This window comes from Miscanthus floridulus, chromosome 18 (genome assembly GCF_019320115.1).
Source record: "Miscanthus floridulus cultivar M001 chromosome 18, ASM1932011v1, whole genome shotgun sequence".
NCBI classification, from domain to species: domain Eukaryota; kingdom Viridiplantae; phylum Streptophyta; class Magnoliopsida; order Poales; family Poaceae; genus Miscanthus; species Miscanthus floridulus.
The window spans coordinates 117436953-117578773 of NC_089597.1; the positions used below are offsets into that span (position 1 = coordinate 117436953).

The 141821-nt window shown below is 47.8% G+C and overlaps 8 protein-coding genes, 1 long non-coding RNA gene, 6 other non-coding genes and 2 pseudogenes across 17 annotated transcripts; 9 read left to right on the forward strand and 8 right to left on the reverse strand.

Moving 5' to 3' along the window:
• Positions 1–19498: 19498 nt before the first annotated feature.
• On the reverse strand, positions 19499–31230 carry LOC136521186 (BEACH domain-containing protein B-like). The gene is made up of 12 exons (XM_066514890.1): positions 31175–31230; positions 30608–31012; positions 29952–30270; positions 29396–29820; positions 29263–29309; positions 29087–29180; positions 28634–28840; positions 27972–28097; positions 27519–27890; positions 27203–27434; positions 25755–26514; positions 19499–19885 (listed from the first exon to the last, which is right to left on the reverse strand). The coding sequence occupies exons 4-11, from the start codon at positions 29621–29623 to the stop codon at positions 25778–25780; spliced, it is 2043 nt and encodes a 680-aa protein (XP_066370987.1). The 5' UTR covers positions 29624–29820; positions 29952–30270; positions 30608–31012; positions 31175–31230; the 3' UTR covers positions 19499–19885; positions 25755–25777.
• LOC136524459 (uncharacterized) lies at positions 31095–49411 on the reverse strand. The gene is made up of 8 exons (XM_066517826.1): positions 49407–49411; positions 49238–49342; positions 48186–48249; positions 47329–47533; positions 45977–46153; positions 32650–32970; positions 31984–32090; positions 31095–31228 (listed from the first exon to the last, which is right to left on the reverse strand). Exons 1-7 carry the CDS (start codon positions 49409–49411, stop codon positions 32029–32031), a joined length of 939 nt encoding a protein of 312 aa, XP_066373923.1. The 3' UTR covers positions 31095–31228; positions 31984–32028.
• On the reverse strand, positions 40938–46005 carry LOC136521187 (uncharacterized). Of its 3 annotated transcripts, none has more exons than XR_010775503.1 (6): positions 42495–46005; positions 42216–42428; positions 42077–42154; positions 41706–42017; positions 41486–41633; positions 40954–41420 (listed from the first exon to the last, which is right to left on the reverse strand). XR_010775503.1 is itself a non-coding variant. In XM_066514892.1 (6 exons), the coding sequence occupies exons 1-6, from the start codon at positions 42528–42530 to the stop codon at positions 41404–41406; spliced, it is 804 nt and encodes a 267-aa protein (XP_066370989.1). In that variant the 5' UTR covers positions 42531–46005; the 3' UTR covers positions 40959–41403. The 3 variants fall into 3 exon arrangements, 2 of the variants coding, with proteins under 2 accessions (XP_066370988.1, XP_066370989.1); XM_066514892.1 differs by having other exon boundaries at positions 40959–41420; XM_066514891.1 differs by having other exon boundaries at positions 40938–41633; positions 42495–43107.
• A 495-nt stretch (positions 49412–49906) lies between the features above and the next one.
• On the reverse strand, positions 49907–53848 carry LOC136521067 (L-ascorbate oxidase homolog; annotated as a pseudogene).
• Positions 53849–62296: 8448 nt separating this feature from the next.
• Positions 62297–62767, forward strand: LOC136524460 (uncharacterized). The gene has a single exon (XM_066517828.1). It carries the CDS (start codon positions 62297–62299, stop codon positions 62765–62767), a length of 471 nt encoding a protein of 156 aa, XP_066373925.1.
• Positions 62768–72442: 9675 nt separating this feature from the next.
• Positions 72443–77670, reverse strand: LOC136524461 (uncharacterized). Its single transcript, XM_066517829.1, has 4 exons — positions 77459–77670; positions 73449–73823; positions 73158–73251; positions 72443–72535 (listed from the first exon to the last, which is right to left on the reverse strand). The coding sequence occupies exons 1-4, from the start codon at positions 77668–77670 to the stop codon at positions 72509–72511; spliced, it is 708 nt and encodes a 235-aa protein (XP_066373926.1). The 3' UTR covers positions 72443–72508.
• A 1580-nt stretch (positions 77671–79250) lies between these two features.
• LOC136522181 (uncharacterized) lies at positions 79251–81470 on the forward strand. Its single transcript, XR_010775804.1, has 2 exons — positions 79251–79638; positions 81062–81470. It is a non-coding gene; the product is annotated as an uncharacterized lncRNA (long non-coding RNA).
• Positions 79537–79638, forward strand: LOC136525062 (small nucleolar RNA snoR111). The gene has a single exon (XR_010776391.1). It is a non-coding gene; the product is annotated as a small nucleolar RNA snoR111 (small nucleolar RNA).
• LOC136525071 (small nucleolar RNA snoR134) lies at positions 79736–79881 on the forward strand. Its single transcript, XR_010776400.1, has one exon. It is a non-coding gene; the product is annotated as a small nucleolar RNA snoR134 (small nucleolar RNA).
• On the forward strand, positions 79940–80026 carry LOC136525069 (small nucleolar RNA U36a). The gene has a single exon (XR_010776398.1). It is a non-coding gene; the product is annotated as a small nucleolar RNA U36a (small nucleolar RNA).
• Positions 80090–80184, forward strand: LOC136524982 (small nucleolar RNA Z223). Its single transcript, XR_010776322.1, has one exon. It is a non-coding gene; the product is annotated as a small nucleolar RNA Z223 (small nucleolar RNA).
• On the forward strand, positions 80270–80388 carry LOC136524992 (small nucleolar RNA Z278). The gene has a single exon (XR_010776331.1). It is a non-coding gene; the product is annotated as a small nucleolar RNA Z278 (small nucleolar RNA).
• LOC136525051 (small nucleolar RNA snoR97) lies at positions 80481–80586 on the forward strand. Its single transcript, XR_010776381.1, has one exon. It is a non-coding gene; the product is annotated as a small nucleolar RNA snoR97 (small nucleolar RNA).
• Positions 81471–93644: 12174 nt separating the features above from the next.
• On the forward strand, positions 93645–94538 carry LOC136522963 (uncharacterized; annotated as a pseudogene).
• Positions 94539–99167: 4629 nt separating this feature from the next.
• On the reverse strand, positions 99168–99725 carry LOC136524462 (GPI-anchored hemophore cfmA-like). Its single transcript, XM_066517830.1, has one exon. The coding sequence runs from the start codon at positions 99723–99725 to the stop codon at positions 99168–99170; it is 558 nt and encodes a 185-aa protein (XP_066373927.1).
• A 5145-nt stretch (positions 99726–104870) lies between these two features.
• On the reverse strand, positions 104871–105332 carry LOC136524463 (uncharacterized). The gene has a single exon (XM_066517831.1). It carries the CDS (start codon positions 105330–105332, stop codon positions 104871–104873), a length of 462 nt encoding a protein of 153 aa, XP_066373928.1.
• Positions 105333–114501: 9169 nt separating this feature from the next.
• LOC136522124 (uncharacterized) lies at positions 114502–116511 on the reverse strand. The gene is made up of 3 exons (XM_066515912.1): positions 115811–116511; positions 114935–115679; positions 114502–114838 (listed from the first exon to the last, which is right to left on the reverse strand). Exons 1-3 carry the CDS (start codon positions 116129–116131, stop codon positions 114612–114614), a joined length of 1293 nt encoding a protein of 430 aa, XP_066372009.1. The 5' UTR covers positions 116132–116511; the 3' UTR covers positions 114502–114611.
• Between the last annotated feature and the right edge of the window lie 25310 nt (positions 116512–141821).

Genomic DNA, 141821 nt, shown 5'->3' on the forward strand with positions numbered 1-141821 from the left:
TACTACTTAAGATGCCAGGACCCAACGGTATCCTTTCCCTTCGAAGCAATTTAAAGCGCGCTTTTGACTGCGACGTTCAAGCAATCCAAATTGCAGCTAAAGCGCAAGCCGACAATGGAAGAAAAGAAATAGCCGCAATCGCTGCAGAAACAAGCCAAGAAGAATTAGAAATACCGGCTAAAAAGCCCAGCATCATCGCACCACCAAAAGAAGCCGACGTCAAGCAAATCGACTTAGGCACAGGCGATACCTCCAAGACAGCAACTATCAGTGCTCACCTCTCGGCAAAATAGGAACTCGCGCTCACCAACTTTCTTCGGGACAACAAAGATATCTTCGCTTGGAAGCCAGCCGACATGCCAGGAGTCCCAAGGGAGTTGGCTGAGCACAGAATTGATGTTAACAAAAGCTCCAAACCTGTAAAACAACGGCTACGACGATTCTCACCCGACAAGAAGGCAGCAATTAAAAAGGAAATAACAAAACTGATGGCAGCCGGATTCATCAAGGAGATCCTACATCCAGATTGGCTAGCAAACCCGGTCCTTGTACAGAAGAAAAACACGGACGAGTGGCGTATGTGCGTCGATTACATAGATCTCAACAAACATTGCCCAAAAGATCCGTTCGGGCTACCACGCATTGACCAGATAGTTGACTCGACAGCAGGATCTGCGTTATTATCTTTTCTCGATTGCTATTCAGGATATCACCAGATCGCACTAAAAGAAGAAGACCAGAGCAAGACATCTTTCATCACCCCGTTTGGTGCCTACTGCTACAAGACCATGTCGTTTGGACTAAAGAACGCTGGCGCCACGTACCAAAGAGCTATCCAAACTTGCCTTGGGAATCAAATCGGTGAAAATGTGGAGGCATACGTGGACGATGTGGTGGTGAAAACAAAGAACCCAGACACTCTAATTGAAGATTTAAAGCAAACCTTCGAAAACTTGAAGAAATGGAGATGGAAATTGAACCCAAATAAATGTGTATTTGGAGTTCCCTCAGGACAACTACTCGGATTTTTGGTCAGTCAGCGCGGGATCGAAGCCAGCACCAAGCAAATTCGAGCTATAACAGAAATGGGCCCACCTAGAAGTGTCAAAGATGTGCAGAAACTAACAGGATGCATGGCTGCCCTCAACCATTTCATATCAAGACTCGGCGAAAAGGGGTTACCTTTCTTTAAACTACTAAAGAAGACAGACAAGTTCGAGTGGACAATAGAGGCCGACGAAGCTTTCAAAAAACTTAAAGAATACCTCACTTCATCACCTATCCTGACACCTCCAAAGAAAGATGAAGATATGATGCTATATATCGCGGCAACTCCTACCGTAATCAGCACAGCAATAGTCATAGAAAGAGAAGAACAAGGGCGCGTGTATAAAGTGCAACGTCCAGTATACTACATCAGCGAAGTACTGTCAGAATCCAAAATCCGGTACCCGCATGTACAAAAACTACTCTATGCTCTACTCATTACCTCACGGAAGCTTCGCCACTATTTCGAAAGCCACAAGATTACTGTAGTGACAGATTTTCCACTCGGAGACATCCTACACAATAAAGACGCCACAGGGCGCATATCCAAATGGGCAGTTGAAATTGGAGCTCTTGACATCAATTTCACCCCACGGAAAGCAATCAAATCTCAAGCCCTCGCCGATTTCGTGGCCGAATGGACAAAGATTCAACAGCCCTTATCAGATACAATCCTCGACCACTGGAAGATGTACTTTGATGGATCACTCAAACTAGGCGGGGCCGGTGCAGGCGTTCTCCTCATTTCTCCAGAAGGAAAACAACTCAAGTACGTCCTTCAGATATTATGGCAAGCTACAAATAACGAAGCAGAATATGAAGCCCTCATCCACGGGCTACGAGTCGCGATTACCCTCGGAATAAAAAGATTACTCGTATACGGCGATTCAGCAGTGGTCATCAACCAAGTCAACAAAGATTGGGACTACACCAAAGAAAACATGGGTGCTTATTGTGCTGAAATACGGAAACTTGAAAAACACTTCCAAGGATTAGAAATTTTACACGTCCTACGTGATTCCAACATTGCAGCAGATGTCCTTGCCAAGCTCGGATCAGACAGAGCAAAGGTTCCACCAGGCGTATTCATAGAAGAGCTATCAGTTCCCTCTATCAAACAACCCGGTGAAACAACACATGAAATTCAGGCTAAAGGCGTTCAGATCTTGATAATCAACACTTCATGGACCCAAGTTTTCATTGACTATATCAAAGAAAATAAACTGCCAGCAGATAAAGCAGAGGCCACACAAGTTGTTCGCAGAAGCAAAAACTACGTTCTAGTAGGGGATAAACTCTACAGAAGAGCAGCATCATCAGGAGTACTACTAAAATGTGTCTCATTTGAAGAAGGCAAAGAAATCCTAGATGAAATACACTCAGGTTGCTGTGGAAATCATGCCGCTTCAAGGACACTGGTTGGCAAAGCATTTCGCACCGGATTCTACTGGCCAACCGCTTTGAAAGACGCAGAAGAGCTTGTCAGAAAATGCAAAGGTTGCCAAATGTTTGCAAGACAAGCCCATGTACCAGCTCACAATCTTATCTGCATCCCACCCGCTTGGCCTTTTTCCTGCTGGGGGCTAGATCAAGTAGGACCCCTGAAAAAAAGCAAAAGGCGGCTTCGAGTACATCTTTGTAGCAATCGACAAGTTCACCAAGTGGATTGAATACAAACCACTCGCGAAATACAGCGCAACCAAAGTAGTCGAGTTCATCCAAGACATTATGCACCGCTTCGGCATGCCCAATCGAATCATCACAGATCTAGGCTCCCCCTTCACAGCTACAGAATTCAAGAGCTGGGCACAAGACTGTGGTTTTAGTATAGACTATGCGTCTGTTGCACATCCAGAAGCCAACGGACAAGTAGAAAGGGCTAATGGACTCATACTAGCCGAATTAAAACCAAGGTTATATGAAGAACTAGTGGACTATGGGTCCAAATGGATTGAAGAATTACTGAAAGTAGTATGGGGGCTACGAACTCAAATAAGCAGAGCAACAGGCCACTCACCCTTCTTCCTAGTTTACGGGTCAGAGGCCGTACTACCCGCCGACTTGATCTGGACATCCCCAAAAATAGAACAATACGATGAATGAGAAGCAGAACACACAAGAAGATTAGAACTCGACAGCTCAGAAGAAGTCAGAATAAATGCTACCCTCCAATCAGCCAGATACCTACAAGGTTTAAGACGGCACTACAACAAGAGTACCCAACCTCGATCACTACAAGCTGGAGACTTAGTGCTAAGAAGGATACAAAAGAATGATGGACGACATAAGCTACTCAGTCCATGGGAAGGCCCGTTCATTGTCACAAAAGTCACCGGACCAGGCACATACAAGTTAATGACCGAAGATGGAAAAGAAGTCAGCAATACATGGCACATCAGCCAGCTAAGAAGATTCTACGCGTAAAAACAACTCAAGAAAAAACAGATATGCAAGCCACAAGGGACCTACGTTCACAATCAACGAAAGACAATACTCTTCAACAACATATGTATTAGTTTATACTCATGATCAATAAAGATGATATTCATCCACAGCATGTCTTGTCATGACTTCCAACGAGTTGTTTTCACGAAACAAAAAGCAAATTGGCTGAGTCGACCGAAATTTAACTTCAAAAGACCCTCCAGCACTTCGTTCCGAAAAGCAAGAGGCTCGGGGGCTACATCCAGATAGGAATACTTTTTCCTCACAAAAGCACAAGCGCCACTCAAGAAAGCACTCGGATGCCGAAGTTTGTCGAGGCAACATTCTATACCGAGTCGTTTTACATAGCGCAGGCGAAAGGTTGTTAACGCAAAGATCTACATCTAACAAGTCATAGCACAGACAAAGCACTCGACGGATCACAAAGGAGGAAGAAAAGAAAAGTACTCGACAAATCGAGGGGCCTCGTCAGAATAACGCACAGAGTTGTTTTACGGAGCAGAGACGGGAACAGGACAAGGTACTCAGCAAGTCAAATAACTTCAACCGCACCCAGGCAAAGAATACATCAACAAAATAAAGAATCTTCATTTAAAAAGGAGTGTAATATTACAAGGGGATGCTCAATCGAGTCAGGCGTTGTCATCAGAAAGGGAAATGTCAATATTTAGACTATCTACAACCCTACTGGCTAGATCTTCGACCTCAGGCTCCATCCTTTCAACGGCGTCAAGATATTCTTGGCTTTCAGCTTCTTCTGCTATCTTGGAGAGAGGCGCCTCTGGAGCAAGGACCCGGACCTGGGCCAGCACATTCTTGGTACATACTTGGGCACACCTCTTCACGAACTCTTGGAAACGAGTCGGAATCCGAGGAATGAACTGCGCCCAAGATTGCCCGTCATCCGTCGGAGTCCGGAGGACATCGGCTACTGAACGAAAAGATTTCCACAAAGCATTCCAATTCTCAGTAGCCGTCGCCAGCTTCCCGGACAAGCCTTCAATAGTTTTTTGGGCCTGCACAAGATCTCTGTCAGCTCCGCGCCTAATCAGCTTAGCAAGGGCGAGTTCTTCCTCAGCATGAGTAATTACCTCCTCAGCTCTATTATGACTAGAACGGACAAGGGCCCTCATTTCATCAATACTCTCCGAGAGCTTTTGCTTCTTGACTCAGAGAGCTAGACAGGACACCCAAGAACAAGTCAGCGGAAAAAGAAGTCAAAATACAAGAAAAAACAGGCAGAACCCGCCGCACCTTTGCATTCATTCTTCGCAGACTCCACCGCAGCATCTCTCTGTTTCTCCGTCTCCACTACCCGGGCGCGAAGGGCTTTCTCCTCCTTTTGGTGCATTTGACGCTCCGTCTCCAACTCAGCCCGGAGGAGGTCAAGATCGGCTTTCAGAGCGTCCACCTCCGAAGACAACTTCCTCTCATTTTCAGATGAGAAAAAGAAGCCAGAATGATCACGAGAAAAAGACTGAGCAAAAAGAGGCAAAAAAGAAACAAGGCGTAAGGATAGAAGAAAAACAAGCATGAAAAAGAGGAGTGGCAGTAAAACCTACCTGGAGCTTTTCACCAAAAGAAGTCGCGAGGGTCGATAAGCTCCCCCAGGCTGCGGTCAGCTCCGATAACCGATGAGTGGCATCGAACTGTTGCACCACGTCACCGGAAAAGGAGGGGCCGCCAGAGACAAGAGAAGGGGAAGGAGAGGCCGGCTGGGGCGAAGGAGGAACGACCAAAGCAACCTCCAGGGAAGCCGGAGCCAAACCCTCAGAAGAACCCGGCGCAACGGCCACAGTTACATCCAGAGCGACCAAGTCCGCAACTCCGCCAGGTAGCTCTGAAGCCCCCACGGCGACTTCATCAACATAATGTTGTGAGTCTCGAGGCTCGGAACTCGTTGGCACGGCGGGAGGCAGAGAAGAAGTCGATGAAGAAATTAGAGAAGACGAAACACTGAAAAGTGATAAAAGGAAGCACCAATAAGAACCAGAGGAAGGAAGATAAAAGCCAAAAAGATAAAGCTAGAATCTACTCACCCGACTACTTTTTTCTTCGCGAAGCCAAAAGAAAGCCTCGCAGGGGGAACCACGACGGCGAAGACGTCCCCGCCACCCGGTGATGGGAGCGGGACAGTAGACAACGGAGCCGCGGAAGAAGCGGGGGCTGGAGCCGTGGAAGAAGCCGGGGCTGGAGCCATGGAAGAAGCCGGGGCTGGAGCCGTGGAAGAACTCCGCACCGGAGGAGCGGTATAGCTCAGGACAGAGGCAACCAAAGAACTCGACACTAGAGCTTCAGAAGAAGTCGGCGCGGGAGCCTCGGAAGAACTCACACCTGACCTCCGATTACTTCAAAAAGTTCAAGACTAAAATTCAAAACAAAAAGGAGAGATTCAATGCAACAAGAATATGAAAAACAACTCACCGCCGCACGATGAGGGGGACTTCATCATCCTCTTCTCCCTCAGCCAACGAAACCAGAGCACCTGCTGAAAAGGAGATGAAAAGTACTCGGTTCAAGAGAGAAACATGAAAATAAAAGAACAAAGAGTATTAAATGTGCTCACCTAAGAGCATGCTAGCAACAACTGAAGTACCTGAAGGAGTACTTGGTTTGCGAGGCTTCTTGGAGACAGGCAAGCCAGATGAAGACCCATCCATTCGCCCCCTCTTCGGGACACTGCGAGGACCGCGAGGGACTAGACGAGGAACATACTCTTCATATACATCAACAAATCTGAAAGAAACCCCAGGAAGGGCTGTAAAGGTTTGAGACTTACTAATTGTAGAAGTACCAGCTAGACGATCCCTAGTCTCTGCCACGGTAGGGAGAACATCAAGGGGGATCGGATCGACAAAGTTCCACCCAAGCTCCTGCGAAAAAAGATAAAACACCGAGACAAGGAAAAGCTAAGCAAGAACGGATGCAGCAAGAGTACATAAAGAACTCAAATAAAAAAGATAGACAACTCACAGCTGGGGGTGGGTTGATGGCCGAGAACTCAGAGACGGCAGGAGGAATGACGCTCACTCCTTTCAGCATCTTCTAGAGGCGCTCGAGTACCTCCTCACCGGTCAGCTCAAGAGCTGGGACCATGCATGAAGGATCCTCGGCCCCAGAATACTCAAAGCCGAGATGTTCCCGCTCCTTCAAGGGCTGAACCCGGCGACGAAGGAAGCTTGAAACAATACCAAAGCCGGTCAAACCCTGCTATTTCAGCATGCTAATCCTATCAAGGAGTGGCTGGATCGCTTGAATCTCAGCAGGTGACTCAAGTTTCTTGTCCCATCGGTCATTCACCACAGGACCGGATCCGGAGTGAACGACAAGAGAAGGGATCAAATTGGCAGCATAAAACCACTCGGCACGCCAATCTTTGACAGAATCGACCAGGTCATAATCAAAAAACTTAATTTTGAGACCCTGGCGAAACTGAATCCCACAACCGCCGAGGGCACTGGTTTCTTCACGGCGGGGTTGAGGTTTCAGACGAAAGAAAAAGCGAAAAAGAGATAGAGAAGGAGGGATCCCAAGGAAGGCTTCACAAAGGTGAACAAAAACAGAAAGATGAAGAACGGCATTGGGGGTTAGATAGTTCAGACTAACCCCGAAATAACCAAGAAACTGATGAAGGAAGGCGGAAGCAGGAAGGCAAAGTCCAGCACGAACAAAGGAAACAAAAAGGACAATCTCACCAGGACCCGGAGCCGGAACCCGATGCTCGCTCGGAACTCTCCATTCAGCGATGACTTTGCTTTGGATCAAGCCATCACTAACAAGCTCGCGCAGCTGGTCTTCGCTTGTTGTTGGAGCCGGCCAAACCTTCTGAGCTGCCCTCATGGCCATGAACTCCTGGTTTTTAATCAAAGACAGGGATGACTCCTCGTCCACGAAGGTCGCCTGAGACTTGCTTGCAGTTTTCTTCTTTCCCATGAACTGGCAGAAGCAAAAAAGGCGCTAAGGAAGATGAAGCTAGAATGATGGTGCTCGGGTGATGGCGACAATGACGGCGACGGATTTCTGAGAACTAGGGTTTAAAGGCAAGAGCTGGGCGACAAGGGAAAGGAAGATAAAAGGTCTTTAAATAGATTTCTTAGTAATACAAACGGCCCACAAGGCCCGTTAAAGCACAGTGTGGGAACGCAACGGTCCATTTACCGACGCAGCTAAAACGACGGAGGGCACGAATCCTCACAACGGTAAAAACCAACAGGCAGATTTCAGACTTATCCGTCCAACGCCACGGCAGGATTATCAGATTGATACAAGAACAACCCGTCAAACCAAGAAGAAAGAAAGAAGAAAGAAAGGGTTACCTCACGAGGAACACAAGAACCCGGTTACATAAGAAAGAACTCAGTAGTCTTATGAACGACAGGGATCACAACAGAAAAGTCAAAGACAACTCAGAAGACAAGATTCGTTACATTACAAGCGACTTCAAAAATAGAAGATTACAAATCTTACAAGACCCAACGAACTCGGCACCACGAAAAGCAAAGTAGCAAAGAGGAACACGGACACGACTAGGCTCTGGAACGACTACGTGTCCCAAATTGCTACTTGGAAGGACAAACCGCCATCAGTTACATTGTTTTCTTCAAAGGATAGACGCAGTGCATCCAAGGCGGAAATCGACAGCACGGCAGGGCAACATGGAGCATAGAAGGCCGGCAGGCATCTGTCTACCCAAGACCGATGTGATGCTGGATATGGTGTTGATCTGCACCGGACGGTCTCAAGACAGGCGATGAGGATCAACCTAGAACTGCCGGATGAAGGAACGAAGCCCACATCACAAGACTTCCTCCAACTACCACCACGTACATCCTGGCACAATGCTGTCGCGGGATTAGCCTACCTCTAATCCCTATCACAAGACTTCCTCCAGCTACGACAAGACACACAGGAACTACAAAATATGCCCGGGGGCTGCTCTACTTCACAAACTACCATGTTCACAACCGCGAAGATTTCAACAGAATGTCCAATGGATGAAAACAAGCACTCCGGGACAGTATTTATAGACCAAAGGATCGGCGCACATGGACCAGGAGTACCAACGAAATAAGCCTAACAAAGGACACAGTGAAAAGACAGGACTCAATAATGGATGACTTAGGCGAGAAGAAACAGTACTCGAAGACGGGCATATTCGGAAGAATATACCAGCACAGTACAACCCGTGAACAAAAGGCATTTACACTCAACCACCACCATACAACTACATCTGACAACAGCAGACTATCAAAGAATACGCCAAGGCCTCGCATCCGAGTTCTTCCTAAACAAAACAACACGGATATACGCTCGGGGGCTCGGCCAGCATCATAGCTTAATCAACACTAAGCTAGGGAGCTCGGCCTTCATTTCAACTACTCCCGGAGGCTCGGAACCAAAAAACAAAGGACCAAGAATACAAGAAACTCAAGACTACAACGACGACGACACATCAAGACTCTTCATCCGACTTCTTTTCTAAAAGAGAAGAACTCGGAGAAAGCGGGATACATAGCCCCAGAATTTTTTGAAGACAAGAATCTGGACCCTCCAACTTTTGCAAGCAAAAGCAAGAGGCTCAGGGGCTACACTCAGTGAGTGCAATTTTTACGAAAAATTGCACCCACCCAAAAAGAACCCGGACATAAGCTCGGAGGCTGCATGCCGCGAAACTACTCGGATGATGAAATAATCCAAGTCTCGGGGACTACTTTAGAACACAAATTTTCAAACAACATAAAGGATCAAGACCCTCCAACTTTTTGTTCCAAATAGCAAGAGGCTCGGGGGCTACACTCAGTGAGTGCACTTTTTCTTCGAAAAAGCGCACGTCACCAAAAGACTTCCTCAACGCAGACCACTTCAAGACATTACGACAAAAAGAACCCGGAACGAGCCACATTCAAGTTCTTTTTTATAAAACTTCAACGAACAATCAGAGCAACTTCAAGACAAGATCCTCCAGCTCCTTGTTCCAAATAGCAAGAGGCTCGGGGGCTACAACCAGATGGATGTACTTTTTTCAAAAAGCACTCACCACTCGAAGATCCCAAGAAGCGCTACAAGGTTTCACTCCAGAAAGCACTCGGATGACATTTTGTTCCTACTCAACAAGACTTGAAGGAGCAAAGCGAGACTTTCAGAGCTCAACCATGAAGTGCTCGGGGGCTTGTCGATGCGGGACCCACAGGATACCCCGCAAGGGAGAGAGAAGATCTAGTCCAACTAGGATTCTTCCCATGTAATCTTAGTAGTAGAACTATTAAGTAATCCTACTAGGAAATCTCATTGTAAATCGACTAGGACTCTGGCCTCCTGACTATATAAAGGAGGGCAGGGCTCCTGAGACAAGGAGACAACAATTGTACAACACAGCAGATCATAATCAATCCAACGCAAAGGCTAAGGCCGACTGGACGTAAGGTTATTACTCGATCTACGATCGAGGGCCTGAACCAGGATAAATCGGCTGTCTCTTGCGTAAACCATCGAGTTCGGCATACGCCGAAGCCCGAACATACTGTCCCGGGTACCCCCGTGGCAGGCTATCGGTGGTGAAACATCGACAAACTGCTACTCACCTTAAAACTTTCATATACCATGTGAATCGCACAACGCCTGAAATGCAGTGAGAGGTTTCAAAATAAAGTTCTAAAATTTATTTTTTCTATTCATCTTAAATTTTGCAAATGTTTTAAACTCTAAAGATTAGCATCATCTATGTACCATGGTACCAAGTCTACAGTACCCTCCTTTTTTACTGCATAATGCAAATATACAACAAATCTGAGAAATATCCTATCAAAATCTGCTAGTGAGTACATAGTGAAGTCTAGAAAACTAAACTATATATGAGTACATAGTGAATTCTAAAAAACTGAACTATTATCAGACCCATAAGTTAGGTCATCACTTTCCGTGTGGGCCCTGAATCAGCCTGGCAGCTGAGTCTTATTCATTGACCACATAGTTTGGTTGAGTGGACAGTGACACTGTGCCCTGCTGAATACAAATCAATCAATAAGCCAAATTGGAAAATTTCAAAGGAGAACCAAATAAAACATACAGAGAATCAGAAAAAGCTAAAAAATCAGATAATAGTTTGCTGACTATTCTTATTTACGAATAATCAATTTATATCGGTTGAACACAAAACTTACATCAAACAGAAGTAGTAAAATATGGTACAATAACATGTAATCTGCTTCTGTTAAAAGAATAAATATACATACAATACATAGCTAGAGGCTAGATGATTTGATGGGGCAGCATGTCCCTTAACCTGTAAAGCAGCAGGCAACTGCAAGCACTCCACCGACGTGGAAGCGCATGGTTGCAGGCTCGGAGCAACATGCACATGATGCACCTGCAGTTGCGTCTCCATCGGCTGCAATTGTGTGCAGTAGCATCGGCTGCTACAGTAGACACAGGCACATGCACAGTAGTGCCCTGCTGTTGCACCTCCCATGGCTTGCCGCGCCATGCGCCGTGCGCGGCAGCCCCTGCCACGTCACCGGTCCACGTTTCAGTCGTCGCCACGTCATGCCTCTTGCCGCGCCACACTGCATGACGCGGCACAGGTGTTTCGTCGCGCCATGGAAATAGACGCGGCCAAAAGTATTAGTTTTAGAAATAAAATTTAAACGATTTCAAATTAGTTAAAAAAGTGTTAAAAATAAAAAAAAAATTCTCAGAGTGTCGGCTGCGACCGGCCCACATGCATGCACGCTACAACTGGTAAGTAGCTAGTAGTTCTGTACTTCTATGCGAAACACGGAAACAGTGTGGCCGGGTCGGCCAAATCGGTAAAGAACGACATGGGGAACACGTGGGGACAAAGATTATTCAGGAGCGTATGGGTGGCTCTCGGTCTGTTGTGGTTGATCTACCTTTTTTTTAATGAATCGGTACTGACCGTGCTGGTTTTTCCTTTCTTTTTTTCCAAAAAGGAAGGACTTATATTAAATTTTGACACAATATATCCCCAAATTACACATGAAAAAAATCTGAAATAAAAAATACATAATATTCTATCCGAATTCTTTCATCGTCTTCTTCCTCACTTTCCTCGAACGCCGAAGTCAAAGTGCAGTCCTTACGCCGAATTCAACGACCAACCCCAATACATTAGACATGCCGCAAGATTTAACGCTTTGGAAATAGTCCAAAACGTATCTAAATCGCTGAAAGAATATCTGCAGTTGCATCGTCGAGTACGACATAGGGTGCAGATTCATCACCTTGGGATCTTAATTTTCTCTCCGCGACCAACGACGATGAGATCGATGACCCGGAGTCGCTGTCCTCATAAGTCCAGAAGCACCCCTCTCCTTGCAGATAAAGGCCACAAATTGGCCGCCTACCGATGAAATCGACGCCTGCAATGACGATCTCGTCGAAATCACCGAAGTCATCACAGAACACATGATCCCGACCAAAAATCATCTGATTTCATAAAAAAATTATTTAAACTCAACCATAAGATACTAGAAAACTATAGGAAAAGGATAGGTCTCCTCCCCTTCTTATCTCCAGCAGACGCACCAGAGGGGAAAAAAAGAGAGGGGCTCTAGACACGACGGCGGAGCGACGAGCAGACATGTGGCGGCGGCTCTACCCTAGGCGGCGGCGGCGGCTCTGCAACAACAATATGCTGCTATATTTGAACTACAAATAATTTACTATGGTGTGAGAAGATGTGCTGGTTTTGGATACATCCATATGGTGCAGTCGCTAGCTAAATTTAGTCGCCATAGTTCGACACGTCGCAACATGTGAGTTTGAGTCTAAAACATACGATTTGATCGCTACATGCTTCGCTTTTTCACTCCCACGATTCGATTACATGACACACTAGAGTCTTCTTCTTCTCTTTTTTTTTTTTTTGCGAGGGACACACTAGAGTCTAGGATTGCATTCGATTCCATGACACACTAGAGTCCAGACCTGACTTGGTGGGCCTGCTAAAAGCGATTATGAGAACGGTTCGTTTCTTCCGGTGTGGATATTGGTTGGTAAATTTCTCTCTTAAACTTTATCTCCTTCCCCTCTTGTCAATGGGTCACATCTCAGCTGCTAGTGTATTTTTTTCCTCTGTGTTCAAACCGTAAAATCTTTTGCCATGATTCGGTTGCTCCATCGTGAAATTGACTTCTACTGCCTTATCGACTTCTACTGCCTTTTCTCTCATCTCACGGTTCTAGATTAGCACTACATTGGAGCTGCCCTAACAAAGTCTATGTGCACGAACCCATGTGGCCAGGCGCCCCGGGCCCCGACTCCGTATTGTCCAAATAAGGCAGGTTCCGTTCGAAGCATATTTACTTTTCCTAGCCAGCTTATCCCTGCCCAAAGAGGCATGGAAATAGATGGTGGCCATGCGCTCCCGAACAGAATCGGAACTAGCTGGTTCGTGCCAAAATCTGGCACCAGGCGTCAGGCGACGCCTGTTTTCCATCTGCAAGGGCTCTCTCCTGCTCAAGCAGCTAGCAGAAGGCAGAGTAGGAACAGAAGGTTTTACATGCCGACCTTACCGGACCTCAAAGCAGCAGCAGCAAAACAAAAAAAAAAACAAAAAAAAAAACAACAACAACAACAACAACACTGTAAGCGGTTGGGATCCGCACGTGTGTTTTGCTTCTACACGTGCGTGTGCGTGCTATGTTAATGTTAGGCGTGCTCGATCGGATCGTTTCGGTTGTGCAATGGGTTACCAGCACACGTACTTGCCAGTTTGGGAAAGTCCCGTCGTTGCCACCTGTCACCTCTGGGACCGCCACATGCTACAACCGGTAAGTACCCATGCGAAAGCGAAACAGTGTGGCCGGGTCGGCCAAATCTGCAGGTTAGAACACATGAGGAGCACGTGCTGAAACTGACAGAGATTTAGGAGTGTGTGCGGCTCTCAGTCTGTGTTGTGCACTAGCTGGTTGATCTATCGGATTAGATTTTGGTGATGGCAATGGCATATCGAGCTAGAGCTTGAATATTGCTAGGTAGCGCATGTGTGTGTTTGGACGACGACAGCTCAGTTCAAGCAAGGATGTGTGGTAGTATTGTGTTGTATTAAAAGGGATTTAAAAAAACCATTCTAAAAGGGACTTAAGATCGTGTGAGATATCATTTCAATGCCGTTTAATTAATGTAGCTCTTTTAATTTGTTTTAGGAAGATGATTTATAGGTTTGAGTCTTCCAGAACCCAATAGTTTCTATCCTATGGGTTTCTGGGTTAGCCGGCTTGCATATCCCATCCCATGCCTTAATAACTGAAATAAAATTAGATTAATAAAAAATATAAGATATTTGATGATGCACTTTCACCTTTCCAACGTTCACAGTTCTTTAATGCATCTATAGCTCTCCACATTTTAGTATACTAGTATATATTTTCCATAACAATTTGCAAAAATGGATGACAAATGTGTGGCATGTTAGTCTCAATGACTATATATATTACCATTCAGGCTGTCTCTGGAATGCGGGATTTGTTCATGTTCATGTGGTTTTCCTGTACAAAAATAAACTGATTCATATGAAGTTCCTATATAATTCCTGTGAAATTCCTGCGTTAGGGCTATATTCAATACACATATGCTCTATCTGGTGTTCTTTTGGGAGCACATCTTCATAAACAACCTAGCACACCCAAACTAACTCAATTGTAAGCTTCTCAATTCACCTTGACAATTAATCATTCATCTCTAGACAAAGACATATCCCAACCTCGTCATCTCTGAAGCTAAAGTGGATGGAAATGTTGGTACTACTAGTTGCAGGCACTTTGTGGGCCGTTTAGTTATGGGCTTGAGATTGAAAAGTTCAAGGCTTGTGAAACCTGTAGATGAATATGGGCTCACGCTTGTGTTTTATAAATTGAGATAAGATCTGAGCACTTGTCGCATATGTTTGTTTGCTCAAAAAAAATATGTTTGTTATTTTATAAGTTGTATATTGGTTTATTTCTAGAAGTAGGGTAGGTACATGTGTAGATTTTTTGAAATGAAAAAAAATATATAGGCAGCCTAAAACAACGGCTAGTTGCCAACGGTCAAGGAGACGACGGCTTGGTTCATTGTACATATATTTTTTTTTCCTTACATACAACATTAATTGTCCTCTAGAGACTAGAGTGAGTTTTTTGTCCTCTCTGGTAGGCATATGTCGTTGACTCATGGGCTACCAAGCTCATCCCATGACTCACTATAGATGGTCTAAAAAGATATGATCTCACCTACTCTTCTTCAACGAGATCGATAGATATCGAGCCGATGTGTTTTCTACATGAATAAAGGCATGCAGAGCCATGAACGAGCAGAAGATAGGTCGAACATCCAAGAAAATGTCATATCGCGTCGATCATAATAACTCTAGGGAGATTTAATTTCGGCTAAATTCCGGCTGCGACATGTCATTCAATCGTTGATGCGTGCATTTGCACCGTACCCAGCATGATGCATGCATGCATCTGTTTACAGAAAGACATGAAACAAAAACTGATGACGATCGATCATCGAGAAGCGACTTGATGTCTTGATGACTGCTCCCGGCCGAGCCGGCCGGCCGCCGGCCATCTGTTAGTTAGACGACGACGACGAAGACGAAGACGAAGACGAAGACGCAGGTGGAGGTCTCGAGGTGGCGACGAGTTGTGGAAGACGACGGCGCCTTGTTCTTCCGGTCTTCCAGGAAGCGCTCGAGCGACCTCTTCAGCGACGACGACGACGGTTTCCCGGCGCCGTCCCCTCTGGTCTTGGTCTTGTTGGCTGCCTCCTCCTCCACCGCCCTCGATCTTGGCCGTGCAGATGATCGCCCTCGCCTGCTCCTCGGTGGCCTTGACGCCGCGGCCCGCCGCCGCCGCCTTCTCCGCCAGTACCGCCACCGCAGCCCCGCTCTGCATGCTCGGCTTCGTCGTCATGGCCGATTGGTTGGTCGCCGTGGATCAGTTGATCGATCTCTGTAGCTAGCTCCCTCAGCTGGCCCTCTTCTTCTCCCTGCTGGACACGGTTAGAATCTGGGAGAGAAGAGAGGGAGAGGCTAGAGAGGGAACAAAGCAAGGAATGCGAACTGAGATGAAGAGATGGCCGGCGCGGCGTGCTTTTAAACCCGTCGCCACCTGCTGCTTGGGTTGGGGCGGCGCACGTGTGTTTTGCTGCCACACGTGCGCGCGCGCATGGCTTCGTTTTGTGGCGTGTGCGTACATCCTGTGTTAGGCGTGCTCCCGATCGTTTCGTCTATGCAACGGCAGCGGCTTACAACTAAAAACACTTGCCCGTTAAAAAAAAAACCCCAAAGATATTTGGATGCTTACTAGAGAAATATCTTTGAGAAATATCTTCCAGCAAGATATTTCTCAACCGTTAAAAAAACCCAACATATCATCAGTACTCAAAGAGTCATACTCTAAGTCTCTGTTAGGAATCAGGATAAATACGAAAGCCAATTCAGCCGGGCTTCTTTTTCTCTCCAGAGGTTGTTTACATGTCAAATCCTAGTTTTCATGTCAAATCTCAGCTAACCCACACAACACAGTACACCACATGTGAAACATTATTCTTTTTGCTGTTGTACCAAATGGTGCCTTTTGTCTTCCTAATTATGAATCAGACCCGCATAGAAGTTTATTGAGATCATAAAAAAGGTCTCCCCACCATCCCTAAGTGGTGCTAGTTTTGGTGTACTTTAGTCATCAGCTACTACTCACCTTAAAACTTTCATATACCATGTGAATCGCACAACGTCTGAAATGAAGTGAGAGGTTTCAAAATGAAGTTCTAAAATTTATTTTTTCTATTCATCTTAAATTTTCAAATGTTTTAAACTCTAAAGATTAGCATCATCTATGTGCCATGGTACCAAGTCTACAGTACCCTCCTTTTTTACTGCATAATGCAAATATACAACAAATCTGAGAAATATCCTATCAAAATCTACTAGTGAGTACATAGTGAAGTCTAGAAAACTGAACTATATATATGTGTACATAGTGAATTCTAGAAAACTGAACTATTATCAGACCCATAAGCTAGGCCATCACTTTCCGTGTGGGCCCTGAACCAGCCTGGCAGTTGAGTCTTATTCATTGACTGATTGACCACATAGTTTGGTTGAGTGGACAGTGACACTGTGCCCTACTGAATACAAATCAATCAATAAGCCAAATTGGAAAATTTGAAAGGAGAACCAAATAAAACATACATAGAATCAGAAAAAGCTAAAAAAAGATCAGATAATAGTTTGCTGACTATTCTTATTTACAAATAATCAATTTACATTAGTTGAACACAGAACTTACATCAAACAGAAGTAGTAAAATATGGTACAATAACATATAATTTGCTCCTGTTAAAAGAATGAATATACATACAATACATAGCTAGAGGCCAGATGATTTGATGGGGCAGCATGTTTCTTCACCTGCAAAGCAGCAGGCAACTGCATACACTCCACCGGCGTGGAAGCGCATGGTTGCACGCTCCGAGCAACATGCACATGATGCACCTGCAGTTGCGTCTCCATCGTCTGCAGTTGTGTGCAGTAGTGCCCTGCTGCTACAGTAGTGCCCTGATGTTGTGTCTCCATCGGCTGCTACAGTAGGCACAGGCACAGTAGTGCCATGCTGTTGCACCTCCCGCGGCTTGCCGCGTCATGCGCCGTGCGCGGCAGCCTCTGCGACGTCACCGGTCCGCGTTTCGGTCGTCGCCACCATGCATAGCGCGGCACAGGCGTTTCGCCGCGCCATGGAAATAGACGCGGTCAAAAATATTAGTTTTGGAAATGAAATTTAAACAGCGTTAGATTTCAAATTAGTTAAAAAAAATGTTAAAAATTAAAAAATTTCTCAGAGTGTCGGCTGCGACCGGCCCACATGCATGCACGCTACAACTGGTAAGTAGCTAGTAGTTCTGTACTTCTATGCGAAACACGGAAACAGTGTGGCCGGGTCGGCCAAATCGGTAAAGAACGACATGGGGAACACGTGGGGACAAAGATTATTCAGGAGCGTATGTGTGGCTCTCGGTCTGTTGTTGTTGATCTACCTTTTTTTTTAATGAATCGGTACTGACCGTGCTGGTTTTTTCTTTCTTTTTTTCCAAAAAGGAAGGACTTATATTAAATTTTGACACAATATATCTCCAAATTACACATGAAAAAAAATCTGAAATAAAAAATACATAATATTCTATCCAAATTCTTTCATCGTCTTCTTCCTCGCTTTCCTTGAACGCCGAAGTCAAAGTGCAGTCCTTACGCCAAATTCAACGACCAACCCTAATACATTGGACATGCCGCAAGATTTAACGCTTTGGAAACAGTCCAAAACGTATCTAAATCGCTGAAAGAATATCTGCAGTTGCATCGTCGGGTACGATATAGGGTGCAGATTCATCACCTCGGGATCTTAATTTTCTCTCCGCGACCATCGATGATGAGATCGATGACCCGGAGTCGCTGTCCTCATAAGTCCAAAAGCACCCCTCTCCTTGCAGATAAAGGCCACAAATTGACCGCCTACCGATGAAATCGACGCCTGCAACAACGATCTCGTCGAAATCACCGAAGTCATCGTAGAACACACGATCCCGACCGAAAATCATCTGATTTCATCAGAAATTTATTTAAACTCAACCATAAGATACTAGAAAACTGTAGAAAAAGGATAGGTCTCCTCCCCTTCTTGTCTCCGGCAGACGCACCAGAGAGAGAAAAAAGAGAGGGGCTCTAGACACGACGGCGGAGCGACGAGAAGACATGTGGCGGCGGCTCTACCCTAGGCGGCGGCGGCGGCTCTGCACTTCGACAACAATATGCTGCTATATTTGAACTACAAATAATTTACTATGGTGTGAGAAGATGTGCTGGTTGGATACATCCATATGGTGCAGTCGCTAGCAAAATTTAGTCACCATAGTTCGACACGTCGCAACATGTGAGTTTGAGTCTAAAACATACGATTTGATCGCTACATGCTTCGCTTTTTCACTCCCACGATTCGATTACATGACACACTAGAGTCTTCTTCTTCTCTTTTTTTTTTTTTTTGCGAGGGACACACTAGAGTCTAGGATTGCATTCGATTCCATGACACACTAGAGTCCAGACCTGACTTGGTGGGCCTGCTAAAAGCGATTATGAGAACGGTTCGTTTTTTCTGGTGTGGATATAGGTAAATTTCTCTCTTAAACTTTATCTCCTTCCCCTCTTGTCAATGGGTCACATCTCAGCTGCTAGTGTATTTTTTTTCCTCTGTGTTCAAACCGTAAAATCTTTTGCCATGATTCGGTTGCTCCATCGTGAAATTGACTTCTACTGCCTTTTCTCTCATCTCACGGTTCTAGATTAGCACTACATTGGAGCTGCCCTAACAAAAAGTCTATGTGCACGAACCCATGTGGCCAGGCGCCCCGGGCCCCGACTCCGTATTGTCCAAGTAAGGCAGGTTCCGTTCGAAGCATATTTACTTTTCCTAGCCAGCTTATCCCTGCCCAAAGAGGCATGGAAATGGATGGTGGCCATGCACTCCCGAACAGAATCGGAACTAGCTGGTTCGTGCCAAAATCTGGCACCAGGCGTCAGGCGACGCCTGTTTTCCATCTGCAAGGGCTCTCTCCTGCTCAAGCAGCAGCAGAAAAAAAAAACTGTAAGCGTGCATTACCCTAATTTGAACAAATCAACCAAATCAAATAGTACATGTGAGCTGATTCTGAAATACAGAACACCTTTATCAATATATAGATGAAGCCGGCTGATATTTTTCTCTCTCGAATACACAGTGCGTATCATTATATTAAAGAGAGAAAGGATCGGCCCTTACAAACACCACCACCTCACTCCGGCCCGGGCTGTGAGGGGCTGTTTCTTTACGTTGAAGAACTTATATAAACTGTAAAAGACTGAGGTAGAGGTGAGACCTAACCACAAGGCAGCTGATATATCAAGATGCTTTCTAGTAGTACCGTTTAGATCGCAAAATTGGTACATTTACAATTCATAGCTCGGTATTACAAAAGCACTGGAATCTAATATAATACATATATATACTACACAAAGACAAACTGTCGCACGGAACCCAACCCCTCCACCAACGAAGTGAAATGCTACAATAAAATTGTGATAGATGTCAGTGCCTACCAAGTGAAGGCTAAGAAGTGAAGATTCTTTGCGTCTACCCTTAGCCTTAAATCAACTATGGACCTAGGGCTAACCAGTGTTCCCGGCATTAGTTCAATATATTGTCAGATTGAGTACTCAAGGACCATCACCAGCTCAATATCTTGACAATCCTCATTCCTGAATGCCATCTTTAATTTAGGTAGTGTTCACAAATGACAAAAGCGTGCTTCATTATGTGCAGACTACATGGTCGTGAGAACAGTTCTATAAGCTGGTAATGACCTGCACAGAGTTTCAAGGAAATTAAGCACTTAGTACTTTCAGCAAACAACAGAAAAGGTAACAGCAGTTTGCTTGAGCTAAATTATCCAAGTCTATAAAATGAACTTGGCAGATTACTAGTGACCAGGACGAAAAAATGTTTTACAGAGTCTAGAACCAAACCTGACATGACATTTTTGGATCTGATAGGTCAAATACCTTTCTGAATTACCAAACATAACATAGATCTAGTTCACTACGTAAATATTAGAACATCACTAACTCTAACTAAATGCTTTCTAGTTGCTTTTCTTGTTCAATGTTTCGCATAAGAGTATAGCTAGCTCATATAATTCGGCATGCTCATGCTTAACTTGTAAGTTCGCGTCCCAAGTCATAATGTGTCCCTTTCCCGCCTCTTCTCTGTAAGACCATCTGGCTTTCTCAATCTAGTGGGGGGACATCCTACAGGATTAAAAAACATTCTTGTAGAAATCATAGGACAGACAAAGGAGGCAACATTTGGTTACTACAATCTTAATAGTTCCTGATAAAACAGGCAAAGATATCTAAATATTTGCCTTGGCCTACATTATAAACAGTTAACAGTGAGTGCATGCAGTTCATCATGCAGGTGCATGAGATGACCACAGTGTAAGTTGTGAATGATTGATCGTATACCATGTATGAGTACAGGGGATTACATATAGGCAGCTAGGGTGGCGTACAAGCCTACCGCATGGGCCTAATCACATTCACTAACATGGGCCTAATTACATCATGCTAACACTCCCCCTCAGTCTAATCGGGAGCATCGCTAACGGTCAGGCTGGACCGAAACTCCTGAAACAAAGAAGTAGGAAGCCCCTTGGTGAAGACGTCGGCGTACTGTGATGTTGTAGGAACATGAGTAACCCGAACGTGACCGAGGGCAACCTTCTCTCGAACAAAGTGGAGATCGATCTCAACGTGCTTCGTCCGCTGATGCTGTACTGGATTGCTGGAGAGATAGACAGCACTGACATTATCGCAATAGACCAGAGTGGCACGGCGAGGAGGGCGCTGAAGCTCAAGGAGCAACTGACGTAGCCAAGTAGCTTCTGCGACGCCATTCGCCACAGCACGGTATTCAGCCTCCGCGCTGGACCGGGAGACTGTGTGCTGTCGCTTGGAAGACCATGACACAAGGTTGTCTCCGAGAAAGACTGCGTAACCGGAAGTCGACCGTCGGGTGTCGGGACAACCAGCCCAATCGGCGTCGGTGTAGACAACGAGCTCTGTGGGGGAAGAGCGGCACATAGTCAATCCAAGTGTCGTAGTGCCCTGCAAGTAGCGCAAGATACGCTTGAGGGCTGAAAGGTGAGGCTCTCGAGGATCATGCATGTAAAGGCAAATCTGCTGGACAGCAAACGCAATATCTGGACGAGTGAAAGTCAAGTACTGTAGAGCTCCTGCTAAACTGCGGTACTGAGTAGCGTCACCAACAGGGGGTCCATCTTCGGATAATTTGGAGTGGAGATCAACAGGCGTGCTGCACGGCTTGCACGCACTCATCCCGGCGCGCTCCAAAATGTCCAAAGTGTACTGCCGTTGGGAGAGAAACATACCCTTAGCAGAACGTGTCACAGAGATGCCCAAAAAATGATGAAGCTGTCCCATGTCGGTCATAGCAAACTCACGCTGAAGTGCCGCAATCACCTGGCGTAGGAACTGGGCAGAAGAGGCAGTGAGAACAATGTCGTCGACGTACAGCAGCAAATATGCGGTGTCAGATCCCCGGCGGTAGATGAACAGTGAGCTGTCGGACTTGGTTTCAACAAAGCCAATGGAGGACAAATATGAAGCAAACCTGTGATGCCATGCACGAGGAGCCTGCTTCAGTCCATAGAGGGATTTGTTGAGGCGACATACCAAACCCGGACCAGAGGAGTCCACGAACCCGGTGGGCTGCACACAATATACTGTCTCGGCGAGGGTGCCGTGTAAGAAGGCATTCTTGACGTCCAACTGATGAATAGGCCAGTCCTGAGAGAGAGCCAAAGAGAGAATAACACGAACTGTCGCTGGCTTGACAACTGGGCTGAAAGTCTCATCATAGTCCAGGCCAGGACGCTGTGTAAATCCCCGAAGAACCCAACGAGCCTTGTACCGATCAAGGGACCCGTCTGCATGCAGTTTGTGCCGAAAAATCCATTTGCCGGTTACCACATTGACGCCAGGAGGGCGAGGAACCAAGCTCCAGGTGTCGTTGGCAATCAAGGCGTCAAATTCAGCCTGCATAGCTGAGCGCCAATTGGGATCTGACAGGGCGTCACGAACGGAGCGCGGGAGCGGCGACACAGGCACAGCGTGGAGGTTGAGACGATCCACGGGCTGTGCAATGCCGGCTTTGCCTCGGGTGCGCATAGAATGCGCGTTGTCGACTGGAGTGACGGAGACCGGTCTCGTGGCCAGTGTGCGGCCCGTGGCCGCGGCGCTACTGGCAGCAACCTGTACGTGACGTACAGGGGCAGCAGCGCCGGCCGGGGACGGACTGGGCGCCAGCGGTCCAGTGGGCGAGCCAGCAGGTGGCCCGGGCAGTTGCGGCCCAGCGACAGGGGAGCCGCGCGCCTGCTGCGCGAGTGGCCCGGTGGCGGGCATTTGCGGCGCTGGGGACGAAGGACCAGCGCGCGGCGACGTGGCTGCGGGTGTACCTGCATGCACGAATTTTGCTCCAGGAAGTGGAGCGGTTAGCTCATCATCATCAATAAGAAAATCCAAGGCGGAGGATGCCATGGGGGTGGTGGACATGTCGGCGAAAGGAAAGAAGGATTCATCAAAGACGACATGTCGGGAGGTGATGATGCGATTCGACTCTAACTCGAGACACCGATAACCTTTGTGCTCCGAGGAGTAGCCGAGGAAAACACATAGGGATGAACGAGGTGCAAGTTTGTGGGGTGCAGTGGATGACATGTTGGGATAGCAGGCACAGCCAAAAACTTTGAGGTGTTCATAAGATGGTTGAGTAGAGTAGAGATGAAAAAATGGGGTGGAGGAGGAGGCGAGCGTTTTGGTGGGGAGCCGGTTGACCAGATATGTGGCGGTGTGAAGTGCCTCAACCCAGTAGACCGGAGGAAGGCTCGCCTGAAATAACAGAGAACGCAAGATGTCGTTAATGGTGCGAATCGAGCGTTCGGCCTTGCCGTTTTGCTGTGACGTGTAGGGGCACGACATGCGGAGTGCAACACCGTGAGAGAGGAAGAACGTGCGGGCCATGGAATTATCGAATTCACGGCCGTTGTCGCACTGGACGCTCTTAATGGGGGTGCCAAACTGCGTGCGTACGTGAGCAAAAAAATTGGCAATGGTGGAAAAAGTGTCAGACTTGAGGCGAAGCGGAAAAGTCCAAATGTAGTGTGAACAATCATCTAAAATGACCAGATAATATTTATACCCAGACACACTGACAATAGGAGATGTCCAAAGATCACAGTGTATTAAATCAAAATTGTTTGTAGCTCGAGAGGTGGAAATACTGAACGGGAGTCTAGTATGGCGACCGAGCTGACAAGCATGACAGAGATGACGGGTGTCATCTTTATTACAGGAAATAGCACTGGAACTAATGAGGCGGGACAATGCTTCACGCCCAAGGTGACCGAGACGACGGTGCCATAAGGAGGTGGGTGCAGCGAGGAGTGCAGTGGCGCTGGTGGCTGGTGAGAAGAACGGGTAGAGGTCGCCAGAGCTATTGCACCTGGCGGTCACGTTCCTGGTTTGTAAATCCTTCACAGAAAGACCAAACGGATCAAATTCAATAGAACAATTATTGTCGGTGGTGAAGCGACGAATGGAAATCAAGTTCTTAATGATATGTGGAGAGACCAAAACATTATTAAGAACTAGATTACGATGTGGAAAAGAAAAAGTACGGGATCCGATGGCTGTGACAGGAAGTAAAGCGCCATTGCCCACAATGATAGATGAAGGTGTAGATAAATTGGGCGGGGAGGTCGTGGAGAGTATACCAGCGTCCGCAGACATGTGTGATCCAGCACCAGAGTCGGCGTACCACTCCGCCTGAGCCGGAGGGTTGAGTGCCATCGTGTTGAAGTTCTGCACCAAGGACTCCTGGTTCCAAGCGCCGCCGTGCGTGGGGTTCCAAGGGGCCGAGTGATACGGCGTTCCCTGGAACGTCGGTGTCGAGGGCATGCTGCCCCCGGAGCCGTAGGGGTAGCCAACGCCGGCGCCGTAGAACATGCCGCTGGGACCGCCGCCGTAGAGCCCGAGACCGCCGCTGGGTGTGCCACTGAAGGGGGCACCATACTGAGGGGCGCTGGTGGTGAACGCCGGCGGTGGGGGCGGCTGGCGGCCGTACGGCCACATCTGCAGGGTGCCAGCCCAGGGGTATGCGAAGCCAGGAGGCGCACCACCCAGGCCAGGCTGAGGCGGTGTCTGCTGCTGGTGCTGGTGGCCCGGACCCTGGCCGCGCCCGCCCCTGCCGCGCCGACGGCCGCGCTGACCACCTTGCTGACCACCAGGCTGAGCGCCTTGCTGGTGGCTGGGAGGACGGGCAGGAGCAGAGGGCGCTGCGGCCCCTTGGCGTGGAGCAGCAGGCGCCGACGGCGTGTTGGCGATGAGGGCCGGAGGCGGAGACGGTGGGCGAGCGTCGATGTCGATCTCCTCAAGTAGCAAATGTGTGCGAGCGTCGGCGAAGGACGGAAACGGGCGATGCATCTTGAGGATAGACACCATGTGGCGGAACTTGCCGTTGAGCCCGCGAAGAAGGGTGAGCACCATCTGGCGGTCACCAATAGGATCACCGAACTCGGCAAGAGATGCAGCCATGGTCTCCAGTTTGCGGCAGTAGTCGGTGACCGTCATGGAGTCTTGACGGAGGTTGCGGAATTGCGTCTCCAGGAGGAGGGCACGTGACTCCTTCTGGCCAAGGAATTCATCCTCGAGATAGCACCACGCCTCACGCGCGCGGCGTTGCCGGATCATGAGCGACTGTTGAAGATCGCTGGAGACGGTGCCGAAGATCCAAGACAGCACGACGCAGTCCACCTGGACCCATACGGGGCGGTCAGGGAGGGCTTCGTCGTCGAGGACGTGCGGTGTCAGGGCATACTTGCCGAGCACAGTGAGAAACATGCCGCGCCACTTGGTGTACGTGCCGGTGGCCTTGTCGAGGATGATAGGGATCAGCGCTTTGACGTTGACGACGGCAGTGGCCTGCGCCCAGACAGCCTCATGGCTGGCCTCGTACTTCTCCAGGGCGTCGGCACGGAGGCGTGCCTCCTCGGCACGGCGCGCAGCTTCGGCGCGTTCCTCGGCGGCGCGTTCCTCGGCGAGGCGGCGAGCTGCGGCTTCTTTGGCCGCCGCTGCGGCAGTTTCGGAGTCATCTCCCGCCATGGAGACGGCGGGGCGGCCGCGCACGTGAGAGCGCGAGGCGGCGGGAGGCCGCGCACGCGAGATCGCGCAACGAGGGTGGATCAGCGACCGGACCAGGGGTCGGGGCGATCGAGGACGCGGCGAGCAGGTCGGCGACGTTCCGGGCGTGGTGAACGGCGGCCAGGGAACAGCGAGCTGCTCGGCGGCGCGCGCGAGTCAGGGTTGCGGAAGCGGAATTAGCGGATCGTAACCGCTCTTTGATACCATGTATGAGTACAGGGGATTACATATAGGCAGCTAGGGTGGCGTACAAGCCTACCGCATGGGCCTAATCACATTCACTAACATGGGCCTAATTACATCATGCTAACACACAGGACTAGTTCTACCGGACACTAAAACATAATAAGGTAAATAAAAAAACATAATTATGGTGTACGGAATTTGTAGCATCAAAAAAGGCCCTGCTGTTCAAAACAATAAGAAAAGCAACTAAGTTTAAAACTTGACACACCTTATGCCTACAGCATGAAGCGGTCATTTTTTACATTCGGTGGATATCTTGCAGCCAATGACTTGACCAGTTGTGGAGGGCTTTATTCTATTTCGTTGCGTGCTCCCCCTGCGAAGGAGAGGAGTTTCTATTGAAAATACCAGCAGTCTACCATTCTTGGTTCCTGCTAGGATGCATTCCTCAGGAGTCACAGCTAGGGAAGTAATTGTCTTCCCAGTTCCATCATACCTCCAAACAATACCAAGAGAATGCATTGAGCGTAAGACTATCTGTCCAAGCTCACCAGCACAAACAATGAAATCACCACAACAACTAAGATCTATGCAATTGAGACGCCCAAGGGTTGCTGAAGAAGCAATATGTCGTCCATTGATGGAGTACATGTGCAAGGAGAGGTCATTCTCAGAATATAATACCACCCGCCCATGCTGTGATGCTACCAGTTTTGATAAACCAACACCAGAAGGATGCTGGATGGACCGAACATATCTCCCTTCACGCAGTGTATGAAAAATACAAGTCCCATCTTTTGAACCACTGATTACAATGTCAAGTTCAGTGCTAACAAATAAGCATGCTATGATGTCATCATGACCACATAAGATATGAACAGGCCTTTCCACTATAACATGTTCCTTTTCTGAAAGTTCAAAATTGGCACCCCTCATTTTCTTATCAATTGGTCTTCCTCGAAATGCATGCCAGATCATAACAGTTGTGTCATAACTACCAGTTGCAACCACGTTTCCGTCAGATGAAACTGCAGCATAAAAGTTTGTTTTGCCTTATTTATATCGACAAAAAAAGGAAAATACAGCAGATAATTTCATAGAATGATGAAGCAATGTGATACGGTGCCATTCACAGTTTTTTTTTCAAAATGCAGGAAACATAATGAAGACAGAAAAAAAGGCAGCCTAGCTAAGCTGCCTTACTAGAAGGGCGGGCCTAGTGCAAGCGGTAGAGTCTTACCGCCTGTGACCGGAAGGTCTCGGGTTCGAGTCGCGGTCTCCTCGCATTGCATAGGCGGGGATAAGGCTTGCCACTGACACCCTTCCCCAGATTCCGCACAGAACGGGAGCTCTCTACACTGGGTACGCCCTTTTTTTTTAGCTAAGCTGCCTTACTCAGAAAATATCTAATTAGATATCATCACCGAACTGAACATACAAATGGTCTGGCTGCATCATGTTATATGCAGTGGCCAACAGACTATATTCAGTATTAGAAGTTCTCTTATGTTACTACATGCCAAAACCACAATAAGGAGACATCAACTCACTACTGTCCTTTTCAAGGGGCTTAAGCCGGAAAAAAGGATCTGTATCTTTATTGGAATCTCTTTATTTGAATACAGTAATTTTTGCTGACAGCCAAAATCTAGTAGTTTAATTCAGGAAAGTTTAAAGAAAATGGATAAGCATAAACTCATTAAATGTCTTAAATACCTGCAACACAGCTAACAACATCCTTATGTTGCCTGATGCTCTGCATAATTCTTCCATCACTAAGAGAAATTATTTGGAAACTGTTCTCCCAGTTTCCACATAAAATCAAATAATTATCACAACTATTTTGCATTGTTGCTAAGCATTGTCTTCCAAACTTAACGTTTTCGGCAAGGAAAGTGCCAATTTTACGAGGAGAGATAACATCTGAACCAATTTCAAATAAATGTTCCTACAAAAAAAAGAGCAAATGTAATAAACACAAATTTACTGGGATACCAATGTCTTTAACATTTAGCCTTTAGTCAAGAAGAACCTGTGGTCCAGAATATGTGAAATTTCCACCTGACTGCAGCTGTGTTGTTGACCACAGCTTTACTGACAATATGAGTCCCTCATTCATCAATACAACAGTGTTCTCCAACAAACCAATGAATAGTATAGCACACATGTGGCTGACTGTACTACAAACACTTGAAGTTAATGTTATCGACTGTGGTGCAAAATACAGTGGATGAGCAATTGGGATGGGAGGTCCTCTTCTTGGATGTTTCATCCGGAAAATCTGGATTGGTGTCTGTCCAAAATTCGCTATCTGATCCTCAATAGCAGATTTATGTAACATGTCATCCATATTTTCCAGATCAACTGCACCTTCATATGTCACGTAGTAAAATATGTTTGCTGCCTATCCAAAATATATGCATGAGTTAGGTAATATTCTACTAACAGTGTTTCAATGATGCTGGAAATAGCAACACAGTTGCACCTCAACAGCTGGCTGTCCACGCTGCTTGTAACCAAATATGAGGTCAATCCAGTTATGGAGATTAGAGCTCACATATTCACTTTGAAGGGCTTCTCTGTTGATGTGGATGAATTCTTCAGGCGAACCCTACAATTTTGTATGGATTAATAATCATATAACACAAGTAAAATATTAGATGGGATACGAAATGTAACATGTATGCGAAATTCAGGCATGTAAAAGAATTTCGTAGAATGACGAAGCAATGTGATATGTTGTGCCATTCACAATTTTTTTTCCAAAATGCAGGAAACATAATGTCATCACCTTCAAAATTGACAATGAATGCTATGAAGCTGGGCTAACATAACAGTATACAGAAGTTGTTCTTTGCAATGCTAAACTTATTAGGGTTGAATTTGCGAACTGAAGATGGTCAAAGTCAGAATATAAAGAAAACATTATGTGAAGTAAATTAGCCTGGGATGTCTTTCATGAGAAAATCTAATTTATATTGAGAAAGCTAGATATATCCTGTGTATTGAGAACAGTACAGTTTTTTACTAACAGTTGCAAAGCTGAACTAACTGTCATTAGAAAAGCAACAGAACTATCTTGGTGGACAAATAATTCATCCTCAAGGAATTATGACAAATATAACTAACTTCAAGAGGAACTATTACCTTTGCCCATGGAGGGAGAGCAACATCGCCTATAGGTTCCCCATCCTCCTTAACACCAAGATGATATGAATTTGAATTTTCAAGAAACTCGGGCATGTAAAAGAATTCTGGAATAAGCTCTTTGACATCACTTGTACTTGATAAGCTATTTATGTAAGCGCTCTTAATGCTCTGGAACAAACGGTCTGCATGGTCAAACTTGCCACCCTGCACAAGTGTCAGACAGGCATAAATGTAAATAATATGACAAGGTCGCTTCTTTTGAACTGTGGTGAAATACGACAGGAGAAGTTATGGCATAATGTAAAACAATATGGCAAGATTGCTTCTTTAAAACTGTGGTGAAATACGACAAAAGAAATTATCAAATTCGTGAATAATGTTTTGAAAATAAGAGGTATGTGTTCAAATTTTAAGCATGATAAATATTTCCATGATGCGCAAAGTGACAACCTGAAAGTTTAGATGCAGAGCTGTAAATGGCTCGAGCCTAAGCATGTAATGAAGAACGATTCCCATGCTAGAGTAGTGAGATCCGTAATAAAAACTGCAGGAAACAACCATCATCGTTATTGCAAAAAGAGTAAACTCAAAAAACGAAAACACTAACAAATGAATTAAGGTTCAACCTTGGTATATCAGGGTCACAGAAACTAAGATATCTATCTTCAAAAACCTGCCCAATAATGCATTACTGACATGAAGTTATGATAAGGTGATGATAGCCTACAAATACAAATAAGTATGCAATAGTAACCTCACCGTGAAGCGGTTTTCATCCAACGCACCAACTGGTTTTGAAAGATCCCTAAAAGTCGATGACTTGTTGAAATCAAGCTTTTCTGAGGTGTAATCAGCCAATACCCATGGAAATATAGGATACTGAGTTAAGTCATTGTAAGATCTTCCAGCAAGGGTGTTTAAAATCACAAGATACTCAAAGTTACTGATTTCCCTCCTTTTCCATCTTTCCCAGGCATTCTCAGCCATTTCAAGTGCAACTCGCCTGTCGACGAATGAAATGATATTATTTTTGTCTTTGGTACTTCCTTTAGGGAATAAAGCTTCATTCCTAAGAGAAACTAACAGAGACCCAGCATTTTTAGTATCCTTTTGAGAAGAGTGCTAACTGCCAAAGGATCAGAAATGCAATGTTCAAGTGCATCTAGCAGTGCTGAGCATTCTGGCTACAATGAAAAGAAAAATAAAGTAGAAGAGATTCAGAACAAAATACTGGTGTTCGAGAAAAAAAAACAAAAAATACTGGTGATTAGACACTGAGCCTACAATATTACATTATAAAAGACAAAAGTTTTACCGTGTTATATGTGTTTTCATGGAGTGTTGCAGCAAACTCCAAGAAGGAAATAGCTTCCGCTTGAAGAATTTTAACATCGGTACGATACAAGCTTTCAGAATGAATAGATATTTGGTTACTGTTAACATCACCATTTTTAATATCTGTAACAGTATGAAAACAAGTGTCTTCTACAGATGAACCAAAGTAGAAAAAATTCCCTGAGAATATCAGGTCCCATACACCTTCCTCTCGGAAAGCTGGGAGTAGAGCTGGTGTTGAAATAAGAACTCTTTTGAACATGCGAATCACGTAATATTGAAGGGTCTTTGAAAAAATCCTGCAGAATGAGTTCAGGATTTGGTTAGTACTTTGTACAGTAGTAGCTGCTATCTGGTAACATACTAATCTATTGCACAGAAAGCAGTTGCAACTGACTACAGGGTTCAGAAGATTAATAGCCACCTAATAAATATAACTAATTAATATGTTAGAGTTGCCATTGATGAAAGACTGACTATTCCAGCAAAGCGTTATGATGGGAAAATGTGTCAAATTCCAAAAAGTATATCTTCTTTGTGGTGAAACAAACTTAACAAAGCATCTTAATATGAAACGCGATAGTTAAATATTCTGGTTCAAAGGGAGATTCATGACTACATTAAGAAAAAACTCACTTTATGTGGTTTGGCAGCTCAGTTTCTTTGGTACACGCTCTGATACATAGAAAGACGGTCATAAGAATCCTTATGATCCATCTCACAGATTGCTCCAGGTATGCCAATGGGATGGATAATACAATTTGGCTGACAGCTATTTCATCAGAACAGTGTCCGATATCCTCCGAAGGAAGAACAAAAGAACAAAGGGCATTGCTCAATTTTATAGAGTAGTCAATCCATTCAGTTCTATCAAGACAATAAATTGGACCAGAGACAGAATCTAGTGTAGGTGAAGCTTTGGTATTATCCTTTTGCCGATGGAACTTCTGAATCATAAATGCAGGCCAACAAATGCAGTTTGCGAATTTGTGTACCCGTCCATTTTCACATAAAATTTTCAAATTGTTGACGTTGCCAAATCTAATTAGAAGTCAAGGACTCAACAATTAGCTAGAACATCAATGCCTCCTATGGCATGACCAAGAATCTACCTGAACTATATATTAGCAGAGTCTATTAATATTCTGAAAGTTACAACTCATATGCTAAGTCCACATAAAAGTAATTGAAAACAAAGGATACACTGCCTCACTCAGAGTTTGCAAATACTGTATCTGGAGCAGAAGTATTTCAGCCCTATAAGAGTACAGAAATGTTAGAACATAAAAGGTGCACAAGAAACAAGGAGGTAAAACCTATTGCACTATATAAAGTTGAAAACAACCATAAGGCCCTAAAGGATTGAGATTCTCATACATCACTGTGGACCTTTTTTATTTGAAAAAGGTAAAATGTTCATTACAAGATTAACATATTACCATACAGTTAGTTTGCATAGATGTCAAAAGTCGAAAAACAAATTGGAGGGATGGACTCCTCTGTGACTAAATAAACACCAACCTAAACAGTAAGACCAATGTATAAAAGAGAAACTATATGTGGAGTATCAAAAGAGTATGGTTCAAACTTTCAGCCATTCTGCACCATAAGAGAAATCAATTATGTGAATAAAAGCACAGAACTAAATTTTTTAAGCTGAAATTCCAAAGTAGGAATGTCACATTCAAAATCCAAATTTAGCTATGATGCACAAATAATATTTATGTACCAAATTCAAATTAAATACTATCAGACTAGTAACATTTGGGTATAAAGTACGAATGTAATACTACTAGACATTTAACATTTGGGCAAATTCAAATTTAATAATATCAGATTTTTAGCTCCAAGTATTTAGCAAAAATAGATTTTGCTCAATACAGAAAATCATTGGTCAATATTTGTCTTCAAGTTTATGCAGCAAATTTGCGATTCTATGCATAAGAAATAGAAAAGGGAATGAAAGCACAAAATAATAAATAATGGTAAACCATGGCGCTGCAAAAATGCACCTTTCATTTCTTGAGATAGATGATTGCCTCAAAACTGAAAATTTACTAGAAGGAAGTCCAAGTCCATCCAATAGAATTTCCAGCCCACCAATGCTTCTGAGATGATTCTGAGCACAAGTACCAGAAACAGTTGATCGCAGAGTGCACAAAGTAACAAAATGGAGTGTGAGACCAATGCACTGCTCTTTCAAATTCAACCTTTGAACGACACATAATAGTTCTTCAGTATCATTTAGAGATTTATTAAAAATATGGTATAATTCAATAATAGCGCATATGATTTTCTGTAAAAAAGAATGGGCAATACAGTGGCACCATTAATTGCACAACCTCTTTATTAGTACTTTTCATAATATGTAGACTAGAAATTTACTGAAAAGGGACAAAGAAATGGTCCTAATTTTACTACACCCAAAGTGAATCTTTTTCTTTTTCAGTAAACAGGCCTATATGACAATCCAGTAGGTACTATAGCATCAGCACAATCAACAACAACAACAACAAAGCCTTTAAGTCCCAAACAAGTTGGGGTAGGCTAGAGTTGAAACCCAGCAGAAGCAATTAGCACAATATACCCAAGAAATGAGTATCCCCATGATAATCTAAAAGAAATACCCAGAACCACAGTACATAAGCCCAAAAGAAAACTAAAGATAACTTTATTACCTACTAACCAGTTGACACCTCTGGCTTCCATCACAAGAACAATTGCCTTCTGCTGCCAATGTCGAAGTGTATCAGAAATGGTTCTATCAGGAGAGCTAGACATGACTGCAGCCAAATGGTTGCTTGATGGGGTATGCTTTGTGGTATCGGCAATATGGGGAATCCTTCCAACAGTTATTTCCAACTTCATGAAGTTTGAAATTATAGTGATTATGCATACAAGCATATTTAGCATCAGCCTAGCATTTTCCACTGCTTCATCTGAAGATTGATCTTCTGCAGCCAGCAACCTGTTCAAGTTTTTGAGCTGAGCAACAGCAGCTGAATATACCAAAAAAGGAAGCTAATGAGATATAATCCATTAAAAAAAGACTCACGGATGTTAGTTAGTGTTGACACCGTTTTTTTTGTACGTGATAATGATCGGAGTGGACTAATCGGCGAGGGGAAGGTTACTGTGTACTTTGATAGCCGATGAAAGCCAGCTTGTAAAGATGGTTGCCGATAGCTGGTGATGGTCGATGGAAAGGTTGGTTTAGACTCGGGCGTTGCCGATGAGGTTGGAGGTGTTATTGTCGATGCCGATGAAGGGAGGTTTGAAGACTACTGCCGATGCAACAGTGAGTATGACGATGAAGGAAGGCTTGAAGATTACTGCCGATGCAGCAGTGAGTATGCCGATGAAGGAAGACTTGAAGACTACTACCGATGAAACAGGGGATATGCCGATGGGAAGGAAGATGGCGAGATTTTCATCGTAATTAAGGCGGACAGGGAAATAGATAGGAGTTGATTTCCTTTTCTATATTTGTTAGAGTATGGTTCATGTAAGAGTCACGTGTTTCCTTAGATATGGGCTTGGTGTCCTAGTTGTGTTCGGTTGTGTCTCTTTAGATCAGGGTATAAATATAGAGTGAGGGGCGATGTAAGATCAATCAATCAATATCAAAACCAATTTTTACTCCTATTTGCATCTACTTACTTTTCGGCGACTTCGTCAATTTGCATATTTTTCCTTTTTTACGAGTTCTCATTGATTCGGCGAGTTGCATCGTTTCAGTGCGACCTTCGGCGATTCTCGAGTTCCGCGTGAGCACCTCTTGGCCGTGACTTCCGGGCGTATCGCTGTTGTCAGGACCAAAGTGTTCGTATCTTCATCCTTATCGATTAGCAGGTCAAATCGACTGGCACGCTTTGGATATCGATTCGGGTATTAGCCCTTTGTGTTTGCAGATCCACTTTTGCATCAACACATCTTTTGGCACGCTCGGTGGGACCAATCAATCAATATGTTCAATCCCGAGATCGATTCAGGGAACATTATCGCAGTATCAGAAGAAGATCTCAAGGAAGAACAGAGGCAGGCTATGGAAAAGGCTGTAGAAGAATACAAGCAGCTTTGTCTGAGATCGTTTAGCTTGAACAAGAGTGGACAAGTCATCCAGAAGCAAGATTTGCCGTTGCCTCGGCAGGTTACCTTTGACTCCAATCCTGGTAAACTTCAAGAGATGGTTAATTCTGCAGTAAATCATGCTTTGATTAATCATTCCAATGTGCTGTCCAATACTGTTCATAATGCTGTGGTTCGAACTCTCAAAGAAGGACAAGCGGCACCACATCACGTTGGGCCTGTCTATCATCAACCAGAGCCGGCATCTGTCAAAACTCCATCGGTTCCTTCGGCCGTTGTGGGTACAGAAGTTACTTCCCCTCCAGTATTGGCAGGCTCACCTAATATTCAATCTACACCGATACGATCAGATCAGGTACTACCAGGAGGGCGAGTTCAGCTTAATACAGATCTATCGGCATCAGCTATGTCAGGCCCTGTGTCTCAGAATAGCCAGATTCCTACTAATTGGTGGGGATATGGCATGCCTCCGGAGTCATCTGCTTTCAATCCTAGATTACCTCAAGTGTTTGATGCAGTAGGAAAAGCTCCTATACCATCGGCCGTTTCGCCGATGGCTCAAGTGCCTCAATATGCCGCAGCTACTTCTGTGCAACCAACTCCAGGAGGGTTCCAGATGCCTATGGTTCAAACATTCAATTCAAGTCCATCGGCGAGCTTACTGCCGATGCAGCAGAAAGCCCCTGCTATGAGTCAAACTGGGGTTCAGTTCATGCCTCAAACCGGTTATAATTATCCAACAATATCAGCAAATTACCAGCCATCGGTAAGTTTTGTACCGATGAGTTCTAATAATGATTGGTCAGGACAGTTACCTGTTCAACATACAGTTCAGCGAAATCAGCAGGTTGCAGGGATTCAACAAGGTCATATGCAAGCTGGTTTCCAGAATCAAGCATCGGCAGCCCAGCCGATGAATCCTTTCCAACAGGCTAATGGACCACAAGTAACGGCAAATATGCCGATTGCTGGAGATCGTGGGCCACAAAGATATGTGGAGGGATGTCAGCAGGCACCTCCTGTAGAAATTCAACCAGTTCGTCAGCAGGAGGCTGATGCTTTTTGGGCCGATAAGATAGCAGAAATTATGAAGGATCAGTTTGGGATAAAGCCCAAGGTCAATACTTATTCTTATCGGACTCCATACCCTCCTGCATACGATTTAATTCCTCTCCCAAATCGGTACAAGGTACCGGATTTCACTAAATTCTCTGGGCAAGATGATACATCAACAATGGAACATGTCAATCGCTTCATTATTCAATGTGGAGAGGCAGCTAACAGAGATGAATTAAGAGTTCGATTATTTTCATCATCTTTGTCTGGATCAGCATTTACATGGTTCATTTCATTACCACCAAATTCTATTATTACTTGGGTTGATCTAGAAAAACAATTCCATAAGTATTTCTTTGCTGAAATCCATGAAAAGAAGCTTACCGATTTAGTAAAATTGAGACAGCGTAATGATGAATCGGTAGAAAGCTTTGTACAAAGGCTACGAGATGTAAAAAATAAGTGCTACAGCCTGGTGCTGGATGATCGACAGCTTGCCGATCTGGCTTTCCAAGGGTTATTGCCACATCTTAAAGACAGATATGCTTCTCAGGAGTTTGAAAGCCTCAGTCATCTTGTGCAAAGGATCTCTGATCAAGATACTAGGGTTTTTGAACCTAAAAAAAATTGGAGTAAAAAGGTATCATTTGTTGAAGAAGTAGGAGATTCTGACTCTGATGAAGAACCAGTTATCGGCTTAGCTGAGTGGGTTAAGAATAAAAAGCCGATATCATGTCCCTTTGGTCAAAAAGAGCCAGAAAAGTTTACCTTTGATATCACCAAGGCCGATAAAATATTTGATCTTCTGCTTCAAGAGGGCCAAATTAAGCTGTCACCTAATCATGTGATCCCATCGGCAGAAGAGTTGAAGAAGATCTTGTACTGCAAATGGCACAATGCAACTTCACACAGTACAAATGAGTGCAAGGTATTCAGGCAACAGTTACAATCGGCTATTGAATCTGGGAGAATTAAGTTTGGTACTTCCAAGGCCCAGAAGCCGATGAAAATTGATCAACACCCTTTTCCAGCAAATATGTTGGATGCCAAAGGAAAGACCAAGGTATTGACGTCAGAGGCTGCTGAGAAAAACGCGTCAGTGGACCCCCAACATCGGATAACTACCGATGATGCAAAAAGTAAGGGTTTGCTAGGAGAAAGCAGTAGTTCCAAAAATCCTCCTCGACCTGGCATTGTGATTACTCATCGAAGGCAGCAGGAGGGTTGGCGTCAACGTAATGACCGATATCGACAACAGCAAGAAGTGAGACGTCAGGAGGAATGGAATCGACATAAAGATCATTGGAGATGTCCGTTTTTCATCCATTGCTGGAAAGAAGGTATTAAATTGCCAACTGTTGAAAATTGCCCTGAGTGTAATGGTTATTACGGGGTCAATCGCTCAGAAAGGAGGTTTCAACTTGGTAATCAGGGTTTGTCTATCAATGAGCCGATCAGAGGCAGAGCATCAGTGCATGATCGGCTGGGGGGCAGACTTAGTGTACATGAGAGGCTTGGTAAACGCGCTGGATATTTTCCAAGGAATCAAGAGGAGCTCGAGGAGATGGCAAACGCAAGAGTTCCCGATGAGGAAATATTCTACAGGGACCCTAATATACGTCGTGTAGAACCAACTAGGACTTGTTATCAGCCGGTTTGGAAAACCAAGTTTCCTCGATGGTGCCCAGAGGGTCTGACAAAGACGCAGAGAAGGAGGATGCAACGTGAGCGTCAGGAGGATTTATACCAAGAGGAAAATTCCTCCAATGAAAGGCCTGGTCATCAGCAGTGGCAGGTAAAACACAAAAATAAGGGTCCATCGGCAGATGTTAATATGGTATTCATGTTGCCGATGGAGTTTTTGGCACTATCTGATAATGAGGAAGAAGTTGTTCTCTCTGATCAAGTAGCTCAGTTAACACTAGATCCAATGATGGCTGTTTTTGAGAAACCTACAGATGACGAGAGACAGCATCTTAAGGCTTTATTTGTGAAGGGCAGAGTTGATGGGCAGCCTATGTCTAAGGTACTTATTGATGGAGGGGCTGCGATTAATATTATGCCTTACGTGATGTATCGGAAACTTGGTAAGGGAGATCAAGACTTGACCAAAACCGATATGATGTTGAAAGATTTTGAAGGCAATGTGTCACCGGCTAAAGGGGCAGTGTGCGTTGAATTGACCATCGGCAGCAAAACCTTGCCAACGACGTTCTTTGTTATCAACGGCAAGGGTGCATATAATCTGCTTCTAGGGAGGGATTGGATTCATGCTAATTGTTGTGTTCCTTCTACAATGCATCAATGCCTCGTACAGTGGATTGGGGATAAGATTGAGGTCGTCCCTGGTGATTCTTCTTATATCATCGCATCGGCAGAATCAGATACTTATGAGCGAACTAAATGCATATCAGGAGAAGCTTGGGAAAAAGAGTTCCTTAGAGTTGCTGATTATGAAATTCCACCGATCCAAGCAGTCGGTTCTGAAGAGGAGTTTTAATGGATAGGTTTGCCGATGATGGAAAATTAGGTCAAGGGTTCACATCGGCAGATGATTTAGTAGAAGTAGATATTGGTGATGGTGATAGGTCAAGACCTACTTTTATTAGTGCTAAGTTAGATTCCAAGTGTAAGCAGCGAATAACAGATTTGTTAAAAGAGTATAAAGATTGTTTTGCTTGGGATTATACTGAGATGCCTGGATTAGACCGATCGATAGTTGAACATCGGTTACCTATCAAATCTGGATTTCGGCCACATCAGCAGCCAGCGCGCCGATGCAACCCTAATGTACTTCCTGACATTAAGGCCGAAATAACTAAATTAATTGAAGCAAAGTTTATTCGGCAATGTCGATACGCAGAGTGGATCTCTAATGTGGTTCCTGTTTATAAGAAAAATGGAAAACTTCGTGTCTGTATTGATTTCAGGAATCTCAACAAAGCCACACCGATGGATGGCTATCCAATGCCGATTGCTGATTTGTTGATTGATGCTGCGGCTGGACATCAAATTATCAGCTTCATGGATGGTAATGCAGGTTACAATCAAATATTCATGGCTGAGGAAGATATTCCCAAGACTGCTTTCAGATGTCCAGGTCATGTGGGGTTGTTCGAGTGGATAGTCATGACGTTTGGTTTGAAAAATGCCGGTGCTACTTATCAAAGAGCTATGAACTTTATTTTTCATGAATACATCGGCACATTAGTGGAGATCTACATTGATGATGTAGTGATTAAGTCTGGAGATATCACAGCACATTTAGCCGATCTGCGAAAGATACTGGAGTGCACAAGGAAGCATGGATTGAAGATGAATCCTAATAAATGTGCATTTGGTGTATCGGCAGGACAATTCTTGGGTTTTATGGTGCATCAGCGGGGCATTGAAATCAGTAGGAAGTCTATTGATGCAATTAACAAGGTGATTGCTCCTGCCGATAAGACTGAATTGCAATCTTTGATCGGTAAGATTAATTTCATTAAAAGATTCATATCTAATCTGTCGGGTAAGATCAAGGCTTTCAGCCCACTACTTAAATTGAAAGCTGATCAGGAATTTGTATGGGGAGTTGAGCAGCAATTAGCCCTTGATGAAATTAAGAAATATTTATCAAATCCTCCAGTGCTAGTTCCACCTCAACATGGGAAGCCTTTTAGGTTATATTTGTCAACTGATGATACAGTTATCGGTTCAGCTCTTATTCAAGAATTTGAAGGGAAAGAACGTGTTATTTATTATTTGAGCAGAAGATTAGTGGATGCTGAGACGAGGTATTCGGCCATCGAAAAATTGTGTCTGTGTTTATACTTTTCTTGTGTCAAATTAAGGCATTATTTGTTATCTGCCGAATGTACGGTCATATGCAAAGACGATGTGGTCAAGTATATGCTGTCGATGCCGATATTAAGTGGTAGAATCGGCAAATGGATTTTAGCATTATCAGAATTTGAACTACGTTACAAATCAACTAAGGCAGTTAAAGGGCAAGTGATGGCTGATTTTGTCACTCAGCATTGTAATACAGTGGACTCTCTGGGGATTGCTCCCTGGACACTTTTCTTCGATGGGTCCACATGTGGTGAAGGAGCAGGTATCGGCATTGTGTTAATTTCACCTCAAGGAAGGAAGTATGAGTTTTCATTGCCGATTGTTACTACAGCGACAAACAATCAAGCTGAATACCAAGCCTTGATAAAAGGGTTAGAATTGCTGAAGGAGATACATGCCGATGTTGTTGAAATCTTTGGTGATTCTATGCTAGTTATAAATCAATTGGCTGGAATTTATGAATGCCGAAGTGAAGCTTTGATTTCGTATTATGAAAGATGTTTACAATTGTTGAAAGGATTTAGAGGTTTTCGTCTTAAACATATCTCTCGATTGCATAATGAGGAAGCTAATCGACTAGCTCAGCATGCTTCAGGGTATCAGCCTATTCAGGAAGTGCTAACATCGGCAGTTGATACCGATGACTGGAGGAAAGAGATTGTCGATTATTTAAAGGATCCATATAGAAAGGTTGAGAGACGTATAAGGTTCCAAGCTACCAAATATGTGCTCCTCGATGATGAATTATATTATCGAACTATAGATGGAGTTTTACTTAGATGTGTTAGCAATGATGAATCGAAAAGCTTGATGGGTGAAATTCATGAAGGAGTATGTGGGGCACACCAATCGGCTTTCAAGATGAAATGGATGATCAGAAGGAATGGGTACTATTGACCGACTATTCTTGAAGATTGTTTTAAATATTTTAAAGGATGCCAGGGGTGTCAAAAGTTTGGTAATATTCAAAGAGCGCCTGCATCGGCTATGAACCCTATAATCAAACCATGGCCGTTCCGGGGATGGGCTATTGATCTCATTGGTCAGATTTATCCGCCATCGAGTAAAGGACATAAATTTATTCTGGTTGCTACCGATTATTTTACAAAGTGGGTTGAGGCAATTCCTTTAAAAAAGGTGACATCGGTCAATATGATTGATTTTGTGAAAGAGCATATTGTTTACCGATTTGGTATTCCTCAGACTATCACTACCGATCAGGGCACTATGTTTACATCAGGAGAATTTGATGAGTTTGCTGTAGGTATGGGAATTAAAATTTTAAATTCTTCTCCATATTATGCTCAAGCTAATGGTCAAGCTGAGGCTTCTAACAAAGGGATCATCAAACTCATTAAGCGCAAAATTGAAGAAAATTCTAGGAGGTGGCATACAGTATTAAATGAAGCCTTGTGGTCATATCGGATGTCATGTCATGGTGCAACCAAAGTAACGCCTTATCAGTTAGTATATGGACACGATGCAGTATTGCCTTAGGAAATTAAGGTTGGCTCTAGACGAATACGTTCTCAAAATCAGCTGACAGCCGATGATTATAATACTCTTATGAAGGATGAGTTGGAAGATGTGGCGGGTCATCGGTTAAGGGCTTTAGTTAGTATCGAAGAAAATAAGAAAAGAGTAGCTAGATGGTATGACAAGAAGGTGAAAGTAAAAGAGTTTGCCGATGGAGATCTGGTCTGGAAATTGATTTTACCGATTGGGACTAAAAGTTCAAAGTTTGGAAAGTGGTCTCCTAATTGGGAAGGTCCATATCGGATAAATCAGTCTGTTCCTGGTAATGCATATATTTTAGAAACCCTCGAAGGGGTTGTGTTTCCCAGAGCGTTAAATGGAAAATATTTAAAGAAATATTACCCTAGTATCTGGATAGATGCATAAAAGTATAAGTGCCGATAACAGTACTATCGGCTAGAATTATGCAAGGATGTCAATGTCTCATAAAGTGCCGATACAATAAATAAGATTACACGTTCAACAAGGATTGGATAGCTAATATCGCACGCAGGCGAATCTGGTCGGCTTCCTCCATTTCTTTGATATCGTCATCGGCAGCACCCTCCACAGGCTTGAGTTTTTTCTTCATGGCTAAAGCTTTGCGAGCTTGGATATCTCTTTCTTGCTGAAGGGCTTTGACGGCATTGGGTAGCTGGCTTTCTTCTTGTTGAGCATGAGTTAAGGCTGCGTCGACTTCTTTCAATTCAGCCAATAGAGCTATCTTCCTTGCTGATAAATCCAAGATTTTCTGCTTAAGTGCAGCACCCGAAGTCTGCAAGTTGACGATGCCCTTGTGCTTCTCATCAGCAATTTGTTTCAGTTGTAGCATCTCTTCTTTGAGTTGAGCTTGAGCTGCTCTATCGGCAATGCGCTGAGCAGCCCGTTGATATTGCAGTTGGCGGCTTTCTAAATGAGCTGCTGGGAAGAGTACTTCTTCAACATCGGCAGGGACCTGGCCACGAATTGTTTTGAAAATTGCCTTTGCGGGGTCCGAGTCATCTACCAGTTGGGCGGTACCTTGCTGTAGCAAGTTCAGGAGGGTTTCCAACTTGGATTTAGTCTCTGCCGATATTGTTCCCAGTGCAAGGGAAGAACTTGTCTCCTCTCCATCGTCGTCAGAAATGTCAATGGCAAAGGAAAATAGGCTGTTCGGGGAATCTTGTTCCTGAGAGAGAGAAAAGGAGATCAGTTAAGGGTAAGTATGAGTATTGTAAATCAGCTAGGTTGATCGGTTTACCTGTTTCAAGGCAATTTCCTGTGCTTGACTGGAGGAAGCAACCTGGAGTATGTCGTGTGGGGGATCGGCTGAGCTTGCCGATGGGATATCCTCTGTGACTTCATCGGTGGTGGGCTCTTGAGGTATGATGACCAATGACATTGGGGCAGATGTAGGGATCGGCATAGACTTTTGTCGTTTTGGCTGTGCTTCAGTATCTGTTAAAGCTTTGCGCTTTGCTTGGGCATCGGCAACGATTGGCTGGGGGGCATCGACACTTGTTGGTTGTGAAGCTTGAACATCTGGTACGTTTGCCGATGTACCCAATTGTTGCTGCAAAACAAGTGTAAGATATGATATTTAACAGATAAAATGTAAAGTCAAGAAGCTACCTCTGAAGGTTCATCGAAAGAAGTGGTGCTTGATATCGGCGGAATTGCCGATGACGATCCAGTAGCAGCTCTTACCCCCTGATGATTAAGGTTAATACAGTTTGTGATCGGCATAAGTAAAAATAAACAAGGTTGTTACCTTGAATGCTTTGACCAAGGTTGTAGCAGCAGCCGATGGAGTAGCCCTGGATGTAGCCAATTTGGACTTGGAAGTGATGGTCTTGGTACGAATCTTCTGGTGGGTCAAAGCGGCTAAGGTGGGAGCGTTGTAGCCGATCGGCGATGTTGGGGAAACAGGCCGAAGATTGAAGGGTTTCCCACTTTTGCTCACCGATGGTGCTGGGTTGTTAACCTGTTACAAGAGAATCAGTTACTGATATATGAAGGGAAAAGCAGAAGGGAGTTAAAAGAAACTTACCGCGTCGTCAGGGATGGCATATTCAGGGTCGATCATGTGCCGATATGTGTGAGCAGAAGTTGCGAACAGTTGTTCTTTCCACTCTCGCCACCATTGCTTATATGACTCGGTGATGAAAGATATTGGTGTCCAGGTGGATATATCAACATCTGTAGTATCGGCATCGGGAGAGAGTTGTACTACCTTGTTCTAATCTGTTCCGCGGGTGATTGTTTCCCTGGGTTTGATCACATCGGCAAAGCAGAGTTTGATTGGCAGTTGCCCAAAAGCCAATTGGCGGGATACTGCCGATGGGTTGTAAAATTCATACGTAATGTTGGTGTTTTTCTCGCTGCCGAATGTGTTTACTGGAATTGCCCTGGGAGTGATGATAGCCATCATGAGCTCATTATCTTGATTCAGAGTGTCATCGGCAAAGTTGAAAAGAAGGGGGAATCTGTTTTCTTCGTCAATATAAGGCACCCAGGCCCTATGATCACGAGAAAGACCATTGTAGAAGCTTTGAAAGAATCTGCCGATTTGGTCTTCGTTGGCTTCTGTTCCAGGAAGGACAATTATGGCTTCACCAAAATTGAGGGGTGAGCGTGTTGCCGATTCATCATCCCCAAGCACATAGTCTTCAGCAATTTCTCGTGGGAATTGTTGAGCAAAAAAGTCCCATTGCAAACGTTTGTGCATATGGGCATTCAGCCACATGTTGATAAACCACCACGGGCCTCCCAGGTTGCCGATGGGTTCGCCAAGCAAAAGTTTCTGAGACACTTGATGAAGAAGATGATAAGTGGAGCTCAGAAGGTATCGGCCAAGACGAAACCTTACGCCATTAGCCAAAAGTTTAGCTGCAGGGAGGAAGGCGTTGGTTGGTCCTACTGATCGACCACAGAAGATAAATTTTTCTAACCACATATTCAGGAATGTGGCATGTTCCCTCTGGTTAAGTGTCCCGGTCTTCTGGTATTCTTGAATGTATCCTGTCCAACCGCCGATGTTGCGGGTATTCACCCTATATTCAGACTTTCTACCATAGATGGAGCCTTCATCGGCAGTTGAGATGTCCAAGCCAGTAAGCATGTGGATATCGGCAAGGGTAGGAGTAGCTGGGCCATGTCCAAACATAAAAGTGTTGGTCATGTCTGACCAGAAATAAGCAGCTGCAATTATCATTGATTCATTTTTCTGCATATCGGCAATAGATAGCCTAATACATTGGTCTAACCTTCGTTCTGCCCAGTATACTTGCATCGATCTATTAACCCTCAAGTACCAATCTTTCCACCCTTTGGTGGTTTTGGGCCAAGATCGGAATGTGTCTTTCCACAAATTCAGAGAGGAATTTTGGGCTCTAAAGGGGATTCTGTTAACCTCTGCATTGATCAGATCGGTTGGATCTGGGTTGCCCATTGGTCCAAGGCATTGGACGTGCGGCTGATCGGTTGGGATAACTAATTTGTTGCGCAGTTCCTAAGGTTATAGAATCCAGAGAACAGAAGAAAGGAAAAATCACCAACTGAATGAATTTACAAAAAGATCAAAGTAAAAGGTAATGGAAGTGGAGCGAACCGCGGGGACGTCGAAGTTGATGGCCATTGTCTTGAGGAAGGTGGAGGTACGAGCCGGAAACTTGAAGTTAGCGCCGGAGAAGGGTTCTTGTTGGTTGAGGTCGCGCGGTTGTTCGTCGGAGTCGCCGCCGGAGAGAGAGAATGCCAAGGATTGGAGGCTGAAGGTAGAAAATGAGGGTTCCGGAGAAATCTATTTATAAGCCGCCCGGAATAAGGGTATTTTGGACTTATCTCTATGTCGCGCGCATATAGGTCAAGGCGGTTCAGATGGATATGGTAACTGTTCGCGCGATAATCAGGGGATTGTACAGATGAGTTGATGACCAGTAATCATGACTTGGAAGGGATATCGATACGGGATGTTTTAATTCTGAAAATGGCAGCATTATCATGTTAAGATCTTGCCGATGGGTTATTGTTTCGGTATCTTAACCATAATCAAGGCAAGAGTGGTTGGCGATTGTGCGATATTTACTGAAGTGCGTGAATCAAGATTAGATTTGATTGGATTTGATAACAAATCAAGTTTTGGCTTGGAGAATGAGTTACGGTAATCGGACAAAGGCAAGCGTTATCTGGAGTAAATTTCGGAGCATTAATGGTTTTATACTCCGAAATTGGGGGGCATGTGTTGACACCGTTTTTTTTGTACGTGATAATGATCGGAGTGGACTAATCGGCGAGGGGAAGGTTACTGTGTACTTTGATAGCCGATGAAAGCCAGCTTGTAAAGATGGTTGCCGATAGCTGGTGATGGTCGATGGAAAGGTTGGTTTAGACTCGGGCGTTGCCGATGAGGTTGGAGGTGTTATTGTCGATGCCGATGAAGGGAGGTTTGAAGACTACTGCCGATGCAACAGTGAGTATGACGATGAAGGAAGGCTTGAAGATTACTGCCGATGCAGCAGTGAGTATGCCGATGAAGACTTGAAGACTACTACCGATGAAACAGGGGATATGCCGATGGGAAGGAAGATGGCGAGATTTTCATCGTAATTAAGGCGGACAGGGAAATAGATAGGAGTTGATTTCCTTTTCTATATTTGTTAGAGTATGGTTCATGTAAGAGTCACGTGTTTCCTTAGATATGGGCTTGGTGTCCTAGTTGTGTTCGGTTGTGTCTCTTTAGATCAGGGTATAAATATAGAGTGAGGGGCGATGTAAGATCAATCAATCAATATCAAAACCAATTTTTACTCCTATTTGCATCTACTTACTTTTCGGCGACTTCGTCAATTTGCATATTTTTCCTTTTTTACGAGTTCTCATTGATTCGGCGAGTTGCATCGTTTCAGTGCGACCTTCGGCGATTCTCGAGTTCCGCGTGAGCACCTCTTGGCCGTGACTTCCGGGCGTATCGCTGTTGTCAGGACCAAAGTGTTCGTATCTTCATCCTTGTCGATTAGCAGGTCAAATCGACTGGCACGCTTTGGATATCGATTCGGGTATTAGCCCTTTGTGTTTGCAGATCCACTTTTGCATCAACAGTTAGAGAATTGAGAAGTTATGTATAATGATGTACACTTCACTGAACAGCAAAGAGGTATATATACAATGAGGTCATGAGCAGCTCAAATCCCAACAAAACAAATAAGAGAAAACCAAACTCGTGGTGGATTTGAAACATGGAGCCTGAGCCTCTTAGAGGGTGGTGGAAAACTGCTCATTAGTTAAGAAATTAGCAATTTGAAGTTCTAAGAGTGTACTTAACAGGGTTTAGGGTTAATCAACTGTTCAAAGTGAGGACGAATAAATGATGTGTAATTGTTGCTTAAAAAAATACATGATGCATAATTGTCAACTTGAATACGCAGGAGAGCTGCGTGTCATTCCATTAAAGAAGAAGCGTTAAAAGGACAGGACAAGAATCCAGTACCCACACACTTCTTAGAATGGGTGATCAGCACCTGACTGAACTCCTACCTTTTAGTAGAGAAGCAATCTTCTGTACACCACCATAGTAGCTGAATACTTTACAGTTATGCAAGGAGCGAGTCAGAATTTCCAAACACTCCAGAACTTGCAATATCTGTGAGCTCAAACCCAAGTTATTTTGTTGCCCTGAATGATGAATTGTAGGAGATACCGGACTGTTGCCACCTAATAATGCAATAACAAGAACAAATATGATTTAAATTTATTTTCAAAAAAATATGATTTAAATTATAAGAATAGCTGTCAAAAGCAAAATCCATATAATGACAAAACCAACAATAGTCTATTTCTCATTCACAAAGTGAGCATTCTACCAGATATTGTTCATTCAGAAAATAAATTCTAATAGTGTCCTTTTGCACTAAGTCACATTGATTAATGCTCAACTTGCTCAAGCATCTGTTCAGAGCTATAAAAGCTAACTTATTTTCAAATCAGTAAAGGTTACCTCTAATGAACTACATTCCACAATGCAACACCAACACAGTGTGTTCAAGGGGAGAAAACACCAACACACCACAACACAACTGAAAAATAGCCCCAAGTGCAATGGACTCAACAAGATAAAGCAAAAGTGTTCAACAAATAGAACAAAAGTTCAGCATTTTAGCAGTATCCTCGGAATAACCTCCTCCTTATTCAACTACTTTAAACTTTAAAGGCATATGATGAAAAATAAGTAAACCTGATTTTACTTCTTCAACTAAGCAAAGCTATGGTCATTGTTATGCCACTGAAAGTTCCACCGTGTTTTGTTTCTCAGCGATCAGCATATTATATATTAAGGCCATGAAGCCCTGAAGGGCATAAAAAGATGGAAAATTTGGGTTAAGGGCTTTCAAGCTTTGTGACGTTTTCTGTGGGGATCTTGGACACAGCAATATTATGCAAAATTCCTGTTTGATGAGCATTAAAATATATAATGTCCACTCAGATGTGTGTAGTTGTAGCACTTAAGCTGATGGCAACAGTTCAGGTATAAGGGGTAATTAGTCATTTCATCAGTCTTCTCACAAGTCACAACCCTATGAGCAGTATATATTACTCCAAACTTTCAGCGCCTGCAGTGTCCACTTGCAAATTGGTACAACTTTGCATTGTCCACTCGCAAAAACAGGTTTCTAGGAAGCAAATTCCACAAAAATTTGATTTTAAGAAGCCAAATTTGTCCAAGAAGAGCATTCTACCCATGCTCAAGAAAGAGTTGTTTCGTGAACATAGAATGGAAGGTGGGGAGACTTACCACATGCAACAAACATCAAAATTATGAATTTAAAAAATCAAAGAATATTGGAGGAATATCACACAATAAATAGTCACTATAGAATAAAGCCGCTTACTTTCAGTAAAAGTTGATGTAATTAGAGAAATCTCCTGAATCAGAATAAGAATGACCTCAGAAGGATGCCCGCAAGAGCATCCTACAACTGTTTCATTGTTTCCTAATTCTTGATCAACCAGTTGCTCAATTGGGTGTGGTCCCCAATCTCTGAATGTCTCTACAAATTGCAAGACAAAAATTTGAAGAGATTTTTCCTTCTCATCCTGTAAGAGCACAAGATGTAATACAGCATAACTGTATAAAGTAGTTGCATAAAATTCTGAACCGAATTGCCAGCAGAATAGTTATGTACTACAGCAGGTTAGGTTATCATGGAGCAAAAATATCAATGCTATTTACCATTAAGCAAATATCCGGGTTATTGCATTTAAGGCATCGACTTTTACATCTTTGGAAGAAGAAAAAGCATAATGAATCATCATCATGTTAAGGCTAGTTTTGGGTCAAAGTTGAACCAAACTTCAACTTTCAGAGAAACATATATTGCCCCGCAAAGAATAATCTTAGCTGGCACACAAACAAACTCTAGTCATGCTGCCCAAAATACTTAACAAGCGTTAAAACAGACTGTTTTAATCATTAGCCTATGATTTTTAAAGATGTTTGTTTGTTCAAACAATTTGTGTTCCTGTCATCTCCTAAGTTATGCTTGGATGACACATTACTAAGTCATGTCATGGATAACAGTCAAATGGACACTAAAATATATGGCTACTGGCTAGTCCTCTAGGCTCTTACATTACATCGAAGTATTGAAACATCTAGCAAATTTTTAGAATGGCAATATGTGTCTAGTTTAAGATCCTAACTGTAAGCAGAACTAGAAGGGAAACTGCCAGGCTTTCAGAAAAGTACCTTATCAAGTGCATTCTCATAATTCTTCCAAAGTACATTCAAGGCTCCCTCCTCCAGACTACCACTGAAACCAGATAACAAATCATGAGGAGAAACATTCACGCAATCAAGTCAAGCACCAAAAAGAAAAGGCTACAAGATCTGATGACAGATTTATTTATAGAATTAAAATCAGCATATAGATGCTGCACTTGTGCCAAGCTAACATGAATAATTTGCTTAACTGGCAAGGATTAATGTGACTTTCAATGCAATGTCTTTCCATATACCTATCTTACTCATCAGACAAGAAAAAGAGTTGAAACAATTAACAAGCAGTCCGCTACAATCATACAGTTCTTTGTGTTATTTGGTAGGAAAGACTCACGGGCAAGATTAACTTGAGGCTACAAGTGGTTTACTTTTATCTGAATCATGACTTAACATCAGTATTTGGTCACAACAAACAAGTTTTTGCTGCCTTCAACGATGAAGAATGCACCTGGCTTGCCACAGGGGCAAATAAGCTTCGGTAGTCTGCGGCAAAATGGTGTTGCAACTGCAAATTAGAAACAGTTCATTTCGTCTTTGTTTAGGCTTTACGGTTAATTGAGATGATGCTATATTTTTCCCGTTTTTCAATCTCACTTGCACATATACATTCACTTTCTGTTTCCTTTCCTTCTGCTATTTGCAAAGCCTATGGTTGCACTCATCAGTATAAATTGTCTGTATAACCATTCTTAACTAATGGGTGGATTGGTTCAGGTAATGAGCATGCAAAAACATGCTAAACAACCCAGAATATTAATTTAACAGTCAGGAGCCAATATATATAATTAAACTAGCAACTGAAACAAAGCCCCAGTGGCTCACTGCCGCTTTGAACCACTGATGATGAGTTTCAAGTGGCAGCAGCATTTCTCCAACAGTTAACTCGAATCTCGCACAATCGCGACGAGCATTGGGGATTACCTAACCCACACAGCCACCGCACTAAACAAGTCGCGTTATGTATAAGGTATTGGAGTGCGAAGGTGAATGAGAGAGTGCGCTCATCCTCTCGCGCATACCTGAAGACGACGCACGGGGTGGGCGCGTCGTCGAAGTCGCCGGCGGGGAAGGAGGTGGTAGGCGCCGCATCACCTGCCCGGTGCGGGGGGAGGAGGAGGTGGCGCCTTGCGGAGATAATCGGCGACGCCGCGCACGATGTTCATCTCGCCTCCGACCCAAGCCTAGCACGGCATCCTCGCCGCCGCCTCGCCGGTCGCGAAGAGAAAACCTAAGGTGATTCGAATCGGGGCCTCGACAGTGGGGATCGCTTGTGGGGAGATTCGCGCGGAGGAATGGGGAATTCCGTGTGCGATGGCGGGCACGCGCCACGCGCGTCGAGCTCGCCTATGTTTAGAGAGCGCGAAATGGGGGAGCGATCGGGAGAGAGTGACTGGGAGAGGAGAGGGAGGAGGAGCTTGCGGTTGGGGGAGACGAGGGAGAAGGAAGGAAGTTTAGGGGGCGCTTTGCAAAGTGATCCAACTAATCCGGCCGTTAACTATTTTGAAACTGTCCGCTTCTCTTGCACGCTGGCGCCTTTCAGGCTCGAACGCTACACGGCTATGAAGGCGTATTCTTTCTATAGACGTATTGTTCGTTTCCGACTTTCAGTGTTTCCTCAGCATCAGTTCATTCGAATAGATGAGAAATCTGACGTGTATGCAACAAAAAGAAAAATCAGGTAACTATGAATATTATCATCATCAGTGGTGTGAGCGAGGAAGCGAGAAAGCTTCCCATACAACAAATCCACCGGGATCGGAATGTTTTAACTACAATTGTTAAATAATATATGAGCTGATCGATTATCAGCGCCACAGTGCAAAACGGAACTCTGTTCAGCAATCTGAACACCTCAATTATCTCTACCCTCAGCTTCAACTTATCCCCGGAAGTTCCGGCCACCCCTTCGTGGCCGGAAACAGGCAAGGTCTTCTTGGGTTCAGGGCTTCAGCTTCAGAGAGGCCTCGTCCGGCGCCCAGAGGCCCGGCCACAGAGCAGCGCGTTCTTGGGGATCGGGTTCTCGTCCCGCCACGAGTTCACCGGCGAGTAGACGCGGAGGTAGAACTGCTGGCCGAGGTACTGCCTGGCCCAGCTCTCCGACCTCACGTTCCACATCCCCACGTTGTCCAGCGGCATGTAGATAGCTGTCCATGACTGAGGGTACACCTGAAAACATGGCCAGTGTAACACAAGTGAACATCAGTGGTTGTTCAGAGTTCAGACATCAGAGCAACTTTTGCAAGCACAGGTGTTTCTTGACTTCTTGTTATGGCACCGCAACAGTGCTGTGATGGCAATTGCATATCCGGGAAGGCGAATCACACATGGAGAGAGAGCGACCAATTTAAACGATACCTGCAATGTGTACCGAGCAATGGCGTCTCTAAGGTTGTAGCCCTGACGACTAGCCGGTGTCCACTGTCCTCCATCCATCCTGATCATCCGGAAACAAACAAAATCACACCAATCTTCAGTCATTCAGATCCAGTGATACTAAACATGTCAGGATCAGCAAGAATGGAATTAGGAGAACCCACCCGACGACCCAGAACGCGTAACCGTCAATGTGCCACGACTGCACGAAGTTCTCCGTGTTTTCAAAGACTGACCTCGACATAGTCCCGCATGTTGGCCGCCATGACAGATGTCTGGAGGTACGCGCCGCCACCCGTTGGGTTGTCGGGCATGCTGCCCAGCGTGAAAACTCCCGGAATCTTGTAGAAATCAGCGACCTTAAGAGGAGTGTCGGCCGGGATGAAGGAGATGCTGTTGACTGCGTATCTCAGCTTGCCAGTTGATGGTTGCCCGTGAGTTGGCGAGTCTGATGGTTCTTGTGGTGTTGACGAGACCGTAGTGGTAAGAGCCTTGAGGATTTGGCCTCGGTCCACTCGCTGTCAGATTCCACCTGTACAGAAGGTAGGCAACAGAAGATATCAAAGAGTCAGGGAAGACAAACGCATGCGTCTTTCTCAATGTGACAGTAATGTTGTTAGGTAGTATGATATGATATCCAAAACAAAGTTTTCAGAGGCAAGCTAAGAATTACTGAAAGAATCGTGACAGTCTTACCGAATCGATCCTAGCCTGGTTGAGTGAAAAATCGATCTCAACTGTAGGCGCTGCGGGAGGCGGTACCGTTGCAGCACCATTTGAATTGCTGTAGTGGAGGATAGCAGTGGTGGTGAGGACAGGGGTGGTAAAACGAGTGGAGACAATTATGGAGTAGTCTGCAGGTGGCTGATCAGCAGTAACAAGGAACGAGTATGATTGGCCTAGATGGACATCGATGGATGTGTATGTGCTCTGCATGGTGTGGAGACCCCTCCACCTCAACCAGGAAGCATGGAATGGCCTTGAATCCTTATATTCACTGATGTTGCTATGCCCACAGTTCGACACCCGAAAACGATATGTTTTCCCTGGCAAGATTACGTGTCAATCAAGTTCAGCACAACTCTAGTCTATACGAAGATTATTAATAATTGCCAGGCATTTTCGTCTGATGTACTCGAATTATATAGTTTACCTTGGTCTACCGTAAATCTGTTGCCATTCCAGCCTTGGCCATTAATAAGAAGGCCATCAGGAGACGGCAGGTCATTACCACTGTCCAAAATGCCTTTCAAATCCTGCAGGAGATTCCGTACTTGCAGTGTTAGCGGTGCACTAAAATCAGGCGGTAAGATGCGATGCAGGATACTTGAGGATGTAAACATACAGTGTGGATTGAGCTTGAACCAAGTCACCAGCCAATATGGTGAAATCACCGGCAGGTGGGTCAAACGGGACAGGGATCCTCGGCCGGCTAAGAACCCTGATGCCACCATAGCCACCGGCTGCCTTGTGAAATAGAAGGGAAGGGAAGTAGTAGTATGTCCCGATCTGGTCCTTGAACTGCATGTTGTAAGTGAAATTGCCACCCGGAGGGATCGGGCAGTTGGTACCATACACGCCGTCTTGCCATGAGCTCCTCCTCTGCTGAATTCCTTGCCTGCAATGTAGGAACAGTAAAAAAGAGGAACAGTTAATCCTAAAAATTGACATTGATCGACAGGGACAGTGGTCCATGATCAAGTAGCCATGAGATTGATGCATTTAACGTTCAGTATAGTCAGTCGATAGGTAATTTGGACAATGTGCATTTTCTTCTTTTTTTTCTTATACAGTTTTCGTGTGACCGCCTTAATGTGGCAAGAGTCACTCTTGTCACTCTCTTAAGGCAAAAGAAGCCACAGATCGCACTAATGTGCAAATTATCAATGCTAAAACCACTGGAGGCCCACTGATCTATGGTCTATGGAAGCATGCGTTGTTTGTACATGTGCTCTTTGCATCCTGGATTTGGAACGAAAGCGAAAGCTCAAGTAAAAGAGGGAGGGGAACTATTAATAAGGATAAAGATTGGGCGGATATTAATATATTATAAACAGTATCAGATTCTTCTACTAGCTACTAAGGAAAAGGGAGTAGTGAAAATTTTATCCTGAAGCAGCTCACTCTCCATGACATGAACGTGACATGCAGTAGCAACAAAACAAGCGCTGCAAGGCAACCAAGATTCACAGCTGCGCCTACTCTATCCAAGGAAATTTTTAACTGCCAAGTTGCACTTGGAAGGCCTGGCGTCTTCACACAAGTGTCCATGTCTAAACAGACCGATCCCACTAGTCCCAGGAACGACATAGCATGTGCCAAGGAGTTGGCATTTACCCATTTACCCGGGCACGTCAGGAGCCACTAGCGTTTAACTTCCATCGAGAGAGAGAACAGAGATGGCTGCAAGATTCAGTTCAGAGCATGATCTGGATCACGCCGTTGCAACTACAAATCTGGACCATCGACTCAGGGCCTCCGTATGAGAAAAGAGCCGACCAGTTGCATTGCATTGCATCCCGGAACATTCAGAGAGAACATGGCAATCTTGAGCAGGCAAGCTTTTAAGCGAGACAGTAAAAAAAAACAGAGCACAATTGGTAACAGGAGATTGGTGCTACTGCCTACTAGTAGTAGTAGTAATAGTAGTAGGTTACCAGGAGAGGAGGAAGGGGACCGGCAGGTTGTTGAAGACATTGACGACGATGTTGTCGTTGGTGACGGCGTCGATCTGCGGCCCCGGGAACTGGCCGTTGATCAGTATCCCCTGCACCGCAGTCGCATTCGCAGTCACATCACATTCACATCCACGCGGCCATTGCCGAAATGCAGGGCGAACCAAGGTAGAAGAACAGAGGCCGTGCGGGCGGGGCGTACCTCCTGCTTGACGCCGAGCGGGTAGATGTCGCCGAAGGTGACGTTCCAGGTGTAGAACCTGTAGGGGTCGTCGGCGCGCGCATGCAGCAGCAGCGAGGCGAGGAGGAAGAGGACGACGACGAGGCGGGGCGCGGGCGAGGAGGGGGCCTCCATTCTTCTCCCCATCTGTGGTACGGCGCTACACTAGGAGCGCTCCTACACTGGCTAGCACTGCTATCGCCTCGCCGCTCGGCCTTATTAACTGGAGGACAGGAGGACGCGGCACGAGCGGCAGGGGTCAAACAGTGTCAGCGAGGGAAGGGAGGGAAGGAGGGAGGAAACGGGGTCCCGGTCGATCTGCTGCGGCGAGGGGTGGATGGAAGGGAATATAAATGAGGGCGTTCAGCGGTGCAGGGGGGGTCACTGTCTGCCATGGTGCAAATGGTGCTCGTGATTTCAGGGGGCGGGTGGCCGGGTGGGGTAGTGGCATGAGCTGTACTGTACGCGCCAACGCCGCCAACGCGTGGTGGGAGAGACGGAGACGGAGATGGCGCGGGCCGTTTCGGCAGCACAGGCTCTCAAAACCCGAGCCCCGTACGCGTCGGATTCTTTGTTACAGTGGACAGTGGTAGGTGGCTAATTTGTACTTTTCAACGTGTCTTTTCATCTCGAACAGTATTTTTCTCTTATAAAAATCAGCTGAAACGGTATTTTAGTTTATTTTTTTCAGCGAAGCGAACGAGGAGTGTTTATTAGGCTTCGTTCACGCAGACGCGGCGAGCAGCTTGCATGGTAAAAATTTTAGCTTTTTTGTGTCGGGTTCATAAATCCGGGGTCCTTCATGGATCTACTTTCCAGCAAAAGCTCGGCCCAGCAGACAACATTGCGAATGACGTACAACTCCTGTGCCGGCCCAAAATACCTAATGACAGGCCAGAAGGGCAATCCAGTCTCCGACCGGAAGGCCTGGTCAAAGAGGGACAACGCTCGCTTCCGACTCCGCCCCGCCTCATCGATCGGAAGGCCTGGCCAAGGAGGGACGACGCTCGCTTCCGACTCCGGACCGCCTCTCCGACCGGAAGGCCTAGCCAAGGAGAGGATGCGCTCGCTTCCGACTCCGACCCGCCTCTCCGACCGGAAGGCCTGGCCAAGGAGGGACAACGCTCGATTCTGACTCTGACCCACTTCTCCGACCGAGGGTACACCGAACCTCTGCCTACAGCTCTTTTTCGACTGGCGCGGTCAGAGCCAACTGGGAAACAACTAAACGGGGACGCCCGCTCGGCAAGGACCCAGAGAAACGGGCGGAGCAAGTAAGACAGGGCATTCAAGTCAACCGCAATACCGAGGGCCGTACCCTGCACACCTGCAGGGAAGTACTGTCAGGCCATATCAGAAGGGTGCTCTGCAACCTTCTAGACATATCAGAACACAAACAGTGTTGTGGGCGTCAATATTTATCCTACAGTATGATAGACGTCGACATTTGCCTTACCAGAAGAAGACGATGGAGCCTACCACATGCATCTGGGCGTCAACAATATTGTGGGCACCGACAAACCACCTTGTATCCGACGGCGTGGGCGACAAGACTAGGTAGCACACACACTCTCTTTCTCTCACACACTCTCTCTTGTAAAATTATCACCTTCATCTATAAAAGGGGATGCGCTCTCTCCAAAAGGAGGACGATCGATTCACATAGACGATTCCAACGAACAACAGACGGATCATTCCGACTCACTCTCTGCTAGCTTCGGACATTCCAAAGCCACACAGAGCACACGCTCGAATACTTAGCGCACGTCGGAGCTCCTGTCACTCTTGGCCCTTCGGTCCGGAGTCTGACCGGACCTCTAATACCCCACATCTTACTCCCTTTCGTTTGTAACCCCACAGCAAACTTCGAGCACCTGGGCTTAGGAATAAAGTCACCGACCGACTCAAACTGGACGTAGGGCACGTTGCCTGAACCAGTATAAACCCTGTGTCATTGAGTGTAAGACCACATCCGATCACAACGTACGGCAAAATGACAAATATTTACTAGTTGGTCACTTTTCGCACCGACAGTTGGCGTCGTCCGTGGGGAAGATGTCGTACGTTCACGCTTTTGGTCATCGGATAGCCCACCTTTCCGCCATCTTTGGCATGGCGGGCTCAAGTGATACGACTCGCTTCGGCTCGCTGGAGTTTCCCATGCTCCCACCTATTGGGATGTGGGTTTCTCCTATCTTCGAGCCGTCCTAGGCCTTCCTCTTCGAAAGCCTGGACTTTATCGCCGACCGGCTCGGCGTGCTTCACCTCCATGAGGAGGCACTTGTCCTGACGCCCATCGGAGGAGGAGCGCCCTCCTTCGCCTTCGGGCCACCCGACGACCTCTCCGAAGAGGCGCTTGCGCTTTGCTCTGAGCCCACGCTGGGCTCAAACCCCACTGTGAGTAACGTACATAATGTTCTTTACTCGCTTTTTCATATTTTTCGCCGACTCTCCGGAGGGACCCCGTTGTCCCTATCGCGACCGCCATACAACCGGTTCCCCTATTGCCTCGCGTCCCCCACGGACGCATACGCCGAGGGGCTCCGAAGGATGCTGGCGCCGCCCCCTCTCACATCCGAATTCATGAGGATAGCGAGCTATGCTCCCGCTTCTTTCCACGACCTCATGGATGATGAGGTTGAGAGCAACGGCTCTAGCATTGGCGATGTTGTGACACCTAGCCACCCTCCATCACGGGAGTGCGCTATGGCGAACGCTCCGGGAGAGCCGTCGGTGGTGGCGGAGTCTCTATAGACCCACAACCCTCTGGACCCTCGCGCGGAGGCCCTCGTATGTGCACAGGAGCACGGCGAGGAGCTACGACAAAGGCGGCAGAACCAGCCACCACCTACGCCGACACGTTCGGCGCAGCATGCTGCGCCACGTGCGCGTAACCCAGCAAGTGGCGCCTAGGGTTGCGCCCGCTTAGTCCAGCACGACATCATGGATGGGGGGAATGATCCCCCACAATTCACTCAGGCTGGCCAGAACATCGCCACTACGATGATGCTTCTGCACGGCCTTCTAGAGCCTGTCGACCCCCAGGAGCAGGCAATCCATCGGAACCTCTGGGCGCTGGTGGAAACTGTCGCTGTTCAACGGGCGGAGAGCTCCACGTCGCGACACCGACTCGCGGCCTCTCTCCCCACTAGGGGAGCGGGGACGCACTAGACAAATCGCTCCATCCACTCACCACTACAGTCGCCGGCCACGGAACAGGAGGCTGCAGCTGCACCACGGCCTGACCCGACACCCGCTCCACACCGACCCCCTATGCGCGAGCAGCTCAGGCCAAACCAAGACGCTCACAGCGTCATCAACAACCGGCGTCAAGCCCGACATGATGATGACGTCCATCGAGGAGCAGTGAGAGCAGGCGACACGGGCCCCGACCAAACCATCGAAGGGAGCGGTGAAACGTGCCCCAGGCATGGTCGCCGACCCGACGACCGGAGTCCTAGCCTGGATGGCCCGGGACTATGGGCTTTTGGCTGACGCATCCAGAGAGCGTCATTCCCGCAGCACTTCTGACCGCCTACCAACATCGCCAAATATACCAGGGAGACGAATCTCGGTATATGGCTCAAAGACTTCCAGCTCGCCCGCCGAGCCGAAGGAGTGGACGATGACCACTTCATCATTCAATACCTCCCCGTCTGCTTAGGGGAACATGTTCGAGCATGGCTCGAATTCCTTCCGCGTGACAGCATCCACGACTGGGCGGACCTCAAGAGGATATATCTTCGTCGGGAATTTCCAGAGGACGTATGTCCACCCGAGGAACTCCTGGGATCTCAAGAGCTACCAGTAGGAGCCCAACGAGTCCCTATGGAACTACATCTATAGGTTCTTAAAGCAGTGCAACTCCCTTCCTGATGTCATCGACATGGACGTCATTAGCGCGTTCCTTTCCAGGACAACCTGTAAGTCCCTGATCCACAAGCTTGGCTGTCTGAAGCCCCGAACCACGTGCGACCTGCTCGACGTCGCCACGAACCACGCCTCTAAAAAGGAGGCAGTCGGAGCGGTCTTTAGTGGAGACCAGGACAAGGGCAAGGCCAAGCACGAGGACCAAGACGAGGGCCCCTCCACACAGAGAGGTAAAAAGAACAAGAAGGATCGGCATCGACTGACCAACTCCGCGTTGGTCGCCGTGGCTGATCGTGCAGGCAAGCAGCCCCAACAGGGCCAGCCTGACCACTTCGACAAGCTCATGGATAGCTGAAAGGTCCTTGTTTGGTTTTGGTAATTGAGTGACAACCTAGGTGGACTAATTGTGTTTATGTGAGATACACAGGTGATTAGTCCACAGGTACATGTGTGTGAGCAACATATGCCATGAAGGTGAAAATGGCTTAGAGATGTTGCAAAGCTCACACATGTGATGATGAAGGAGCTTAAATGCACATGAGACATGACATTAAGTCATGTGATCAAGATGGAGAAGATCAAGACAAGACTTGGCTTGATGGACCGGTTACAAGCGTGAAGGGCAAGTCAAAGGCTTTGGAGTGATGGACCGCGTGGCGGTGAAGCTTGAGCAAGACTTGGCGCCGATGGACGATGGCAACGGTGAAGAGCAAGTGGAGTCAAGATCGATGAACCAATATGATCACGTGATGATATGAAGTGGATCATATCATTGTTGATCGTGTTGGTGCATGTGTTGCATCGACATTGAAGGAGATGGAATGGAATGCGCAAGGCAAAGGTATAACCTAGGGCATTTCATTTCATTGGTCATAGGTGTGTAGAGAAGTTTATGACCGGGTTTAGGATAGATGGCCGTACTATCAAGAGGGGCAAACTTGTTTGCATATCGGTCATCTAGTGCCACTCAAGTGATCTAACTTTGCATCATCGCTAGGATCGAGTGGCGTGGCAAGTTGAGTGGCTAACATCCTTTGGGAAATGATTGTGAAAATGCTAACACACATACACATGGTGGTGTACACTTGGTGGTGTTGGCACATTTACAAAGGAGGTGGTGTTTGCATCGGCGGGATTCGGTGCTTTTGGGAAAATGAAATGCCTATTTTCTATTGCGCCGGATGCAAAATTCTTGGTGGTTGGCTCATTGGAGCAAGGGTGAAGAAGTTAGAAGTGAAAACGAGTTGGTCGCGAAGACGCTGCCATCGGTCAACTGACCGGACGCTGGGTCTGAAAGCACCAGACGCTGGGAGCATGCGTCTGGTCGAGCTGGTCGGTCGGCACAGTACCGAGGGTATTGCACCGGACGCTGTCTGTGTCCGGTCAAGGTGGATCGGACACGTCCGGTCGAAGAAATACACCTCGGGGAGCTTACTAGAAACGACCGGACACTGGGGGTTCAGCGTCTGGTCAGTTGAAGCTGCTGCGTCCAATCAAGTCTAGTGACCGTTGGAACCGGGACACGTGGCCATCTGTGGGCGACCGGACGCTGAGGTCCAGCGTCCGGTCAACACGACCGGAGCGTCCGGTCGGCCCGACCGTTGCCCAGTGAAGGGGTAACGGCTAGTTTAGCCCTTGGGGCTATAAATAGAAGTGGCCTTCGGCCATGGCCTGTGTGGAGCACCTTGGGGGACTTTATGTTCATGCTTGAGCGTGCTTAGGAGCCCTCCATCTCACACATACTTGATAGCGATCATCCGATTATGTGAGTGAGCGATTCTAGTGCGATTGCATCGTGAGGTTGCATCGAGTGGCACTAGGTGATCGAGTTGCAAGCCAGTGGTGCTTGTTACTCTTGGAGGTTGTCACCTCCTAGATGGCTTGGTGGTGGTCTCCGTCGAAGCTCGCAAGAAGCTTGTGCGGCGCTCCGGAGAAGTGCTTGTGAGGGGCATTGTGCTTGCCCCGCGGGAGCCACGAAGAGCAACTCTAGTAAAGCGTGTCATTGAGCTACCCTCACTCAAGGGGTAGGTTCTTACGGCGCCCGACGTGCGGGCTTAGCGGGTGATGCTAATTAGCCGCCGAACCACCAAGTGAGCGGTCGACACAACGGGGACTAGCGTGTTGGCAAACACGTGAACCTCGGGAGAAAAATCATCGTGTCAACCTTGTTCTTCCCGTTGGTTTGCATCCTCATTACACAAGCTTGCTATTACTTTTATACATATTAAGCTTGTGTAGTTGCTCTTGTAATTAGATAGCTTGTGTAGCTTGCTAATTACCTTCTTGCTTGTGTAGCATAGAAGTAGCTCCCTTGCGTGGCTAATTTGGTTTTAGTAACCTCATTAGTCACATTGCTTAGTTTGTATAGCTAAGTATTTGCGCTCTCTAATTAGGCATTGGTTGCCTTGTTATTGAGCATTGCTAGTGAGCATCGTTAGCTTTGTGCTTTTGCTTACTAGCATGTGTAGGAGCTCTCTTGTTGCTTAAAGTATTAGTGGCATAGGTTTGTGTGACCTTGCTTCTAGAATTGGTTAGGAGAGCTCTAGCTAGCCCGACACCTTTGTTGCTTGATTAGTATCTTTGCAAGGTGCTAGTAAACATAGATAGAGGGGTGTAGTCTTGGCTAAGACCGATAGTTTTAATTCCGCACTTGTTTCGGTTAGCCAACGTGATTAAGTTTTAAAAAGAACTATTCACCCCTCCTCTAGTCGCCATCTCGACCCTTCAATAGCCCATGCACCAACCACACTTACCCCGTCAAGCACCTCTACAAGGACTACGAGCTCCTCAAGCACTTTCTGCGATAGGCCGGCGGGTCGAAAGAAGAAAAGGGCAAGGAGGCAGCAGCCAAGAAAGGAGGCGCAGCGAGCAAGGATGGGGATGGCTTTTCTGACCCTGAGGAATGCATCATGATCTTTGGGGTATCCGATGCCATCTACTCCAAGTGCCAGCACAAAGTGCGCTACAGAGAGGCATGCGTCGCCGAAACGACCGTCCCCACCTTCCTTCGCTGGTCAGAATCTCCAATCACTTTTGATCAGAGGGACCATCCTTCCCACGTCGTCAGACTAGGTCACTACCCGCTCATTGTCGACCCCATCGTCCGCAAGAAGCGCCTCACCAAGGTGCTAATGGACAGAGGTAGCGGCCTCAACATTCTCTACATCGACACCCTCGATGCCATGCGCATCCCTCAGTCGGGGCTTCGCCCAGCAAGCTCTCCCTTCGACGACGTGATCCCGAGGACGCAGGCATACCCACTCGAGCAGATCGACCTGCCTGTCACATTTGGTGACCGAGCCAACTTCCACTCGGAGGTACTTACCTTCGAGGTGGTGGACTTCCTAGGGTCTTACCATGCCATCTTGGGGCGGCCATGCTATGCCAAGTTCATGGCAGCCCCCAACTACACCTATCTAAAGTTGAAGATGCCAGAACCAAACAACATCATCATTGTGGGTAGCACATTTTCGCACGCCTACACATGCGACAGCGAGCATTACGAACTCGCCACTACCGTCATCAACTCATCCGAGCTCCCGTGGCTTGGGGAGTTGTCGACCCTAGCAGTCCTAGACTACAACAAGCCAACCTTCTCGACTGCCTTCCGCCCATTCGAGGAAACTAAGGCGGTGGGGATCGACCCCACTGACCCTACCAAGATGGTGCGGATCGGGACCTAGCTCCTGGCCAAATAGGAATGTGAGCTCGCTGACTTTCTACGTGCCAATCGTGATGTCTTCGCATGGAAACCTTCTGACATGCTAGGCATATCACGAGAGGTCACCGAGCATGCACTACGCCTTGTCCCAGGCTCAAAGCCCACCAAGCAACGCCTGCGTTGCTTTGACGACGAGAGGCGTAGGGCCATAGGCGAGGAGGTCACCAAACTCCTGGCAGCCGGATTTATCAAAGAGGTATACCACTTCGACTGGCTCACCAATCCTTTTCTTGTTAAAACAAAGACCGAGAAATAGAGAATGTGCGTTGATTATACTAGCCTCAATAAGGCATGTTCGAAGGACCATTTTCCTTTACCATGCATAGACCAGATAGTCGACTCCACCTCAGGATACAAAATCCTCTCCTTTTTGGATGCCTACTCAGACTATCACCAGATCACGATAAAAGAGTCTGATCAGCTCGTGACTTCGTTCATCACTCCGTATGGTTCGTACTGTTATGTAACCATGCCCTTCGGTCTGAAGAACGCTAGTGCCACCTATCAACGGTGCATGCAGCAATGCTTCGCCGATCAAATCGACTCGCTCGATCAGCCTGACCAAGTTGAGCGGCCAAAACCAACAATCATCGTCTATGTTGATGACATAGTGGTCAAAACGGCTCAAGCTTGTGACCTGATCGCAAACTTGGCCGCAACGTTCATGAACCTCCAAAGGTTCAACATCAAATTGAATCCCAAAAAATGTGTTTTTGGGGTTCTGAAGGGGAAGCTGCTTGGATACATCATGTTCGAATGTGGCATCGAGGCGAACCCCGAAAAAATCATGGTCATCTCCAACATGGGCCCTATATGCAACGTTAAGGGCATACAGAGGCTCAGTGGCTATTTGGCCGCCCTGAGCCGATTCATCTCTCGGCTCGGCGAACGGGAGATGCCTCTCTACAAGCTTCTCAAAAAGATGGATGCTTTTGTCTGGACTGAGAAAACATAGCAGGCTTTGGAGTGCCTCAAAGCATCACTGACGTCGGCCCCAATTCTCGTCGCTCCCAAACGGGGAGAACCCCTCCTCCTCTACGTCGCGGCAAGCAACCACGTGGTGAGCGCCGCCCTAGTCGTCGAAACGGAGGAGCCAGGACACCACCTTAAGGTCCAATGACCCATATACTTTGTTGGGGAGGTACTCACTAACCCCAAGGTTTGGTACCCCTAGGTGCAAAAACTCCTATATGTCGTGCTGATGGCGACCCGGAAGCTCATGCACTACTTCACCGACCACGAAGTCTCGGTCGTCACTTCATACCCGCTCAGAGACATCATCCGCAATCGCGACGCCATGGGACGAATCTCTAAGTGGGCACTCTGCACCGCTATTAAGTCTCAAACTCTCATGGACTTTGTCGCCAAATGGATGGAGGTCCAGCTCCTGACCCTAGATGTCACCCACGAGTACTGGACGATGTACTTTGACGGGTCTATAATGGTGCCTAGCTTGGGGGCTGGAGTGGTTCTTATCTCCCTGGATGGGAGTAGACTCCGCTACGCAATCCGCCTCCACTTTTCGGCCTCAAACAACACCGCAGAATACGAGGCCGTCATCAACGGACTGCACATCGCCATTAAGCTCGGCGCTACGCGGCTCTACGTCCGCAGTGACTCAGAGCTGGTCGTCGACCAGGTCATGAAGGAGTCCTCTTGCAAAAGCCCCCTCATGATAGCATACTGCTAGGAGGTGCGCAAGCTCAAGGACAAAGTCTAGGGGATCGAGCTACACCATGTCCCCTGAAAGGATAATGATGCCACCGATTTTCTCACAAAATTGGCTACCAGGCGGGTTCCGTTTCCGGACGAGGTCTTCATCAACAACCTTCATGAACCATCTGCTCGCATCCTAGAAGGTCCGATCTAGACACACCCCGATGCCAACCCCACTCTTGGAGCTCCGACCTCAGTGCCCCCATGACGACGACGCTCGCCAACGTCACCATGGTAGCACTCGATCAAGCCGACTGGTGAGCGCCGCTACTCGCCTACCTCCTTGAGGAGGTTCTCCCACCCGAAAGGACTAAAGCGTGATGGATCGCTCGACGCGCCAAGACATTTGTCGCCATCGGTAATGAACTCTACAAATGAAGTCCGTCGGGAGTACTCATGAAGTGCGTCCCTACCGACCAAGGCAAGCAGCTCCTCGAGGTCCATGCTAGAATTTGCGGACATCACGTGGCCCCGAGGTCGCTGGTCAAAAAAGCCTTTCACTAAGGTTTTTACTGGCCCACCGTGCTATGAGATGTAGGGGAGGTCATCCACTGGTGTGAAGGATGCCATTTCTACGCTCAGCAAACTCATTTGCCAGCACAGGAGCTCCAAACCATCCCTATCACCTGGCCATTCGTGGTTTGGGGCCACGACATGGTGGGACCCTCAAAAAGGGCCCGAGCAGCTTCACTCACCTACTCATAGCGGTTGACAAATTCACCAAGTGGATAGAGGCCAAGCCCATCACCAACATTCATTCAGAAGAGGCAGTCAAATTCTTCCTCGACATCATCTACCGGCTCGACGTTCCTAACTATAGCATCACTGACCATGGAACTAACTTCACTAGAAAGAAGTTCCTAGACTTTAGTGATGGATATGGCATCAGGATCGACTGGGCCTCGGTCGGACATCTACGTACTAATGGTCAGGTCGAGCAAGCCAATGGCATGATCCTCCAAGGACTCAAGCCACGCATCTTCGACCAACTCAACAAGTACACTAGGCGATGGGTTGCAGAGGTCTCAACGATCCTCTGGAGCCTAACAACGACCCCAAACCGATCCACAGGGTTCACACCCTTCTTCCTGGCCTACGGAGCGAAAGCAGTGCTGCCCTCTGACCTCGACCATGACGCCCCAAGAGTGAAGGCCTTCGACCACGACCGAGCCATGGAGGCTCAACAAGACGTAGTCGACCTACTCAAGGAGGCCCACGAGATGACCGTCATCTGCTCTGCTCGCTACCAACAAACTCTCTGTAGGTACCACGAAAGAAAAATCAGAGGGAGAATCCTCGATGTCGGAGACCTCGTGCTTCGAAGGACTCAATCAACCAAAGAGAAACACAAACTCTCTCCACCATGGGAAGGACCCTATATGGTGACTGAGGTGATCTGACCAAGCGCCTACCGACTGAAGGACGACAACGGCAATGTTCTCACCAACACTTAGAACATCGAACAGTTATGTCGTTTCTTCCCCTAAAAATTTAGTCTTACCGCTTTCATTCATTCAATGTTTGCTCCTACAAAGCACCCCGACCCAAACAGTTTTGCCCCGAGTCGCTTGAGGGCTCCACAGGGTGCGATACCACCTCTCTTTTTTACTATCATATGGTAAATACATTTTTACCCGAATGAAAGGGTAGCCCGTTCTTTAATTACCTTACGTAACTTTGCTTTAAACATTCCAACCGATCACACCCCACCACGACCTATGGTTACGAGTGGCTGAGCCTCACGCGCCATGCTCGGGTTCTTAAGGTTGCAGCCTATGGTTCAAACGGGCAGGTGTGAAAAACAAAGAATAAAAAATAAAGTTATGCTAGGGTAAAAATAAAGAACAGATGGGACAAGCTTCCCCTTACGAAGTGATTCCATCACAAAACGAAGGCGATGTATTCATGGATAAAAAATGTTTACACAGGAGGATCCCCCATGAACTTATCCCTTACATATATTGACTATTTTTCTACTCTAAATACTACTGCGGCTGCTCGGCGACATCGGCTACCAGCTCGACCGGTGAAGATAAGGGCCGCTCGGTCTCCGACGGGACGATGTTTGGCTCGGTCAGAGGTAGGACGACGTTTGCTTCTGACCTGGGCTCCACTCCATCCACAGGCTGGACGATGTCTTCTGGACATGCACCTTCGGCTATGCTCGCGCGGCGAGCATCCATCACCCACTATGCAGAGATTTGCTCGGCCACCATCTGTGCGCATGGCAACAAGCTCTCCTTGAGCGCATGGATGGTGTCTGGGCTCTAGCTATCGGCGTACCCACTGTAGATGGCAACGAAGTCTAGGTCTGGGTGGTGCATCGCCACCAAAGTCAGCACCCCTGACGTCCCATAGAACATCCCATCAGAGATAAGTGCCCACACTTCGTCTAGGACCACCGCTAGTCGGATGGCGGGGCGTGCTGGTGCTCGGCGCTGACCCGAACACCTCTGAGACGATGACCTGGGTGATGTTGAGGATCTGGTCAAGCTCCCCCTTGAGAGCACATCGCTCTTTAAGGGACTTGGCTAGCACCTCCACATTCCGACCAATCGTCGCCTTAGCCATCTCCAGGTCCCGCTCCAGTGACCCAACCTTTCCGCCCAGTTCTAGAAGAAGGATGACAGGCTCAGAAGCAAGGGAAAGGAAAAGCCAAGTCATCAACCAAAAGCAGAATAGGTACATACCGAGGCAGGTGTTATCGAGGATGGAGATTCCTTCCTCCTGCCGAGTCACCTACTCATGCAACCGAGCGTTCGATTCCTCCATCCCAAGCACCTGGCTCCAGAGCGCGAGCACTTCCTGGTCGACCTCTGAACAGGCCTTCTGCTCTGACTCTAGAGCCTCTAGGGACTCCTAGAGTGCCGCCTCGGTCTTCGCTAGGGACTTTAGGAGCGTCGCCTCGGTCTTCGCCTGGTGGACCTTCGCTGCGTCAAGTCCTCGCTCAGCGATAGTCGCCCGCCCCACCGCGAGCAGTTCCGCCACCCACGCTTCCGTCACCTCGGCCGCCCGGTCTTGGGACTCACGGCGAGTGGACTCCAGCTGGCGCTCGAGCTCGGTAACCCACCGTGACACCATGGCCTTCCGCTCCATCCGAGCGTGCTCTTCCCAGAGTAAACGGGACTTATGGCTCGACATCTCCTCCAAACCCTGCAAAGCAAGAAGCTGGCATCTGAGACAACCAGTGAAAGACTGAGGAGTCAAGGACGAACGCAGAAAACTTACCTCTATGATGTGGGGCAGGTTGACCATAACCGCCTGATGGACGACCTTGACCCGCTCCAAGGCCTCCTCGAGCCTCGCCCTGGTTTGGGCAAGATCGGACTCCATCGTGAGTCCTTTCCCCCAAATATGTCCTAGAGCTGCACCTCCTCCTCATCCTAAAGGATGAACTGAACCTTCCTTGAGTCATCGGAGTAGGGCCACACCAGGTCGGTGGTCGCCCCCAACCCACTGGAAGACCCAGCTGACGACCGGACCACCACTAGCTCCTACGATGGTGGGATGGCCGATGGCTCCACCCTAGTGCCTGCCTCGCCAGGGCAAGGGATCTCCACCTCTTGACTTCGTAGCCCGCCGGTGGATGCACTGCCTCTAGCCTGGCTGCATCCCCCTCTCTTCCACCACTACCGATACAGGAGGGATTGCGAGGGTCACCTCTAACCTAGCCGCCGCCATCACCACTGGGATTGCTGCCATCACCTCCGCTGCCACCGCCGCTAGGCCCACGACCGGCTGGGAGGGTGTAGCCCCTAGAGGGGAAGACCGCACAGCCACTAGCCTCCTCTCCCCGCCACTTGTCGCGACCCACTGTAGGCTGGGCCTCCACTCCTCCCACACGGGAGGTGGGGCGATGTTCAATCCCATCAGTATCTGCCCACCGTCAGAAAGTACAGGTCAGTCATGCTCAAAAACCTCAAACTATGAGATCAAAAAGAAATAAAGAATGCATACCAGGACATAAGTGGCAGGGCTTTGAAGCCTCGACCCGCTGGAAATGGGCCCACCAGATGAGGCCCACTCACAGGTCATGAGCCATGCCCCCTCACTTCGACCGTGGGGAGTCAACCCGAACGGCTCCCGATCAGCCCGCGAGTCACTACGACCGCCGGCTCGAGGCACGCCCACCAGAGCTGCTGGTGGGGCGTCCCCCCGTTGTGGGTCATGCGCATGCACCGACCCCGAAGATGCGGGGGTGCGAGCCTACTTCTCCGACCGCCCGGCCTACCCTACCATGCCCGGAGCAGGTGGGGCAAGGTCGGCGATGCCTCCAAAGGGCATGGCGACCGCGTCCACTTCGCCTCCCGCTCGCTGATGGTGTCCGAGCTCACAGCGTGCTTCCTTGGCGTAGGAATGTCGTCGCTCCTCTCTGCCTTCCGCCCACCATCGGCAGACACGGTCACAGGCTCGCGATGCCCCACTGAAGTCACGATGACGCTCAGGCTACCCTAATCCTCAGAAGAGCTCGTGTCGCCACCCACCTCCATGGGGTCCTTCGACTCAAGCTCTGCCTCCATGTCACTCCAATTCTCGCCGGCCCGCACCCACAGGGCGATCTCCATCTCCTTCCTGTGCTTCCTCCAAGCCTTCTTAGCTCTCTTCTTCTTCTTCTTCATGACTGCTACCTCCTTTAGGGTAGCTTGTCGAGCCACGCCCTCCGACCCCTTCGGAAGATGTGGCTGGGATTTATAACTGGTGAGTCCCTATGAAATGGATGACTTGAAGTCAAATTACAGGAGAGCAAGATCGAAAGGGACATAGAATAAGGAGAGGAGAATGTACTAGATTGGGCAGCTTCCTGGCGTGGAGTGGTCCGGGCTTTCCTTCGAGTGTCTCCTAGGCCTTTAGTTGCAGCACCCGGTCAAGTCAGCTCCAGACTTCGTCCTTCGCCAACTCCACCGGCGACGCGCGGTCAGGGTCCGTTGGGCCGGAGTACAGCCACATCGGCCGCGTCCGCCAATGGGGCGACCCAACGGTGGGAGAAGGTGTGGAACACCTACAGCCCATTGAGGCTATGCTGCAATAGCTTCTAGAGCTCCGCCTCAATGATCCCCAGCTTATTCTGCCGGCTGGAGGGCCCCACGACCAGCTCTCCCACCTCTTCGGCCTTCTACCAGTGAACGGCAGAAATGACACCTTCGTTGGATTCCGAATGTAGACACAACGGTGCGAGAAGGAAGAAGGAGGAGAGGCAGTAGTTGGAGAATAGGCAAAGGAATAGGACAAAATCCCTCTCCCTTCCCCTATTTAAGGAGGAGACACAACGGTTGGAGAAAGGCGAAGGATTGGGGCAAAAAAACCTCTTCCTTCCCCTATTTAATGCAGATGGGAATGCGACAGGACGCGTCCTGACTGATGAGATGCGCCTCGCCCGATGAGACAACGCCTAGTCAGACAGGATGTGGCCTAGGCATGGCCCACCACTACCGCATGCTAGCCACGGGAAACAAGGTGCAACTGCACACAGGCGGCCCTTCGCCTTCCCAGGTAGGACTTGGAAGGGTCCAACAACGGGATCTCCGCCAAGGAGAAACCAATGGGCTTCCTGAGTCGATTGAACGGCTCAGGCGAATACCGAGAGACAGGTAAGGAGTAGAGGGATGCCCCATGTGGGCCATGCCAATTCCATCACGAACGATGAACACGGATCCCATTCAGACATGTCCGATAAAAACTCCTCAAGCCTGTCACTTGAGTCCTCAAGGTAACTCTATCAATCCCTCTTATTTTATTGATGCATGATCATTCATTCATCTATTCTCATACACGCATTCACATATTCATTCATACAGTCATTCATTCATCCCATACATCCAAAGCATCGCATATGCAATTAATGCATCACAATGCTCCGTGTTACGTCACAAAGCAGCAGTTGCCTCATTCAACATGAGCAACGACCGACCGGGGTTCGAAGGCCGACCCGTGAAGTGCTCGAGGCCACCTCGCATCAAACAGAGCCAGGGGAGAAAACACAGATGAGCCCCAGCGGCCCTCACCCGATCTGCTCAGAAGCAGACAGGGTCATCTCAACCTTCTCGTTTGATCCTAACCTCGAGCCATGCCCACAGAATCTCCATCGAGGGGAGGCCAGCGGGCCACCTGAGTTGATCTTCGGAAAGACCCAGGCATCTGTCGAGATGCGGGTTAAGGAGCAGTGGAATGCCACATGAGGGCTATGTCGACCCCGTCACCAACGACGGACCCAGATCCCACTTGAACGTGCCCATTAGCGAGCTCACCGAGCGTGTCGCTCGAGCCATCAAGGCAAGCAACGTTAGCTCAGCCCCTTCGGTTGCGGAAACCATGGACGGTTTAATGCACGAAACTAGACCAACCCCTACCAAGCCCAACGGGGCTCAGGTCGCCTGACGCCGACTCGGGAAATCAACCGACCGCGCAGGTTGCCGGTGGGACAAACCCGGGTGAACACCCCAAACGACAGTCCACGACCCCAAGAAAGAGTACCAAGATGCTCGGCCTCCAACCGACTCGCCAATTGGACACAGGCTCGGGGCTACACCCACGGGTGCGCTCACGCGCACCCGCTGTCAAGACGAAAAATTCCCCCGCTGGCAAAACGAAAACCCCCAGACGATTCTACCCAAATCGCCCAGCGGCTCGGGGGTTACACCCACGGGTGCGCTCACGTGCACCCGCTGTCAACACGAAGAATTCCCCCACTGGCAAAACAAAAAAAACCTAGACGATTCTACCCGAATCGTGTGGGGGCTCGGGGGCTACAACCGCGGGTGCGCTCGCGCGCACCTGCTGTCAAAATGAAAAATCCCCTAGACAATTATACCCAAATCGCCCGGGGGCTTGGGGGCTCCTGTCGGGTTCATAAACCTGGGGTCCCTCATGGACCTGCTTCTCAGCAAAAGCTCGGCCCAACAAACGACATTGCGAACGATGCGCAACTCCTGGGCCGGCCCAAAATACCTAACGACAGGCTAGAAGGGCGATCCAGTCTCCGACCGGAAGGCCTGGCCAAGGAGGAACAATGCTCGCTTCCGACTCCGGCCTGCCTCACCGACCGGAAGGCCTGGCCAAGGAGGGCCGACGCTCGCTTCCGACTCCGGCTCGCCTCTCCGACCGGAAGGCCTGGCCAAGGAGAGGACGACACTCGCTTCTGACTCTGGCCCGCCTCTCTGACCGGAAGGCCTAGCCAAGGAGGGACGATGCTCGCTTCTGACTTCGACCCACTTCTCTGACCGAGGGTACACCGAACCTCTGCTTACAGCTCTTTTCCGACCGGCGCGGTCGGAGCCAACTGGGAAACAACCAAACGGGGATGCCCACTCGGCAAGGACCCAGAGAAACAGGCGAAGCAAGTAAGACAGGGCGCTCAAGTCAACCGCAATACTGAGGGCCATACCCTGCACACCTATAGGAAAGTACTGTCAGGCCATATCAAAAGGGTGATCTGCAACCTTCTAGATATATCAGAACACGAACAGTGTTGTGGGCGTCGACATTTGTCCTACAGTATGGTAGGCGCCGACATTTGCCATACCAGAAGAAGACGATGGAGCCTACCACATGTATCTGGGCGTCAACAGTATTGTGGGCACCGACAAACCACCTTGTATTCGACGGCGTGGGCAACAAGACTAGATAGCACACACGCTCTCTTGTAAAGCCGTCCTCTTCATCTATTAAAGGGGATGCGCTCTCTCTAAAAGGAGGACGATCGATTCACATAGACGATTCCAACGAACAACAGACGGATCATTCCGACTCACTTCTGCTAGCTTCGGACATTCCAAAGCCGCACAGAGCACACGCTCGAATACTGAGCGCACGTCGGAGCTCCCGTCACTCTTGGCCCTTCGGTCCGAAGTCTGACCGGACCTCTGATACCCCCATCTTCCTTTCGTTTGTAACCCCACAGCAAACTTCGAGCACCTAGGCTCAGGAATAGTCACCGACCGACTCAAACTGGACGTAGGGCACATTGCCTGAACCAGTATAAACCCTGTGTTATTGAGTGTTATGCCACATCCGATCACAATGTACGGCAAAACGATAAATATTTACTAGTTGGTCACTTTTCGCACCGACACTTTGGTTAAATGATGTCATGCATGAGTCATTGATTAATTAATAAGAAGAAATGCAGCATGACCTTAAGGATATGGATATCCATGGTTTCTCTTTGTTCTCATTAATTCATGGATATCGGCTGCGTTTCTTCTGTTAGATTAATCGATGGAGCTAGATATCCATATCTCTTCCTTGTTTGACTCATTGATGACCACAAGGTATCCACCGCTCCTATTTTCTCCTTTGGTCTGCATGGGGGTGAGAGTTTGCTTTGGAGTAATTGATAAAATCTTAGAGATATCCAAAGTTTTTCATTGTCGAAATGATTGATGAACCTAGATATCCACCACATTTTTGGTTCACTAGTGGAAATGCACGTGTCTAAAAAAAGTTTTTTTCTTTAATAGGAGAAGTGTTGAGTTCATGACTATTACATTTTATTTTACAAAGACAAAAACATACATTTTCTCAAGATTGCAAATTTAACCCCTAAAGTTTGTGAAAAAAATGTGCCTTTTAATTATATAAGATTAAAATTTTAAACCTAAATTATTTCGAATATATCAGCACTGGGTTCATAAAATGTTAACAAACATTCAGCCAGCATTATATTCAGTTTCTTTTCTTATATAAAATGTTAAGATTAGTCAATCACCCTAATTATGTCCCTATCAGCCTGCTATCATAATTCTCTTTAAAAATGAGAATAACGGTGTGTAAGACAAACATAGAGATCTTCCCACCAAAACTTTTAAAGCATGATGATTCGCTATTAAACCTTTGGCTGGACTATTGTGAAGTATATGGATGAGAGACGTCAATCACCTAGAAACAGGTTGGAAGCATGAAGAACGAAATAAACTCGGTGATCAAAGAATCCAAATTCTTATCTTCCACAGCATTATTCACTGAAGTTTCATGCTTCTTCAAACGAAGTAGTAGCTTACAATTGCCATTTGATATATAAGCACACAAACACAACATCGATGAAAAATGAGAAATTTGGCACAATGTCCGCTTACCATTTTCTGATCCAAAATGCAAGAACGCACAAACACATTTACCTCTCCCTGAGCCCTATGCACTTTATACAAATCCTATCACTACAAAAGACACGACCTTCTATGATGATTTGCTCCTGAGGACGTCTAAATTTGTTGCTACGTCAGTCTATTTTACTATGTTTTTTGGTGTTAATATGACTTTATGACAAAAATTCTTTGGCCGTCGTTAAGAGCCCGTTGAAATCATCGTAAAATAAAGGATTTCAATATTGTGACTAACTATAAATCATCATAACATGCTAACTGGCCATCGTCACCAATCTATGACAACATCAGTTCATTGTAAATATTTTATTTAAAGTTTAACAAGCTACGTGTAACCCTACACGTCATAAGTTTTTTCATTTTCCATTTAATAGGCCACAACCTATATACATAATACCAGTTAGCTAGTTTTAAAAAATGTAATAAAATAGTTAATTTCTAAAATATAAAGTTATACCCTATATATGCACTTTATACAAATTAATTCAAAACAAGAATGCAAGAATTCAAAGCTTTATATAACAACAAAAAAATATATATACATGTTCCATACCTTAAATATCCGCAACTATGCCATATAATCAAGAGCTATATAACAATGCCCCTTCTTCAGCTCTTCAGCCTTTTCCCATGTAATACTTGCCCTGTTCAATGTAAATGGTACTGTTTCATGGTAGGAAAAAGAAACACTATGAAGTATTTCAGAAATATACTGCTTTCACCTACGTATGATAAGGATATTTTAGAGAGAGAAGCTACCTCAGAAAAAAAACAGTAATGTGAAATCCAACCTTGGAAACATAAAGCTGTATTTATATGACCAATGTTATATGTTTTCTAGAGGATTGATGACTGATGTGGTGCAATGAATTGAGATTGGCATTATAGAGGTTTTTGTAAATTTGTGTCCCATTACAAGATTTAAATATAGATCACATTATCTGATCAAGATTTTGAACGGGGTCGTTCATATAACAATATTTTATTTCTTTGTGAAGTAACAATATTTTAATTTGAAATACACATGTGAAAAAGGCAGTTTTGAGGAGATTTTATTTCACATAAATACTTTAATTAATGCTTCTAGTAGAGTTTTCTTTTCATTATTGACTACTTCAGGGCCTGGACCATGACCAAAAGGAGCAAAATCCATATTGTGGTTCATACTAACTATAGAATTTAGACAAAGTAAATACGGAAAGCTCAGGATGGAGTGAAATTGATCAAATATTAAAAAAAACAAAGCAGTAGCTACAAAGGACGAACTCTGGCGCTTTGTGGGCATGCATGGCACTCGCTGGCTTGTGTACGTGTGCTAATCGCCGGCGGCTTGCGCCTCCAGGGCTTCCGCTTCTTGCGCCTGCGATGGCATGCAGAGTACAACCGGTTGACTATTAGCAAATCTGTATTAATTAAGCCGGGTGTTGACAACAGAGTAACGATGGCGATGGTTGATGATGCGCGTGAAGAAGAGGTCGAACTGGAGTCTGGAGGACGTCGGCTTGATCAGTTGTCGCTATCGAGAGAAAGAGAGTGCATCGACCATCATATCCATACCTGAACTTCTTGAGGAGGTCGAGGCCGCGGTAGAGTGCGAGGAAGGCGTCGCGGATGTTCATCTGGGCGTGCTGGACCTTCTTGCGGTGGACGAAGGCGGCGGCGGGGTCGGCTCGTTCCGTCCTTGCGGAGCACGTTGACGAGCTCCTCCCACAGTCCCACACCTTGAACGCCGCCCGGCCGGGGCTGGTGGGCGGAATGTCGATGCGCACCGTCGCCGGCTGACCGGCACCAGCGAATGCCGAGGCCGCGCGCGTTCTGCCTCCGGCCTCCGCCTTCGCCCAAACAAGACGCGGGCAGCGCCGACGATCGAGCGGACGAACGCCGCACGCCGCCGGACGCTCGAAACCCCAAAGCCGCGCCCCCACGCTGTGCCTTCGAGCGGATGTGGCCGCGGCAGTTAGTGGCTTCTCGTCTGTATAAAAAGGAGGGGTCCGTTCGCCGCCGGTCGCTCGAAACCCCCGAGCCGCGCCCCCACGCTGCACCTCCAAGCGGTCCCGAAGCCGTGCCCCCACGCTGTGCCTCCGAGCGGATGTGGCCGCGGCGGTTAGTGGACACAGGCCGGTACAGGCGGCGGGTACGTTCGTCCCGCGTAAAAAAAACAGAAGCGGATGTAGGGCCGTTTAGATTGCAAATTTTTACAATCTGGACACTGTAGCACGTTTCGTTTGTATTTGACAAACTTTATCCGATCATGGATTAACTAGGCTCAAAAGATTCGTCTCGTGATTTACAACCAAACTGTGCAATTAGTTATTTTTTTTATCTACATTTAATGCTCCATGCATACGTCTAAAAATTGAAGTAATGGAGAGAGAGTGAAAAAACTTGGAATTTGAAGGTGATCTAAACAAGGCCTAGAGATCGGTCGCCGACCACAAGGGAAGCGTGTTTCGTCGTATCGTCCTTCTCGTTTTTTTTCCCGCTTGTCAGGTCTATATCAAGCGTTTGGATAGAAAATCGAGACACATCCGAGGGTGGAGATGGTAGGAGGGTAGGAGACTTTTAGGTAACAGGTATTTTACAATTCCTTCGTCCCTTTATAGTATAGATAGATTAGCTGGTGGCATTAAAGATATTCATATCTCCTCTCTATTTATTTGATTATTAATGATCATGTATCCACCGCTTCCATTTAGCTTAGTTAATCGAGGATCCTAAGATATCCACTATATTTTTATGGTCAGCCATCTGATAATGTTAAGGATATCCACTATGCTCAATTAGGTTATTCCATATTGATGGTTAGGATATCCCTTAATAAATACTTGTATTTGCATTTCTCCTCTGCTCCGTAGAGCAAGGGGGTTTGCGTATGACGTCGAGCCATAGCTGCTATCCTTAGGATATCCCTCTTAAGTTCGTGCCACATCTATGAAAAGTCATGTGCCATCTAATTAATGCGTATGATATAAACCTTGAGGCTAGCCTTTGTTGATGATCTCAACCTCCCCCCCCCCCCCCCCCCCCCCCACCCCCTCTTTAGTATAGGTCTATTTGGGGGTTTCAAACTTAGAGTTCTGTATAAAATAAGAAAATCTAGCGGGTTCTCCGAGAATTAAGACAAAAAAAAAAGAGTAATGGTAGAAGTAGAGCACGGTGTAAAGAGTAAATGGTTTTCATATTATTTACAATGACCCTTTTTTATAGGGTGGCACACCATTGCGAGTTATAATTATACAATTACCATTCTCAACAACTACATTATTCAAATATTTAGGATCAGGTTGGTTTGCTGTGTGTTGAGAACTGAATCATGCCATTGCAATTGGTTTCCACAATTTGGCCCTCCTAGCTTGGACCTTCACCTCAAATCTTTGCTTCAGCCTCTCACTCTTAGTACTCTAGATACTCCAGATGCGGTATTTCGTACTTCACAATCTTCATCTTGGTGAAGACCGCTCTTTCTGGCTTGGTGAGGCCCATGTTTTGTTTGCTTCAATTCACCAACCATTTACAGAACCTTCCATCTTTCAAAGGTTGGCAATACAAAGAAATTGCTACCGGTGAGCAAAGCCGACGGCTATCCCTAAAGTGTAGTCATTTCTCCCAAATTTGACAATGTGGGTACCCTTGAAATCATTAGTTTGCAAGTTTCTTTAATGTTTGCATGTATCGGCTTGTTGCATATACCACAACTTTATGTATTGTTTTAGTGTTTGGCAACAAAAAACGCTTCATGTTAATTCTACTAAGAGCCTATAGATCGCTGCAGAGACCATAACTTTTGATAATGTGACAGAGTTTCTGTAAAAAGTCTCCATCGAAACCATCAAGATATTTATTGAATGGAGATTGGCCACTATTTTGTTAATTTCTTCCATGGTGAAAGGATCCTATAGATTGTTGTAGAGACCATACCTCTCGATGATGTGCCAGCATTCTTTAAAAAGTATCAATTGAAACCATCAACCTAAGGAGATCTATTGGATGGAAGACTGGCCATTACTTTGTCAATTTCTTCCATGGTGAAAGCCTAAAAGGAGCTTCTAACTAGTCCAAGTCATAAAAAAAAGGAGTAGTAGCAATCTGCATCTCATGCATGCAAATTCAGACGCTTGGGACTAGTCCTGTGCTTGCGTGGAGAGCAACCGAACAAGTCCGGCAGTGGCGTGAGCTTATTCGACTGGTATTAAAACCGACTGATAAATCGATTAAAGCTGTTTTGTTGTAAGAGAAAAATACTATAGATAAGTTCAAGCGAACAGGCCAACCCTAACCACAACGAGAACCATGCAATGCAAGTAGGTACTCGCATCATCTCAGGATTAAGCAAAACGGAGGCTAGGAATCGGGACCTACGTACTGGAGCTTCGTGCGTGGGGTGGGGCCATGGGGGGCATATGCGTGCGTCGTCGGTGACGAGCCGATGCGTGGTTGGTTGCCCGCCCGGCCGCGGTCGGGCCCGGCGATTCCGTCACCGCACGGGCACAGATCCGCAGAGCGCAGCGCAGCAGGAGCGGCGGCGTGAGGCGCATGTGGGCCGTGGGCGGGCAGATCTCATCGCCACGCATATGCCGCCCCACGTTACGTCCCCATCCGTGCCTCGCTCGTCGTCTCGTCTCCCAGCCCCAGTTGCCACAAACAGTGAGCCCACGTGGGCTGGCTGATGCCCAACAATAGAAGCAAGCACTGCAGGTCGATCGCCGCGCCGCGTTCTTCCAGTCGGCAGTCGCCACGAACGAACAGTACTCGAGCAGAAAGCCGGCGGCGAAAGCAAAAGGCTCCCATTCGATACGATGCCACGATCACCAGCCCACGGACCTTCCTCTTCCTGTTGGTTTTGTCTGCTTCTGGTTCATCTCAGCGAGCGAGCGACCGTCCGATCGACGCCGCTACGGGTAACAGCGAGCCCCGTTGCACCGACAAACATGGAGCAGCATCCTTCAACCGACAGGGTTTCAAACCGGCAGGTGGGGCGCTGTGAATGTGACCAGATTGTGATTATTGGGGGGCAGGCTTTCCGATTGGTAGAAAACCAGCACCGGTACTGACAAAAGCGGACGAGTGTGTGGCTGGCGTCAGCAGCAGCAACAGTGCGAGTGAATGAAGCCGGTGTCACACGCTCACACTGTAGGCTTAAATTCATCTGTGGCAGTCAGTCGGCTCGCTCACTCCGTGTAAAAAACGGTACGGTGCTAAGTTAAAAGAGTTTTCTGTTTGACTATATTTTCTAAAAAAATCATATGGTCATTTATAATAATCAATAAATATTATTAGATTTATTAAAAATATATATGTTTTATAGAATATTAAAATATATATTTTATAGAATGTTTTATTTAGAGTTATGATCGTTTATACTATTTTTTAGATTAAGTCCACTTTTGATCCTCAATTGTTGGGTTCGTCTAATTTTGACCATCAACTACAAAACCGTTTAATGCTAGTACCCCAACTGTCAAAACCGTTCACTTTTAGCACCGGACGCTGTTTTGTCCCACGTGGAGCGGTTTTGACCACGCTACGCTGGCGTTGACCTCCATCTCAGTGACATGTGGGGCCCACACGTCATCGACTCAATCCCTCCCTCTCCATCCTCACGGCCACTCCCCGACGCCTCCTCTCTCTGCTCGCGGCGGGGCTGGCGCTGCTCCCTCGCGGGCGCTACTCCCTCCGACGCGGCGGCGCTGGCCTCGGCGTTGACCGTGCCACGCTGGCCCCTCTCTTTCCTCCCGTCACCAGCGGCGAGCAGGCTACGGCGGCAGCGCGCAAACAGCATGGCGGTACGCGAGCAAGCTACGGCGACGGCGCGCGAGCAGGGCGGTGGCACTCGAGCAAGTGGCGGCGGCAGCGCTCAAGCAACACAGCAGCGCGCGAGCAGGCTACGACGGCTGCCGCCTCCCAGCGCCGTAGCCGAGCTCGCCACGGACGCTGCTTCCATGCGCCGCAGCCGAGCTCACTGGTTCGGCCTCCAAAATTCATCACCTACACTCGACCTCTCTTTAATTCCTCTTACACGTAGCCTCCCGAAGTTCCTAGCTACCTTGTGGACGCGGTCGCACCGGCTTTCGTGCACCAGAGAGCTCGCCCTGGCTATCTGACGTGGCGGAACCGCGGCAGCGGCGTTGCGAGCACGCGTAGATGATGGCTCGGCATGGCGAGACGGGGCGCAGCACTATGCCCAACTAGGCACGCAGTGGCGGCAGGGCTCTCCGCCATGGCGCGGACGCGGCAGACACACAGCTCGGCGTGGCAGAGCCAGCGTGCAACAGAGGCACGCGCGGCAGCGGGTCAGCCGGCCAGCCGTCGAGCGTTGCGACGACAAGGGCACAGTCGGGTGCGGCAGGGAGGTAGCAACACGATGCGGCAGCCAAGCAGCAGGGGCAGCGCGGGCGCATCAGGTCAGCAGGACCGGCCAGAGCAGCGACCGGAGAAGCGGCGACGGCAGGGCGAGGCTAGGGCGGCTCAACCACGGCACGAGCGCGATAGCGGGTCGTCCAGGCGAACTGCTATGACAGCGCGGCGAGGCAGCACTGTGCAGGGCAAGCAGGCGCTCGCCCCTCGACGACCGGACGTGGTGACCGTGGACACCGACTGAAACAGAGTGCTGCACGATTTTTGGCGTGCGTGTTTCTTAGATTTCACTGTAGCACTCTGGCCCGTTCAAGATACTAACCCCAAGCTTGCACTTAGAACTACAATCTTTATTCAGCCATTTCCTGGTTTCGAGCAACTGACAGGAAAGGACAGAGGCCCCAACATTAGTTTGTCATGCTGTGTTGCGTGGAGAGGGAGGCGTGATCAAAACCGCTTAATGTCGGTCAAAACAGCCTTGCCCCCGCGCCAGGTGCTAAAAGTGAACGGTTTTGACAGTTGGAGTACCGATACTAAATGGTTTTGTAGTTGAGACTTAAAATTAGACCAACACAACAGTTGAGGAACCAAAAGTAAACTTAATCCATTTTTTATAAAACTTAGTCAATTTTAAAATAGTTTGACTTGGATTAGAATAGAATTGCACTGGTTCTTTGGATTGGACGGAGGGGGTAATTTTTCCCAGTTCAATTGAGAACTGTAAAGTACCTCATAGATTGTGTTTCACCGACTCTGGTGACGTGGTGTGCTATATTGGCCATTGCAACTTGCAGCACTGCGTAGAATTCAAGCCCAGCAAGCCGAGTTCCATGGCATGAACCGCAAGGCGAACCCCAGTTCCTTCACGAATTCGCTCCAGCCCACACAACTTCCGAAATTTTACAAGCCCAGCTCCGCAGCTTGTGAACAAAATCTCACCTGTTTCTTGAGGCCCATAAGGCCTATGTGTTCTAGGTTTTCTGCGCTTCTACGCTGCTACGCACCTCCCACGGCTTTCTTCTCGCCGCCGCCGTCAGGGAGACTATAAAACCAAAGGCCGCACCAAGCCCGCGTCCTCATCGTCGCCTAGGGTTCCAAGCACCTGCCGCCGCCGCCGCCGCAGCAGCAGCATCAGCAGGAGCATCAGAGCCGCCATCAGATTAACCCGCTCTACCCTTTCTTTTCTCTGTTTGATTTGATTTAGTCTGGTTTGAGTTGTTTGCATCGACATCGTTCGCAGCATTTCTGTTCCTCTCTTTGTTGGTAACGGGCGGGGGGCACGAACACCTTCCATACGGCGCCGCGCTCGCAAGGAGGGGATAGATCGACGCGTCAAGAAATCGTTTCAGTTGCCATGCCTCCAGGAGGCAATATGATTGTTGCTTGACCACAGGTTTGCGCCTGCCCCCTTTTGAATCATTTTTCTTTTCGTTTGCGATTGCGATGTTCGATTTGCAATTCGAAGGATCTAGACTAGATTGGATAGGTTGCTGCACGGTGCTAACCCCGGGCTTGTCGGATTTGTACCCTTTGAAGAAGGAAGCCCCAATGCCTGTGCTAGATCCACACTGCCATTCAGTGTTGCAGGCCCTGACGAATCTTGTGATTGGTCTGTGTCAAAGCAATGGATACAGATGTTCATAGCATCTCCCTCATCTCTTTGTGATTTTTGGTTTGCTAGTTCGATTGATTGGTGGCAGTGATTTGACATTACCCGCGCTTCTGATCTAACCCGTGAAGCAAAGGGAAAAAATAATGGTTGAATTTCTTAATATGAGCCGTCCAACGTTGTAGTCATCAGTCCCTTCATTTTTGTTTTTATATGCGTCAGAATCATGTGATTGATCTGTCAGTGATGATACAACCATTCAGCTTAAAACGCCAGTTCTGCTTCTGAGAATTCATGACAGATAGAGCTGATTCGTATCTGAGCATCGATCACTTACATGTCTCTACAGGTTCTTACTCGCCATAGGATAAGTTCATTCTGTCTGATCGTAAGATTTAGTTTGGAAATCCCATTGGCCAGTGATGAAATCGCCCGATTGCTTTGAGGCTGCTGTCGTCTCTAAGTTCCTGCTAGTCAGGAAGAACCTACTTGGAGCCGCTGCAATCGCTTGATAACTCTGGGCAAATCTGAGGTCGTTGATGGAATTTCTTCTGGTTTTGATTTGATCGATTGACTCTTGCAGCTATCCAAAAAGTAGTGCCGAGATTAACTATCCTAGCGCAAGTGTTTTCTGAGTTGCGCGGAGGCTGAAAAACTCGGACAGCGTGTGTTGTTATCAGCTTCGTCTCTGCTAATACTGTGAGATGGGAGTTAAATAACAGCACGAGATTCCATTTTTGCATGCTGTAACTACAACCATTTTTTTTAATTTTTTGCTGATCGATTTTCTTGTTTACTGAATATTTTCAAATTGAATGGTCCTACAAATATTTGCAAATGCATCTTTATTTTAATGTAGCAGAAACTCTATACTCTTTCACAATTGGTCCAAACAACATTTGTAACCGTGAAAAATGGAAAGATCGAACATGACTATTCCTGTTTTTCCAAAGGACCTATATGTGGAGCCGTTCCCCCGTTTCCTCCATAACGTTGTTATGGAATCACCAATTTGACTTTTAGTATCCATTTCATCCAATATGAATTAAAATAAAAATTAAAATTTGTGACCATTTATTTTTAATTTAATTTAAGTGTAGTAGTATTTTAATGATTAACTCAATTGAATATATTATTATTTGATGTAAATTTCATTTAGTTAATTTTGTTGTAGCTTAATGGCAAAATATCACATTTTTGTTTACAGTTTCTTCGTTATCTCCAAGGGTACGGGGTTGGCAACCTTAAAAAGACAAGACTTCTGGTGATGGATTTTGGATTTGTCGATGGAAACGGTGATAATGGAGTATCCAATTATCAAACTGCTGGGATCAGATTTGAAATTGGTGTTTAGACTGAATTAGGGAAGAAATGTTGAAACCAAATCATCAACAAACTGTTTGCACTGAATGAAGAACATGTCGTGAACCCGAAGGCTTTTGAAGTTCTGATTCATTGGATGAAATGTTGAAATCGAATTATGTGCCAGAACTTTATAAGGTTTCGGAGCGCGAGTTGAATTAGCATTTGCTAGACCGATCCATAGTGTGGCCGATGGTGACACTTTAACAACTTTGGTTAACTACTTTGGCTAACAACTTTGGCCGATGGTGGCATCCAGAGGTATCTATGGACTGCAGTTTTGTGGCCGACGTAGTGTGGCCGACGGTGACATCTAGAATTGCCTGTGCACCTATAGTTTCCTTCCGGTCGCCGATGGTGGCATAGAGTTGCTATGGACGATGGCCGCATAGGCGCGTAAGATTATCAGCCAAACAAACCCAAACGGCAACGAAAGATTGTTGGCTGATAATGGTGACGGTGACATCTAGAATTAACCGATGGTGGCTATGGTCGTTGTACGCATCGACGCGTAAGATTTGTCGTGACAATTTCATGGCTGAACTATTGACCTGGCCTCCTATATAAGTACGCGTTACATACCATTTTCATCACACCGCCAAACCAAAAGCACTTGCACAGGTGCAAAGCCTGAAGCACTAGGATCAGCTCCTCGCCTCCTCTACATTTGCGATTCTAATGGCAGCTTTTACCGTCTTCTGCCGCGTCCTGCTGCTCGTCCTCAGCGCGGCAGCACTCGCCCACCGCCGCCTTCTCCTCCCACCCCGTCACCGCGGCGGGCTCCTCCGCGACGCTGCCGCGATAATCATGGTGCTAGGGGCCTCGACTATCTTCCACGCCGTCGGCGCCGGTCCCAACGACGCCACCGAGGCAATCCAGGCCCTCGCCGCCGCGGGCTTCCTCATTTGGGTGGCCGGCGTTGCCCTGCTGATGCTCGCGCTCACGCCCGCTCGCTTTCCAGAGGCGGCGGCTGCACCTGCACGTTTTGCGGCTCAGCTCGTGCAAGCAGCGGCCGGGGCCTTCTTCTAGCCGACGCACAGTACTGCTACGTATACATGCATGTCTCCACTCTCCAGTTGCAAATAAATACTAGTACAAGGATTTAGGTTCTTTCATTAATTTCATCTCGTCCCGCCTTTTGCTGCTACACTGCCACACAGTGTTTCTGGGCTTCCTCTCTGTCCATGTATTGTTGTCGTGCTGTCGTGGAAGTCCTTAAATTAGCAAATACTACCTCTTGTGAGAACCATGTTGGTTAAGCTAGCTCATGTTTGACCAACTTTATAGTAAATAGTATTTGCATTTATATCTCTAAATAATTTTATATTGCAAATATATTCTATAACTAATCTAATGATCTTATTTTATATCACGAATTGTTAGTACTTTTGTATATAAATTTAGTCAAAGTTTAAACTATTTGCATTGACTCATCGAAAGACAAGAATTACATTCTTGTGTGGACAGGGAGAGTATTTGTCTAGACTCGCTGTATTATTATTCTTCGGAAGATATGTAAGTTTCAGGTTATAATGCATTACAAAGCACATGGAAAAAAATAATAAACATACGCGCAGATGATATGACCGATCCGACTTACGTCTTCTGGGTTATTGCAGTAACACCCATTAGTTCTAAAACATTGATACACAAAGTACCCACAGAGCATCAGCCAGGAGGTTGCTTCATGCACTTCAACTCCGTGATATACAAAAAACGATGCAATCAAGTGCATTGCTTTATCTAATGAGTCTGCTCAATATTTGGGGTAGTAATGGTCATTCCCATTGACATAGTTCATCTTCTTTGGCTTCTCGGTGTTATGCACTCCTCCTTTGTAACATAATATTTGTAGGCATTGTTTAATCGATGTCGGCAATGAAAGATTCAGACTCCCTAAAACAAAAATTGGACGCAACAGTTAGTCTCACAAGCCATAGGGCCTGTTCGGCAGGATTGGAAAATAAGCCAAAATACTATTCCGGCTGATTGGTGTGAGAAAAAAATACTGTTCTGTCTGAAAACACTGTTCATGTGAACAGTGTTTTCTGAGAGCACTGGTCAGCCCAGCCGAACGCGGCCAGCCAGCCGAACGCACGGATAAACTATGATTGCTTAAGTCTGTAAACAGTGATGAACCTTGGTACTCTAGTTGTTTTCTCACGGAGACATAAACCACCATATTGCCAAATTTCTCGTCGATGGTTATTAAGATGAAGCGGTCACTACATTAGTATAAAAATCAATAATGGTGACGATTGGCCAATGTAAATCAAATTGCATATAAGCAAAGAGGTAAAGCTAGTGATCATTCTTGAAATAGTATATATGGGGCGCATATATATATTTACGATAGTTGGGTTACTATAACAAACGGGAATATTTACCATAACATTATAGTAAACCACTTAGTAAGGAGTTACTATAATCTCGTAAATTAATATAGTAATTATCGTAATTCAAAGTGGCTACATAATAAGTTATTTTGTAACCAGCTACAGGGTAGTAGTTCTCTCTCTCTCTCTCTCTATATATATATATATATATATATATATATATATATATATATATATATGCGATATATCATGTGCAAACCAACTAATCTGTGCAAACTTGAAAACTATCGATCAGGACCACTGGATGCTGATCCAATGGATGGGGTGAAGGGGCTTAAGTGCAAAAAAAAAAGGACGGCGGGTGGGGGGCTTAAGCGCAAAAAAATCCCACCTCTCACCCCATCCGTTGGATCAGCATCTAGTGGTTCTGATTGGTAGTTTTCAAGTTTGCACAAGTTAGTTGGTTTACACATGATATGTTGTCATATATATATATATATATACACACACACACACTTGAAGTGTTGATAGGCTAGCATTACATTCCTGATGTACCCGCCGATACAACTTTTGACCTTGTTGTTTCGAGGGGGGTCTCTACCCTCCAGACTATATAAGGTGGGTAGGGACACTCCTCGAATGCATCTCATATTCAATACAATCCACTAAAGACACATGACGTAGAGTATTATGTTGATCAGACGGCCTAAATCTATCTAAATCGCTTGTCTCTGTGCTTGTGTCACCATCCGGCTCCTATTACGCGCATCTTCACCGATTTATCTACTACCATGGATATACCCCTTGGTAGACTGTCGATCATATTTCGTCGACAGCGTGTTTGTTTCCCTAGACATTTTCAGCCTGGTCGGACTATGAGAGCTAGGGTAGCAGAGGCTCGGCCCAGCGGGTGCAACATGTGCTTGTTTGATTTCATTTCCCATCGGAGCCAGTCTGGCGCCAGATTGTGTTTGTTTGCACGGACTGCTGGATGTGGTGACCTTGGCCTGGTTTAGATGTCAAAAAAATTTTGGCAAAATACACTGTAGCGGTTTTCGTTGTTATTTAACAATTAGTGTCCAATCATAGTCTAATTAGACTTAAAAGATTCATCTCGTAGATTTCGTCTAAACTGTGTAATTAGTTTTATTTTTTAATTATATTTAATGCTTCATGCATGCGTCAAATATTCGATGTGACGAGAAATCTTAAAAAATTTGGCAAAATTTTGGGGAACTAAAGTGGCTCTTAGACCAGTACAGGGTAGAGTTACCCTGCACTTGTTTCATTGAGACATTCCATCGAGCACCTGCATGAACTCCATCAGCAGGAGAGGGCCACGCTAGAGATGGTGGCCGCGCCGGAGATGGCGGTTACCCAAGGCTGAGCTCGTGGACGCGCGTGGATGGATCCCTGTGCTCAGCTCGCGAAACCCTAGCGGCAGCAGGAGGCGAGGCTTGGCGAGTGTCGATGGATGTGGACTCGCGCATGGCAACGGAGTCCGACTCCGACGCGCGCGCGCGGCGGTGGGTCAGGGTCCGGGAGCGAGACAGCCTCAGCGTCCCCGTCCGGCGACCGGGATGCCAACAGCCGCAGTCGCGTCCCCGGGGCCGTTGGTGGGACCCAGGCCGACGCCGAGGTACACGGTGGTGGACGCCACCGGCGGGGGGAGGGGGGAAGGTGGAGAGGGAGCAGTGGACGGAGAGGAGAGGGAGCGCGGGGCGGGCGCGGCCGCCGTGGCGGGCTCGTCGTTGTCGGAGAGACGGCCGATGGCGTGGGCGGAGTGGGAGAGAGACGGAGAAGGAGAGTACGATGGGTGAGAGCACGCACGGCGACGGGAACGATCACAGAGCGACGGAGAGAGCCAGGCCTGCCAGAAACGAAGCCCATTTTCGTTTCCTTGGATGCAGGCTCCACGGTGCTTTAAGCACCGTGCGGCCCAGGCTCCGGAAGCGTGCAGGCAAACAAACATGGGCTGCTGCAGCGCGCGGGCCTGTCCCAGAAGCCCGTTTAGGAAAACAAACACGCCCTTGTAGGGTCATGAGTTCGAGTCAAAAATTAAATTAAATTAGTGGTAAAAATCTTTGTTTCTTAAGGAGTCAAAGATTAAAATGGTTGTGATCTCTTATTTATTATTTGTTTTTACTCTTATTATATTTATTAGAACACGAAAAACCAGCGGAGAAAACAATGAAAACAAAATCAGAAAAGTCGAGCTAGTGTCAAAAACATCTACGAGAAAAAAAATCTGAGCATACTCGAAGCCAAGTAGAAAACCGTCACAAAAAAAATTAGAATATACTCTAGAAAATAGCCATGGAAAAAAATCAAAACGTATTCGTAGCCAAGTGAAAAACGTCCAAATTACTCGGAGCATGTAAAAACGGATAAACCAGAAAAAAGAATGAAAAAGAAACGAAATAAAGAAATTCTATACTTCGTTCCTCTTTATTAGATTTCTATTCTTATTCTTATATTTTTTTGTATTTGGATTAAAATTCCTATTCCGGTTACTTGTAGTTGGAGAGATTTAAATGGATTATGATTCCTAGTTGTCCATATTATTATATTCTTCCTATTTGGATTAAGATTCCTATATACTCAGAATCGGAGAGATCTAATTGGATTAGTATTCCTAGTTATATAAAGAGAAGGGCTATAGATGGTTTTTCATTCACATAGTTAAGGGATGGCCGGACCAAAAAATAGGTGGAGAGAAATTTTGTATTTTTATTATTAGGTATAGATATAGATTTATCGCCTCGGTTAAGGCCGGATTTACCGTGACCTTTGCGCGGAGGCGGATGGGATGCCCGCCTCAGTTAATCGTTTTTGTCCGCCTCGGTTAAGTTTTCTGTAGTAGTAAATTGCGGTCAAGTTTTAGTAACACAAATAAAAAGATAATTATTTTTGAACCAGATTTGGTCTTTATATCTTCCAACATCTCTTTGGAGCTTAGCTTTTTTCCCGACAGTTTATATGCCGTTGAATTTTTGAAAGCAAAATACTATTCGCTATGGTACCGCTAGGATATATGGTTTTCGTTATGGATTGGCACCGTAAAGAGGCACGCTACGTCAGCAGACGCGTAGATTGGCCGTCGAGCCGGATTAGAGAGGATTAGCAAGCTTTCCCAAGAAAAGGATTGCCCTGCGCGCACCGCGTCCTTGGCTCCCGGGCGCACAGATGATTCCAGTCAATTGAGAGAGCACGGCACGGAGATGCGGAGAGTTGTGACGACTGACCAGGCAGATTGTGGATTCGTGGGAGAGCTGTGGTGGAGTGGATTGACGACGCCAAGTTTCGTTATGGTGACGTAGTCCAAACGCTACCGCTAGGCTCGGACTTTGGGGCCTTGTTTAGATGGCCTCAAAATTCTAAGTTTTTTCACTCTCTTTCTATCACATCAATTTTTGGACACATGTCTGGAGCATTAAATATAGGTAAAAAAAATAATTAATTACATAGTTTGGTTGTAAATCACGAGACGAATCTTTTGAGCCTAGTTAGTCCATGATCAGACAAAGTTTATCAAATACAAACAAAACATGTTACAGTGTCCAGATTGTAAAAATTTACAATCTAAACGAGGCCTGGGTCGGATCATTCCGCGTCGGCTCGTTCTCCAACGCTATCGGACCAAATACGCTTACTTTAGTTTCGCTGCTATCGGCAGCTGACTTTAGTTTCGCAGTTGCTACTTTAGTTTCGGCAGCTGCTATCGGCAGTTGCTACTTTAGTTTCGGCAGCTGCTACTTTAGTTTCCTGCGGACTTCGTGCACGTTAGTTGTATTCCACATCCGCCTTGCACTGCGCCTACACGAGGGCCCGGGCCTGCCTATAAGTAGCGTTACACGCCGCCTAAGATTTTCATCAGACAGCCAAACCAAACCAAGAGCCCTGAAGCTAGCTAGCTAGCTCTGGGATCTGCTGCTCTGCACCTGCAAGTCTGCAATGCCTACGGCAGCTTTCACCGTCTTCTGCCGCGTCCTGCTGGTCGTCCTCAACGCGGCAGCACTCCCCCACCAGCGCCTTCTCCCACTCCCACTCCCACTCCCACTCCCACTCCGTCGCCGCGGCCGGCTCCTCCACGACGCCGCCGCCATACTCATGGTGCTAGGGGCCTCGGCTATCTTTCACGCCGTCGCTGGTCCCAACGACGACACCGACGCCAGCCACGTCCTTGCAGCCGCGGGCTTCCTCATTTGGGTGGCCGGCGTTGCGCTGCTGTTGTTCGCGCTCACGCCAGGTCGGTTTCCACCAGGGGCGGCTGCACCTGCACGTGTCGCGGCTCAGCTCGTGCAAGCAGCGGTCGGGCCCTTGTTCTAGCCGACGCACAGTTGCAAAGCAGCCTTGATATATATATATATATATATATATATATATATATATATATATATATATATATATATATATATATATATATATATATATATATATATATATATATATATATATATATATATATATATTCCTCTTGTCCCTAGCTTTCTCTGCTGCCTACACGCCTACACCACCCCAGACCCTGTTTCAGGGCTTCCTGTCCTTTTGAGTTACTGTCCATGTATTGCTGTCGTGTAGTAGTACTTAATAAAACTAGCAAATAATTGCCTAGACTCGCGGTACTATTATTATCCTTCAAAAGGCATGTACTTGTCATGTTATAATTACGGTCATTTAGCCCGTATACTCACCTTTTAAACGTGCTACACGATGATGCGCCGTTTCCATTCAATCGTTTGTATATATATCCCATTAAATAACCGTTTTGCCTGCTTAATTAGTCGTTTTGTTCGAATAATAACTAAACGATAAGTGACTATTGTTTATCATTTAGCTTGAAATAACACGGGTTACAATGACCTATTTTGTTGGTCCCTTTTACGTTAATTAAGTCTGTTTTCATGTCCTAGGTTGTACGCTCTGTACCTGACCGGTCGGACATGTATGTCTGCCGTGCCGACGTGTGTCATATGCATGCTTAGTCCGCAGCAGTCTTGTGCCAACATGCTGAGAATAATTATTGGAATAGAGGATTCTTATCCGATGGACCAATATGATTTTAACTCTTTGCCACCCACGTGAAGCTTTTTTCCAACTATATCATATCATTATATTTATATATACTGCAATGAATCCCCTTCTAGCCGCCAATTCCGTTTGAAGTCGACGCATAGATGGAGGGGAGAAAGAAAGAAAGAAAGAAAAAGAAAGAAAAAGAAGAAAGAAAGAAAGAAAGAAAACAATTACTATGTCAACTGCTCCCTAAGGATAGCAACAACTACTCTCAGATATTCCCCCAGTTTCGTTTCTAAAAGAATAAAGTTGTAGCCAGATTAGCAAATAAGAGAGACCTTATTACCTCCATTAAGCTTTTTAACTTTAACTGCACTCACCATTTACCGAGAGCTAGAGCAATGAGTTTTGTTGTTTCCAATAATATATTAAATGTTATTGCACCCACTACATCAATCATTGGAGCATGATGTCTTGAGAGAACAATGGGTACGTCGACCGTGTTATTGTCTTGATCACCACATCAAACGGAAATATTGTTGTCATTCCCACTCGTTACATATGCATGTTGCAAAAGTAGATATGAATGTTGTATATGTTGCAATGACTATATACACATGTTGCAAGAGTATGTTTGAAGTGTTTCATATGTTTGAGGCGTATGTTTTAAGTGTTTTATCTGGATGTGCATATGTTGCTATGGTTGTACACGCATGTTTCAAGCGTATGCATGCAAGCGTATGTTACAAATGTTTCAGTTATTTCGGACGTATGTTGCTAAGTGTTTCATCTGGATGTTGCAAAAACAGATTTGGTGTTGCATATGTTGCAAGGGCACTGGTGGCTGGCGGATGGGGGCACGATGGGACTTGGTGCGGACCTCGACGAAGGAGCAACTACCTAGGGACACGAAGAAGGCAGTGCGACTGGGGATAGGGCGCGGCAGGGGGCTGCGGAGGGGGCGTGGCACTGTAGGGGCTGCCGTAGGGGGCTCGGGGCGCAGAGGGGATAGGCCGCGGATGGGGACACGGGCGCACACTTGTCGTTCTGTTAGGTGCGCACGCGGGCGCCGCCGTTTCTAACGGGCTGTGCTGATAGCACAAGGGCGGGGTTTGAAATTAGATGGCCTATGTTCGTCGAATTTGGATGGCCCTGAGTCCGGACGCATTCTGGGTCTAGACGTTTGGATGCTAGCCTCTCCCTATTTATATCTCTAAATATGTTTACTATAAGTATTTATATATTATCATAAATAATAACTATTATTAGTATTTGGATATATATTTAGTTAAAATTATAGAAATGTTTGACTCTGCGAATCTATACAGAGCCTTTTTGAAACGAATCAGGCAGGAGAGCTGCCGACTATATTAAAAAGAAGATGAACCTAGACTGGGTAACAACAAACAACAGCAACACCACAACACTAAAAAACTAGAAAGAAAAAAAAACAACTCGGACGGTTGGATTGAGACATCAAGACGACCCTAACAAAGCCGAAAAACTCAAGGGAGCTGCACACGACACCACCTCTAGACCACCGTTCTCTGGCCGACGAAGGCGTCAAGATGAAACGCTGTTGTCACTGCTCGCGCCGTCGTTGCCGACGAAGTCCCACACCGAGATAGCTCGCTGCGAAGCGGAGCTAGTCGCAGCAGGACGCTGCAAGCCATGTAGCCTTCCCACAATCGAATCCGCTTGTGCTGCCTTTCAAGATGTTGTTCCATGCTGGACTAGCCACTGCCAAGCAGGGCTAACCGTCGTAGTCTGCTGCAAGCTACCAACTCAAGCGTGAGCGGCCACCTCTAGCGCTCACCTATCTGTCCCCGACCACCGAGATCCACGAGCGAACCCTGTCGCTTCCAGCAACCTAGTTGCCTCAACAAAGTTGAAGTGTTACATGCCAACTCTAGCAGCCATCAGAGCGCTTCCTTGCACTGGAACGATCACCGCTAAGCTAGACCGTCCGCCGCCACTCCACGTAGGTCACCTTGGCAACACAAATCTACTGGCCACCACCTCCCATGTCGGCCTCCTCACCAACTCCATGGGCGCCACCCACGCCGGCCTCCTCGCCATCTTCATGGTCTGCACTGGCAAACAGATGAGAAGCCCTCCATTCGCTACGTCAACGCACTCATCCTGGCTGCCTTCAACCACTGTGGACATCGATACCTCGAATCCTTGACTAGGCCTCCACCTTCCTTGCCACGCATCGGCCGTCACCACAGACTGACAGGGCACAACCTTCCAAAGCAACGCCTCCAAGGAGGGGCACGACGCCATCGATGTCACCGTCGCCTAACCAGAAGGTCAAGGTTATACACCCAGGAAGATCACGTCGCGCAAGGGAAGAGGGCCTTTTGATAGACGCTTCCAAGAAAGTAAATGGTGCCCGAAGGCATCGCCGTTAACCACCGGAAGAATGGGCAAAGCTTTCACCATGGCTCCTTGACCCCATGCACGACAGTGGCCAGCCCGTACTCACGGTGGTAGCCTCCCCGCCAAGCCTACCGATAGGGTCGCCAGCCCCAAGCCACAGGTAGCAATGAAGGATGCCTTCACTATCGCAGTCGCCAAACTGTGAGACGCTGATGTGCCCCGCTTGGCCATCATCCGCCTCGCCGCCTTGGCGCCATAGACGCGAACGAGCAGGCTATCCACGCCACCACGGCACTGATGTTGCACAACCAGCGCACCACGATGTCTGACGGTGCACGCAGTTGGCCATGTCACCACGCCACCATTGGGTCGCCACCTCTGCTCCCCTACACTGCCACCTCTATGACCTCCACGCTGTCACAGTCCCGCAAGCCGACGGCCTGGTGCCTCCGACGGGCCGTCAAGCTCTGCCCCCGCCTCTTCCTCCAACAGTCCAACCAAGCTCCATGCAGATCCAGCCTGTAGGCTACTGGATCCACACAAGCAGGCACCAGATTTGGCCCTAGAGAGCCTGCAGCCGTCGAACCTCGCCGTCGCACCACAGGCCGCTACTCTGTCCCGCACTATAGACAATAGGGGAGATGGAAAAGCCCCACCCCGCCTTCCTTGTAGATCTGGCCAGAAGACCACCGGAATCAGCCTCGGAGACAGCCAATCTGCCACCTCCGCCTCGGACAAGGAGCTCCCATGTGGGGGATCTCAGGCGCAAACTAGCCGAAAAAGCCACCAAGATATGCCCACATAGCTGTGAGAAAGGAGGAAATGGCCCCACCGCCACATTCCTAGCAGTCGCACGAACTCCGGCGAAGTGCTCCGGTGGCGACGAGACAGAGGGTGGGTAGAAGTGGGGCTGGCGGCGTGGGGCTTCTGTTAGTGTTAATCTCTCCAGCTCCTTGGCCCAATGGCCGAGTTGGGCCTTGACCTCGTGCCCTGATTGGGGGCGCCCAACCCTACATGGTTGGTGGGCCCCCATCACACTGCGCTATAAAGAGAGGTGGGGGGCGGGCAGCTCTTAGTACGAGGTTGACCGTGAGCTGCCACACCCACCAACAAACCCAATCCGATCTAGTGAGGGGCGCAGCCAGCGACGGGAAGCTCCACTGCCGTCTTCATCGCCGCCTTTGCGCCACCACTGCACTGCGACTGACCTCAACACTATCACCGCGACAATACCGACCCAGACCACATCACCTTCGCCATGGCTACGTCGAGCTCTTCCTCTAAGCCCGTGGATGGTCGGTGACATCTCACCTCCCTTTCTCTCTCTCTAGATCATGTTCTAGGAAGTTTTTATCCCATATGTAAGGTTGTACCCGCTAGATCTATGTCTAGGTGATCCACTATATCTATCATTGGTATCAGAGCCAGGTTTAGGCATAGATCTAGGATTTGGGGTAGAATTAAGAAGGATGTGATTCGATTCGGATTAAACCTAACCTAAGAAATACCAAATCCCGAGCAAACCCGAAACCCTAACCCTAAAGAACATGGATATATTGGGAGAGGGACTCACCAGGGCTCCTCCACCGTCGTCGCACCGCCATCGGGTGGGAAGAAAACCCTGCCGCCGCGCGAGGAACGAGTCGAGCCACGCGCCATCGGGCAAAGAGCCGCCGCAGTGGCTCGGGCTCAGGAATGAGTCGAGCCACGTGAGGAATGAGTCGAGCTACACAAGGCCCAAGTCGAGCCATGCAAGGCCGCTCGACGGCGGTGCCCTCACCCTCGGATGAACACACGCACCGGCGAGGGGGCCTGTGGCGGCGCCGCTATCTCTCCTCCGGCCACCATGGACGACCGCCGCTGATGCTCTCCTCACTCGATGCGGTGCTGAGAAGGAAGCAAGGGGAGGGAGAAAACAAATGCTCTAGGGTTCGGGAGGAGCGACCGGGGAGGGGTTTTTGTTCCGCCAAAGCGCATAGAGAATCGTCGGATCGGATCCGACAGCTGACAGCGCTCGGGCCTGCTTTAGGCCTAGGCGGGCGAAGAGATTCCCGTCCTAGGCCCAGGTTGCGGCATAGGCGCGGGGGAGCGGGCGCGTGCGTCGCGTGAAGCAGGCTGTTGGGCCACCGTGTTTTCCCTGGGCCACGCACTGCTATTACGGAATGGGCCACGGGCCGCATAGCACTGGCTGGCCCAAAATGAACAGTAGCATATGGTTTTAGGTTTTATAATTTTTAGAAGCAATTTTGATGAATTTTGTTAAGTTTAGATGTTTCAATCTTTGTTCAAATTTGAACCAACGGAAAAAATTGTTCAGAGAGTAGTTAAGTACTAATGAAATGCTTCTGATAATATCATTTTAAGATTATGTTTTCATGTTTTCACTGCAAAGTTGATGTTTATTATCTTCTAATTAAATTCAAACTAATGGGAGGATTTAATTTTGAAGAGTAGTTATAGTATTCAGTAAATCATGATATTGTTATTTTTCTGACCAATGTTGATAATAGCAACATTATAATTTTTTATTCCTGAGTTTTTCCATGCATTACTTCTATTTCTGTGCAACGGTGATGTAGAATTAATGTAGAAGCATATTGTATGTTTTAATTTTGACCAACGTTAAATTACGTCATACCATTATTATGTCATGTTTTCTCACTTTCTCTGATGATGTTTTTAGGACTCAACCCTATGGCATTCATCTCGCACATTTCGCCTCTTGAAGGGGGCAACTATAGCATATGGCGAGAGAAGTATGAGTTGGCACTTGCGCTGTCCAAGAATGACCTAGCACTTACCTCTTTGTGTCCTATTAAGCCAGTGGACTCGGTGAGGGCAGAGAATGAAACTGATGCTGATTTCACTGCTCGGCAGCGAGATCAAGCAGAAGTGAGGATGAAATACGATCTTGATTGTAAGAAGTGGGACATTTCGAACCGCAAGTGCTTGATGGTGGCTAAGTCCACTCTTTTAGATGCAATAAGGAGATCAATACTAGATTGTGACACCACCACCGAGTATCTCAAGAAAGTGGAGAGTCAGTTTACTGGCTCTTCAAAGGCTTATGTAAGCACCCTGATCAATAAGTTATTCAATGAGAAATACTCTAGTGGAGGGATAAGACAGCACATATTGAAGGTAAGCAACACGGCATCCAAGCTCAAGCCAATGTATTTGGGGCTCAAAGATGAGTTCCTGATTTATTTTCTTTTTGCTTCTTTGCCCAAAGAGTATAAAACTTTTGTTGTTAATTACAACATGCAGCCCGATAAATGGGACATTGAGAAGCTCATTGCCATGTGTGTGCAAGAAGAGGAGAGGCTTAAAAGCTCACATGGTGACTCTGCTAACCATGTGAAGGACAATAAAAGGAAGAACTTTAACAATAATGCCAAACCACAAGGAAAAGCCCCTCAGAATGATCACCATTAGAAGAACAACAATGTCCAAGTTAACAAGGATCAATGCAAATGGTGCAAGAAGCATGGACATTACCAGAAGGATTGTCCAGATTTCCTGAAGAGCCTTTTGAAGAGAGGGATTCCATACGAGGAGGACCTTACAAAGAGAAGAAAGAAAAATTAAAGTAGCAAATGGAGTTGAAGCTGAAGCTAAAGCCATTGGAGATCTCTATCTAGAACTAGATGATGGTTTTGTACTTCAGCTTTTAGATGTCTTTTATGTACCCTCTTTGCGTAAAAATTTGATAAGTGTTTCATGTCTAGACGATGATGGATATGATTGCCATTTTGGTAATGGCAAATGTCAGATTGTGTTTAATAATAAGTGTGTTAGTCTTGCCTTCCGACAAGACAAGCTTTTTTTTATCACTTTCTGAGAATATGAATGTTGTGAGCACTGAGAATGAGATGCCTCCTCATCTATGAATGCAAGAAATAAGCAGAAGAGAGTTCATGATGTATCATCGAAATTATAGCACTATCGTTTAGGCCATATTTCGAGGGGGGAGAATAGAGCGATTGATTAAGAAATCAATTCTTTTGCCATTAGAATTTTCAGATTTAGAACAATACATTGATTGCATAAAAGGAAAGTATGTTAAGACAATAAAGAAAGATGCTAAACGAAGCGTAGGAATTTTAGAAATAATTCACACACACATCTATGGTCCTTTTCCTGTGAAGAGTGTGGAAGGTTATGATTCATTTATAACATTCACAGATGATTATTCTCGTTATGGCTATATTTATCCAATTAAGTAAAGATTAGAAGCGTTTGATAAATTTAAGATATTTAAGGCTGAAGTAAAAAATCAACATAATTTAAAGATTAAGATAGTAAGATCCGACCATGGGGGGGAGTACTACGGTCGACACACCCCATATGACCAAGTTACTAGACCTTTTGCAAGGTGCTTATAGGAAAATGGCATAGTTGCCCAGTACTCTACACTGGACGAGCCTCAGTAGAATAGAGTAGCTGAAAGACACAACCGTACCTTAATGGATATGGTGAGAAGTATGATAAGTTACTCTACTCTACCAATAAGTTTATGTATAGAGGCATTAAAAACCGCCATTCATATTCTTAATCTAGTGCCAAGCAAGTCGGTGCCCAAAACACCATATGAGTTGTAGACAGGAAAGGAACCCTCACTTAACTATTTACGTGTGTGGGGTTGTCTAGCTAAGGTTAAAGTCTTTAACCCAAACATAGGGAAGCTAGACTCCTAGACAGTCAGTTGTCGTTTCATTGGCTATCCAGAAAAGTCAAAATGTTATCGCTTCTATTGTCCTGACAGACATACGAAGTTTGAAGAAACAAGACATGCTGTGTTCTTGAAGGAAGAGTTGATCAGGGGGAGCATGGTAGAGCGACAAATTAACCTAGAGGAGAAGCGGGTACATGTGCCTAGTTTGATGGCTCAGGAGTCATTCTTCACGCTACCTGTTGTTCCTGCACTAACTGTGCAAGACACTGTAGTAACAACACCTGTTGTTAGTTCTCCTGTGGTGATTGTCGGTGTTTCGAACAAACACAGGCTAGTAAATTTATAATTGTTGCGCGTGAGGCCCGGATGGTGCACTAAAGGACATAAGGTTTATACTGGTTTGGGCTGAATATCCCCATGTTCAATCTGCTACTGCTCGTGTTATCAGTACCAAAAAAGGTTCATAGTAGGGGGTACAAATGGTCGAGAGAGGGAAAGGTCCCAAGTCTCTGATGGAATGGTCGAAATGATGCCAAGAGCTTGGTCGCTGCTTGGCTGTATGTGTGATGTGTTGTGTGTGTCAAACTAATCCCCTCAGTTGTCGAGCGAGGTTGAGCTTGCCCTCGGGCGTCGGGCGAGGCGGAGGCTAGCCCTTAGCCGCCGGGCGAGGCGGAGCCCGCCCCCGAACATCGGGCGAGGCGGAGCCCGTGCTTAGCCATCGGGCGAGGTGGAGCTCGGCCCTCGGTCATCGGGCGAGGCGGAGCCCGTCCCTGGACGTCGGGCGAGGCAGAGCCCGCCCTTAGCCATCGGGCGAGGCGAAGCCAAGCCCTCGGGGGTTGGGCAAGGCGGAACCAATCTTCCGTCGTTCGGGCAAGAAGCGCAGTAGTGTTCTTGTTTGACCGGAAGTGTCAACGTTCGATGGTTATTAGTTCCACCTCATTGCATACCCTGGTATTAGGTGCCCGACAGTAGCCCCCGAGCCCCTGAGTGATTCGGACAGAATCGCTCGGGGGTGTTTCGATTTGCCAACGTTACTTCGCTAGAGGGTGCGCGCGAGCGCACCCGACGGGTGTGGCCCCTGAGCCCCCGGGTGATTCGGGCAGAATCGGCCGAGAGGTATTTCAATTCACCAGAGGGTGCGCGTGAGCGCACCCGTCGGGTATAGCCCCCAAGCCCCCGGGTGATTCGGGCAGAATCACCCGGGGGGTAATTTCAGACCCTTCGCGGGTAAGGCTATGAGATTCAGTTTTTATCAACTGCATAGTTTTAAGGGAACCCTAGTATCCCATTCGTGGGGATTTCATCTAGGGTCAACCTGGCTGGGGCTTGACTGCGGGTCGAGGCCCCACTGATGCTCATGTTCCTGAGTCCTGGTCGCTTATGGGCCCATCCCTCGTTGGGACGACCGTCGAGACTATCGGGCCGGCCCTTGGACTTTCTAGGCCCACACGGGCCAGAGAAGAAACTTTTTGACCCATATCCCCTTTGTGGGAAAAGAGTCCGATCCGTTTGGGAAGGCGAAACGTCCGGCGTGATTTTGGTGGGAAAGGATAGGGATCGTGGGCGCGTATTTCGCGAGGTGATGCGACGGTGTGCCATGGTAGGCTTGGAGATCGAGGGGGACGGTTGCCCTTCTTGCATCCGTCGCCCCTATAAAACCATAGGGTTCACCCCTAGGGTTCCATACTTCACCTCCTCGCCTTCGCATCTATAGCCTCCGCCACCAATTGCCTAAGCCTCCCGCACCTGTATTGCTGCCACCGTCAAGCTCGCATCTGCATCGCCGCTGCCGTCAAGCTTGCATCCACCCCCCTTCCCGTCATTTTAATGGAGCCGTGGTGACGATCTAGCATTACCCCTCAGTGCCTGGAGGGCCTCATCTGCCGTGGCCTCCTTCGCCCATTGTCCGTTGTCGAGGAGTGGTGGCTGCCTGGTGATGAGGATGAGCTGTCGCCACCCAAAGGGTATGTCGTGTCCTTTGCTCTCTTCCACGAGCGGGGATTCGCTGTGCCCACTCATAAGTTCCTTCGGGGGCTGTTGGAGTACTACTAGGTGGAGCTGCAACACCTCAATCCTAATGGGGTCTAGCACATTGCGGCATTCGTCGCCCTGTGTGAGGGGTGCCTAGGGATTAGTCCCCACTTTGATCTGTGGCGACACTTCTTTGCCATCAACCTATCAAAGAAGCGGGTTGGGAAGCAGAAGTTGAGCATGCCGATGGGATGTGCTAGCATTCATCTGCGCAACAACCGGGCGAACGACTACCTATTGATGCACCTGTCGACCTCCAACAAGGGGTGGCATTCGTAGTGGTTTTACGTCAAGGACGATGTGGCTGCCCCTTTGCTGGTGTACTCTGGGCGCCTCATCGAAGAGGTCCCAGGGTCGTGGAAGTGGGGTGTCCCAGACAAAGATAAGAAAATGATCAAAGACCATCTCGCCACCCTCCAAATTCTAAAGTAGAAGGGTGTGAAGGGATCAGGGATAATCGGCGCCTACCACACGCGGAGGGTAGCACCACTGATGAGCCGCGTGCTCCCCCTATACCTGATGGCTCCCGGGGCGTCGCCTAAAGGGATGGCGCTTGCCGACGAAGCGCTCCCCCCCACCGAAGTGGCGCAGCGGATCAAGGAGGCGATGGAGCCTTCGAAGGACACCGTCGGTGTCGTCCTCGACTTCGTATATCCGGTGCCGGGACATCCTCCAATGCTGCCGAAACCGGGGTTCATCGATTTCATAAGCTCTCTTTCCCGTGCCCCCCTTTTTTCTTCACTTGAATTCCCGACCCCTTGATGCTAACCTCGGGATAGCGGGACCAACCAAAGAGACTCGTCCTCGGGGATAGCCCAGCTCCACTACCGAAGGACTAGATCCTGGCGGCAGCGAATCGCACCGTGGCCGAGTGGGATAAGATGACGAGGGAGCTCAAGAAGAAGGAGATGATACGGAAGCAGCAAGCACGAGATTGAGGAGAGGAGACAGACAGTGACGACGACGATGATGACGAGTTCGATGAGGTAGCAGCTGATGTGGATTGGGATGTCCTGGAGGGTGAGGATTCGGTAACAGGCACCCAATTGTCCATGCAGGGACCCTTCCCATTCCATGTGGGGGGAAGTGAGTATATGAGGCCGGTGGAGCCAGGCCCGTCCTTGGGTCCGGTGGGAGCCAGTGGATCCACCGCCACACCCAGGGTGCCGGTGGAGGATCGGTGGATGGGAGGAGACGGCTCCGCCGCCACCCCCGAGGTGCTGATGGAGTGGGGTGGCTCCTTCGCTACGCCCTCAGAGACAAGGGAGACGAGCCCCCCTGCCCGGGAGCAGGGGGCAGGCTCAAAACGGTCCCGCCCAGACGAGTTGGAGTAGGGGTCCAGGGGTACGTCCCCAAAACAGTCCTACCGCCCAAAGGCACCAGAGTAGGTCACCGATTTCCCTGTTTCTCCCCTTTTTATTTTTCTAATTTGACCTTATGCCTTTTACCTCTTGTAGGTTTTTGCGACGGGGCCGCTCTCTGGGGCTGGCGCCCAAGAAGAGCCTTACCCTTCAGGCGGAACGGACACCATTGCCCGACGTTGCTCCTATTTTGAGCAGGAGCGACGCTGATGTTGCGGCCTCATTGGCCGATCTGGCGCCACCTGTGGTGGCGCCCGTGCCCTCGGTGGTTGTCGAGCAAGCGGCGGCGGATGTGACTCCACCGTCTATGTCGGAGTGAATAGAGCTGCCGCCCGTGCTGGTGGCGTCCTCCATGGCGGGCGGGGCACAGCAAGCCGAGGGCCTGGCGTCGCCAGTGGAGGTGGCCGTGACCGCACCAAGCCAGGAGTAGCCAGACGCAGCCACAGTGGTGTCTGAGGGGGCGGTGGAATTCATGCCACTGGAGGCCCAGGCGGAGGTGACCGCGACTGCGACAAGCCCAGCGCCGCTGGATGTACCCATGGTGGCGCCCGAGGGGGTGGCACAATCCGCGCCATCGACGGCCCAGGCTACGGCGCTCGAGGCGGGCCGGACGGAGGAGGATACGCCCGGAGGGTCTCCGGGCGACGTGGCGGTGGTGGTGAGGACCAACAGGGGGTTGCCCTCGGCCCTGGTGCTGGGGGCAGCCATTCACCTACGCGGGGTGAGTCGCCGCTTCATTGGATGGATCCTCGAGACCCAACGTCGACTCTCTTCTCGCTCGACGATGCTACCGAGAGCATAGAGCGGGGGAGTCTTGACGAAGGGATCTCAACGATGATAGGTGTCCTAGATTAGGCCCGAGTCATCCTGCGCGACGTCATCATTCCCAATGGTCGGGTATCCGTTTGATCTTTCATCTCGCTTTCTTCTTGTCTTCATGTATTTTTGTATTTTTGACACTGGTCTTCTTTTTAGTCCCTCATTGCTCGTAGCCAGGAGAAATCCTGGTTCCTCCATGAGCAGAAGGTGGAATGGGACAGCCTCATCGAGGAGGCCTGGCTATGAGGAGATGTGGGCGCGCAGCTTGCTGCCGCCCAGCAGCGGGAAGCCGAGGCACGTCGAGACATGGAGGAGATCCATGGGATGTTTGAGGACCTATCGGTGAGGGTGAAGTAGGATGAGGAGGCGGCCGCCAGGGTCTAAAAGGAGCAGGACAAGCTGCTCCAGAAGGATGCCGATGCCAGCTAGCAGGCTATCAAGCTCCTGGCAGAGCTGGAGATGGAGCAGGATCTCAAGCTAAAGGCTGAGGATAGGTCCACGGCGCTGCAGCGGAGGGCGGATCAGGATGCTGAGGTGATTGCCCAGCTATGCAGGGAGCGAGACGAGCTGCTCTAGACAATAGAAAGGCTCCGCCCAGAGCGCGACCGAGCCATTTGAGAGCACGATGAGGCGTCTCAGGTGGTCAACACCCTCCGGGCGGATCTTGGAGTCACGGTGACCCAAAGGTTGGAGGCCGAGAGCATTTCTGCTGGGCTGGGCAATGAGCTCACCAAAGTGTGTGGGATCCTTTAGGCCGAGAGTGACAAGCACGATCTTCTACGCGCCGCCGTCGGGGTGGTCTTCGATGACCTGGGGGTGGCACAGCCGGAGGAAACCAGCTCACTTGCGGCTCGTGTCGCGGGTATCATGGCGCGGGTGGCCCAGCTTGAGGAGGACGCCTTTCACACCGGGATCACCCGAGCCTTCACTGTTGCCCACTCTCATTATTGTCGGGAGATCAAGTTGGAGGTAATGAGCCTCGGCTTCGCGCCCGGCTATGAAGACTCCAAGCTGGATGAGATTGAGAAGGCGGTGACTCCCATTGCGCGAAACCTGGTGAACAGGTTGAAAGACATGGATCTCCCTTCGAGGAAGTAGTTAGTTGAATAAGTTTGATAAACATTTATCTATAATATGTGGACAAGTGTCGGTACTTTCGTGTCCGAAAACAGATTCATGATTTCATTTTGCAATTTTGTTTCGTTCGTTTGGGCTTACTTTTTTCCCTTTTTGCATTCGGAAAAAGGTTTATGTGATCCGACCTTTCCATTTGTTAAGACTGTAGGGACCGAGGTGTTTTAGGGAAATTTTGATTGTGCTGGTGAGCAAAATTACCATAGCCGTCTGGGTGTGGGCCTTTTGTACTAGGCACGCTCGTTCATCTGTTCCCACAATCCTTGCCACCAATTTTAACGCGAGGAAGAGGTCTTACGCATCGACTGTTTTGAAAAAAGGAGGAATTCATAATTTCATCAGCCCCCGAGTGAGATCCGACCCCTTGCGGTCGCTGAGGCTGGATGTTGCTAGAGACCGGAGCGAGGGTAGCGAACTTACTCTTATATTCGCATGTATCCCTTGCTTAGGATTTTGGCGATCACTGCGTGACCGCACGTTTGGTCTTATCGCTGGCCCGGCCTTCCCTGAGCCCCCTCGTGTGGTGGGGATTCGGTCAAGGGCTGGCTCATTTTGTGATCGTCGCCCTGTCCACGGTTTTTCATAGCTGGAGGGGTTAAGGTGACGTCACTTGCCTCGACGGCTCGAGTGATGCGCTTTATGAGCTCGCTAACGGGGATGTTCAGACAGAATCTGATCCTGTTTGCTTTGCGACAGGGACGGCAAAGCCCTCGGGTGGTGTTCCATTGCTCCTTGACCCGCCTTCCAACAGATTTCCCCTCAATGGAGATTCTATGGGCTCAGCTAGAGGCTGGATTGAACTTAGAAGGTTGAGATGACCCTGTCCGCCTTAATGCGGGTTGGACAAAGGCCGCTGAGGCTTATCTGCATTTTCTCCCCTGGCTCTTTTTCGATGTGAGGTGGCCCTAGACCCTTCACGGGTCAGCCTTCAAACCTCGGTCTCTCGATCTTGGATCGAGCGGCTTGAGCCCCTGAGCCCCTTAGGGTCTGATAAGGGTCGATCGTGTTTCGCGCGTCACCCCGTCCTCGGTTTCCACAACCGGAGGGGCTGAGTTGGTGACGCTTGCCTCGATGGTTCGAGTGTCGCGCTCAGTGAGCTCGCTAACGGGTATGTTCCTATGAAATCTGGGTCTGTCATTCGCTGACGGGGTCGGCAGAGCACTCTTATGGCATTTCACTACTTCTTAACCTGCCTCCCGGCAGATGCCCGAGCCGTTTGATAGGCTCAGGTGGACCGTTGGCCTCTCCTCGATGAAGATTCTGTGGGTTTGGCTCGTGGTTAGAATCGAATAAGAAAGGTTGGGATGTCCCTGCCCATTTCTGAGCGGGGTCGGGTAAGGCCACTGGGGCTCATCTCGATTTTTCTCCCCTGGCTCGGTTTGACGCGAGGCGGCCTCGAGACCTTTGCGGGCTGGCCTTCAAACCTCGGTCAGTCGCCACTCATATTGAATGACGCGGCTACTGCTTCATGACACAACACGAAGCGTTGAGATGCAGCGATTTGCATATGCAACGTTTGGATGATGGGGTTAATGTGCGATTTAATTAAAATGAAAGCAGGGGTCGATAACGTTACCTCGGTGGCATGAGCGATGAGAAGCTCTTACCGAACATGTCCGTGCAAGGTTCGAGTCTGACGTTTGTGATGGGGCCAGCGTGACCTGCACGAGCATCGCGATTTTTCGTTTCCGTCTCTCGGTGGCGATTCGAACCGTTCGATTGCCTTTTAAGCGACCTGGCAGCCTCTCCTTGAAGGAGATTCTACAGGCAGACCCTCTGAACCCTTCTCGAGAAGGCGGATGAAAAAACTTGGGGTACGGGGAACATTGAATTCGATTATGCTGGTGAACAAAAACACCGTAGCCACCGGGGCGTAGGGTCTAGCGGTTCGTCCAGTTTTACTCAAAGTTTTACACCCGCACCCCGTGTCTCTGGTTTTTAAACGTAAGGAGGGGTCAGACAATGAGGATGTATAAACAAATAGACACCCTCGGCAGCCTCCGAGCAATGTCCATGCCTCTGCCGTTGCTGGGGTCGGAAGCTCGTTAATGAAATTAACACGCAAAGTAAGTAAACAGAGGTGCTTATCTTTCAGCGGTCGTTCATTCATTGTTTTACCTCTGCTATCTGATTGACCCAAGAGGCCCGTTGGGCCCCCTTGGGCGGGGATCCATTGTTTTATGGTCCTACTCGGGGAAGCGGAGAGTCGCCTGCATGCGGGTGCGCCCCAGTCCTCGCGCCCGACGTGTGGTGGTGGTGGGCCATGCTTGGGCAACGTTCTGTTTGACCTGGCAGCGTCTCATCGACCAGGGCGTGTCTTGTCGGTCCAGGCGCGTCCCCTTGGATTCTCGTCAGCATTGATTTCCCATCTGCATTGAATAGGGGAAGGCAGAGAGTTTTTCGTCCCAACCTTTCGCCTTTCCTCAACTGCTGCGCCTCTTCCTTAAATAGGGAGGGGGAGGGGAGTTCTCGTCCCACTCCTTCGCCAGCCTCTGAGCCGCCTCCTCTTCTCCTTCCTTTCCACTAAATGCGTTCGTGCGTCGCAGCGGTTCCTAAGTGAGGGAGGGTAATGCCAGGGAGAGAAAAACTCACAGATCCGCTCATGAATCTGGAGCGTGATGACGAGCTAGAGGTCATCCGATGTAGATGAGCTGGTGTGGGCCGCCTTTGCTGAGAAGGGGCCACTGCTGCCGAACGAGGAGGGCACTATAGGGTGCAGAGCGTCATCGGCTTTGCCGTCGTTCGCTACGGCCTTTCTTTGGTGGGAGACACCCCTGCCCAGACGCCGTTGTCAGGGTTGCGGCTAATGACGATGGCGTAGTCCCTGGACGCCCCGGCGGAGACATCGTTGTCGGGGTTGTGGCTGATGACGATGGCGCAGTCCCTGGACGCCCCAGTGGAGGCGCCGTTGTCGGGGTTGCGGCTGATGATGATGGCACAGTTCCTGGACGCCCCAGCGGAGGCGCCATTGTTGGGGTTGTAGCTGATCGTGATGGCGCAGTCCCTAGATGCCCCGGGGAGGGCACCATAGTCGCCGACGTGGTGCTCGACGTTACAGATGACGGTGCCTTTGAGGATCCCACGGAGTGGTAGGACGTCGCCGATGGAGAGCATGGCGCGGAGACCGTAGCAGTACTCGTAGTAGAGCTGGTCAGAGACTGTAATTGAATAAGTTTGTGGGGGAGCCCCCGAGTGAACAGTCCATTGTATTTATGAGTACATTAGTACTTTTCATGATGAAATCACTTTGTGAGCAATGAATTTTGTGCAAAAAATGAATAAGTTTTTAACTTTCGCAATGGCAAACAGCCTTTTGGTTTTTCTCCCTCTTTTTATAAAAGAGATTTTGGTGCCTTCCGACCCTTCTCATAGCCAAAGTCACAAAAAACTAGGAGTGAGGGCGAGCCAATTCTGATTATGCTGGTGAGCAAGGACGTCATAGCTGCTGGGGCGTAGGCTTCCCGCAGTCCTTCTAGTTATGCTCAGATTTTGTGTCCCAAAATCCTAGCCTTTAGGACTTGCCGTGAGAAAAGAGGGAAGACTTAGAGAATGTTTGCCAAGATAACACAGAGAGTGTTTTGTTAGATAAATGTATTTATATCAGCCCCCAAGTGAGGTCCGACCCCTCGCAATTTGTAGGGGTCGGAGGTCGCTAAAGATCGGGGATTTCTGAAGAAAGAACTGATAAGAAAAAGTATGTGTTTATTTAAGGGTAAAAACGACGTAGCTTCTCAATGTTCTAGACGTTGGTGAAGACCTCACCGTCGATGGTTTTCAACTTGTAGGCGCCTGGCCAGAGTACTTCCACGATGATGTATGGCCCCTCCTAGGGTGGGGAGAGCTTGTGGCGGTCCTTGTTGCTTTGCACGAGGCAGAGAACAAGGTCCCGACGTTGAAGGCTCAGTCCCACACCCATCGGCCGTGGTACCGTCGCAACACCTGCTGGTACTTGGCCGAACTGAGGAGGGTGATGCCGCGGGCTTCGTCTAGTTGGTCCATGGCGTCTTCGTGGGATGCCTCGGCTCCCTGTTCGTCGTACGCTCTGATTCTTGGCGCTCCATAGTCGACATCCGTCGGGAGGACAGCCTCGGAACCGTAGACCATGAAGAAAGGCATGTAGCCGGTGGCCCGACTATGAGTTGTCCTCAGACTCCAGAGCACTGCAGGGAGCTCGGTGACCCAGCGTGCACCAAATTTGTTCAACCGGTTGAAGATCCTGGGCTTGAGGCCCTGTAGGAGCATGCCGTTTGCACGCTCGACCTGCCCGTTCGTTCGGGGGTGCACGATGGTAGCCCAATCGACCCAGATATGTTGTTCATCGCAGAATCGAATGAATTTCTTGCCAGTTGAACTGTGTGCCATTGTCTGTGATGATGGAGTTTGGTACTCCAAAGCGATGGATGATGTAGAGGAAGAACAGCACAGCTTGCTCGGACTTGATCACGGAGATCGGTCGAGCTACGATCCATTTCATAAACTTGTCTACGGTGACAAGTAATTGGGTGAAGCCCCCGGGCGCCTTTTTGAGAGGCCCAACTAGGTCGAGCGCCCAGACCGCGAAGGGCCACGTGATGGGGATCATCTGGAGTGCCTGGGCCAGGAGGTGAGTCTGTCGAGCGTATTACTGACACCCTTCGCAGGTGCGTACGATTTGCTCGGCGTCGGCTACTGCAGTGGGCCAGTAGAAGCCCTGTCGAAATGCGTTCCCAACCAAGGTTCTCGGCGCGGCATGGTGCCCCACTGTGGATGTCGCTCAGTAGAAGTCTTTCCTATTTGATGGGGATACAGAGCTGTAGGATCCCAGTGTGGCTCCATTTGTAGAGTTCACCCTCTACAAGAACAAAGGATTTGGCACGGCATGCGAGCCGTCGAGCCTCCGTCTTGTCTGTCAGCTACGTGTCACGGAGGAGGTAGTCGAGGTAGAGTGTTCTCTAGTCGTCTAGAGGGTCGAGCTCTATCGTTGGATCCTCTTCAAGCTCCATGACATTGGTACCGGGCGGAGCCGTCGGTTGGTCAGCCCCCGGGGCTGGATCAGATGGGCCATCGTCGGCCCGCTCTGACCCTTCATAGTGCACCAAGGGTTTGTGTTGGTCGCTGGCGAAGACGCCCGTCAGCACCGGTTCTCGACCGGACGCCGCCTTCGCAAGTGCGTCGGCCGCCTTATTGAGGTGCCTTGGGATGTGATTGAGTTCGAGGCCGTCGAACTTGTCCTCTAGCCGTCGGACTTCTTGGCAGTACGCAGCCATCTTGTCGTCATGGCAGCTTGACTCCTTCATGACATGGTTAACGACTAGCTGAGAGTCACCCCGAATGTCGAGGCGTCAGATGCCCAACTCGATGGCGATGCAAAGGCCGTTGACGAGTGGTTCGTATTCGACCACGTTATTTCATGAGGGGAAGTGGAGCCAAACCATGTACCTCATGCAGACCCCGAGGGGTGATACGAAGACTAGCCCCACACCGACGCCCTTTTTCATCAGCGATCCATCAAAGTACATCGTCCAGTACTCTTGATCGACGACCGTCGATGGTGTCTGGACCTCGGTCCATTCGGCGATGAAGTCAGCCAATACCTAGGATTTGATCACCGTTCGGGAGGCATATGTGATGCCTTGATCCATCAGCTCGAGTGCCCACTTTGTAGTTCTTCCCGTGGCGTCCTGGCTCTGGACGACCTCGCCGAGGGGAAATGATGTCACAACCATCACAGGATGTGACTCAAAGTAGTGGCGTAGCTTCCTCTTGGTGATGAGAACGGTGTAAAGGAGCTTCTGGATTTGGGAGTAGCGGGTTTTGGAGTCGGATAGTACCTCGCTGATGAAGTACACAGGGCGCTGCACCTTGAGGGCGTGCCCCTCTTCCTCCCGCTCTACTATCAGGGCGGCGCTGACCACTTCTGTGGTGGCCGCTATGTATAGCAGGAGGGATTCTCCGTCGCTTGGAGGAACCAGGATCGGGGGCCTTGTCAGAAGTAGTTTCACCATGTCCAGCGCCTCCTGGGCCTCAGATGTCCACTCGAAGCGATCAGCTTTCTTCAGGAGCCGATAAAGGGTGAGTCCTCAATCACCGATGCGCGAGATGAATCGGCTGAGGGCGGTGAGGCACCCTATGATTCGCTGAATCCCCTTTATGTTCTGAATCAGGCCCATCCTTGCGATGGCTGAGATTTTCTCTGGGTTGGCTTCGATGCCACGCTCGGAGATAATGAAGCCGAGCAGCATACCCTTCGGGACCCCAAAAACACATTTCTTGGGATTGAGTTTGATGCCATTCGCCTAGAGTTTCGCAAAGGTTTGCTCAAGATCGGCAACGAGGTGGTCAGCCCGTTTGGACTTAACTACGATGTCATCAACATAGTCCTCAATGGTCCGCCCGATGAGGTCCCCGAAGCATCTGAGCATACATCGCTGGTACGTTGCCCCAGCGTTCTTCAGACCGAATGGCATTGAAACATAACAGAATGATCCTATGGGGTGATGAAAGATGTCACGAGTTGGTCAGACTCTTTCATCGTGATTTGATGGTAGCCGGAGTACGCATCAAGGAAGGTTTCACACCCTGAGGTAGAGTCAACTATTTGGTCTATGCGCGGCAAAGAAAATGGATCCTTTGGGCACGCCTTGTTGAGGCCCGTATAGTCAACACACATCTTACATTTCCCACTCTTCTTTTGTACAAGGACGAGATTGGCTAACCACTCTGGGTGGTGTACTTCCCTGATGAATCCGACGGCCGACAGTTTTGCTATCTCTTCACCGATGGCCCTACGCTTTTCCTCGTCGAAGCGACATAGGTGTTGCTTCACCGGTTTGGAGCATGGATGGATTTTCAAGGTATGCTCGGCGACCTCCCTCGGAATGCCTAGCATATCCGAGGGTTTCCACGCAAAGATGTCTTTGTTGTCGTGGAGGAAGTCGATGAGCGCGCTTTCCTATTCGGAGGAGAGCGTGGTACCAACGCGTACCGTTTTACCCTCGGAGCTGCTGGGATCTATGAGGACCCCCTTGGAGCCCTCTACCGATTTGAATGACCCGGTCAATTTCTTTGCGTCGGGCGCTTCTTCTGCAACCTCCTCCTTGAGGGCAGCGAGTTCCCTGGAGGCGATGATTGCTGTGGCATGGCCGCAGCACTCGACCTCGCACTCGTAGGCCCACTAGAAGGAGGTGCCGACGGTGATGACCTCGTGGGGGCCCGGCATCTTCAGCTTGAGGTATGTGTAGTTGGGAACGGCCGTGAACTTCGCGTAGCATGGTCGTCCCAAGATGGCGTGGAAGGTTCCAGGGAACCCAACCACCTCGAAGGTGAGGGTCTCAGTCTTGTAATTGAACTGATCCCCGAAGGTGATGGGCAGATCGATCTGCCCCAGTGGCATGGCCTGTTTCTCTGGCATGATGCCATGAAAATGCGCTCGGGTTGGGCAGAGGTTCGTCCGGTCGACGCCCATCTCATCGAGCGTCTTTACATACATGATGTTGAGGCCGCTGCCTCCGTCCATCAGTACTTTGGTGAGCCGCTTTGGACCGACGATCGGGTCGATGACAAGTGGATACCTCCCTAGGTGCAGGATGGTATCCGGATGGTCGGTCCGGTCGAAGGTTATGGCGGACTCCGACCTCCGGAGGAAGGGAGGTGTGGCCGGTTGGGCCATGTAGACCTCGCAGCGTGTGACCTTCTGACGGCGTTTGGAGTCATAGGCCACCGATCCTCCGAAGATCATAAGGTAGCCGTCCAGTGTTGGAAAGCCATCGTCTTTCTCCTCGGCGTCGTCCGTAGTGGGGGTAGGTTCCTTCCCCTGCTCCCCTTTGTTGGAGCTTCTGGACAAGAACTTCCGCATGAGGCAATAGTCTTTGAGCGGATGCTTTATGGGAAAGGCGTGGTTTGGGCATGGCCCCTCGAGCATCCTTTTGAAGTGGTTCGAAGCGCCCTTCGTGGGCTTCCAACCACCCTTGCAGTCAACAGCAACCATGAGCGAGTCCTCACACCGTTGCTTCTTATTCTTTCTTTTGGTGGAACGATTGGAGGTGCCTTCGCCAGTACCCTCGTGCCGCCTTGCCTTGCCCTCGAGGCGATCGAAGATTGCTCCAACCGCCTTTTCTCCTGAGGCATGGCTGGTGGTGATGTCCAGGAGTTCCTTGGTGGTTCGTGGGCCCTTGCGTCCCAGCTTATGAACCAAAGACTCGCAGGTCGTCCCGGACAAGAAGGCTCCTATCACGTCGGCGTCGGCGACGTTAGGGAGCTCGTTGCACTACCAGGAGAAGCACCGGATGTACCCACGGAGGGTCTCACCGGCCTTTTGACGGCAGTTCTTGAGGTCCCATGGGTTCCTAGGGTGTTTGTACATGCCCTGGAAGTTTCCCACAAAGATCTCCTTTAAATCCGCCCAACTCTGGATTGCGTTGGACGGCAGGTGTTCCAACCATGCTCGGGCCGAATCAGCCAAGAACAGTGGAAGGTTGCGGATAATGAAGTCGTCATTATCCGCACCACCGGCTTGACAGGCAAGCCGATAGTCTTCAAGCCATAGTCCAGGGTTTGCCTCCCCAGAGTACTTAGGGATATTGGTAGGTGGTCGATACCTTGGTGGGAATGCAGCGCTGAGGATGTGCCGGCTGAAGGCCTGAGGCCCTAGTAGGCTGAGGCTCGGGCTCCAGTCCTTGCCACTGTCATAGCGTCCGCAGCATCGAGGATGATAGCCATGGCGGGCTCCTTCCCTTGGGTCGCTGTAGGTGCGCCTATGGACGTCGATGGTGTTGCGTGCGTCGCGGTTGCAACCGAGACGCTGATGTATCTGGGCCGCAGCGCGCTGCCTACCGCCTTGTGGTGCTTGGTGGACTGATGCGTCTCCAGTGGGACGCACTAAGGGCGTACGCTGGCTGGTGTTGAGCTCGCGTCACCGATACAATGAGCTTTCCGCCTGCTACGCCGCCGCACGCTCGAGCAGCGTGCGTATTTCGTGGTGGGCCCATCGATCCTCGGGCATTGCGGCCTCTAGAAGGCCATGAAGCAAGGCCGTTGCGGCGGCGATGTTCTGGCTCACCCGAGAGAAGCGAGGAAGGGTTTCACCATCGGCGATGATCCTTTGGTTCACGTCATGGGCCACGGCACGTGCGTGCCCACCATCTCCATGGCGTTTGATCTCCTCATCGACCTTCACGTACTCCCGAACAAGCTGTTGTTCGGCTTCATCTATTTCCTGTTTTTGGGCTCTCAGCTGCTCCACCCCTACATGAGGTGGGGCCGCTACCCCCCTTTCGGTTGCGCCGCCGAGGTTGCCTGCCGGGGTAGTCTCCTCCGCGGAGACGCTTTCGACGTGTTCCTCGGAGGTTTCCGCCATGAAACATTCCCGAGAGGGATGATGGCTCCCCCTGCCAGAGTCAGAGCCTGAGTTTGACGCTGGGCTTTCCACGAGGAGGCCACAGAGGGATTCTATGACGCTTTCGATCATCCCCACGAACTCGTTGTTCACGGGGGATGGGATCGCGCGCTGTGCCACCAGGTGGCTTGCGGTCACCGTGGCATTGCGGAGACCGAACAGAAACGCCATCGGGGCGCTCCGTGTGGAGTGTTCCAGAGAGAGGGTGAGGCAGCATAGGTCCTCCCTGGACGGCTGGGGTCCGAGGGAGACACCGGGCTAGCACTCAAGCCTCCCATAGCCAGAGCCGATGGATGGGAGAGACTGGATGGCAAGATGGGCCAACGCCAGCTCTCCTCCTACCGTGACGATGAAGTCCAGATCACCGAAACGCACGTGTGCACCCGGGACCCAGCTGATTGCGTGGTTAGCCATCCAAGGCCCAATTTGGAACGCACAAAGGCCCCTACTTGGCGTGCCAACTATCGATGTTTCGAACAAACACCGGCTAGTAAATTTATAATTGTTGTGCGTTAGGCCCGGATGGTGCACTAAAGGACATAAGGTTTATACTAGTTCGGGCTGAATGTCCCTACGTTCAGTCTGCTGCTACTCGTGTTATCAGTGCCGAAAAAGGTTCATAGTAGGGGGAACAAACGGTCGAGAGAGGGAAAGGTCCCAAGTCTCTGATGGAATGGTCGAAAGGATGCCAAGAGCTTGGTCGCTGCTTGGCTGTATGCATGATGTGTTGTGTGTGTCGAACTGATCCCCTTCGTGGGGTGTCCTTTCCTCCCTTTTATAAACCAAGGGGGTGCAGGGGGTTTATAGATGGAAGAAAGAGGAAAACCTATGGTAGTGGTCGCCCTTTAGAGGTGCCAAGCTTTCCTTTTTCCTTGAGCATGTTCCACTGTCATGGCAAATCATGGCAGGGATAGCGCATCCGCTGACCCTGATAGGGCCATGCCTTGGCCTTGCTTCAGCGAGTGGTTACGTCCCGTCCTCCCCCGGCAGACGCTGTGGGGTGTCAGGGCATCGAGCCATGACTTTGCGGGGGGTAGACGGGGAAATGACTATACGCCTGTTACTGTAGCTGTTGTGAGTTCTTCCTTGGATTGTAGCGTTTGTCGTATGCCTGTGTTAGTATCCGCGCCCGAGGGCTGAAGGCGGCGCCTACTACACTGTGGGACAAAAGTTGGCGCCTACAACACTATTTGGGCATTGTTATGTCAGAAAGGGCTTAAAGCGCCCGTCCCATCGTATCTTGATGGTACTTTCCTACAGGCGCACAGGGCATGGCCCTCGATGCTGCGGTTGACTCGAATGTCCTATCGTACCCTGTGCTCGTTTTTAGGAAGGATTAGGGTGCAGTCGTCGGGCGAGGCGGAGCTAGCAGTTAGTCGTCGGGCGAGGTCAAGCCCGCCCTCGGGCGTCGGGCGAGGCGGAGTCTAGCCCTTCGCTGTCTAGAGAGGCGGAGCCTAGCCCTTAGCCGTCGGGTGAGGAGGAGCCCGCCCCCGGATGTCGAGCGAGGCGGAGCCCGTCCTTAACCATCGGGCGAGGCGGAGTCCGCCCTCGGTCATCGGGCGAGGCAGAGCCCGTCCCCGGACGTCGGTCGAGGTGGAGCCTAGCCCTCGGGGGTCGGGCGAGGTGGAACCAATCTTCCGTCGTTCGGGCAAGAAGCGCAGTAGTGTTCTTGTCTGACCGGAAGTGTCAACGTTCGATGGTTATTAGTTCCACCTTATTGGGTACCTCGGTATTTGGTCCCTGACAGTGATAATGAATGAATATGAGGAACCTATCCTTCAGGATCCTCTAGAACTCATTGTCACACATGAGAAAGAGGAACAACAACCTCATATAGAACAAGCGTCAACTAACGAGGCCCCTAGAAGGTCTTAAAGAGTTAGGAAACCAGCCATTCCTGATGACTACGAAGTCTATGAATATGAAGAATTTCAAATGGAGGGTGATCCCACCTCATTTGAAGAAGCCATGAGAAGCGCAAACTCATCAAAGTGGCTTGAAGCCATGCAAGATGAAATGAGATCAATGAATACCAACGGTATTTGGGACTTAGAAACAATTCCTAAAGGAGCCAAGATAGTAGGTTGTAAATGGGTATACAAAACTAAATATGACTCCAAAGGAATGTAGAAAGATTTAAAGCGTGACTTGTGGCGAAAGGCTTCATGTAAAGAGAAGGCATAGATTACAATGAAACATTTTCTCCAGTCTTATGTAAGGATTCTTTTAGAATTATAATGACACTTGTAGCACATTACGATTTAGAATTACATCAGATAGATCTAAAGACGACGTTCCTAAACGGGGATTTGGAGAAAAATATTTACATGGCACAACCAAAAGGTTTTGTTGTGGAAGAAAAAGAACGTATGGGATGCCACCTGAAGAAATCCATTTACGGATTAAAACAAGCATCAAGACAGTGGTATTTAAAGTTTGATAGTACAATAAGGAAGTTTGGGTTTTAAGAAAATGTAGAGGACAATTGCGTTGATGCAAAGTTCAAGAATGAGAAATACATTTTACTAATCCTGTATGTGGATGACATCTTACTCGCTAGTAGTGATGTTAATCTACTACTGGAGACGAAGAAGTTCTTATCCTCAAATTTTGACATGAAAGATCTCGGTGAAGCTTCGTTCGTTCTAGGAATAGAGATTCACTGAGATAGAAGAAAGGGGGTTTTAGGATTATCACGAAAGGCATACTTAGAAAAGGTTCTAAAGAAATAAAGTATGTAAAATTATAAGCCTTCACCTGCTCCCATAGTCAAGGCGATAGATTTGGGGAATTTCAATGTCCCAGGAACCAATATGAGATCGATCAAATCAAAACGGTTCTATATGCTTCAGCTGTCGGAAGTTTACATGAGCTATATCGTGGAAAAGCTCCAAGCAAACCGTCACTATATTGTCTACGATGTATGCCGAGTTTGTAGCGTGTTATGAGGCCACAGGACAGGCGAATTGGCTGAAGAAGTTCATGCCCGGGTTGAAAGTGGGAGACGACATACATAAGCCACTCAAGTTATACTGCGATAATAATCTAGCAGTATATTATGCTCACAACAATAAGTGAAGTGGTGCTGCCAAACACATTGACATAAATGATTATGTTGTGAAAGACAAAGTCCGAGATCGTATAATTAGTCTTGAGCACATAATACTGAAAAGATGCTCGCGGATCCGATTACAAAAGGCTTACCACCCAACGTGTTCAGAGAACACTTAGCCGGCATGGGTTTAAGGGAAAGCCTATGATTTCTGAACAATAAGGACCTAATTGAGAATCTGTTTCAAAACAGAGAGGGACATTGTAGCTGTTAATCTAATGGCAATGACCGTGACGATAAGGTACACTCTATGCACTGATCTGTGATGGAATGAGAAAAAGATAAAATAAGTTAAGTTTAAGTAATAAGATGAGATCAGAGGGGATATTGTTAGTATTGATCTCTCCAGCTCGGCCCAACGGTCGAATTGTGTCTTGACCTCGTGTCCTGATCGGGGGCGCCCAACCCTACATGGTTGGTGGGCCCCCGTTGCACTACACTATAAAGAGAGGTGGGGCCAACGGCTTTTACTACGAGGTTCACCGTGAGCCGCCACACTCACCAACAATCCCAATCCGATCTAGTGAGGGGTGCATCCAGCGACGGGAATCTCAACTGCCGTCTTCAGCGCCGCCTCTGCGTCACCACTGCACTGCGACTGACCTCAACACCGTCACCGTGACACCGCCGACCCGGACCGCATCACATTCGCTATGGCTACGGCGAGCTCTTCCTTCAAGCCCGTAGATAGTCGGTGACATGTCACCTTCCTTCCTCTCTCTATCTAGATCATGTTATAGGAAATTTTTATCCCGTATGTAAGGTTATATTCACTGGATTATGTCTCGATGATCCACTGTGTCTATCAGCTTCGTCTCCGCCCGTGCCGCCCCTGCGAGCGACGCGGGGGCCGGTTTGGATTGTTTTCTGAAGCAGTATGTACGTCGTGCACTTGTGCGTTTCTGCACAGAGCCTGATTGCATCGCTGCAGGTGATTTTTGTATGCATGGACTATTTGGTGTTTTTCACTTTTTCCCACGCCGATGGTGCCCTAGCAATATCATCAACATGTTTGAAACTCGATTGACGTCTAGAACAGATAAAGATCCAAGAATAGGCTCATTACAAAAACAATGCGTACACTGTTTTCGTCGCAGAAGCAAAGCAAACACACGCTCTCTACACAGTTTCCGATTTCCATTTTTACCCGGCCGCATTATGCGTTCCAGCCGTGCTCGTCGATCGACAGTGGTAGCAATGACATGAACTGCTGCATCTCCAGGGTGAACTCCTCGTCGGTGACGGCCGACGACGGCCCCGGCGATGGCGCCGTCGACCCGCCGCAGGTGCCGAAGCCGAACCAATCCCCCGGCGGGGCGATGGCGAACATGTCGGAGATCCCCACCTCGCTCGCCGTCCTCCTCTTCGCCGGCTCCACGGCCTCTGAAAACGCATCGGTTTCCCGATGCATGCAACGACATTGTCAGACGATCGGCGTCAGTTTCTTTTCGGGGAGCAACAATCTGAGCAAGTACTGACCGAAGGTGAAGTTCCATGTCGCACCATGGTGGATGTCCTCTCCCGGAGGGCAGTGCGCGTGCGCGTGCGAGGTGACGTCGCCGTCGCTGCCGGCGCCGTGGGCGGGCAGCAGCCTGGATCCGGCCGGCTCGCGGTAGGAGAGCGCGGGCATGGAGGGGACCTTGACCATGCTCGGGTTGGGCCGCAGCAGCAGGTGTTCGTCGCCGATCAGCATCGACTCCAGCAGCCCCACGCTGCCGCTGCCACTGCCGCTGCTGGAGGTGTCGAATTGGTTCGAAGGGAGCACGGCCGCCTGCGCTCTGGCGGCGGTCGGCAGCGGCGGCAGGCCCGAGGAGACGATGCCGCTGCCGAACGCCGCCGCCGCGCTGCCGCCGTCCTGGTGGAACGCCGCCGGCTGCTGCTGCTGGCTGCCGCCGAGGTGGTGGAACACCTGCATCTGGTTCAGGAGCGGGTAGTTCTGGTTGATCAGCGGCGAGTGCGTGGGCGACGGCGACGGCATGGTGGGCGGCAGCGCGACGAACGGGTTGCCGGCGTCGTAGAGGAGCGGTGGCGGCGGCTGAAGGCTTGCGTTGGCGTGGGCCTGGGCGCTGGCGTCGGCGTCGGCTAACGGGTTGACGTTGTGCGCGCGGAGAAACGCGATCTCCCGCTCGACGTCCGGCGGGTAGAGCGGCAGGCCCGCGCGCTGCCGGCGCTTGAGGCGCGTGTTCCAGTAGTTCTTGATCTCGTTGTCCGTCCTCCCTGGGAGCTGCATGCATGCGAATGCGATCGGTCGAAGACAAAGAAAGACGACGATGAGTTCTTCACGGCGTACGTGCATGGCGGATCGGAATTCCCCGAAAGAATCTGAACAATACGCTGGGACAGGCAGGGACTCACGAACGAGGAGATGCGCGCCCACTTGTTGCCGTAGAGGCCGTGGAGGAGGAGGATGTGGCGCTCCTCCTCGGGGGAGAAGGGGCCCTTGCGGAGGTTGGGGCGGAGGTGGTTGGCCCACCGGAGGCGGCAGCTCTTGCCGCAGCGCAGCAGCCCCGTGTCCCGGCGCACGGTGTTCCAGTTGCCCTCGCCGTGCCGCCGCACGTGGTCCACCAGCAGCTTGTCCTCCGCCTGCGTCCACGGCCCCTTCCTCAGCCCTCTGCCACCGCCGCCGCTGCCTCCTTCCACCCCCCCGCCGCCGCCGCCGCTCCTCGCCATCGTCATTCCGTCCTCCAGCTTAGTCGTGGCCTTCTCTCCTCCCCTCTCAGCCCCGGGAACAGGGCAGAGAGCGAGAGAGCGAGAAGACGACGGCTGTCAGTTCCTCCGGCGAATGGGCCGGGGAGAGGATCGGACGGATCGGAGCTCCTCGACAACCACGCACGCACGCACGCGAAAGATGCCCTGTGCCTAGGCCGGAGCGCAGCGAGCAGCCATGCAAATGCGACGCAACCGCGCGCACCGGCGGGTTGCTGTAGCTGGGAAGAACGGGCACGGCGGGTGGTGTTCAGGGGGGCGACGGCCTTCCGCCCCTGGGCCGCCGGAGGGAAGGATGGGGAAGACGAAGACGAAGGGGGAGAGGCCGCGTGGTAATGGCGGCAGAGCGCGGGGGCGCTGGGCGGAGAGGGGAGGGTGATGAGGTGGGCGGTGCAGCTCCCGGATCGCCCCGGGAAGCGCTCGTCGCCGCGCCTATTTTCGCGCGGCTGCGGTTGGCGTGCATGGTGTTTGCGTGCGGAAAGATATGATCTTTTGTTTAGAGCCGTTGCATGGCATCGGCGAGATCGCAGGAGCTTCCACCCTGTCCAGAGTCGTGTCCGGCTATGTAGCCAGCCTACGACTCTCTCGCTCATTCTCTTTAGGCATCGATCTGCAGCTTCTAGATGAATTGGATCATCACTATATTCATGGGGGAGTATATATACAATGAGGATCACCATATATCTAATGTTGGTTGTTAATAATTAGTCAAAATTAGATAATGTGTAGGGAGTACTAGGTTTTTTTTTTGTTGAAAAAATGCCTTTAAGATTTGTGTTTGGCCAATATTCACAAGTGATGATGAGGAACGGTTGAGAGAGGACAACTAGATGAGATCAAGATGGTGGATTTTTTAGAAAAAATATATTTGCTTTAAGATTTGTGTTTAGCCATAGATTCACATAATGATGAGAATAAGAGAGGACAAATGGAGGAGATCAAGATGGTGGATTGTGTATTATTGTTACAAACAACACACGCGAGGGAGTTATGTGAGGTAATAACGAAGGGATTGATTTTGCATTATTAGAGAGGATGAGAGAGAGAAGTTCAACTAGGGATCGAGCCCCCTCCTTTGGTTGCCGCAAACTTGGAGCCCATCCTAAATCCCTGTGTATAAATTTGTAGCCATGGAAGCCTACAAGAAGGGAGTACATGTATAGATGAGATGGAGCCCCAACTAGTATTTGTTTCTACATCCGCATTTGGTTACAAGGATTGACCACACTACAAGAATCCGTTAAACTTTTTAGGATGACAATTCGGTAGGTGCTTGCCCATGTGGTTTTTCCATACAATCCGAGAGAGAGAGAGAGAGAGAGAGAGAGAGAGAGAGAGAGAGAGAGAGAGCATGCAACACAGGGACGCTAGCACAGGGAAGAGACGAGGGAGAGGTGGTGACGCACACACTTGGCACAGGGTGTGCAAGGTGAAGTTGGTTGCGCATGAGCGCGGCTAGGAGACATGGTCGCACGAGGTAAGAGGGATGGAGGCGTGTTAGAGAGAAAATATGTGCCATTCGAGTGGCGAGCCAGGAAACGATGAAAATATCCCATGTGACTTCACCCTAAAGCAAAGTCACATTTTCATGCATCAGTTAGCTATAGTTACCCTCAAAGCTGACAACTGTGACATGTAGATAATAAGAGAAGTTTGGTAGTGCCACGTTATCCTCAACTTTTCCATGAAAGATATGGATTTTTAATCTTTTTTAGTGGATGATATGGAATTTTAATCTTTTTTAGTAGCGCGTAGGTAAAAATCTCTAAAAATGTAATATGGGGATGGAACAACTATAATGGCGGAGTGAGGAGGGGGAAGGGGTACAATTTTTTTACCTTTACATATTATCAGGTGGATTGATTATCAATAGGCCGAAGAAGAAGGGCCATGTAGCTTGGTTAATTTGCTACTAGTTCCTCGTTTCTAAACTATAGTTTAGTGTTGCTCTAAGTCAAATATCTCTAACTTTGACAATTCTAGGAAAAAAATATATTAACCCTACAAGTTCAAATAAATGCACTATCAAAATATTTTCATTGAGAATTCAATGAAACTAATTTGATACTATTGATGATTTTGGTGCATTTTTTTTTTATAAAATTAGATAAAGTTGAAAGAAGTTTGATAAAACAAAAGTAACCTATGGTCTAAAACGGAGGGAGTAATTTACTACCCCGTTCCAAATTATAAGTCGCTTTGGCCTTTTTGGTACATCGATTTTGCTAATCCATAGCTAAATCGATGTACGAAAAAGACCAAAGCGACTTATAATTTTGAACGGATGGAGTACTTCTATGTAACCCCATGAACATGTAGTGTAGTGTCTCGTTTCCTTCTTAGTCGTCTTTATCCAATGATCAAACATGTGACCGCCCTTTCTTCAATTAAAAAAATTAGCCCCACACCACACTAATCCTTTCATGTCCTCCCCAAATCCCTAACACATGCAGCGCCATAGTGGCGACCGGCGAACTAAAACAACTATTTCCTCCGTTTCAAATTACAAGATGTTTTGACTCTCCTAGGTACAAAATGCTTTTAACCATGTATTTAAACATCTACAACAGGCCATATCCACCGAATTGTGAATGGATGAGGCCGGAATTATACATTTGGCGTTATCTAAAAAAATTAAACAGCTACAGCTATGCAATAGTTGTTTTCATTGGAGGATGAAACTCACATAGTTATATGGATGCTTGACGTAACAAGTATAAATGTTTTACATTGTACCCTCTCTTCTAATTCATAAGACGTTTTGGCTTTTCTACATGTGTAGCTTTTAATACTCACTTAGATATCCACCGTGTCTAGATGCATTATAAAAAACAATATATCTTTTGAAAAAAACAAAATGTCTTATGATTTAGAATGGAGGGGTACGTACTCTTAATTAGCGACCCACTTTGCATCCAAATCATTTAACTGCCAAATTATTTAGTTCAAAACAGCACCGTTGATCCAGTCAAAATGTTGGTACTTCCGTTCCCACGCCCACCTGGAAGGAGTTGACATCACCTGCCGAATGCCGATGACCAACACGAATGGCCATCTATACACGGAAGGCGCCCAAGTTCCGTTACGGTGTGGTAGGCACCAGCCCAGGTACACGGCGTCCCGTTCCATCCCATCCACATTCAGCAGCGCACGGATACCGCTGCCGCTCGCTCAAGGAGTCACGGACTCGCGGTGAAGCAGACCGGGGTCCTTTCGTCGCGCAAGGCACGTTCCTGGCGGTGACCCCGTCCGGCCGGCCGTCCCGGCTCACAGGCGTTCCACAGTTTTTTTCTTTTTCCTTCCCGGCACCCGCCTGCTCTCCGTGCGCCACTGCACTGGCACCCACGCGAGTACGTACGCGGCGGAGCTCGAAGGAAGGCGGCGCACGGCACGACCTGCCATTCTGTACCTAGGCTAGCCTAGTGCCTACAGCCTACCGCAGCCACACCGTCTGGATTCTGAATCCGACGCGTCCTCCACTGCACTGCCGCCGCCGCCGCCGCCGCCGCAATTCCATATCACACTCGCTTGTCGCTTCCCTCCGATTCCGATACGTCCAGCCAACACGGGGCGTGGCGAGCCTCCCATTAATTTACTCGCAGCAAAGAGTGTACGGTGCCCCCTGCAGTGTCAGTGGCCGCCTCCCGCCCGCGCACATGGGTCTCATGCCATGGCCTCTTAGGGAGAGGGAACGGACGGCGCGTGGACCGTGGCGGCTTCCGCTCCGGCCTCCTGCCTCCGGGATTAAAGAATCGAGGGCATGGCCTCCTCCTTCCTGGGCGTCCATGTCCTGCTGCTGCTGCTGCCGCGGGACCTGAGAGGAGGAGGTTGCTGGCGGCGGCGCGCCGGCGGCAGATATGAGTTGGAGCCGGGGAGGAGGCGCGGATGGCGTGGCCAGGAGGTGGGTGCTGCTGCTCTGCGTCGGGAGCTTCTGCCTCGGCCTGCTCTTCACCGCAGGTATGTACACGTAGTACACAATCAATCCGGCGCTCCCTGAGATCTTGACTTTGCGAGTTCATCCTCTCGAGACTTGTGCCTCGTTCTGCACGCTCCTAGGAAGGATGGATGTGCCTAAGATCTGTGGGTTTCTGGTCAGCTACATTCTGCGGTTTGGGGCTGCAGGGGGAATGTTAGGTTGCTTGGACTTGGACCGCACTATTCATTTTACCTCAACTCGTGAGTCGCGAGTCGTGAGCGGCAGGATTTCAGTTCCCTTAATCATTCGGGAGTGTTGCCAATTTGGCACCTGAAAGTGCTCAGCTGCTCACGGCTTCAAGAATTCAGGCTTTGTCAGGGATGTTATGCTGGCTCGTTTGTTCACGTATTGAGGCTGAGTCCTGTGTGTCAACGACCCTGCACATTTGGATTGTTCAGTGCTAACGCGTACTACAGCGATGGAGCCAGCTGCTGTGTTTTTGCTTTGAGCTGATTGCTAGTGGGGATCATGTTAAGATAATTAGGTATTTTCATGTTCAATTTAATCTAGAAATAAAACATCTGCAGGTCCGTGACGACATATATGTGCATGTGTATATCTCTAACAAACGCTACAACATGCAAATATAATATACTGATCGATACAGTAAGTACGCAAAGTACTGTAATCACAGAGATAAGAGTGTACCCAGCAGAGGGTCCCATGCCGAGGGCATCGGAGGCTCCATTCGCACAAGACATAGTGCGTTGCTCGAAAGTCATGGACCACAGTCAATGCAGAAAGATGTTCGCAGTGCAGTCCCACGAACAGTCACCAGGAACAAGACGGGTTCCACGAGCGATCACCAGGAAGAAGACGTCGGACGAGCAGTCGCGGAATCACTCCCCAAAAACCTAATCGCCGCACACCCCGTGCAAGGTTCGCAGGCGGACGAGGGTTCCAGATGCACTTGCTCTCCCGCTACTCTGTACGCGCAGAGGAACGGGACGGGGAAAGCCAAAGGACGACTGAGATGTGGTCTCTTAGAATCGAAGGAAGGAAGGGGGGAAGATTGACGGAGGACTTTCTGTTTTATGCCTGCGGTCGGGAGGGAGAGAGCCTGTGGAGAAATTCAGGAGTCGGAGACACGGAGACAGAGCCAGTGGAGGAATTCAGGAGTCGAGACACGGAGAGACGGTAACTGGCGCAATCAACTCGCCTCCACCATCAAGGAGAGAAACTCCCGTAATTATGTGGATTAAGTGGCAAAACCTGGCCACGCCTACCCGCCTCGCCTCACCCACGGCCTCGGCCCGGCCGGCGGCGGCGGCAGCGGCGCGCGCGTGTGGCACTCCTTTGTCCTTTCTCAGCTTCTCAATTAAGATGGATAATTTCCAACCAAATAAGCTGAGTAAACGTTCAGTCAAAATCACATATGGTATTAAAACATATAACGCTTAATGTTACGTATCATAGAGTTTTATTTGATTTATTAAATATTATACGGGCCAAGCCCATAATATATCCAACAGATCATACAGCCCTCTGTAACCCAGTCACCTGTTGCTTCAATCCGATCCTATTTGGCTTGATTTCACTCTGGTTGCAGGCTTGCAGCATGCGATTTCTTCGATGAGCTAAAATTTCTTGGAATCATGATCTTGACAAATGTTTTCTCCGGGATGTGGACTTTGCCTGAAGCAGATGAGGTAGAAGTACCAAATTTAAGAAGAGGGGAAGAGGCTGAGCGTAAGACTGGAGACTGTAATGTAGGCAGAGTAATGCACTTCCTTGCCTTATATTTCCTTAAAGTATTTTCAACATTTAAATAACTTGATGCCTCTCTAGGTATTGAATAGATAGATTGACTGCTATCAATATTTGAAACCCTGCTATCATGTGGCCCATTGATCTTGATGCAACTTTTATGCCCTTATGTTACCAGGGCGGTGTTTAGTTGGGCAAAGTTTGTGCAGGCAAACTTTGCATAGTGAAGATTCCATACTGTAGCATTTCGTTTGTATTTGTGAATTATTGTCCAAACATTGACTAATTAGGCTCAAAAGATTCGTCTCGCAAAGTTAAAGCAAACTGTGCAATTAGTTTTTGATTTCGTCTACATTTAGTACTCCATGCATGTACCGCAAGTTTGATGTGACGGGGAATCTTCTTTTTGCATAGTGTACTTTTCAGGAGTTTGGAGGAACTAAACAAGGGCCAGGTTCAACGAAAACAGGACTACAGTGCATATAAAATTTTGTAGCATAATTGATAGAATGATAGTGGTAACCCCTATCATGCAGTATAGATATACCACCATAGTATGAATAAATCCGTTTCATTCGTTGTACCATAAAACTAACTCTTTATTTGAATGGCAATATCTTTTTCTACCTATCTTCCATGTGACTTGGTTTTGTTAGCATCTGGACCCATAAAGCTTCTAACATATCAATGTATACAACAACAACAAAGCCTTTAAATCCCAAATAAGTTGGGGTAGGCTAAAGTTGAAACCCAGCAGAAGCAAAAGTTCAGACACATGAATAGTTGTTTTTCAAGCACTCATATCTAAGGCTAAGTCTTTGGGTATATTCCATCCTTTCAAGTCTTCTTTTATTGCCTCTACCCAAGTCAACTTCGGTCCTCCTCTGCCTCTCTTCACGTTACTATCCTGGCTTAGGATTCCACTACGCACCGGCGCCTCTGGAGGTCTCCGTTGGACATGTCCAAACCATCTCAACTGGTGTTAGACAAGTCTTTCTTCAATTGGTGCTACCCCTAATCTATCACGTATATCATCGTTCCGAACTCGATCCCTTCTTGTATGACCGTAGATCCAACACAACATACGTATTTCCGCGACACTTATCTGTTGAACATGTCGTCTTTTCGTAGGCCAACATTCTGCACCATACAACATAGCAGGTCTAATCGTCGTCCTATAAAACTTGTCTTTTAACTTCTGTGGTACCCTTTGTCACATACACCAGATGCTTGGCGCCACTTCATCCACCCTGCTTTGATTCTATGGCTAACATCTTCATCAATATCCTCGTCTCTCTGTAGCATTGATCCTAAATATCGAAAGATATCCTTCCTTGGCACTACTTGACCTTCCAAACTAATATCTTTCTCCTCCCGAGTAGTAGTGCCGAAGTCACATATCATATACTCAGTTTTAGTTCTACTGAGTCTAAAACCTTTGGACTCCAAAGTCTTCTGTCATAACTCCAGTTTCTAATTCACTCCTGTCTGGCTTTCATTAGAATTTAACGGTGCTACCACTTTCAGTGGTAGGTGATGTCCACGTCGATAGTGGGGCGCCTGTGATGACTTCGTGAATTTCGAGACCGGATTTGCGGACGTACCGTGTAATTCTTAAAATAGTTTGTGTTCGATTTTTTTCTTAGCATCTACTTAGAAATTCTTATTTTTTTAGATCTTTAGATATTTTTGCTGAATATAAAAAAGAAATTTTAAAAACCAAAATATTGTAGCTGAATGGGTGAACACAGCTAGCCAGCCGGCTGTTGCAGCACAGCGAACAATGTGGGGAGTCCAATCTGGATATGGAGGGATATCGGCCAATGGAGAGCCGCTTGGACCAATCTGCTACAGTACGACTATGTTTTTTATGTGCTACGTAGGCTGCCGGCAATTCAATAGTCGCTGGATAGCCGATAGGAGCAATTTTGCAAAATGAACGTCTAGCTTTGCAATTATTTATTAAAATAATATTATTTGAATAAAATTTCCCAGGATGCAGGCATTGGTGTCCTCCTGCAAAACTCACTGACACTGTCTTGATCACTGCACTACATGAGCAATGAAGCTCACAAAACATTTCGTAGAACAAATAAATTTTCATAGCTGTACAAGTGTACTTAGGACAGAATAATACATGGAACGTCAAAGCAGCGAAGATTACAACGATGACGAGATTAGTGTGCTTGGAAGGATTGTGTAAAAATGGAATTGACCTTCGTGTCCTTGCATTTGCACGAGGCCCTTTCTACAGCTGCAGCTTAGGCCGGTCATAATAACATGAAAAACGACCCGTAAAAATAATGCATGTTGGAAAAAAGCACCGTTGAATCAAATTCAAGGATGTTGTTGAGTGCTGTGCCGTTGACTTAAAGAGTGATGACGACTGCTCACCAAGGGATTTCTTGGCCATCCCGTATGAAGAACTTGCAGTTGTCACGCAAAAAATTTGTGCATCTTTATATTAAATATTAAAATTAAGAAATAGTGAAAGTTACAACGACGCGCCACGAATACGGCACACTAGGCTGGGGACGTTAGTGTTATACAATTGGCTCTGCCCTCCCTAGCATAAGGAGATCATGGGTTATTACTCGCTAATCAATCTACGTAGCCATCATCGGCGTTCAGATGCGCTGACGGGCGCGGCGCCTCGGTCGCTCTCCTTGTGGGTCTATGAAGAGCTGTCGCATTGCCTCAGCATGCGAGGGGTTGAGCTGGTCGACAAAGATACTGTCGTAGGCGTCCTTGACGCCGTGGAAGGCCTCGTCTGCCCATCGAGATAGCCCATCCGCTTCATCACCAGCACCTCTCCACGCTTAGAAGCCGGGACGCGTGACAGCGCCTGAGCGGCAATCCTCCTGCTACGAGTCGGCAACTTTGGTTGTGCCTCGACATCTGGCTGAGGCAGCGGCGACGACGACATCTTACGCAGGATCTTTGCGGTGAACCGCTTTAACCTCTTGGCGGTGGAGCTCCCGCGTTCGCTTGGCCAGGGAGGTGTTGTCATATCCGCGACTGGGGGCATGGCCCTGGGGTTCGTGGGCGCGCCTCGTCGTCCACGATGGCGGGCTGTCGCCCTGGCGGTGGCAGGGCGGGGGTGCCCGCGTCCTTGCCAGGGGGTACGTTGTTGGAGCACGCCTCGGCCTCCATGGCGTGTGCCGCCCAATTTCTTACGTTGTCAATGGTGGAGAGAAGTTTCTATACAGAGAACTCTCTTGTGAAGATCTTATCCTTGGGGACATTGTTTCTCTGAAATGGCCGTGAGAGGTCAGTGTCCACGGTGTTCCGGGATGTTTGTCAAACAATATTATTTTAATAAGTAATTGCAAATCTAGATGGTGTTATGAAAAATTTGCAAGAATAAAAGCCTATCGGCACTTGGAAAGCCGATTGGACACTTATCGGCTATTGGTCAGCCCATATGGTCATATCGACGCCTTGGAGACCGATTAGTGGTGCCACGTAAATGTAAGAATAGCCACGTCAAAGTTTTCTGTGCCGACAGGCATAACGGCATCCCAAGTGCCGACTGGACATCGAACAACCCTCTCTGCCTTCCTGTAGTCGATAAGCCGCAGGCTCGGCCACGGTAGGTACTCTGGGGTCCAGTCATTCCTTTTGATCCCATTTACATTTACAACGTTGGTTTATTTCTTTACCTTTGCATTTACCGGTACGATTGTTGCATGTGCTTTTTGGCATTTAGATGCCTCCGTTGGAATCCAGTGACGAGACGGCAGTTGAGTACTGATGGAACTGGACATCGGGTCATGCACGCTCACCCCTATGAATGCGCGCACGCAAGCCTAAGGAGTTATTGAGGCTCTTGCAACCACTAGCCTACAGGCCTTTCACGGACATCTCGAGTATTTCAATTTCCAAGAATTCATTTCTAATAAAATTTGAATATGGGCATATGTATTCATATTCATATTAATATTCAGTTTATAATATAGCGGGAGATTTAAAACATTGCAAATGATACATGACTATTGAAATAAAAACTAATATTTTAAAAAGAGCATGTCACAACTAAAATTTTAGTAACTCGTGTTTTAGTCACGCCAAATGTCGTCAGTAGCACTATTTTTTTACATGCTACGTAGGCTGCCGGCAGTTCAATAGGTGACAGGTAGCTATCGGCCGCTGTTCAATAGGCGACAGGTAGCTATCGGCCGCTGGATAGCCGGTAGGAGAAATTCAAGCTCTCTACTAGCAACACATTGGATATGCTCATGTTATTTGATATTGCAATCTTACCAAGCCCTTTGACCTTGCCTTTGCCATTGTCACCAAATATGATACTATCATAACCATCATTGCCATTGGTGTTGATTGAGTTGAACATTCTTGCATCACCGGTCATGTGTTGAGTGCACCCACTATCAAGAACTCAATGCCTTCCTCCGGTTTTATAATTGACCTATAAAAGAAGATTAATTCTTTTTAGGTACCCAAACTTGCTTGGGTCCTTGAAGGTTAGTTACTAAGCTCTTTGGTACCCAAATGGCTTTCTTCTTTGAGCCCACCCATGGTTTACCAATGAACTTAGCGTTCACACCATTTGTACCCTTGGTAAGCATATAGCATGAATCAAGCTTTATGGAGGATACATTAGCATTTTTGGTCTTGTTGTTGCATTCTTGCTCTTTATGACCCACTTGCTTACAACTATTGCAAAACCGACCATTGTTCTTCACAAAACTAGTCTTGTGAGGAGCAAAGGCCGCATTGCCTTTCTTGGGGGTATAGCCCAAACTCTCTTTATAGAGAGAAGCTCTTTGGCTACCCAAGCACATAAGCAAGCGGTCCTCACCACCATAAGCCTTAGCCAAGGTGTGAGTGAGCTTATTGACCTCCTTCCTGAGGTTCTCATTCTCAACCATTAGTGAGGCATCATAAGTGAGACCATCACTACTAGATGAGGTAGAAGTGGAAGTGCTACAAGAAGGGTTAGTAGGAGCAACAATGATAGGCATAGATAGTGATTCATCAATTATATCACAAGTTAAACCTACATTGCAAGTTTCAACATGCTTCTTTTTATTTTACTCATCAAGCAAAGAGGAATGAGCCTTTTCAAGCTTTTTGTGAGCTTTGCCAAGCTTTTCATTGGCTTCCTCTAGCCTCTCATGAGATGCATTGAGCTCATCAAAGGCTTGCTTAAGGGCTTTTAGTTCCTTACGCAAGCTTTTGCATTCCCTTCTTTTGATGTCAAAGTGTTCTCTAGCATCCTCTAGCATGTCAAATAATTCATCTTTGGTGGGTTCATCATCATCACTGTCACTATCATGGTTATTTTCATTTTCATTTTCATGTTCTTCATCGCTTTCATCATCACTAGTTTGTACCTTAGTGGCCTTAGCCATGAAGCATGATGATGATTCGAAGAGAGAAGGCTTCTCATTGATTGCAATGCTTGCAAATGCCTTCTTCTTGGTGGTCTTGTTATCATCACTATCATCATCATCACTTGAGGAAGCATCACTATCCCAAGTGACCACATATGAACCACCCTTCTCCTTGAATGCCATCTTGTCCTTCCTCTCTTTCTTTTCCTTCTTGTCCTTCTTCTTGTTCTTCTTGTTGTCATCATCATTGTCGCTATTGTATGGGCATTAAGCAACAAGATGATCTTTGCTTCCACACTTGAAGCACCTTCTTGACTCTTCTTTGTTCTTAGATAAAGACTTCTTTCTTCTAGCACGATAGCCCTTCTTTACCATGAACTTGTCAAATATCTTGACAAAGAGAGCCATCTTCTCATCATCATCATCATCCCATGATTCATCTTCTCCACTTGATGTTTCTTGCTTAGCTTTGCCCTTGGATGATGTGGCCTCGAATGCCACACTCTTCTTCTTCTCATCCTTCTTCTCATCTTGAAGCTTGCAAATTTCTCCTTGAGAATGTAAGCCTTTGCACCCTTTACGGCTTGAGTGCCCTCAAATGATTCTTCCAAGCCTCATGAGCCATCTCAATATTCTTGATTTGCTCAAATGTTCTCTCATCAATTGTATCATGAATAGCACTTATAGCAATGTCATTGTTTTGGAGAAGCACTTCTTCGGTGGCGGTGGGATTCTTTGGATCACCAATCTCAATTTTAGTTTCTACCACCTTCCACACCTTTCTATTGATTGACTTGATGTGTGTGGTCATTTTTGACTTCCAATAGGGATAATTTGTGCCATCAAATTTGGGTGGCTTCTTGGTGTTGTTGATTTGAGCCATTTTTACACCGAAGGTTGTTAAGCCTCAAATCATGGTGACCTTAGCTCTGATACCACTTGAAAGGTCCTAATGGCTAGGGGGTGACTAGTATATTAAAAATTTCTACAACAACACTTAACAAAACGGTTAGACAATTATGAGGCAAAGCAAGTGTTGCGCTAGCCTACTAAAAAAGCAAGCCACCTATCATAATTCTAGTTTAGATAGTGTCTATTCACACAATAGCTATGACACTACTCTATGTTAGTGTGCTCTCAAAGGCTAACTAAAGAGCCACACCAACCAAGCAAGCAAGCTCTCACAACTAGTTACACTAAAGAGCTTGACAACTAGTTTGCGGTAATGTAAAGAGAGTGATCAAGAAGATTATACCGCCGCGTAGATGAAGGAACCGATCAATCACAAGGATGAATAACAATGAAGACCAATCACCTCGGAATCAATGATGAACACAATGATTTTTTACCGAGGTTCACTTGCTTGCCAGCAAGCTAGTCCTCGTTGTGGCGATTCACTCACTTGGAGGTTCACGCGCTAATTGGCTTCACACGCCAAACCCTCAATGGGGTGCCGCACAACCAACACAAGATGAGGATCACACAAGCCACGAGCAATCCACTAGAGTACCTTTTGGCTCTCCGCTAGGAAAAGGTCAAGAACCCCTCACAATCACCATGATCGGAGCCGGAGACAATCACCACCCTCCGCTCGACGATCCTCACTGCTCCAAGCTGTCTAGGTGGTGGCAACCACCAAGAGTAACAAGCGAAACCCACAGCGAAACACGAACACCAAGTGCCTCTAGATGCAAACACTCAAGCAATGCACTTGAATTCTCTCCCAATCTCACAAAGATGATGAATCAATGATGGAGATGAGTGGGAGGGCTTTGGCTAAGCTCACAAGGTTGCTATGTCAATGAAAATGGCCAAAGGTGTGATCTTCAACCGGCCATGGGGCTTAAATAGAAGCCCCCACAAAATAGAGCCGTTGTATCCCTTCACTGGGCACAACGTGGGGTGACCAGACGCTCCGGTCTGATCGACCGAACGCTGGCCCCCAGCGTCCGATCACGTGATACACGCCATGTCCCCTACTTCAAATACTGTTCATCAGATTTCAACGGTCATCTGCTGACCGGACACTGCGCACAAACTGACCAAACGCTCAGCCTCCAATGTCCGGTCGTTTCCAGTAAGGTTCTAGAAATGATTTTCTTTGACCGGACCCCGACAGTGTCCGATCACTCAGTGACTTTCTTCTGCGCTGTCCGACAATAGGACCAGACCCTAGACCTCAGCGTCTAGTCAGTCCACGACCCAGCGTCCGGTCGATTGACCGACACTGGTGTCTACGCTGCTGCACTTGACCGGACGCGCCGGTCCTTCTGAGACCAGCGTCCGGTCACTTAGTCATCAGCAAGACTAACTCCTTTTCACCTCTAACTTTTTTACCCTTGCTTAAATGTGCCAACCACCAAGTATATCACCTTGTGCACATGTGTTTGCATATTTTAACAAACATTTTTAAGGGTGTTAGCATTCCACTAGATCCCAAATGCATATGCAATGAGTTAGAGCATCTAGTGGCACTTTGATAACTGCATTCCGATACGTGTTTCACCCCTCTTAATAGTACAACTATCAAACCTAAATATGATCACACTCTCTAAGTGTCTTGATCACCAAAACAAAATAGCTCCTACAATTTATACCTTTGCCTTAAGCTTTTTGTTTTTCTCTTTCTTCTTTTTAAGTCCAAGCACTTGATCATCATCATCGCATCGCCATCTTCATGTCATGATCTTCATTCGCTTCACCTCTTGGAATGTGCTACCTATCTCATGATCACTTGATAAACTAGGTTAGCACTTAGGGTTTCATCAATTCACCAAAACCAAAATAGAGCTTCAATGGCCTTGGGGTTCGGGGGGGCGCCTCATCGTCCACGACGGCGAGCGTCCCCCTAGCGGTGGCAGGGCGGGGGGTGGTCGCGTCCTTGCCTAGGGGTACGTTGTTGGAGCACGCCTCGGCCTCCATGGCGTGTGCCGCCCAATTTCTTACGTCGTTAATGGTGGAGAGAAGTTTCTATATAGAGAACTCTCTCGTGAAGATCTTATCCTTGGGGACATTGTTTCTCTGAAATGGCCGTGAGAGGTCAGTGTCCACGGTGTTCCGGGATGTTTGTCAAACAATATTATTTTAATAAGTAATTGCAAATCTAGATGGTGTTATGAAAAAATTTGCAAGAAAAAGTGCCTATCGGCACTTGGAAAGTCGATTTGACACTTATCGGCTATTGGTCAGCCCATATGATCATATCGGCGCCTTGGAGGCCGATCAGTGGCGCCACGTAAACGTAAGAATAGCCACGTCAAAGTTTTTTGTGCCGACAGGCATATCGGCATCCCAAGGGCCGACTGGACATCGAACAACCCTCTCTGCCTTCCTGTAGCTGATAAGCCGCAGGCTCGGCCACGACAGGTACTCTGGGGTCCAGTCATTCCTTTCGATCCCACTTACATTTACAATGTTGGTTTATTTCTTTACCTTTGCATTTACCGGTACGATTGTTACATGTGCTTTTTGGCATTTAGATGCCTCCGTTGGAATCCAGCAACGAGACGGCATTTGAGTACTGATGGAATTGGACATCGGGTCACGCACGCTCACCCCTATGAATGCACGCACGCAAGCCTAAGGTGTTATTGAGGCTCTTGTAACCACTAGCCTACAGGCCCTTTCACGAACATCTCGAGTATTTCAATTTCCAAGAATTCATTTCTAATAAAATTTGAATATGGGCATATGCATTCATATTCATATTAATATTTTATTTATAATATAGTGGGAGATTTAGAACATTACAAATGATTAATGACTATTGAAATAAAAACTAATATTTTAAAAAGAGCATGTCACAACTAAAATTTTAGTAACTCGTGTTTTAGTCACGCCAAATGTCGTAGTGCAACTCGTCACTACAGTCAAGCTAAATAAATTGGCGTGACTAACTAACCATGCTAGCGCATCCGGACAACACTTTACATGTCCAGGAGTAGTGGAGCTGACGAAGTCCAAGGCTGAGCGAAAGGACCGGGAGGGCAGCTCAAATAGATGGCGATCTACTGTGGCGTCAGAGTCCTCGTGGCGGGATCAAGGGCTGCCCATCGAGTTGATCAGTTGGTTGGGTGTGGTGGAACTTGTCCGTCTAGGTTTAAGTCCTCGACTTGCCACGGGTGATCGCATTTTTCTAGATTTATTCCATGATTTAACGGTGCTACCACCTTCAGTTTGTGGTGACGTCCACGTCGACAGTGGGGCGCCCGTGAGGACTTCGTGAATTTCGAGATCGGGTTTGCGTACGTACCGTGTAATTCTCAAAATAGTTTGTGTTCGATTTTTTCTTAGCATCTACTTAGAAATTCCTAATTTTTTAGACCTTTAGATATTTTTGCTGAATATAAAAAAGAAATTTTAAAAACCAAAATATTGTAGCTGAATGGGTGAACGCTGGTAGCCAGCCGGCTGCTGCAGCACAGCGAACAATGTGGGGAGTCCAATCTGCCTATGGAGGACTATCGGCCAATGGAGACCCGACTGGACCACTCCGCTTTCACTACGTAGGCTGCCGGCAGCTCAAAAGGTACCTGTCGGCCGCTGGACAGCCGATAGGACAAATTTTGTAAGATGAACGCCCAGCTTTGCAAATATTTATTAAAATAACATTATCTGAATAAAATTTCCCAGGATGCAGGCATTGGTGTCCTCCTGCAAAACTCACTGACACTGTCTTGATCACTGCATTACATGAGCAATGAAGCTCAGGAAACATTTCGTGGAACAAATAAATTTTCATAGCTGTACAAGTTTACTCAGGGCAGAATAATAGATAGAACGTCAAAGCAGCGAAGATTACAACGATGACGAGATTAGTGTGCTTGGAAGGATTGTGTAAAAATGGAATTGACCTTCGTGTCCTTGCATTTGCACGAGCCCCTTTCTACAGCTTCAGCTTAGGCCGGTCATAATAACATAAAAAAGACCCGCAAAAATAATGCATGTTGGAAAAAGGCACCGTTGAATCAAATTCAAGGACGTTGTTGACTGCTGTGCTGTTGACTTAAAGAGTGATGACGACTGCTCACCAAGGGATTTCTTGACCATCCCGTATGAAGAACTTGCCGTTGTCGCGCAAAAAATTTGTGCATCTTTATATTAAAAATTAAAATTAAAAAATAGTGAAAGTTACAACGACGCGCCACGAACACGGCACACTAGGCTGGGGGCGTTAGTGTTATACAATCAGCTCTGCCCTCCCTATCATAAGGAGATCATGGGTTATTACTCGCTAATCATACTACGTAGCCATCATCGGCGTTCAGACGCGCTGACGTGCGCGGCGCCTCGGTCGCTCTCCTTGTGGGTCTGGGAAGAGCTGTCGCATTGCCTCAGCATGCGAGGGGTTGAGCTGGTCGACGAAGATATTGTCGTAGGCGTCCTTGACGCCGTGGAAGGCCTCGTCTGCCCGTCGAGATAGCCCATCCGCTTCATCACCAGCACCTCTCCACGCTTAGAAGCCGGGACGCGTGACAGCGCCTGAGCGGCAATCCTCCTGCTGCGAGTCGGCAACTTTGGTTGTGCCTCGACATCTGGCTGAGGCAGCAGCGACGACGACATCTTACGCAGGATCTTTGCGGTGGACCGCTTTAACCTCTTGGCGGAGGAGCTCCCACGTTCGGCTGGCCAGGGAGGTGTTGTCATGTCCGCGGCTGGGGGTATGGCCCTGGGGTTTGTGGGCGCGCCTCGTCATCCACGACGGCGGGCTGTCCCCCTCGCGGTGGCCGGGCGGGGGTGGCCGCGTCCTTGCCTAGGGGTACGTTGTTGGAGCACGCCTCGGCCTCCATGGCGTGTGCCGCCCAATTTCTTACGTCGTCAACGGTGGAGAGAAGTTTCTATACAGAGAACTCTCTCGTGAAGATCTTATCCTTGGGGACATTGTTTCTCTGAAATGGCTGTGAGAGGTCAGTGTCCACAGTGTTCCGGGATGTTTGTCAAACAATATTATTTTAATAAGTAATTGCAAATCTTGATGGTGTTATGAAAAGTTGCAAGAATAAATGTCTATCGGCACTTGGAAAGCCGATTGGACACTTATCGGCTATTGGTCAGCCCATATGGTCATATCGGCGTCTTGGAGGCCGATTAGTGGCGCCACGTAAACGTAAGAATAGCCACGTCAAAGTTTTTTTGTGCCGACAGGCATATCGGCATCCCAAGGGCCGACTGGACATCGAACAACCCTCTCTGCCTTCCTGTAGCCGATAAGCCGCAGGCTCGGCCACGACAGGTACTCTGGGGTCCAGTCATTCCTTTCGATCCCACTTACATTTACAATGTTGGTTTATTTCTTTACCTTTGCATTTACCGGTACGATTGTTACATGTGCTTTTTGGCATTTAGATGCCTCCGTTGGAATCCAGCAATGAGACGGCATTTGAGTACTGATGGAATTGGACATCGGGTCACGCACGCTCACCCCTATGAATGCACGCACGCAAGCCTAAGGTGTTATTGAGGCTCTTGTAACCACTAGCCTACAGGCCCTTTCACGAACATCTCGAGTATTTCAATTTCCAAGAATTCATTTCTAATAAAATTTGAATATGGGCATATGCATTCATATTCATATTAATATTTTATTTATAATAGTGGGAGATTTAGAACATTACAAATGATTAATGACTATTGAAATAAAAACTAATATTTTAAAAAGAGCATGTCACAACTAAAATTTTAGTAACTCGTGTTTTAGTCACGCCAAATGTCGTAGTGCAACTCGTCACTACAGTCAAGCTAAATAAATTGGCGTGACTAACTAACCATGCTAGCGCATCCAGACAACACTTTACATGTCCAGGAGTTGTGGAGCTGACGAAGTCCAAGGCTGAGCGAAAGGACCGGGAGGGTAGCTCGAATAGATGGCGATCTACTGTGGCGTCAGAGTCCTCTTGGCGGGATCCAGGGCTGCCCATCGAGTTAATCAGTTGGTTGGGTGTGGTGGAACTTGTCCGTCTAGGTTTAAGTCCTCGACTTGCCACGGGTGATCGCATTTTTCTAGATTTATTTCAGGATTTAACGGTGCTACCACCTTCAGTGGTAGGTGACGTCCACGTCGACAGTGGGGCGCCCGTGATGACTTCGTGAATTTCGAGATCGGGTTTGCGTATGTACCGTGTAATTCTCAAAATAGTTTGTGTTCGATTTTTTCTTAGCATCTACTTAGAAATTCCTAATTTTTTAGACCTTTAGATATTTTTGCTGAATATAAAAAAGAAAATTTAAAAACCAAAATATTGTAGCTGAATGGGTGAACGCTGGTAGCCAGCCGGCTGCTGCAGCACAGCGAACAATGTGGGGAGTCCAATCTGGCTATGGAGGACTATCGGCCAATGGAGACCCGACTGGACCACTCCGCTTTCACTACGTAGGCTGCCGGCAGCTCAAAAGGTACCTGTCGGCCGCTGGACAGCCGATAGGACAAATTTTGTAAGATGAACGCCCAGCTTTGCAAATATTTATTAAAATAACATTATCTGAATAAAATTTCCCAGGATGCAGGCATTGGTGTCCTCCAGCAAAACTCACTGACACTGTCTTGATCACTGCATTACATGAGCAATGAAGCTCAGGAAACATTTCGTGGAACAAATAAATTTCATAGCTGTACAAGTTTACTCAGGGCAGAATAATAGATAGAACGTCAAAGCAGCGAAGATTACAACGATGACGAGATTAGTGTGCTTGGAAGGATTGTGTAAAAATGGAATTGACCTTCGTGTCCTTGCATTTGCACGAGCCCCTTTCTACAGCTTCAGCTTAGGCCGGTCATAATAACATAAAAAAGGACCCGCAAAAATAATGCATGTTGGAAAAAGGCACCGTTGAATCAAATTCAAGGACGTTGTTGACTGCTGTACTGTTGACTTAAAGAGTGATGACGACTGCTCACCAAGGGATTTCTTGACCATCCCGTATGAAGAATTTGCCGTTGTCGCGCAAAAAATTTGTGCATCTTTATATTAAAAATTAAAATTAAAAAATAGTGAAAGTTACAACGACGCGCCACGAACATGGCACACTAGGCTGGGGGCGTTAGTGTTATACAATCAGCTCTGCCCTCCCTATCATAAGGAGATCATGGGTTATTACTCGCTAATCATACTACGTAGCCATCATCGGCGTTCAGACGCGCTGACGTGCGCGGCGCCACGGTCGCTCTCCTTGTGGGTCTGGGAAGAGCTGTCGCATTGCCTCAGCATGCGAGGGGTTGAGCTGGTCGACGAAGATACTGTCGTAGGCATCCTTGACGCCGTGGAAGGCCTCGTCTGCCCGTCGAGATAGCCCATCCGCTTCATCACCAGCACCTCTCCACGCTTAGAAGCCGGGACGCGTGACAGCGCCTGAACGGCAATCCTCCTACTGCGAGTCGGCAACTTTGGTTGTGCCTCGACATCTGGCTGAGGCAGCAGCGGCGACGACATCTTACGCAGGATCTTTGCGGTGGACCGCTTTAACCTCTTGACGGAGGAGCTCCCACGTTCGGCTGGCTAGGGAGGTGTTGTCATGTCTGCGGCTGGGGGTATGGTCCTGGGGTTCGTGGGCGCGCCTCGTCATCCACGACGGCGGGCTGTCCCCCTCGCGGTGGCAGGGCGGGGGTGGCCGCGTCCTTGCCTAGGGGTACGTTGTTGGAGCACGCCTCGGCCTCCATGGCGTGTGCCGCCCAATTTCTTACGTCGTCAACGGTGGAGAGAAGTTTCTATACAGAGAACTCTCTCGTGAAGATCTTATCCTTGGGGACATTGTTTCTCTGAAATGGTTGTGAGAGGTCAGTGTCCACGGTGTTCCGGGATGTTTGTCAAACAATATTATTTTAATAAGTAATTGCAAATCTTGATGGTGTTATGAAAAAGTTGCAAGAATAAATGCCTATCGGCACTTGGAAAGCCGATTGGACACTTATCGGCTATTGGTCAGCCCATATGGTCATATCGGCGTCTTGGAGGCCGATTAGTGGCGCCACGTAAATGTAAGAATAGCCACATCAAAGTTTTTTTGTGCCGACAGGCATATCGGCATCCCAAGGGCCGACTGGACATCGAACAACCCTCTCTGCCTTCCTGTAGCCGATAAGCCGTAGGCTCGGCCACGACAGGTACTCTGGGGTCCAGTCATTCCTTTCGATCCCACTTACATTTACAATGTTGGTTTATTTCTTTACCTTTGCATTTACCGGTACGATTGTTACATGTGCTTTTTGGCATTTAGATGCCTCCGTTGGAATCCAGCAATGAGACGGCATTTGAGTACTGATGGAATTGGACATCGGGTCACGCACGCTCACCCCTATGAATACACGCACGCAAGCCTAAGGTGTTATTGAGGCTCTTGTAACCACTAGCCTACAGGCCCTTTCACGAACATCTCGAGTATTTCAATTTCCAAGAATTCATTTCTAATAAAATTTGAATATGGGCATATGCATTCATATTCATATTAATATTTTATTTATAATAGTGGGAGATTTAGAACATTACAAATGATTAATGACTATTGAAATAAAAACTAATATTTTAAAAAGAGCATGTCACAACTAAAATTTTAGTAACTCGTGTTTTAGTCACGCCAAATGTCGTAGTGCAACTCGTCACTACAGTCAAGCTAAATAAATTGGCGTGACTAACTAACCATGCTAGCGCATCCAGACAACACTTTACATGTCCAGGAGTTGTGGAGCTGACGAAGTCCAAGGCTGAGCGAAAGGACCGGGAGGGCAGCTCGAATAGATGGTGATCTACTGTGGCGTCAGAGTCCTCGTGGTGGGATCAAGGGCTGCCCATCGAGTTGATCGGTTGGTTGGGTGTGGTGGAACTTGTCCGTCTAGGTTTAAGTCTTCGACTTGGCACGGGTGATCGCATGTTTATAGATTTATTCTAGGATTTAACGGTGCTACCACCTTCAGTGGTAGGTGACGTCCACGTCGACGGTGGGGCGCCCGTGATGACTTCACGAATTTTGAGATCGGGTTTGCGTACGTACTGTGTAATTCTCAAAATAGTTTGTGTTTGATTTTTTCTTAGCATCTACTTAGAAATTCCTAATTTTTTAGATCTTTAGATATTTTTGCTGAATATAAAAAAGAAATTTTAAAAACCAAAATATTGTAGCTGAATGGGTGAACGCAGGTAGCCAGCCGGCTGCTGCAGCACAGCGAACAATGTGGGGAGTCCAATCTGGCTATGGAGGACTATCGGCCAATGGAGACCCGACTGGACCTATTTTTTTTACGTGGCACGTAGGCTGCCGGCAGCTCAAAAGGCGACGGTTTGCTGTCGGCCGGTGGACAGCCGATAGGACAAATTTTATAAGATGAACGCCCAGCTTTGCAATTATTTATTGAAATAATATTATCTGAATAAAATTTCCCAGGATGCAGGCATTGGTGTCCTCTTGCAAAACTCACTGACGCTGTCTTGATCACTGCATTACATGAGCAATGAAGCTCAGGAAACATTCCGTAAAACAAATAAATTTTCATAGCTGTACAAGTTTACTCAGGGCAGAATAATACATGGAACGTCAAAGCAGCGAAGATTACAACGATGACGAGATTAGTGTGCTTGGAAGGATTGTGTAAAAATGGAATTGACCTTCGTGTCCTTGCATTTGCACGAGCCCCTTTCTATAGCTTCAGCTTAGGCCGGTCATAATAACATGAAAAAGGACCCGCAAAAATAATGCATGTTGGAAAAAGGCACCGTTGAATCAAATTCAAGGACGTTGTTGACTGCTGTGCTGTTGACTTAAAGAGTGATGATGACTGCTCACCAAGGGATTTCATGGCCATCCCGTATGAAGAACTTGCCGTTGTCTCGCAAAAAATTTGTGCATCTTTATATTAAAAATTAAAATTAAAAAATAGTAAAAGTTACAACGACGCGCCATGAACACAGCACACTAGGCTGGGGGCGTTAGTGTTATACAATCGGCTCAGCCCTCCCTATCATAAGGAGATCACGGGTTATTACTCGCTAATCATACTACGTAGCCATCATCGGCGTTCAGACGCGCTGACGTTCGCGGCGCCTCGGTCGCTCTCCTTGTGGGTCTGGGAAGAGCTGTCGCATTGCCTCATCATGCGAGGGGTTGAGCTGGTCGACAAAGATACTGTCGTAGGCGTCCTTGACGCCGTGGAAGGCCTCGTCTGCCCGTCAAGATAGCCCATCCGCTTCATAACCAGCACCTCTCCATGCTTAGAAGCCGGGACGCGTGACAACGCCTGAGCGGCAATCCTCCTGCTGCGAGTCGGCAACTTTGGTTGTGCCTTGACATCTGGCTGAGGTAGCAGCGGCGACGACATCTTACGCAGGATCTTTGCAGTGAACCGCTTTAACCTCTTGGCGGTGGAGCTCCCGTGTTCGACTGGCCAGGGAGGTGTTGTCATGTCCGCGGCTGGGGGCATGGCCCTAGGGTTCGTGGGCGCGCCTAGTCGTCCACGATGGCGGGCTGTCCCCCTCGCGGTGGCAGGGCGGGGGTGGCCGCGTCCTTGCCTGGGGGTACGTTGTTGGAGCACGCCTCGGCCTCCATGGCATGTGCCGCCCAATTTCTTACGTTGTCAATGGTGGAGAGAAGTTTCTATACAGAGAACTCTCTCGTGAAGATCTTATCCTTGGGGACATTGTTTCTCTGAAATGGCCGTGAGAGGTCAGTGTCCACGGTGTTCCGGGATGTTTGTTAAACAGTATTATTTTAATAAGTAATTGCAAATCTAGATGGTGTTATGAAAAATTTGCAAGAATAAATGCCTATCGGCACTTGAAAAGCCGATTGGACACTTATCGGCTATTGGTCAGCCCATATGGTCATATCGGCTCCTTGGAGGCCAATTAGTGGCGCCACGTAAACGTAAGAATAGCCACGTCAAAGTTTTCTGTGCCGACAGGCATATCGGCATCCCAAGGGCCGGCTGGACATCGAACAACCCTCTCTGACTTCCTGTAGCCGATAAGCCGCAGGCTCGGCCACGGTAGGTACTCTAGGGTCCAGTCATTCCTTTCGATCCCATTTACATTTACCTAGATTTGCAATTATTTATTAAAAGAATATTATTTGAATAAAATTTCCCAGGATGCAGGCATTGGTGTCCTCCTGCAAAACTCACTGACATTGTCTTGATCACTGCATTACATGAGCAAGGAAGCTACTGCCCTGCTCCTACTGACTATATCTAGGATGCATTTCTTTTCTTGCCTTCTTGTATTTCTCCAAAGCTGTATCATGCCTATGCTTGGACCTAGGCTCCTGTCTTCCGCTCATAGCTAATGTCCTGTATCCAAAGATTTGCAAGAAATTTTAGATACATGCCCAAACAATAGCTTATTTTAGTTGAAATATAGAAATAAGAATAATTATCCAATGCTTTGCAGTCACCTCAACCAAACTAGGTCACAAGGTTCACAAAACACAATAGACAATTAAACTTAGTCCTATGAATCAACCACTGAGAAGATTGAAATAAGGGAGCAAAATCTGCTCTGCTGTCCCATACCATATGAGCGGTCAGCAACCCTAACCAGGGTCCTTCGCTCAATCTTCAACCAATCCAATCCAAACTCTGGGCATTGCTTCTAGACAGGTAATATAGCATCTCTACCAAAGAGATTTCAAAATCATGCCCTAACCGCTTAGATCAGATGAGGTCCGGGATTAGGGTACCTTGAGAGAGTGAATGAAGATGCAATTGGAAATCTAAGTCCCGGAGCCTTCGATCTTAATGCAAATCTCCTCCGATCCAATCACCCTCTCTTCTTTTTCTCGATGGAACAGCGGTGGCTGCGTCGGCTTGGAGGAGAGAAAAGAGAGATAGAGGACCAGGGCCGAAGGGGTACCGTCCGTTTTATAACCCCGCTCATGCATACCGGACACGTCCGGTATTTGCGGGCTGGCCTTTCTTGTTCCAAATTTCATTCACTTAATTCCAATCCCCTTCTCTATCATTTCTTGATCCAAAAACATGTATGTCCTTGATCCAAATAAGGTGTAATTACTTTTCTTATCCAAATGCCATGAGTATCACTTCTCTTTTCCAATTATTTGGCATATATAGATTGATTACTTGAGACAGAGATTGTGAGACATAGTAGATTGTGGACTTAAGAAAGCCATGTCATGTGTAATTAGCCAATCAAACAAGCAAGGAGGGCTATAATTATCACTTGACAAGGCTATGTCATAAAGACCAAGATTCAAATAGTTTTTTAAATTCACACCACCTACACATGCTAGTTATGGGTTTTGAAAAACATCTCTCCTATGTCACACAAATGCACATTCTATCATATAAAGGGCCTTAGATGCACTTACAATGCATGTATGTAAAAACATATCTTTGCCTTGAGCCCACAAGAATACCACAAGAAGATTCATAGCATGATAATCTTATGTTGACCTTAATTGCCAAATAATCATGCTAGATTACGAAATCAATTTTTCATCCAAAGGACTACAAAGAATGCTAGATAAATTGGTTAGTCCACAAGGTGCAAAATAGAAACTGAGCTCCCCCTAAATAAGTGCTTTAAGTAATTTGAATGACTTTCAACTAGCACTTTATTCTATTTAGAATTTGGGAGTCAATTTTCTATTTTGAACCAAAACCAAATAATTTTGTCATTTTTAAATTTGAGTCCAAGAGATGCTCACAATCCATTAAGATTTGATAAATCATAAACTTCTAAGTAAATTAAGGATATATGAAAATATATGGATCAAAGACTCAGTTGCAATACAATTAGTGTTCTAGTTCCTGCAATACCGGACACGTCCAGTAGGTATACCGGACACGTCCAGAATATGCAGATCAGAAACACTTTTTTCTATCCCTGGCCATACCGGACACGTCTGATAGGTGCAGGACAGAAACAAATAACCCGCTCCTTGTGATTCTTCGTTTTAGCTATAGTATTCATTTTATTGTATACCTACATCTCAACAAATGAATTGCTCTACTAGAGAGCTATTAAAAGCACAATATGACAAACATGATATAATCAAGTAAAACTAATTAGCCTCTTTCAATTTTTCACAAATATGCCTATTTAAGAGTCATTGAGCACAAAACAAACAAAGTGGCTATCCTATGAGGTTTAGGTACTGTTTACACCAGAATTTGGAAGGAGAGTTGCAGGGATTTGGAAGCTCCCGAAAATCATGTCATCAAGGAATCGGCTGCATGGAGATCGGAGCTGGTTGATTCGGGCGCAGCACTAGAATTGGCTTTCTTCATATAGCGCCAGCAGATAATGACAGAGGCTACAATCGGCACTGGGACAAGACATGCTGGACTCTACAAAAAGGAAAGATTAGAGTCAAAGTTATCTTAAATTAGGAATGTTTTCATTATGCCAAAGATTGTATTGAGTCGTACTCGAGTAAGGTTCGTTTTTAGGCTCTGGGTATAAATACCAAACCCCGGCTATTGTAAAAACAACAATCAATCAAATACAAAGTCAATTATTTTTTTCGGCTTTGGCCACCCCTTAGGAGTAGGAGTAGAGTAGATCTCGGCGAGTTCTTCAACAAGTACGGCTGCATCGATCCGGTCGACCTCCACTGCTTGTATGTAAGTACCGTCATGGTTTATACCTCTGCTCATATGGCTGCATCGATCCGGTCGACCCCC

Excerpts from the sequence above, each read along its gene's own strand:
- LOC136521186 (XM_066514890.1), bottom strand. The coding sequence starts at position 29,623 with ATGGCTGAGAATGCCTGGGAAAGATGGAAAAGGAGGGAAATCAGTAAC. Across the intron at positions 29,310-29,395 it reads TGGATGAAAACCGCTTCACG|GTTTTTGAAGATAGATATCT; the intron begins GTGAGGTTACTA and ends ATTATTGGGCAG. Across the intron at positions 27,435-27,518 it reads TCACATATTCTGGACCACAG|GAACATTTATTTGAAATTGG; the intron begins GTTCTTCTTGAC and ends TTTTTTTTGTAG.
- LOC136521187 (XM_066514891.1), bottom strand. The coding sequence starts at position 42,530 with ATGATCGACCCTGAATATGCCATCCCTGACGACGCG. Across the intron at positions 42,155-42,215 it reads CCTTGGTCAAAGCATTCAAG|GGGGTAAGAGCTGCTACTGG; the intron begins GTAACAACCTTG and ends CTTAATCATCAG. Across the intron at positions 42,018-42,076 it reads CTTTCGATGAACCTTCAGAG|CAACAATTGGGTACATCGGC; the intron begins GTAGCTTCTTGA and ends CTTGTTTTGCAG.
- LOC136524459 (XM_066517826.1), bottom strand. Across the intron at positions 47,534-48,185 it reads ATGAGAATGCACTTGATAAG|GATGAGAAGGAAAAATCTCT; the intron begins GTACTTTTCTGA and ends GTGCTCTTACAG. Across the intron at positions 32,091-32,649 it reads AGGTGTCAACTGGTTAGTAG|AATCATCTCAGAAGCATTGG; the intron begins GTAATAAAGTTA and ends ACTTGTGCTCAG.
- LOC136524460 (XM_066517828.1), top strand. The coding sequence starts at position 62,297 with ATGCACTACTTCACCGACCACGAAGTCTCGGTCGTCACTTCATACCCG.
- LOC136524461 (XM_066517829.1), bottom strand. The coding sequence starts at position 77,670 with ATGCTGTTTGCGCGCTGCCGCCGTAGCCTGCTCGCCGCTGGTGACGGG. Across the intron at positions 73,252-73,448 it reads GACCTCCTCAAGAAGTTCAG|GCGCAAGAAGCGGAAGCCCT; the intron begins GTATGGATATGA and ends ATGCCATCGCAG. Across the intron at positions 72,536-73,157 it reads CATGCCCACAAAGCGCCAGA|GGCAAGTATTACATGGGAAA; the intron begins GTTCGTCCTTTG and ends TACATTGAACAG.
- LOC136524462 (XM_066517830.1), bottom strand. The coding sequence starts at position 99,725 with ATGGCTGCCCCCAGCACCAGGGCCGAGGGCAACCCCCTGTTGGTCCTC.
- LOC136524463 (XM_066517831.1), bottom strand. The coding sequence starts at position 105,332 with ATGGCACACAGTTCAACTGGCAAGAAATTCATTCGATTCTGCGATGAA.
- LOC136522124 (XM_066515912.1), bottom strand. The coding sequence starts at position 116,131 with ATGACGATGGCGAGGAGCGGCGGCGGCGGCGGGGGGGTGGAAGGAGGC. Across the intron at positions 115,680-115,810 it reads GGGCGCGCATCTCCTCGTTC|CTCCCAGGGAGGACGGACAA; the intron begins GTGAGTCCCTGC and ends GCATGCATGCAG. Across the intron at positions 114,839-114,934 it reads GACATGGAACTTCACCTTCG|AGGCCGTGGAGCCGGCGAAG; the intron begins GTCAGTACTTGC and ends ATGCGTTTTCAG.